Source organism: Ambystoma mexicanum, chromosome 2q, assembly GCF_040938575.1.
Source record: "Ambystoma mexicanum isolate Mex_15411 chromosome 2q, UKY_AmexF1_1, whole genome shotgun sequence".
Lineage (NCBI taxonomy): Eukaryota > Metazoa > Chordata > Amphibia > Caudata > Ambystomatidae > Ambystoma > Ambystoma mexicanum.
In genome coordinates this window covers 563,402,824-563,547,002 of record NC_090924.1, presented here as the reverse complement: position 1 = coordinate 563,547,002, position 144,179 = coordinate 563,402,824, and positions in this window count along the sequence as shown.

Sequence of the window (144,179 nt, the reverse complement as noted above, 5' to 3'; positions counted from 1 at the left end):
GTGCAAAATCGTTTTGAAGGCAAAATAAAATAGCTTCAAAACTTGATAGTTTGTCTGAGGATCTCTCACCCTGATTGAACGTTTTTTACACATCAGTGATGTAATCAATGACATTTCTGATGTCATCTTTGATGTCCTGGGTGTTAGTGTTAGCAGTGCACCGTGGTGGCGCGAGTTATGGTTGCTTAGCTTACCATAACTGGCGAATTTCAAGGGATTTTCGGTTTCATTTCGAAACATAACGTCCCGTTAACAAAGTTTTTTTTAGTCAATTTCATAGGTTTTTAGTAGCGCAACTTAACCATAACGTCCCTTTAACAAAGTTTTTTTTTACTGAATATATATATATGCACGCATGATGGGGAAAACTACACTATATTTACCATACCATATACCATAAAACAGGGCCTGCATACAGTGATGCTGATAGGTCATGTAGAAAACCATACACATTTAGACAATCTCTAAGTACATATTGGTATTATTGGTATTAAACATTGTTCTGTGCAGTCTACAGCAACCAGTGATATTTGATCAGGGGCGAGGGTCTTAAACATACATGTCATGGCATTTCTGTGTGCAGATGGGGGGATAGGTGAGGGCCTCCCTGCTTCATTGTGTGCAATCATTCTTGTGGTAAAGAACAACAGGAGTGAATTTATGGTTTCTTCAGGGGGATTATCTGCAAGGGTGAATCAGCGTGGCACACAGGTTTGGCATACGCGTCTGGCACTTCAATCGTGGCCCTGCAGACTGCTTGTGCCTGTGAGGCCTAAATTATCATGTTCAAAATGGAGTCTGAATGTATCACAAAATGGAGTCTGGCACCATCATACTAGATGACCATTGCTGCCACATGTGTCGGCCGCAGCCATCCTGCATCCCTGGCCACAGGAACATGGCTGGCTGCTGGACGAGTCATAGTCTGAATGCTTGATAGGAATGCAGGGGAGGGGGAGGCCAAGAAGACCTTTCCTCTCTCACTTCGGCACAGCTTACCAACACAGATGGAAACATTGGTGAGCACCATATCATCAAATCTTTTTTTCAATCACCAGAGAAGTAGTGACCCAACTGATCCGATAAGTGTTGTCAAATGGAAGTGGGATATAGACTGTGTGGAAGTGCACTAATTCCTGAACAATCAGTTAATCAGAGTTGATGTGCGCTATCACCAAGGATCCTTGGAAAGATTTGGGACTGGGTAACATCTGTCTTCTGCCCCAAGAATAAGCCCTGACCTACAGTTAGCAATTAGATAAAATCAGAACTTCAGGCCCTTACACTCTCCACATCTACAAAACCATGGTAAATCAGCAAGCAGACTGTTTATGCTAGTAGGGAACAGGATATGTTGGGATGGTTTTGCAGTTGGTATCACCTTGCAGGTTTAACTGCTCTTTCAAGAAAATAACAATTGTGTCAAGCTAAAATCTTTGCTCTCTGGAGATATTCATTTTGCTTTATAGGGAAGAATGAAACAGTGTAATATCTATCAGCAAGAGGAGGAGAAACAGTCAGTGATACTGTGGGTTGAGTTTGAGCAGGAATGGAGACGAGTAGTTCTGAGGAGATTTGAGAATGTATTAGAACTGTTAAAGGAACTGGAATAAATAGGAGACAAACCACAAGATTAGCATGTGCTCGAGGTTGTGTTTAGTAATAATAAAAGGACTTTTCAAATTTTCAACCATACTGCTACATTTTGTACTCCCTATGATGTGATATGCTCTGTCACAAGTGAGGTCTGAGAAAAGCCGTTCGTTGTCACCATTGTATTTGTAGTTCTGTCCTTTGCTATATATGTTGCAAGACCAAATGATAGGGAATGCTGGACCCTCCAAACCCAGCAGAATGGTGCTCAAGGTGAACATTTAGAAATAATCTTCTGAGAGATCTGTGATGAGACCAAGGTGTTTCAGAAGGAACTAGGTGTTTTGATGTATATTAAAATTTAGATTGTAATATAGCAGAGTACCAATGGCATCTCAGGATTGGGCTGGTGTCAATGAAACCTTGATTGCTTCTATAACAAAGTGAGGGACCAGGATGTATGTGTAGAAATGAACATCTATATGATTTATATTGCACTAAAGTGCAAATGGGGTATTGTGGGAGTATATTGTTTTCAATACATATTTGAATAAAGGAAAAAAGGGGTGGCAATTTCTCCTGCAGGTGGACATGTGATCATGAATCAAAATGATGTTGCCCTGCCTCATGACGTCACATTGCCCCTTTCTCCTCAATTGGGATGTGTGGTGGGGGGGAGGGTACAATGGCCCTCTGAACTCATCACTGGGCTGGAAGTCTCACATGGGAGTGGAAATAGCGAATGGACTATTACATGAGGAATGAGTTCATTATTTTAGGGGAAGTTTGAATGAAAGTGCTATGAAGCCTAGAAGTAACTTTCTTTATTATTTTTAGGTCAGGCTATTGGTGCTCAATGAAGTTAAGGGTCCAGGCGGTGGCCATGCAAATCAGCTGGGGGTCCTGTTGGGCACAGGATACTGTTTCCATTGACTTGCAAGAAAAGTAATACAATGCTCTGTTTGTCATCACCCAAAATTGATATCTGAGGCTGATTTCTCTGACAATTTGTATAGCAAATATTAGAATCATTTGCTTAGAATATTCACAGTGTATGCATGGGTACCCTGATCATATAGAGAGGTACTCACACAATAGGAGGAAGAAATTGTGACAGAGTCCAGAATTGAGGCAACACCAAAATGGTCAATCATTTGTGTAACCACTGGCATAGTTTATGGATTATGGTTCACCCCACTGGTGCATCTGATGGGCTTCACTTAACCTCCCACTCCCCCTCAAAAAATAAAAATGAATTTAGGAAGTGTGAAGTGCACTGGATGTACCACAAGCAGTATTCCGCATGACACGGAACATGAGAGGCCTATGGACCTATGGACTACTCAGTGTCTCAGCTGATACAGGGGTACATTCCTTTGTACTTTTTGTCATCTGATATCATCCGTCAAATGATGACACTGATCACATGGAGAAAGGTGGAAATAATCCAGGATAAAAATGTATTTGAAATGGGGAGTTCAATTCCCTTATACATAGATGTAGAAAAAATGAAGGTAGGCTTCCTGTTCTATATCCCTTATGTCACTCCAGAGTTGATTTATCAGACTAAATAGGTGCATAATGTTGGCTTCTGGAAGGGGGACAAATACATCAAAATTGTGACTCCTGAAATGGTGGCTTTTCAAGCTTGGGAGCCGACTTGTATTTAGTTAAAAAATTGGATACTTGTATAATTTCTAAAGAACAGAACTACATATGTCCTGGGAAGCCATTTGTACCTGACACAACAAGCACAATTTGTCGGTTGGGGGATATTATGGTATTGCTGAAGAGTGTGAAGTGTATATAATTAAGCCAAAACGTGATGAGCTGGCATATGCCAAGTCAATTAAACACAAGTGGCTGGCCAGTACTTTCACATCAAATGTTATGGTGACCCACTTCAATCATGGCTTATTTGTTATCAAGCCATTGCAGTACAAGGGCTTTTATATGACTGCCCCTAAACATACTGTGGTGACAGTGTGGGCTATAGCATTGTTTCACATGGATGGGGACCTGTGGGAAGGTAAGATAAAGAACTATTCCAAAATAATACATTTCTCATTGATCCCGATGTTGAGCATTTGTTGAGACATACAAATGTGCACACAATAAAAAGTATATGCAAAAAATAATATCACCATGAGTGATATGGGTTTGTCAGAGGGAGATGCTTACACATGGGGACCAGAACATGGGACAGAAAAGAGTTTGGTGATTATAGTTGTGTCCATAGTATCCCTCTTGGCATGTCTAATAGTGCTTATGGTCAAGTTACACATAATAATGTTTACACTGTTGGCTGTTGAAAAAAAGGACAATTCAGTTAAGTGGAGCGCATGTGTTTTAAGGCCCATGTTAGTTCAAATCTGCTTTACAATTGTCTTCATATGCTCATGTTTATTAGAGGCCCTTATTTATATAGGACTTACAGAAAGAAAGGGGGGATACATGTAGGAATAACTAGTGTGAATTCCAATCATGCAAGAATTTTAGCGGCACTCAGGCTCACATAGAAAGTGTATGCCAGTTTACAAATGATGATGGTGTCACAGCCGGTGTGTGGGTGGCTTAGTAATGATTTGAGACACTGATGAGAATCATACAAACCAAAGAAAGGAGTGAGCATAGCATAGCACAGCATAGCATGACAGTGTAGTGTAGTGTGGTGAATGGACTAACAATACATTTTACAAACCCACCTAACATACTTACCTCACTAATTAAAAAAAATAATAATAATGTTAGAGAATATTTGTAATTAGAATGGGTTTGCCTAAATCATAACCTAGTTGTTAGACACAGGAAATGCATGACTTGTTGTTTGCTGTATACCCTTTTCACTGAATAAATAAACAATGCACATGAGGTTTAGAGCAGGGAGGCAGTGGCAAGAAGAGCCTTTTGTTTGTAAAGGAAACTGCAGCGGAAACTGCAGGATGAAAATGTTGCATTTTCATTCGGGCCTGGGGAATCAACGCTCTACAAAGTTGATTGTGAATAAGGAAAAAGACTTCTTGAAATGTACTGATGGGTTGGCCATACGAGTGGAGGTGACTATCCCTTTTGAGCTGGGACCAAGCCTGATATTCATATGGTCTCTCCCCTTTTGTAATGGTTTGGCAAGTGATGAGCGATGGTCTGGAGGGTTGCCCGGAGCAATGCCAGAGGTTAGGATGAATACAAAACCTTCCAGCCATCACCTCTTTTGTTTTTCGTTTGAACATTAAAGCAAATGAAAAAGCTTGGACTTGTCACTCATGGCAGATGGCAATCCTTCATAGCAATATCACAAAAACATGTAAATGCATTATGATTCACCAATATTGGAGTTAAGACAACTCCTCCGTTCCACCAGCAGTTCACAAAGGGGCATTCATAAGGAAGAAAATAAAATACATTACCAATCATATAATGTACTCCCACAAGGATGGTTCATATGTTGACTAAGCAAAATGTTATGACTCTTACCTCTCTCATTGCTTTATCTAACTATTTTAATCAACCTTTTGTTTACACTGCTACATTTCCTACTGATTTTAAGATTGTGGTTATGATCCCCGTTCTGAAATTCTAGGCACCTCTGCACCATCAGTCTACCATCCCATTACTTAGCATCCACATCTTTCTAAAATCTCGGAAACGCGTGGTTTATGCTCAAGTTTTGTACTGCCTTGATAATAACTCTCTTCTTCCTCCAGTTCAATCGGGTTCTCATCAATTTCATTCTACTGAAACAGTTCTGCTCCCTGTTTCTAAATCTCTTTTATCTGCCGAGCACTTTAAATTTTCCTCCATTCTGATTGTACTCAATCTCTCAGCAGCCTTCGACATGGTGTAGCACTGTACACTGTTTTCCACTGTAGATTCCATAGCATTCTTTGATAATGCTCTTTCTTGGTTTTGGTCTTATCTGTCTGACAGGTCTATCTCTGTTGCTTTGTGTGGATCTAAATGCCCCTACTTTCCTGCGGCTCATGCAGTCCCTCAAGGCTCAGTCCTGGGAATTCTTTTTTCTCACTGTACACTTCCCCTTTATTTTTTATTATCACTTCCTTTGTGATGTCATCACACTTCTATGCTGATGACTCTCAACTCAATATTTCATTTTCTCTGTTTTCTGACATTTTCCACACTTCTATTTCTGATTTTCTTGTCTCAATTCAAACTTGTATACACCTCAATGCCTCTAAAACAGAAATTATCTTCTTTCCTGCTTCTACTGTTCCTCCAACCCATCAACTTTCCACGTGTTTCTCTTCCTTTCTCACCATCTGCCCATAATGTAGACGATTTCTTTGAATCTTCACTCTCTGTTTCCTCACATATTTCTATTATTTCTTGCTCTTGTTGTTTTCAACTTTTTAATGTTCACAAAGCTCACCCCTGCTTCATATTCCATACTACAACATATCTTATCAATGCATTACTCTTCTCCCATCTTGATTATTGTTCACATCTTGTTGTTGGACTTCCTAATTCCTATATTGCTCCTTTGTGCTCCACCTTTAACTCGGCGATTCACATTCTTTGCGGTATCCTCCCCCTTACTCTTCCATTTCTCCCTCTCTTCACACTCTTTGCTGGTTATCTTTTGAATCTCACCTGCAGTCTCTTTTTCTTTTGATTACATTTCAATGTCTTCAGGGGCTGGCCCCTGCTTACCATTGATCACTTGTTTATTTGTATGTCGCCTCTTGTTACCTTCTTTCCAGTCTCATTTCTTTCTCTCTATTCCCAGGTCCCACTGTGCTCAGTCTTGTTTCCATTCCTTCTGTCTTCTTCCTCCCAAATATTGAAATGCTCAGCCACAACACATCAGATCTAGTCCTTCCTACTCTCTGTTTGGCATATGCTTCAAAAATGTCTATCTATCATGTCTTAACTTTTCTTTTTTTGTTTTGTAGATTAGGCTGCGTACTTTTTTTGGGTGCCATTTTATCGTTATGTGCAATGCTTTGGCAAATGTGCCTTAATAATAAATGAAATACACATTAAAATATAAATACAACAGAAGAAGGGGACCACTACCTGGGGAGTTAATGACATATCTCTTCATTTCTATCATCTTAAAATACACACAAAGTTCCCGAAATTAGTTCTGACAATAATCCTATTCACTTCTGATGTGACAAATTGACTTTTGCCCTGAAGGAGTAAAAGGATGAGTAGAGGTTAAACACCCACTCAGCCCTCACACTTACAGAAACCAAGAGGCAATAAAATACAGGCTACTTTCTCCTTCCTTTCAGACCCTGAGGGTCTCCCCTCCCCTGCACCTTGTGGCCTGGAAGCCCTGGGTCCCTGCTCTGGCAATGGAAGGTAAGCCTTTTTGGGCCCCTGTTGGACTGCACGTCGTTTACAGAAAGCACCCTGTGGAAACATCGAATTTTGAACATCTAAATTTGTCTTTCACTAACTTTGACATTGCAATCCTGTTTTATGCCTGCATATGCAATTTTGTTTGAAATCAACATGCTTTTGGCTGCTGTGATTGAGCCCTCCAAGATGGCTGCTCCTTTCTTTGTTAGCTCAGCTGGCCTCTCCACACCAGCCTTGCCCGCCCTGATTGGCCGTCTCCCCCATCATCTGTGCCAATCGGGTAAGCCGGTAGGTGAATGCCGGCCCGCCTACAAGGCCCAAGACTAAGGCGATGTCTGTGTCCTGTTTGTGAGGTGAGACCTCTTTGTAGTATCTGTTTATTTTTGGTCTTCCCTATCCCCCCCTTCTGATGCACTGTGTGGTGTCCTTGTGTCCCCCAGCGCCCTCCGATACCCTGTTTAGTGTCCTTGGGTCCCGCACACCCATCCAATGCCCTGTTCAGTGTCCTTGTGTCCCCCACCCGCCTCTGATGCCTCATTCAGTGTACTAGTGTTCCCACCCCTCTCCGATGCCCCACGTGTTGTCCTTGTGTCCCCCATCTCCTCCAATGCGCCGCTCATTGTCCTTGTGTCTCCCACCCCCCCTCCGATGCCCTGTTCGGTGTCCTTGTGTCCTCCACCCCCTCCGATGACCTGTTCGGTTTCCATGTGTCCCCCACAACCCTCTGATGCCCCGTTCATTGTCCTTATGTCCCCCACCCCCCTCCGATGCCCCGTGTGTTGTCCTTGTGTTCCCCACCCCCCTCAGATGCCCTGTTTGGTGTGCTTGTGTCCCCCACACCCCTCCGATGCCTCTTTCATTGTCCTTGTGGCCCCCACGCCCATCCAATGCCCCGTTTGTTGTCCTTGTGTCCCCACCCCCCCTCCGATGCCCTGTTCAGTGTCCTTGTGTCCTCCACCCCCTCCGATGCCCTGTTCGGTTTCCTTGTGTCCCCCACAACCCTCTGATGCCCCGTTGATTGTCCTTATGTCCCCCACCCCCCTCCGATGCCCCGTGTGTTGTCCTTGTGTTCCCCACCCCCCTCAGATGCTCTGTTCGGTGTTCTTGTGTCCCCACCACCCTCCGATGCCCCATTCATTGTCCTTGTTCCCCCTATCCCCTCCGATGCCCCATTCATTGTCCTTGTGTCCCCCACCCCCTCTGATGCCCCGTTCGGTGTCTTTGTGTCCCCCACCCTCATCTGATGCCCCTTTCATTGTCCTAGTGGCCCCCACCCCCCTCAGATGCCCTGTTCGGTGTCCTTGTGTCCCCCACCCCCCTCAGATGCTCCATCCCTTGTCCTTGTGTCCCCCATCCCCCTCTGATGCCCCATTCATTGTCTTTGTGTCCCCACCCCCTTCCGATGCCCCGTGTGGTCTCCTTGTGTCCCACACACACCTCAGATGCCCTGTGTGGTGTCCTTGTGTCCCCACCCCCCTTCTGATGGCCGTGTGGTGTCCTTGTGTTCCCTCACCCCCTCCTATGCCCCTTTTGTGTCCTCCCGTTCCACCCTCCAATGACTTTAATTGCCCACCTCCCTGCCCCCCGTTGTGACTGAACATACTTCCCTGCCCCTGTGCGCCAATGTGGCCCCCCTCCCTGTGCTGAATGTACAACCTCCCTCCCCATCGTGTGACTGATATTGCCCCCCTTCCTGCCACCTCGGGTCTGAATGTGCCCCTACCTACCTTCCCTGCCCCTGTTTTGGACTGATAGTACCCCCACCCCACCTCTTGTTCCCTGTTTAACTGCCATTTCATCCCCCTTACCTCCTCCATTGTCCCCATGTGCCCCTGACCCCACCAGCTGTGTCTTTGTGCTCCCTTAACCCCGTTATTGTCCTAATTTCCTCTCTATTCCTCCAATGTGTCTCTCTGCCCTCTTACCCCCCCCGGCATTGGCCTCATTTCCTCCCTATCCCCTCCAGTGTGTCCATGCACCCCTCAACCCCCCCTCTTATTCTTCCTGTCCTCCCTACCCGTCAGTGTCCATACCCCCCCTATCCCCTCCTACCACTGTGTACATGTGTACAGGTATCCACTGACACAACACAGTGTGTCCACGTACCCTCCCTGCCCCCCACCTTTTCAAGTCTCACCCCTCCTTGTCCCCCAGGTTCATCTCCTGCCCACTCTCTCCACTTCTTGCCCCTCCTGTTTATCCTCCTTCTCCTCCACCCCTTGTTCCCCTCCTTCCCTTAATTCCCTCTTCTGTCAAATTCTGGTACGACCCCAATTGCCGTTTAGGCATAGTAAGCCGTAGCCGCCTGTCTTTGCCACCTTCTGCACCCCCCTCGTCTTTTCTCTCAGTACATGCTTTCATCATCCGTCCATCTGTCCACTGATAATAGCTTGTCTGTCCCCTCTTTTCCCGTCTTGTTTTATCCCTCCTCTCCCCCCTTGTACTAACTTGATCACTCGTCGACCTATTCTAGATAGTCACTTGTTTGTCACTAACCTTACCTCTTCCATTCATATAGCCTCCTCTCCCCTACACCCCCCTCTTGTCACTCTTGCACTGCAACAATTGTCGTCAGGCATAGTAATGTTACTGCTTGTTTTATCTCCCCCCTACCTCTCCCTTATTGTTTCCATGCTCTTGTACTATCTGTTATGATTGATAGTTATTTCTCACATTCTGATGTGTTTCAAGGACTTGTTAGAATGTTTTTGTTTTCTCCCATGTTCCCTCCGTCCTTGAAGCGCTTTGAAACACATTGTGCATAGGGACTATAGAAATAAACAATCAATTCAATTCAATCATAAAGTTAAAATAGGCTCAGTCAAGAGATATACCTCCTTCCCTATTTGTGGTAACATGGGCCGAGGGAAGGCTATTCTCTCAAGAGGGGGTTGGATGTGGTTCGGTTTCAACCGAAACAGCAAAGAATAACCGTCCAAAATAAAGGAATGTCAAATCAAGGTTCTCTTAAATGTATACTTTAATCAAACACACCATGTACCGTAATGACTTACCAGAAACACTGTAATCACCCACCCCTGCAGATGGAACACAGAAAATGCAAAGATAGAACATATGCAGTGCTCTGGGTAATGAGATGGGGAAAAGGCTATAAATGACCACAAAGTTAAAAGGATATGTTCTTGTAAGTGCACAAAGTGGATTAAATTGACCTTTCCAGTCTCGAAGGCCCAAAGATGGACCATGGGGCAGTTAGTAATTTTTGGTGATCGGGCAGCAACAAATCGGACTTCTTGGTACTTGTGTGAAGATCGGCACAGTGCAAAAGGCAGCATCAGAGGGTCCTGGTGGTTCAAATGAGTAAAATAGTTCTGGAAGCACAGTTCAAAGTAGCTCAACAGTGAAACACACTACGACCCCGGCTGCCTTGTCTCTCAAGGTGCTATACATCCCTCTCCAGAGACTCAGGGACAAGATGGGTCCTTTTCCTCAGGCTCTAAACAAGGGAGAGGCTAGCACACAACACCAGGTGTCCTTCAATATGGTGGGGTCCTGTGTACCACTGTAGCTGGGAGAGAAGCAGGACTTGCTTCATCAGCAGGTCAGTTCTCAGGTTGCTGTGAGTCCCACTCCACAAACTCAGAGACAAGATGGGTTCTTGTTCATGGGCTCCCAAACATGGGGGCAGCAGACTGGCACACAACCACATGGGTCTTTCAAGATGGTGAGTTCCAGGGTACCGCTGTGGCTGGCAGAGAGGCATGTCTTGTTTGTCAGCAGCACGTCCCCCACTCTCCCTCAATGGTCCTTTGGGATGGTTAGGGGATAGACTTTGCTGCTGTCTTGGAACACCTGCCTTCACCTCACAACTGGAGGACTATGGAAAGGACTGCTCTGCCAGCAGGGTCCAAAGGAAATCTTCTTCAATGGTTGAAGTCCAAAAGAAGATTCAAGATGATTCAAAGAAGTGGTGTGAGCACCTGTGCAGCAGATAGTTGTCTGTCACTGCAACTGTCAAACGGGCAGCTGTGACCTCTGTACATGCTCTGTGCCACTATAAGAACAGATGCTGAAAATAAGGATGCGTATGCAGAAGGACACAGTTATAGTCTATGCTTTTGGCAGGAAGTTTATGATAGGGGAACATTATTGTTTTAATATTATAGTTGCTTAACAAATGTGCATTGTGTGCTGGCTCATGGAGCTCTGTTTAAGTTTTATGTTTAGTTTCAGTATTTCTTATGCTATGTAATTTTGTACTTTTTTCTCCCGGTGGGCTGCTAAACTTGGGAGTCTTGTATGAATCATGTTGCTGATTTGCACCTGTTGACTTTAATATTGTGTATCGGCCCATTCCACTGATGTGACATTTGTAAGCTTTGTACAGGAACACTCAGCTGATTTGTATTTAAAGTTGTTCTATGCGTATTTCGGTTTACTATGTATTAACTGTAGTATTTGTCTACTTTTATGATGTAACAAGTGTAGGCTTTGCATAGGAATACTCCACTGATTTGTATCTGATGTGTTTATGTGTACTTGGGTTTTCTATGTATTAACTGTGTTTGAAACTTGAAGGTCAAAACAGAATAAATGTATTTTTGGAAAAAATCATAGACCATGTGTTATCATCTAAGGTGTGGCCAAAGTCTTCTTCCCATTTGTGACGAATTGTACATAACTCTGGTGAAGTGCTGAGAATGTTGTAGAATTTTGAAGCTTTAGTGTCAGCGGGCATTGTAAGTTGAAGCAGTCTAAAGGCATTCGGTGTTAACATATCATTGGAGGAGGTATGAAGTGCATCTAAGCAAGAGTTAACTAATTTGTTATAAAAATTGTATTCTGTATTGGGAATGGAGAACTGAGTTTTAAGCAGTTGAAAAGAAAGTATAGTTGACCTGTTAGTGATTTGTTGTATGAATCTAATGCCCTTTTTCACCCATGATTTTCTGTATAGGGTTCTGTTATTAAACAGAATCTTACCATTATGCCATAGAAAAGGGGACATGCATTTTTTTTGGAGAGTTTACATGTGGGAATAAGAATAATTGAAGTGCAGATATTGTGGTTCTAATAGGGTCTGAAATGATCATTGAGGAATGATTAAATGTATAAATAAGGTCCATTATTTCAAATGGGCACACTAAGTGCTTTTCTATGGTACACCATGTGGGGATATCTGATAATATTGGACAGGCGAACCAACTTCTAGCTTGTTTTAAGAGAAAGGCAGTGTGGTATGCTTTAAAATCTGGGAACCTAACTCCTCCTTTATCGTAAGGAGCCTTCAGTTTAATCAAGGCAATTCTCTTACTTTTGCCCTCGCCCCAAAGGAAATTAAGTAAAATGGAATAAATAGATTTATAAAAGGAGGGAGAGATTGGCACACACAGGAGTTGTAGATAGTATAGGATTATTGGGGACAACATCATCTTGATGGTATCGAGTCGTCCCCACCAAGATAGATATAAGGAAGACCATCTGGATGTTAGTTCCTTTAATCTATTTAATAAAGATTGTGTGTTAAGTTTTATAGTTTCTTGGATAGTCGGAGCAAATCTTAAACCTAGATATTTAATGGAAGATCTGCTCCATTTGAAACCGAAGGTGTCAATGTCATGTTTAAGGCAGTAGGGATTGAGTGGCATAATTTCAGATTTGTCTTTATTAAGTTTATAACCTGATACTGAACTGAATTGAGAAAGTACTTGAAGTAAGTATGGGAGGTATGTTTTAGGGTTCTTAATGAGGATGAGGATGTCATCCGCGTAAGCGGCTATTTTAATGGAAGATGAGCGACTTGGTATTCCAGGGATATTTTTGTTAGATCTGATTAGTTCTAATAATGGTTCTAAGGAAAGTATATATAATATGGGTGAGAAGGGGCAGCCCTGTCTGGTGCCTCTTTTAAGGGAAAAATGGGGATGATAAGCCGTTAATACTTATTGAGGATTTCGGGGAGGAGTACAGTAATTTAACTAGAGAAATGAACTCGTTGCCACAACCATGCCAGTGTAGGGCTTGAAACATAAAGTCCCAGTTGACCCGGTCAAAGGCCTTTTCTGCGTCAAGTGCTATAACGGCCGAGCCTTGTTTATCTTTTCGGTTTTTGTTTGATATATGGATAGCATTTAAAAGTAGTCTAGCGTTGGAAGAAATGTTACGACCTTTAACATAACCAACCTGATCCGGTTTTACAAGTGAAGGAAGAGAAGATTCGATCCTATTGGCTAATATTTTAGCAAAGATTTTGCTTTCTACATTGATAAGTGAGATAGGGCGATAATTTCTGGGTAAGGAGGGATCTTTATCGGGCTTGGGGAATAGTACGAGTAAGGCTTCTGATAACACATGGTCTATGATTTTTTCTAGAATTAAACATATCTCCACCTCGACGAATATATCTCAGCATTTCTTCTTCTTTATACATAGAGCATTCATTACACCTACTAAACTATGTTTATCCAAGATTAAGAACAATGACAACTGCTGGTCATGTGGAGATCCCTCAGCATCATTTATGCATATGTTCTTTTGGTGTCCCTATATTTTCAAGTTTTGGCAACAAGTGTGGAAGTATCTAAGAGCTATTTTTTTCACAGACATTCCACTTTCTTTGATGAATATTGTTTTAGGAAACCTCGCTATTAATACCGACTTACCAACAGGTGCTGCTAAGCTATATGATCTCTTTATTTCTCTTGCTCTGAAAAGTATAACTGCTAATTGGAAAAACTCACGTTCATTGTGCATCAAAAGCTGGTGGAATAACATTTGTCTCACACAACGGATGGAATTGTGCATGGCTAACAATCTCAATGCTATACCTAAATACAATGCTAAATGGTCATTTTTCATTTGTTATCTTGATCACTTTAATGCAACCACACATGGAAGGTGATTTTGCCTAATGTATAACACTCCTCGGATGCTCCAAAGATCTGTTAATATATGAATATTACACCTGATACGTTATTGAATATTTATATTAATCGCAAAAGTGCCTCTCGTCCTTATTCAGCCCCCTTTCCCCAATCTCTCCCATCTTCTCGTGTTTGTCATGCGTTTGTCCTCCCCCATTTCTACATATAAGGATGCAGAATTGTTTCCACACTAAATTGCGCATAACATATGGCTATACTTCATTGTGGTTTAAGTAAGCCTTTTTACATTCTTTCTATTGCTAGTCAGTACTCTAGCTGAATCTTCTTAACCTTTATATAAAGCAACATTTGTTTAACTGTTGATCATTAAGTGGTTTTGTAGTCAATGGATTACTGCATTAAGCCGTAGATATAATGAATTTATATCTGTACATGATATACTTCAATAAAAACTATAAAACAAAAAAAAGAATAAATGTATTTTTGAATGATTGACTGAAAGGGGAATCATCTCTGCAGATTACCCTTTCAGAGATTCAATTACCCATATTGTTTTATTATTTAATAAAAAAAACAAACAAAGTAAGGGCTTTTGCAACCTTGCCAAACAGCAATTCATCACATTCATGTTACAATTACAACAATGCACTCATCTCTGTCATGACTCATGCTAAACAAGTCATACTTCAAACACAATGCAAAGTAATATGTTACCACTAAATAATTTGCTGAACATATCATTACAGTTAGAGGGCAGTGATACATATTTTGGGAGAAATAAGGAAGATTGTATAAATTGATTTAAACCTCGAAAATGTACTAATATTCCCCCTCTGACTTATGAGTTGGTTCTATTTCCTTGTGTCAAAGAACCATAATCCTTAAAAGACACACCCATAACATACTTTGTTATAACTCCGATTCTGTGACAGTTGGCTAATCGGTAGGTTCACCAACAAATATATAACACGTGAATTCACCCCATTTGTCATGTGTGTCGATTCTCTGACCAGTGAAACCTCTTCAGGAACAAATTGATTGTTCTATACAAACTATAACAATGTTACAATGAGTGTGGGCCTAGTACAGAATTTAATCAAAAATGATTTAGCCCATATATATATATATACATTACCTTAAACCTCTTACTTGATTTTAGAAAATGATAACGTAGCAGACCTGATCTTGTCAGCGTGCAGGTGTCATTATTGTTTCAACATAATTTGTATGGTCGTTTGTGGACTGGAGTGTTGCAAATTTTAGCAAGAGCTTAACGTTCATTTGCATAACATCATATTCCTGTATCATATTCCTGTGCATCATACTCAACAAGGATACATAGAGCATAACAGAACTTGAGGAGTAAAATATACACTCACATAAAAGAATGTATATTCTTAAATGTATTCAAATTGCACAGAAGTCCACATTAGGTGATCCCATTTAATTTCAGGTAGATAACAAACCATGATTGTACCAAAGTCTAATTTTATTGCAATTAAATATACATTTCTTTGCAAATTATAAAAGCACCTGGTTAAATTTCGTATGTCTAGAGGTCTTGGGGGTAATTCATGGAAATCAGTGGCACGAGCAGACGCAAGCGTGAAAAAGCCAGCGCACGCGTGCGATTCATGGAAGGACCTGCGTGTATAATTTCCGGGATGTGCGCCAAAACTGCGCGTGGCACACACCCGCGCACGCATCATTTCCACATCTCGAACGCTGTGCGCGACGCGCACAGCAAAAGCGCACAACGTCAGCGCACACATCAAAAAGGGGGCAGAGCAAGGGGCGGAACATGCGGAATGGGGAACAACTCGTGAAAATAAGGGCGTAACAGGGGAAGTACCGCTGGGAACTACACAGAACGCCCACACGCACGCGACCTACACGTATTCATGGAATCAAATAGGGAAAACCCATTCAGGTCAAAACACACGCACATGCACAATTACGTCCGCCACACGAAAGCAGGCGGAAGTGCCCTCGCGCAGTATAAAAGGGCGCGCAAACAACAAACAAGCATATACAGCTACGATGAATGTCCCGTTCCTCGCAGCAGTGATCGTGGGACACCGCAGGAGGAGGAGAATAGCCAGACCCCACATTTTTTTGCCCAGGACCAGCTTTTTTGGGATGCCTGATGACCAGGTCTATGGTAGGTGTAGGTTTCCACCTCATATCATCCTAGAGCTGGTCAGGGAGTGGGAGGATGAACTCACATCACCCACCCTGTGCTCCCAAGCATTGAGCCTCTTGGAGAAGGTGCTCAATGTACTGCATTTTTTGGCCACTGGGTCATTTCAGCGGACAACTGCCATAGTGGGGGGTTCTCACAGCCCACTCAATCACGCTGCCTACACCAGGTGTTGGCAATCATCACTGCATGCCCTTCAGGCCGCAGGCACATATACATGCCCAGAACACCCGCAGAAAGGCAGGCCGTGGTCCTGGACTTTTACAGGGTGACACACTTCCCCAAAGTACTCAGTGCCATAGATTGCACCCATGTGGCCCTACGTCCACCTATGGCCACTGAGCACATCTATCGAAACCGCAAGCACTGGCATTCCATCAATGTGCAGGTGGTATGTGATGCCAAGAGACCATCACCTCTGCATATGCAAACTTCCCTGGGTCCACCCATGAAAGTTTCATATTCAGAATGTCTGCCCGGAGCCGGGCCCTGGAAGCTGGGAAGCATCGCGACACATGGCTCCTAGGTGAGTACAAATGCCTGTCCACATGCATACATGTCACACACAGACAAATACAAAAGCCCCACTAATGACAACTATTATCACCTTACCAGGGGACAGTGCCTACCCTCTGAGCACCTACATGATGATGCCCATACGGAACCCCACCACACCACCCCATGTAAGATACAACGCAGCCCATATTGCAACTAGGGCCATAGTGGAGTGCACATTCGGAGTGCTCAAGTCACGCTTTCGCGCCCTTGACCACACTGGTGGACAGCTACTATATGCACCCCCAGTAGTGTGCAGGATCATTGTGGCAGCATGTGTCCTGCACAACGTTGCAACATGGCATGGCGTACGGGTGGACATGTTGGTGCCCCCACATCCCCAACCATATGCATGGCCACTGCGCATGGGAGGGGAAAGGGCATGTGGCGAGGCAGCCCGTACCCAGCTTTTTTTCACCTAAACTCCAACCCCTGCCCCTGCGGAGTGCACACAGGCCTGACACATACCAGGTCACAATCGATGATGACAAAGGGACAGTTAACTGTCACTACCTTACCACCCTGAGAATGTGTCCACGGAAGTGCCACATTGTGTGCATCCATAGATACTTAAACATAACCAATCCCGTGTGACCAATAGGAATGCAAGGTGCATATCCCACCCACCCCCCTGAAAAAAAGCCCATGAAAGTACTGGTATGCCACCCAAACCATCCCAACACTCCTCAACCCTGACTGCCACACCATGGCATGCAACGTGAAAACATCCAACCATATGCACAACACATGACACAATATTCATGAAGTGCCATGTGAGAAATGTAAATAGGCACCAGATAATTATACCTCACATGGAATTGGAAGAAAGGAGTGACCAAAATCTCACACCCGGACACGGTGCCACAAATGCATGCCACCAGTCCTTCAAGCAACAAAAGTCTGAATACCATTTGCCATGCACACTGGACCATAGCAAATGGCCATATCAAGTACCATGCATGTCAACGAATAATGACTCTGAAGTGAATATGGATTGTTGTGACACAGCATGCATGAGAAGGCAATCTGGGTGCAATGTCTCTGGGTGCAGTGTTGCCTAAGTGTATTTGTCCATATGGACATGTCTGCACTACATGCATGTGAAATGAAGTGAATGCCAGTGTCCCGTACACAGTACATATGAACATAGCACCAAGGTCCCCCCTGTGTCTCAAACCTCACCCATCCCCTAACACGTCCAAATAATTCACTACATTGCATCAGCCATTGACCAGCAGAACATATCATGTACAGAGTACATCACATTGGCAATGGCAGACAGTGACCCATCACTGAATCATAGCAATCGATTAAATGAACAACACAAAAACCACATCAAAGTGCATCAACGAGGGTGTGAAAAAGGGAGAAGAACAGTACATTCCTACATGACCTTCAAACACTTCACAGTGTGATAATGAACTGGCAACGCAAAGTATATATACTAAATGCCAGGACCAAAAAGGGAGAGCCTAGGGACGGATTGTAGGATGACATAACTAGCATCAACATTCCCATGCCTGATGGGAATAGTTGCAGTGGGGGAGTCACATAAGGAGGGGAGTAACGGAGGATGATGGAAGAGGTGAGGAGAGTAACAAAACAAGTGACAAACTATGGGCGCTCTACAAAGATTCAACATAGTGCTGGGCTGGTGGAGAAGAAAGACAGAAGGGAAAGGGGGAAGAGATGACCTGTAATCAGTGGTGGAGGGACTAATGATCAAATAAGCTATCAAAGCAATACTGAAAATGGTGATCGTGGGGTGTTGAAGGATTGAGGCAGAAGGGCAAATGTCTGCAAAGAACAAGCGCCTATGTATCACCATGGACAATGGCAATTGGGCTAGTGTTTGAAAATGACAGCCAGAGTACAAGGAGGAGGCCAGAGGGGGTGGACAGGGAGAGGTGGCAGAGAAGGCAGGAGGGGGCCAAGCTCAAAATGACCAATGGGGGAGATGGTGAAAGAAAGCACACACTGGTGACAGAGGGAAATCTGCTGGTAAGGAGAGTAGGGGATGTGATGATGAAGGGGGGGAAACAGAGGGACAGGGGCAGGGGAGACAGGGCGATCATCAAGTAACTGAGAAGGCATGTTGACAGGTCTAGACAGGGGCACCTTAGTGGGCCTTTTATAGTGGTGGCAGGCTCAAGAATCCTGATTGCCCAGATTGTCACAAAGGCCAAGTGCAAACAGGGGGACGAGGGGGTTAGGCCCAGGACACAAACTGACAATTAAAATGACAAACAATGTAGTCATAACTCAGATGTCATATCCAAACACCAGCCAGGGCTGGGAAATGGCCAAATTGGTGCCAGCAAGGAATGAGTGGTTGTTGAAATGTGTGGTGACAGGGGTAACTCAGCGTGCAGCCTTCATGTGGCATGTCAAATTTACTGTTGGAAAACTGTCCCAATTCCACATTTGCAGCACATGGACCCCTCCCACCATCAGTGTGTAGTATGCAGACAAAGGGTGCATGGTAACAGCTACAGCATGAAGTGCATCAACATACGCATTCAATACGCAACAAACATCTCAATCAACAAGATGAAATGTACATTCTCTCAATACTCACCGAAGTGAACTGCAGACATGCATTGGAGAACCCATCTGGAATATCCACTAGGGTTGTACACACAAGTAGGACTGCAGGCTGGCCACAGATATGACGTAAACCCAATGCCCATGTGTGATATGCTGTTACACCGAGCCATCCTTGCAAGCCCATGGAAAAGGGAAGCAGGAGTAGCATATGTGTCCGGACCCCAAGGAAAACACATACACAAGACAAGCCTGAATGGGCCCAGCAGGAACATACAGTGGATGCCTTCCAATGCCACAAAGCACTGCACAGTCACATGTATGCACAATAGACAAAATAAATCTGAAAAAATATAATACAAAAGAAAATACTAATAAATCAAAATAATGCATTGAAAGAAATAAAATGAAAAGTGTAACGAATGAAACAAAAGCAAAATCAACAAAAAAGAAGAACACATGAAAAAAACCATAACATAAATTAAAGTAAGTCAAACAATTCAAAATAATAAAAAATAACCGAAATTGTAATCCAAATGAATAAAAAGATAACATACTTACCAGAAACCATACAAATTTGATTAAAAATCAAAAATATATTCAGATTCAAAACTGCTGGGGAAAAGAAAAAAGAAATTTGCAGGAAAAAAAAAGAATTAAAAATGGACATATATGACCTGGGGGGTGGGAGGGCACCCAGGAGGGGGGAGGGCACCCAGGAGGGGGGTGGTACAGGGTGCACCTCTACACCCACATGCTTAGATGTCAAGGTAAAAAAAAAACTCACTGGGCTCAGCGCCTGCACGGCCCGACCTATGTGGAAGATAGGTTGTCATCGTCACCCTCCAGGTCTGATTCAGAAGGTGGGGATGGTGTAGTTGATTCACCACGCCTACCCATGCCTTGCCCCTCAACGGCAGCAAGTATGCAGGTCTGGTAAGCCAGGTCCTGGCAGGCAATGAGACTGAGGCCAGCTTGCATCACCTCACGTGTCACACGTGCTTCCTCCTGCAGGGACTGAAGTGTGATACTGAGTTCTGCTTGAATATCCTCACATGACACATGGCCTCACATGAGTGTCTCCCGGCTTGCATGGAGTTCAGCCGAGATGGTTCATTCAAGCTGTTCAAACCTGTCTTCTGTCTGCCTACTCTGATCCATCATGAGGTCAGCTAGAGTAGATCGGAGGGCTTGTTGTTCCATCCTCAGGGCCTCATGGTGTGCCTCTGCTTGAGCATCAAGGGCTTCATGCAGCGCTGCCATTTCAGCCTGGCGCTCCCTGTCATACGCCGTCATGCCCAGCCTGAGTGAGCGGCACGTGGACTGCATAGCCCACTGATGGAGTACCATTTGCCTAACAGAAGGGAGGATGGAATGGGCCACACTTTCCATACCTTGAGCGATCATCTCAACTGCTGCCCCCTGTTGCTGTGCTATGGCAATCATGGAACGCTCCCACTCAGTTGACCCCGGTGCCACATGGCCACCACGTTGCCAGAAACCACACTTGCTGGGCCCAAGGAGACGTGGTCCTTGACGGTTTGGAGCTGCCTGCAGCTGCAGGACTGCATCCCTCCGTCAACCTGATGCCCCAGGAATGTGGCCAGCTAGTGTTGAGTGTGACCGTGCACCCGTATCCACCACAGGTGGACATTCCAACCCTTCCTGGCCCCCTACTGCAGGTGTCACAGACAGATGACCATCCGGCACAGGATAACCTACCAGCAATGGCACGTCATGATGCAGATCCGGCTCAACATAGTGGTCAGAGGATACATCAGAGCCTGATTCAGAGTCAGCTCTGGACACGATGGCCTGGAGCACCTGTGGGTTCTCGTGGGCTGCCACCCCACGACCACCACTGGTGCCTGGTTGTTCATGTGAACTGACCACTGTGTCTGGGATGACATCTTCATCCTCCGCCGCCAGTGCGTCATCACCTGCAACATAAATAGAAAAACAAGAATACGCATGTCAGTACCACATACCACACATAAAGTTCACAACATTGACAGACAAATAATGAAACAGCCATGTCACAGGCAAAACAAACCACAACATGCATCCAGTAGCATTGCAAAGCAGGGCCATTCCGAAAGCAATAAAGGATGTGTGCAAGATGTGAATCTAACACATGTATTGCATGTTGGACATCACCTGCATCACACACAACTTCTAGAGGGCATACATGCAATCCAAATATGAGAGATGGTAACAAAAATTTGGCACCTAGCATAAGCATATGTTACCACACAGAGAGACACAGCTAGAAATGTAACCAAAAACACCATGATACATGTAACATGCATGTTCATGTGCAGCACTCAACTACAATCAACTATGCACAGTACAATTGTCATGGGAGACATCTACGCTAGCGCATGGAGAAGGGGTAAAGGGTTTAAGACCCAGGAAGGGGGAGAAGGGGAAAATGCCAAACAGAACACACCAAAGAAGGCAAACAAAGTTCAATGATGGAATATCCGTTCAAATAGTGGTAGTGCAGCCAGCAAGTGGCAAGTGCTAGATGATTCCAACAGGGCAAATCTGATGAGTGCAGACAAAGAGTGCTGGACTGTATGGGGACAAGCACTGGACCCATTGATATGGGAGGCCTGTAGGCAGTGCAGCAGGGAGGCAGGGTGAGCAGATAGCTGATCTGATGGACAGAGTGTGTGCAGGGGCACAATGACAACAGTGGAAACCTGTCAGCTGCGTGGTACAGGGGCCAATGCAGGAACAAGAAGGAAGGTGTTGAGGTGCTACCAGAAGCAGATATATCTCCCTCAAGATTCAATGTGGCCAGTTGGCACTTCAATAGTGAGCTCCCAGTAGTCCACACAGATCTGCTCCTACCTCATTTACCAAATGTAACAAATGAGCTTGAGGGAGTGTGGGGTAGAGATTTTCGAAGGTATTTCCTACACAGTCCCAAAGAATTATTGTGCACAATGCAGAGGGTCTGAAGTAACATCCTTGCAACCACTAGTAGCCAGTGAATGGGTCACATAACTGGAACCATGGGATTCCAGGGCGTGTGGCCGAAAACAAGTCTTGCAGACCTGTAGCGGATTAGTGGTGGAGGGTGGAGGCTGGTTGATTATTGAATGAGACTGTCACAGTACCCCAACCTTGAATGAACCCGAGCTTGACAGACTGTGAGCATGTAGGAGAATGTCAGGGAGGGCACAGTACCCCTGGGGTGGTGGGCAATTAGTTAGTCCAATCCAAGATACATCACAAATGTGTGTGCAAAAGGGATGTGCTGAGTCAAAGGTGACCCAGAGGTTCATGGCCTTGCAGGTGGAGGCAGGAGGGGGGCCAAGTGGGGCTGGCCAGAGATTGATTGCAAAGGATGGAAAAGGTGCATCAATGAGGAGGATGTCAGTCTTGCTGGCATTCAGACAGGGACCGTTGGTAGTACACCAAATGCAAATGGCAATGAAGCTATCTGAAATAAGGGAGGGACGAGAGATGGCCAAGGGCAGCCAGGAAATGAGTTGGGTGTCATCAGCATAGCATCAGGACTCATACAAAAAAATGATAATGCAGTAGTCAAGAGCTGCCAGGTTCCATTTGTGATTTGAGGCCGAAAGTTCAGACCCCTGGTGAACAACACAGGTGGAGAGGGAGATTGAGGATAGGTAAGAGCCAACTTGTAGCTGGTCGGTTCACACATGCCAAACACACTTGTCATTGAGTTGCACGCATCAATACTCACCATATGATGCATCATAGTCCATCCTCTCTCCCACTCCTTAGATTTGTTCCTCCGGGATGAACTCTGAAGCGATCTCCTCATGCTGAGTGAGTTCATCCTCTTCTGATAGTGGCCCACCACCAGTCATCAGAGACATGGAGTAATTCGAGGCATGCTTTTGCTTAGCACTGCGTTTGAGGTCATTCCAGCGCTTGTAGCAGTCCTGAGCTGTGTGCACCGGGTATTCCTTGGATGTCACACCATCCGCAACACGCTGCCAGTGAACCCAAAGCTGGTGATGTGTTGTATTGCACTGTGGGCCCACAAGCATATCGCATTGGTGTTCCGACACGTAGCCCACAAGGAAGTCCAGTTCCTGATTGCAGAAAGGCTTCTTCCTTGACGTGCCGGAGGCCGGAGCCGTGTCTGGGGTCCCAGCATCTTGTGCAGGATCACGCTTCCTTCTTTTGGGCGGTGGTACTGACACTGAGGGGGCAATGTGGACCTGTAAAGTGGGGGCAGTGGCGCCGGTGGACTGGACCAATGCAGTGGGTGTTGCTATGAGGACAGAAGGTCTTGCTTGGGTCTGACTCACTGCCGGGGTAGTGTTGGCTGCATTTGCACATACAGTTACCACCACCCGGCTGCTTGGGGCAGCAGATGTCAGTACTGCCCCAGATATATATGCCACAGCCACAGTGGTTGCACATGAGCCCACCTTCGGGACAAGATAAAAATCGTCCTGGGAGTCCTCCTCACACAACAAAATATGCGCTGCCTGACCCAGAGCCTGGGTGGAGGTGTCCACAGCTGCACCTGCAGCTACCACCACCGGTGGGCCTGTGACAGCAGATCTAGATTGCTGTTGAGTGATATGGGTGCCAGGTTGTGATGCAACAGCTGCATCACCAGGAAACACAGGGGGTGGTGGCATATCTGCACCAGCACATGGCTGTGCATCCTGTCCCTGAGGGGCACCCCTGCCTCTTCCACCCCTGTAGCCAACCTGGCCACCCTGGACACCCTGTCCTTCCTGGTCTCCGCGCCCATGTCCAGCCAACTTTGCCACCCTTAGCCTTTGGTGCCCACCCAACCATTGCACCGATGGAATATGGGCAATGGGAGGTTCACTTAACAATTACCCAAGTGCCCCTGCAAGACTGTCTGTGACCCCTGGGGAGAAATGACGGGTCAGACAACGCTTAGGCATCCCCTTAAAAACAAGATTTTAAAAAAAAATCAAAATTGAAATAAAAAAAAAAAAATGTGTGCACGCGACCCTGGTAGCCCACGTGCGTGAATATTATCTCCAGAAGTACGCTGTGGCACCCAGGAACACAAAAAACACATACGCGTGGAACACGCGGGCTACAATGACCTCTAAACGGTACGCATGAACAGGGGTACCACAGTGGGAAAAAAGCATATGCGACTCACCGCCTGCCTTGCGCAGGAAAATAAAATCAACAAGCGCTTGTGCACATAGACATCCCACCAAAAGAAGAGGTACGACCTTCAGACGCTGTGAAGTATTCGCGTGTGATTCCAGCAGAGTAAACACACGCATCGGTCTCCACGAACAGCACGTACAGTGTTTTGCTGACCCGTGCTCACCTTTAACCGTGCAGAGAGTAACACCTGCGCGCATGATGTCACATACGCGCTTACGCGCTACGGCCTTTCCTCGAATTACACGCTGACGAGCAGTTTTTTCATGTGCCAAATCACTCTGTATCAAGCTGGCCACGCGACAACACACAGAAGACCATGCTCCTGCCCAGAAAGCCATTTTCCTGCCCCCCCAGAGCCCCGAGCACGCTCCCACCTGCTATCTGCTGCGGCCTGCCTGCCTGCTGCCCACGTGCCCTGCTGTTTGGTGCCTGCACGTCAGTCATCTGCAGGGGTGCAGTTGCTGTGACCACTTGTGCTGGAACAGAAGACTCCAGACTGGAATACCTTTGCTCCACAGCCCAGCCCCAGGACCCAGTTGCCCACCCACAACTGCCTCAGGGGTTGCAATGTGGGACACAACACCTCTGGCACCAGTGGCAACCCCCCAGCAGAGAGGCAGAGGGCTACCAGCTTCAGTGCCAATGAAGTTGGTATCCTGGTGGAGCATGTCCTGGTTTAGTATGATGCCCACTTTGGAAGTTCGCACGCCGACAATGAAGGACGGAAGAGGATCTGGATGGACATTGTGACTGCCATCAACGTGAAGGGCGTGTCAGTCCGCAACATCCAACACGTCCGGAAGCGCTGGGAGGATTTCAGTTCCAGGAACCTCAACAAGCACCGGCACCTCTAGAAGGCAGCAGATGCTGAGGGGTGCCGGGTCCACCTAACCAACACCCAGATGAGGGTCCTGGTATGTATTAGCCCAGTGCTCCACCTCCAGGTCCTTGGGAGGCAGACCCGTCTGGAGTCGAGCAGTAAGTGTACATGCATACTGAGTGGATGCTGTGCATGTTGAGGTGTGGCAGGAGTGTGCAGGGTGCACATATGTCTTTGTAGGGCCATGTATGGTTGTGTATGTACAGGGACATGAGCCTGCCGCATGTGAGTCCTCTCATGTGTGAGACACATCGATGGTGTATGTGTTGGTAAGCATGCTTGAAAATGCAGGTGTGGGTGCACACATTTTTTAATTTCTGTGTATGTACTGTGGCATGGTTGTGGTGTCACACATGGATGCTGCTTCCACCTGCATATATCTGCATTATGTACATTTGCATGTGTGTGTATTTGACAAGTGTGCAACTGTGATACATCATGGATGCATGTGACACTGACATGTAGGAGGCTGATTGCCAGATGTGACATGGATTGCGATGTTATCACTGCGATAGGTGGTGGAGATGTACAGATGCATGTCTGTCTGGTGGCGTGTGTGCATGTGTTCTGCACTCCCTGTGTTGCATGTGACGTCAGGCTCACCTTTGGCTGCTCATGCTGTTGTTTGTGTATGTACGGTGTGGCCTGGTGCAACATTCCTGTTTATTTGCTCATGTGTGTGAGTTGAAATGACATGTGTGTTGAGGAGTGTGATGCCATGTCTAAAGTTTGACACTGCCACTCATGTACAACTGTCATGTGTATATTAGACCATTGTACAGTGCCCTGATGCCTGTGTTCTATCTCTCCCTGTCTGCAGCATCAACTGATGAACAGGGCGGAGACGGTGCTGTGGAGCAAAGCCGCAGGGATCGCACCGCCAGCCGGAGACGCAAGGGGGGGATTCCACTGGTGCTGGTGGTGTAGTCCAGGGGCAGGGACAGGAGAAGCACAGGCCACCGTGGAGGTGCCTGTGTGTAATCCTGTCCTCGATCCTGTGACTGCATCATCCCGCACCAGCATTGATGCCTGCGTCCAGACCCGTTCTCAGGCAGGGGATGAGCACATAACTGGCCTTCCTCTCCCTGCGGACGTGGCAATCCGGGACCGGGTTGAGCCTGCCCTGGCTGGGATGGCATTGCGTGAACGGGCCATGCACAATGACCTGCAGTGGTTTCGTGAGACACTGCACATCATCTCGGATGCCTCTTTGACTGCATTGACCTACTAGGATGGGTCACCAGTGCTGGATTCCTCCGTGTGTTGGACCTTGTACCAACCCCCTCCTCACCTGAACCCCCTATGCGCCAGTCGTCCTCTGTGCCATCTTCTGGCCCATGTTTCACCTGGGTACCATGTGGAGCTGCCTCTGACCCAGCGGACAGGCTGGTGGAGGACACATCCCTGCCACAGTTGGGAGTCAGAGGTCCAGCAGGGTTTGCCACACCAACAACTGCACCCTAGCAAGAGGAGGATGTGCAGGCATCAAGAGGCAGGGCACAGGCACAGCAGCATCAGGCTCAAGGTGGGAGTGATGGTGGCTTGGGGCCATCAACATCAGAGGGACAGGCATTGGCCGGAGGGCAGGAGGACCCTGGATTGGCAGTGTCTTCCGTGTTGCAGCGGTTGGGCCAGCACATAGATGCGGAGCGGCGGCGGGCAGAAGAGGCACGGCTCACTATGGTCAGGGCGGAGAACTCCATGCCCAGGGCGCCGAGACGGGCCGAGTGCCTTGAGGCAATTTGCAGGGAGTTGGAGGTGGACATGGCTTTATCCCTGCGAAACCTCGGGGCCATGGAACAGGCCTCCCTCCAGGACATAGAACAGGAGTTCGATGATGCCCTGGCCCGGGAAATCGACAAATGAGCCGTAGGACTTGCCCGCCACCATTGTATATAGTTAGTTAGTGTTAGGTTTCATTTATGTTTTTCTTTCATTTGGGGCGCTTGGACTATGCCCCACCGTTTTTGTAGATAGTTCTATATTAGGTAGGGTTTTGTGTAGGTTTCCTTTCATTAGTTGGGCTCATGGACCCTGGATTTGTTCTTTGTATAAAGTTGAAGACTGCTTTTCTCGTCATTTTACTTTTGTTTTCCATGGACCAATGGATTATTCTGATTTGTTTTTCTTTGGATATGTATTGCTGGAAGGACACTTCGGACCCATTTTCATTTGGATTTATTTTGATTCTGCTTCCATATATTTTTTATTTCTTTTTTTGGAAAATGCAGCATTTTGTTTATTACTTCCATTATTGTGTGATTTCCTTTCATTCCCTTGCTTTTGTGTTTAATACATTTCTTATTCATACTTCAATGTGTGGTGTTCTCTCATTGGTTTCATGCATGTCACGATGTGGGTTCTCTCATTCACTTGCACCCATTGTGTGTGTGAGACGGACATGTATTGATGTGCATACTTGCCATTTGGGATGTATCATGTAATGGGGATTTCAATGTGGGGTGGATGGATTCTTGGTTCGGTGTTTGGACTGGGGTGAGTGGGGTGGGATTTGGGTGGCCATAAGGGCCATGTTTGTGGATCGTGATGACGTGTTGTTGGGGGACATGAGTCAGGGCCTGCTGGCAGGTGCCCGTCACCGCTGGGTGGGTGGGGGTGCAGGGGGACATGAGTAGGGGCCTGCTGGCAGGTGCCCGTCACTGCTGGGTGGGTGGGGGTGCAGGGGGACATGAGTCGGGGCTTGCTGGCAGGTGCCCGTCACTGCTGGGTGGGTGGGGGTGCAGGGGAACATGAGTCGGGGCCTGCTGGCAGGTGCCTGTCACTGCTGGGTGGGTGGGGGTGCAGGGGAACATGATCCGGGGCCTGCTGGCAGGTGCCCGTCACTGCTAGGTGGGTGAGTGGGTGGGGGGACATGGTTCAGGGCTCCCAAGTGTGCTCACAAGTGCATGGTGCCATGTGGGCTGCCTGTAGGGCATAGGGAGGGGGGGAAAATGCATACCTGGGAGGGCCCATGAAGCCAAATCACGTGTGAAACTTCCCGTGCACACCCACAATACACGTACCCCGTTCACATAGGGCCTATCACGTGTGAAACTGCCCACAAACCCCCCAAATACACGTACCCCGCTAGCACAGGGCCTATTGCATGTGAAACTTCCTGCGAACCCCCCAAATACACATACCCCGCTCGCACAGGGCCTATCATGTGTGAAACTTCCCGCTCACCCCCCAAATACACGTACCCCACTCGCACAGGGCCTATCGCGTGTGAAACTTCCCGCGAACCCCCCAAATACACATGGCCCGCTCGCACAGGGCCTATCGCGTGTGAAACTTCCCGCGAACCCCCAAATACGCATACCCTGCTCGCACTGGGCCTATTGCGTGTGAAACTTCCCACGTACCACCCAAATACACGTACCCCGCTCGCACAGGGCCTATTGCGTGTGAAACTTCATGCGCACCCCCCAAATACACGTACCCTGATCGCACAGGGCCTATTGCGTGTGAAATTTCCAGCGAACCCCCCAAATACATGTACCCTGCTCGCACAGGGCCTATCGCGTGTGAAACTTTCTGCGAACTCCCCAAATACACGTTCGCTGCTTGCACAGGGCCTATAGCATGTGAAACTTCCCGCAAACCCCCCAAATACACGCAGGCACCCTATCCACCCTGGGCATGCCCCACAGGCAGCCCACGCCAGAGGGGGGTTCTTTTTGTACGCAAGTTACCTGGCACAAGCGGGTACGTGTATTCTCAGGGGTGCTTGGGGTGTTTTACACGCTTTTTCGCTGGCACGAGCGGGGTACGTGTATTCTGAAGGGTGCACGGGGTGTTTTACACACGTTTGCACTGGCGCGTGTGTGGTACGTGTATTGTGGGGCGTGCACAGGGAGTTTTACATGCATTTTTGTGTTTGGGGGCTGTATGCTGCTCCACTGGCCTTTGCGCCCTGTACTGGATTTGTGCGCTGTTCATGGCGCACGGGTTGGGGTTGAGGGCGTAACTGGCACTGCTGCAGGGTCAGTGCACCACTCTGCACCACGGCTGGTTATGGATGTTGATATCCATGAATACGCTGTGCGCTGAAATGGGTTTTGGTGCATTTGGCTGGCGCAGACTGCCGCACGTGCACACTGTGCACCAGCCGCATGCGCCACTTTTGCGCTGATTTCTATGAATTACCCCCCATGGCTTTGGCTGCAGTGCATCAAATAAGCAGAACTGATAATGTGGGTAAACTGGAATCCCAGTTCACTTAACCAAAAACAATGGGCCAATCTAAAAGCCAGCTGCACGCCTAGTACATGGGTTATACCCTTCACAAGATATAATACAACACATTAGTACTAGTGGCATGTGCTTAGTAAAATAATTGTATTAAATGTCTTGAATTTCAAGAACAATCCACCTGACATTGCAGTGTTTACAGCCTACACATGTTTCGACACATCAATGAACGCAAATGCTGCTGCAGATGATTCCTGACCAGACATCTGATCCCCAACTATAAGAAGGAGACCAAATCATATTTCAATCAACACCTGCCAACATGGCCTCCATTCTTGTGAAGGGACATTTCCCAACAAACAGTAGTGTATACCATTACCAGCATGCCCAGCTCTCATTCCAGGGTGTGGCATACCGGAAGTATTCATAGCAAGGGATCACCCCAACCTAATATCAGGCCTTGATCAAGACAATCAGCCTCATTCTAAGTGTGCCGGTCCAGAAACAACAGTGCGGTAAGCTTATCAGCACTGTTGTTTCCGGACCGGCACACTACAACTCTGTGGGCAGGTGCCGTCCCACCCGGCAGGTCAGACCTGCTGGGCAAGACCACACCCACCTGCCAAATTTTCTCGGAATCTCCGACACCATTATTAACAGTGCCAGTGCTTCTGTGGTCTCCACTCCCATAGAGTCCTGTTGGACTCTATGGGAATGGGGACTTACAATTTACCGGAACCAGGAGGTCAGGTACCAGTAAATCATTAAGGTTCTGGCGGCAAAACCAACGATATTATTGGCACGGTTACCGCCGGCCCCGTATTGAGGCCCGATGTGTTGAAACACGCGTAGGCTGTAAACACTGCAATATCAGCCAGATTGTTCTTGAAACTCAAGACATTGAATACAATTTGTTTGCTAAGCTCATGTCACTCGTACTAATGTGTTGCATTATATAAGCATTCAAGTTAAAAAAACAATAGCAAAAAAGCAAGACAAGTGGAAATACAAACATCAAGATTCCAGAAACTTCCCCAAGCTAACAGTAATGAGTAAGTCCAATTTAGAGAAATCAGGAATGTTGTTATTAATACTTTTTAAAACAATTGAAAGTTGTTGCCTACTTTGGTAACCTGGTGTTATGGGCTCTAGAAGTAAGGTGTTTAGGAAGAGAGTGTTGGATAATAAGAGGGCCACAGCCCCAGAAAGCCTTGTGGATGATGAAGAGGGTCTTGTATTTGCTATTTGCAGTCACAGGGAGCCAATGGAGAGATTTCAAAGCTAGAGAGATGTGACCCATGGACTTGAGGCCAAAGATAAGTCTTGCAGTCCTGTTCTGGATTAGGCCAAGAGTAGAGTTAGGGAGATTGAGAAAGAGGCTGTTGCAGTCTTCAAGCCCTGAGAGAACCAGAGCTCTGGAGACAGTGAGCTTCTGGGGCAAGGTGAGAAAAGGTAGGATACCTCTGAGGAGGTTCAGCTGGAAGTAGATGCCAGGATGTATTGCCTTACAGGAGGGTCAGGGGAGGGAGCCCAAGGAGGGCAGCCAGAGGGAGAGAGAAAAGTGGGAGCTGGGGTCCCAATGAGAAGGATCCCTGTCTTACTGCCATTACGGCAGAAGTTGCGTAACGCTCACCTGGTTCCCACGGGGGCGCTGGTCTAGTCTGGATTGCTGTGGCCTCTTCTAGCGTGATGCGCAGGACCCAGAACACCGATTGGACAGGACCTCCAAATCGTGCTTGCCTGGCCCGTAGGAATATCCTTCTGCAGATGAAAAAGGGGATTAACAGTCTGCAGAATAGTGTGCTAGCTCCCCCCTTTCCCCTTCGTTCCTCTCTAACTTCCTCCAAACCCCGGTTTAAGCTCACCTTATGGTTTGGAAGGATGAACTCTCCACCCTGCTTCTGGTGCAGGAGCGTGCGTTCGTCCAGTTACTTCACACGTTTTCAGAATGGCACTGGCAAAATCCACTTGACTTTCCTGAGCGATGCGCCGTAAGTATGAAAGTTCAAAGTTCAAGTGAGGCCCCCTTTATGTTGTCTTTCTAACCTGTGATCTGTCCTTTATTTCAGGTCCAGAATGAAGGCGATGCGTCGAGGGGTTAAACTGCCGAGGTGAGTAGTGATGAGGGCGATCCCTCTAAATGTACTTATCATTCCCCAGAAATGTCTCTTGTCCTTTCCCCATAGGGGCCGGGGTACGGTACCTGCCAACGGGGCGGCGCCGACCCGAAATGTGGAAGAAAAGCCGGTAAGTATTATGGCTGTTAATCAGGCTTTCCTTCTGTGTTCCTTCTGCTCACCTTTTGTTTCTTCCTCTCTCCCCTAGGGGTAGAGATGTGGCGTCCGATGCTGACAGCCGCGATGGAGCCGGGAGATGTCTCGAGGACAGGTGAGTGAAGCGTGGCGCTGCAGCGAGCAACGCAATGCTTTTAAATGGAAGTCTTTCTTCAGGGATGCTGGCGAGAAGATTCCGGATGCAGGTAAGAAGTTTGAAATAGTCATTGGTTTTCACCTTTCTCTTCTCTTCCTTCCTTGCAGGTCTTCCAGGTTCGAGGCGGGCGTGGCTGGAGTCCAGGAGCAGGAGCAGACACGGTGAGCGTTAAGCTGCAGGAAGCAGAACAATGCGAAGCATGAGCTGCTGTCTGGGCGTGGCTTAAATAGCCTCCAAAGAAGTCCCAGGTATGTATCCTTCCCCATCTAGGTATGTATCCTTCCCTGGCCACGCCCGAGTGAAAAAATAGTCCCTATGAAAAAATAGTCCCTTTCAGGTCTCAGGGAGGCCTGAAGCGTGCACCATGGTCTGCATCAGGTAAGTGCACAAAACACCTCCCTTTATGAGCCTGGCGCCTATGGCGCCTATGGCGCCTATGGCGCCAGGACTGAGTGCAAAGAGCCCCTATAAGGGGCCGCTGGGCTTTTACCCGAGAGCATGATGCCTGCTTCCGGGGGTGCTGGGCCTGGCCTGGTGCTCCGGGGGTAGGCATCATGACAGGTTGTTAGAGGTGCACCATCCCTGAATAGCGTATAGACAGTCAGGAATGAGCGAGGAGGCAGAGGATGCTGAGAGTATCCTGAAAGATGTGTCATCCGCATAACACTGAAGGTTAGAGGAGAAAGTAGAGATCAGGTGGGCCGTGGGGGGCAGATAGACACTGAAGAGCCAGGGTGAGAGGATAGAGCCCTGGGGAACACCACATGTGGAAAGAGAGGTGGTAGAGAGAAAGGACCCAAGTTGGACCTGGGAGGGTAGTTCCAAGAGGAAGGAGGTCAGCCAGGCCAGAGCCTGTCCATTGATGCCAAGATTGACACTGTGAAAGTTGATTGGGATGGTGTGGTTGACTGTGTCAAAGGAAGAAGAGAGTTTCAAGGAAAATGAGGACAGTGAGAATCCTAGTCATGGTTGGACAGCAGATCTTCACAGGAGTTCAGGAGAGCAATTTCTCTGCCTCTCTTGTGTTTGTATGTGCAAGTATGATGTCTTCATTCTGGGTGGAGATTATCCATATGTTTGGATTTGGTGCAAGCATGTGCCATTTTGTGTCAGTATTTACTGAAAGGATTAGGTGCAACTAACATGTTGCAAAGAGTTTTGGTTTTGGTGCTAGGATGCGCCATTTTGGCATCAGTGGTTGCTGATGGGATTTTAATGTTAAAAATGTTTTGTTGGTGCGAGATAGCGCTGTGTGTCAGTTTCCATATTTGGCAGCTATGTTTGTTTCACCTATTTTCTGATGGGTGCATTTTAGACCTGGAATGTGCTTTATTTCTGCATGAAAGGAGATGAAGGTGGCGAGGATGGTGTTAACTGTAGTCAGTGAGCACCATTTTTGTTGGAAAATATTTTGTTGCTCATTTTGATGAATGGCCAATTTCAGGGAGGGGGGTCATAGTTTGCTCATTTTTGTGGAGGGTTTAGGGATCAGTTTTATCATTATCAGTTTTGTGGAACCATGATTTTTGTACTTTTCTATCTGCCAACTAAGCTGTAAAGCACCATTGTGTTTTGGAGTGGGGTTTATTTTTTGGTTAAGTCTTGTATTTATCCAGTGTTGGACTGCTTGTTCGTGTGCTACGTGATCTGGGAGAGTGGTCTGTTTGTGCTTGATATCATCATTGTGTTTTTCCTTTCATTGGTTCTGGTGGCCAATTGTGTTTGCACGCTTTGACCTCTGTTTATGTTGTTAGGCAGAATCATATGCAGTATCCTTTGGGAACACCACACACAATTAAGACTACAAGTACAAGTGCAAATTCACCTTTGGTACAGGCCTGTACTACACAGTAAAGTGGTAACGATTGCTGAGCAGCCAGACTTATCTCAAGAGTACAGTGAGCTTAATCAGAAGTTACACAAAGGACAGCAATTGCTATGGCTCAAACATACACTGACTCAAGGTTTCTGAGTAAAAGAATATACATTTATTTACACATAAGTTGTAAAACAATTCACTAGGTAAAGAAGCAGAACAATCACACTCTTAATATAGTACACAACACCCAATGAATTCTGGACAAGTTAAGCTCAAAATGAAGTGTGAGCAAAATGGCACTCCAGCAATTTAAAAGGGAAGGAAAGACAAGGTTATACAAAATTAAGCATCACCAACAAGTAAGTAGGCAGGGCAATCTAGAAAATGCTTGCTACAATGAGGATTCAAATCAATAGGCCTGGGCCAATGTTAATGGTACAGAGTCTTTGCAGAGGATCACACAGTTCAGAGTAGTTTGCGGTTAAGTCTTTGCCAAGAGTTTGAAACGAAGTTGGTTGAAGGAAAAGTTATTTAAAAGAATAGAGAAGGGCAAGCCCTCGGATTGGTGAAAGATTTAAAACACTTTTACAGCGGTCAGACGGAATGAACAACCGGGTTAGAAGAGTACCTTAAATGAAGACGAAGGCTGTAGCTGAGGCAGAAGTTCCTGGAAGGTCCTGCAGGCTCACGGTTCCTGAAGCGACTGTCAGACTGACATGAAGTAGGAAGACTGGAGGGTCCTGCACTGCCAAGGGAAGAAACCAGCAGCAGAGCACAGCAACGAATAAAAGGTGTGCTCCTTAAAACCCAAACAGGGTCGGAGCCTCCTGGCTATCCATTTCACTGCAGCGATGCACAGCAAATTTGACCCGGGGAGGAAGGCCTTGCTTGGTGTTTGGCAAACTGGTTGGTCCCACCAGCTCAAGGGAAGAAGATTCCTTGCAGATCTTCTCTGTCATTGAATTTTGGAGATTCGGACCCGCAGCAGGGCTTCACCAGGAGGTTCAGTCGTGGTAGTGGTCCTCTTCTTTCAGCTTCTCTTCGGTTCTCTCGATCCAGTGGCGACTCTGCCTTCCTAGTCTCAGACACCTGCTTTTTATGCAGTTTTCCGCCATTCACACAGCCTGGCTGTCAATCACACAGGAGGGTGTCTGTCCTGGCAGGACAGTCACCTAGCCAATCAAACCAGAGTGTGACTTGGGTTTCCAAGGGAACCCTGTGCAGGGGGCCTAAAATCCCTCCCTCACATCCTGTTTCCCCAGACTCTCAGGCACTTAAGGAGGGCTTCTGTGCAGAAGCCCGCCAAAGGATAGTGAACAAAGGAACTAAACCTCATTTGGCTCACAGAGTATAACACAAGAAAGACCTTTACAAAAAGAAATGGCAAATAAACCCAGCCGGAACCAAATAAAAGTAAATGGGGTCCAACAGATTTAAGTTTGAGGCTATTAAGATAGCCTAAAACAGTACCAAGGCTATTTACATAGCCGCAGTAGGAAAAATATGGTAGATACCACTGCCACCAGCCAAATCTTAAAGAAAGGGAAATTAAATAATGTTCCATGAGAGACAGACGAAAAGGGATCACTATTAACCCTTCCCAGTACTATATGTAAGATAGTTTGTACTGGGTCTGTGAATTTAAAAAGACTAATAAAGTCAATGGCAACGTTTCATGTTCTGAGAGACAGTAGTCAGTCCCAGAATATGGAGTTTAAAGTGGGAAGTCTGAAAAAGACAACCCTGTGTCACTGCACTAAGGGTGCTGTGTAACACATAGTAAAAAGATGATGCCTGTGGAGAAATCTAGCAAAGCTGCTGTAGGTAAGGGAAATTAGTAATTCTGGAAAATTCTCCCTAACACCTGTGTTGAGTATGTATGTGTGTGTCTCAGTTGTATGGTGGTTAGTTTGTGCTGCTCGTGAGTTTGCCTGTTCACCAGCATATTTAAGTCTTTCTTGAACACTTACCACGTAAATGTTGAATTGATTTTGCCATTCACATTGACATCTTTTTAGGTGTGTATAGATAGGGTTGGTTACTGTGTACTGTTAATCTTTCTGATACATTGGACAAAGTTTATAACTATTCTTTGGGATGATTGTTAAACAAAATTATTTTTGCTTTTCAGTTCTTAATTTGGCTCTTGAAGAAGAGAATGGATTCTCAAAACGCGTCAGCAATTTTAAATGTTTATTTACCTACAAAATCCTTTGTTTGTTTGTGTTGATCTTCTGCATCCATGAAACTAATGTGAAAGAAATGAAATACATAATTGTCTTTTTTTATGAAGATAATGTTTTGAAGGCCATATGTTCAAAATACGCTTATTGAAAACAACACTTTGATATGAATAATTATTGAACCGTTTCATTAACGGACTAGCAATAGTGTGCAGGGGACAATAGGGCTCCAGAAATGTGGACCTTCTTCTTCTCATTACAAATTTGTAGTAGTGGACCTGTGCCAGATCCACTTTTCCTCCCCTGCACCTTGAAAAACTTTAACATTTAAAATGTAATTTATTTTTGATCTCTCACTGTATAAATTTGGAGTGCATCCACACATTTTTCTTTTTTGCCTTTTAGTGGACCATCGCAGTGTTTCTGGTGTTGTGACATTTCCGTGATGTGTGTATGTAGTAGAGGGAGGTGTTTAGTGTGGTTTGGTGTGGTGTCCTGGGTGTTATTAACAGGACAGCCTGTTTTGAGATGGTGTCATATAATCAAGCAAGGCTATGTTTCTGTGTCATGGAATTTCACAGGTTGTGTTAGAAGATACAGAGGGAGGTATGTTATGGTTTGGTGTCCTAGGGGTCAGTTAACTGGACACCTAAGGTTTTTGTGGGTGTGTTAGGTAACAGGAATGCTGCCACATTTCCTCTGGCATGGTAGTACCCTGTTTGTGTTGGTTGTAACAGGTTGAAATGTGTTATGGTCTGGTGTTTCTGGTTCTTTGCACAGGACACCATATTGTTTGTGATGCCAGTGTGATTCTGAGCGAGTGTTGCGGATCCAGGGGTTCTTAGATGGATGGTTTATGGTTAGCAGTTTGAGAGAAGCTGCTGCTGGAAGGGTGTGGGCAACCAGTGGGTTGTCTGCGGTCATTGAAGTTTTGGAATACCTTACCTATTCGTACTAACCCTGTGTGGCTTGAATACCAGAGGACAATGAAGCTCATAGAGTAACCATACTCACCAGATCGTGTGTCTTTGGTATGCCACTCCAACATCTCTTGCCCTGGCTAACCAGTGATTTGATAATGATTTGTACTGGAGAAAATCAAAACATTCCCTGTGCACCTGGGAAATGCCACTGTTACCTTATAGCTTATTCACAAAGCCTAAAATTGGAGCAAATCTGTAGCAGCTTTGAGATGCTCATGTGCAAATGTGATTCACAAGGTTTTGCTCAAGGGTGTCTCAGTTTGCTCTAGATCCAGGCTCATGTATCTGGGGCAAATTCTCATAATAAAGTGCAGAGGATTTTTTGTATAAAAATGTGTGCTAGCTTTAGAAATGCACAGGTTACCTTATTCTCAAAAGTGGCATGCACATTTCATGGAGGCTGGACCACAGTCGAGTCCCTGTGCATACGTCAGAATCCCAGCACCCACGTTGGTGCCTGAAGTACATTATACAGTGGTAGACTCACAAAGGGCCTGTCACTGTGAAATGCTACAGCAGCAGTTCATACTAGTGATGCTCCTCCTTAAGAGGAAAGAAGGACAAGAAAAACCATACCACACAACCTGCACCCAACTGTATCTGTTCCAAAGAGACTCAGAGTTATATCGTTTTTTTGCCACATTTTAAATTTCATTCAATTTTACTTTATTTCGATATGCTATCAAAGGCACGGAAACACCACTTAATGTGTGTAAACATATAAATAGAGTAAATGGGGTCATGTTAGTGTGTGCATCTAGGATGTGCATATTCCAATGCCCTGTTAGATCAGGGTGAGTCATTTTTGAAGCAAAAGATCTGATGTGTTAGTGCATCTCAACATTTGTTGCAAAAATGTTTCGAGAATTCGCCCAGGGTTTGAGGTAGCAGGAGCAAATCAAAGATTATGAAATTATTGTGAAAAAGAACCAAGATCTTTATTTTTAGCATAATCAAAAATATGATCGAAATAATGTGAAAGTATTAAAATGCAATCTCCTATGTTCCTTGCTTTGTTTCTCTTTGGAAACTGTGCCAACCTGCCAAAACGAATGATACAATACTGAGTGTATAGACTATATCATATGTTCAAAAATATTTAAAATATGATGTTACTTTCATTAGTTGAAGGCCATATGTATGCTTGTATGGTCTAACATGAACATGTAATAACTTATTTCAAACTAAATAAGTACCTGACAACAAGGTAAATATGTATTTGTTTGCTTACCTCTGTCAATATGTGGTGTCTCCCAGATTGTAGATTGTAATTTCAATCCAAAAATGTCAAATATCAATTGCAGCTGTCAAGAAGCTGAATGTAGACCCTTTACCATTCAAAGGTTTGCGTTGGACAACTGGCGGAACTTTCTCCGACCTGTGGAATGTTTTGGCTATCATAAGTTTCCGAAACTGCGAGTTACCGCTGAATCTGTCTAAGAGGATGCAATCTAGTTTGTCCATTATGTATTACCATTGCCTATTAAATTAGTGGCAGCAAAGTCCAAAGATAACAGCTGATGAAGTATTCGTACCAGGCCCTGACTCCTGTCCAGTGCAATTACCAAACTTACTGCCATTGTATTGCAAACCAACCCGAAAGTTTCACTTTGAAGATTACTGAAAAAATGCTTTTGTGGATCATCATAACTACTCATGTTCAAACTGAGGATTCCCAGGTAAGTGAAGATTGTATCTGGCAGAATCCCTGCCTTCACTCTAAGACTTTAGTCAGTAGTGTTCACATAAGAGGGGCCAGTTGTTGAGGATTACATAGCCAATTTATTCCCTGGGGAGGAAGATTTCAATGGTCTTGAACTCTCTGGGCATGGTGTGTTGAGGACAGTAGTTTGAGGACAGTAGATGTTTTGTGTTCTTCCTATGTTCTTTATTCAATTTCATTTCAAACCATTTCAACCCGTTGCATCTGTGTATATTTGAATATCTAAAAAAAAGTCGTATTCAGCTAGCTTGTTTGAGTTTTCATGTGGTTTATAAACTGTAACTTTGATCTTAAATCATTGATCAAGAAATAAGGCCAGGAAGTATTGGTTCTTTCATTGAGAGTACGTGTGAGTTTGCACAGAAGGTAGACAGCCCATCCCTGACTACCTGTTCTGAATGTACCTCGCTAGCCAAATCATGGGCCCTTATAATGTTGGGCATATTGAGTTCTAGCAAGTACACCAATGGCAGTTCCTTACTGAGAGATGCACTGTGAAGGTTAACATTATTGGTGGCCTCCTCAAATCGTTCTATCACACAACAAACACCAGACAGCAGCTGTCACTGTCTAAACATAAATAATGGATCATTTAAAATGCAGGAGTGTTGACTGTTGCAGTAATCAGTAACGGCTACATTAAAGAGTATCTGTTGATTGCTGGCCTGGTGTGATTTATTTTGGGCTGGCACGGCCTGTCCTGTGAAGTGCTAGACCTCTCCCTGCCAACTACACCCAGTTCCTGCCTTCCTGAAAGGTGACAAACCTGGGGCTAACATCACATGGTATGTTCTGTCTGAAAGTAAAAGCCAAACAGTGACTGCACAGGAGGCCCTGACAAGAGGGCTGCTAGAAACCAAGCTGACAATAAAATGACACCATTAGGTTTCAAGTATGCACCTGTTACTCGGTAACTACCATGATGCCAACAACAGGACAGCCAGTGTGGATGTCAGTACGGAGTCTCCACAAAATTACATGTATGCTGTTTGGTTTTAACAGGGAGAACTATGGTGGTGATATCTGATTAGCAGATCTCACTTTTTAAGCGTGACAGCATTGTTCTATTAATAAACACCAAATCATCTCATGCTCATTTGTCTTCACAGATATTACTCAAATGTCCCCCAGCCATCATAGTTTAGCAAAATCCTTATCCTTATCAGTGTCTGGTTCATCCCCAGGGTGAGAACATGTACTGAGGCATCTGCAATGTATTGTAAGGTCCAGGCTTTGGCAGTATGTCCATATGAGATCTCAGTAGACATATGGCCCACTGCCAAAACTTTGCATTCTTCCCAACTGTTGTCCACTTTCTTTTTATTTTCATTAGCTGCCTGCAAATATTGGCAGTGGACGGAACCAACCCTTCTAAGCTTAGCAGTATTTTAACTGCTTGAATTACAAAAGCTTTGGGGCCTAGCGTCATTAGTGCACCTTAACTTGCTGCATGCAGATCTCTCATTCAAGTAACAGTTGCAACAACGTCTGGATCTGTAAGGTCTTTGCCCAACAGACACTACTGGAATTGAGTATTTGACTGCTGCACAGTGTAAAGAGGCTTTGTCCCCCAGCTAAATTCCAAAATTGCCCTCTGACGTAGGCTGAGGTCATTAAACCTTCCGATACTGTGATCGCTGTACTGCCGAGGTTGCACCCATTATCCCATGGCTATTGTGCCACTAGCAGCCATGCCAACCAGGGTGGGAGTATTTACCCCATACATGTATACATAATTCAACAGTATCTGTATCATATGGAACTAGGGCCTCCTCTGGTAACTAGGCATTGTCCCTACTCAGAGTTATAAGTGCTCATTTGCTGCTCCCTGGCCTAGTGGAACCTCATCTGTTGGAATGTCCAAAGAGACCAAAGACTATTCCATGACACCAGCACTTATGGTGCCACCCTGTTTGCCCTTACAGGTGGAATCTCACTTAACTATTAGCAGCCTAAGCAAGCACCCTACGGTCTCTTACATTCCTGCCCACAAAATGCCAGTTTGCCTCTTCTTCACAATTCTTGAGAATATGTGCACATATAATCAAATTTAGAATCCCATCAAAAGACTCTATATTGTATCCAGTCATCCACTCTACTCACTCAGAGACTTCAAGGACAAATGTGTAAATGCCTCAAAAGTGTAATTGCCCCTTTTAGTGAGTTCTCTAAAACTCCTAAATTATTGTTTTTGGGTTTTGAGACTGCAAGCCTTCATTTTGGGGGTGGGGGAATGGGCATCTCCTCGGGTGCTAACTGAAGGAAGACATCAGTGTCCTTTGACTCATCATGGCTGCCTTCCACAATCCTCCCTCCATCTCATGAAGCTTGAAGGATAACTCCAGTGCTTCAAAAACACCAAAGATGTGTTGGGCCGCCTCATATGGCTGGACTAACTCCATGGGGAAATAGTGCATAGAAGTTCCTCTTAATTTCAATAAAAGAATAATCTTAATGTTGGGCAATGATATAACTAAAATGGTTTGTTTCAGTTAGTCTTGCAGGCAAATGGACAACAACCTAGCCTCAACCCATTCCTAATACACTAACGTCCCCCCACACCCCAGGTCTACTTTTCAGACTCTCTGCCCCATCGTGCAGAAAGGTATTTACTGGGCACATTGCTACATTATCCCTGCATTACCTAAAACATTGGAAAATGTAATTGTATGAATGATTGGCCTCAGAACCTGGTGCCAGATGAAAAGCTAAATATAAGACATATCTGTTCTTCACATTGTGGTCTCTGCAAATATGCAGATATCCTGGCCAAAACATATATGTGTCATTTTATTATCAACTTGATTTCTGGTTACCTGCCCATAACGGCCTACTATGTATTCACTGTCTGGATCTGAGTTTCACTCAAAACAGACAATGTTGGCTCAGCCCCATCAAAGCCTGTCTTTCCTGGGAAAGATTTGTCACCTTCCAGGAAGACGGGAACTACCATGAGAGGGCAGCGTAAGGTTCAGTGCTTCAAAGGACAGGCCTAGGGAAAATACACCAGAATAGTTATTAAAGAAATTATTTGACATAGGTAGATAGTTAAAGGGGACGGAGTAGAGTAGCTCAGGCGAGGATTTTCCAGTAAGAAAAGGTGTTCCACTATCGAGGGATAATTTAGGGTTGCTAAACTTCATACAACCCTTTTATGTGTCCTGCAGACAGATCACTCATGGTTTGACATCACTAGGTATAAGTCTTCTCAGAATAAGGTTTGCAGAACTATTTTTTTTGCAGGGAGAATTATGAAAAAGTGATATCTGATTTGCAGATATCACTTCAGTGATAGAGCAATTATTATTGTCATGTTATTATCAGAAATGAAAAGGTTCAGGCTAATTTGCCCTCACAAATGGCTTTACAAACAGACCCCGAGACCACATTCTAAGATAATAATAAACCCTTTTCCTGAGTAAATGTCATGTCAGACCTTCACAACTGTTCTACGAGCAGATGGGTATTCATTGCTACCATACTTTGTGAATACCTTTTATTGGCAAATATCTCAGTAAGAAAGAATTCCACATGTTGTGTTGCATTGTAATATGCATTTTTTTCTGCACATGTGGTGTGTTTTGGTTTCAATAAACATGTATTTCTTCTTATGATGTTTGGACTCTGTGTAGTGTTTTGTGCATGTGACTACCGTGTTCACCTGCCTTTCGAACCTTCATTAAAATAAGCCCCATGTGGCTGCTCTACATTGCCAAAGGGTTTTGCACTTGTCTCTAGGCCTGGATCCATACAATTTAATTGATGGACAGACGGCATGAATACTCTTGACACTGGCGAAAAACAAGAGATCTCAAGGAGCACATGTTCTCTGAATAATGCAATTGCTCCAAACCTTGCCAGCCCATTCATGAAAGTAATATTGGAAACAATATATATGTTTTTGAATTTGCTACACTTTTTTCCACATGTCTACTGCATGCACGTATTGTTTTATTTTCAGAAATGGACATATGTATTAGGTTAAACACTTGGTTAAACACCATCCAGTAGACCAATTATCAACAGTATCGGATCATTAACTGAACCCATCTCATCATATATCGACAAACATCTGCAACCATTGGCATCCAATCTTGCTTCATTTATCAAACACACTACAGATGTCATAAACCAACTGGAACTAATAGAATGGGAATCAGATTTTAGACTTGTGACCTTTGATGTTACTAGCCTTCATACTAGCATACTTCACCACAAAGGACTAGAAACCACTCAAGAGTTTCTAGAGACAAGATCCATCTCTTATAAAAAACAAAATGAAATGATACTAGAGATGCTGAACTTCCCGCTTAACAACAACATTTTTCTTTTCAATGGAGACATATTTAAACAGAAACGAGGAACAGCCATGGGGGCCAAATTTGCGCCTGCATATGCCAACCTATATATGGGCTCTTTTGAATTAGACCATGCATGGCAACACCAATCATTCAGTGACCTCAACCAGGTTATCTACTGGAGTAGATTTATTGACGATATACTAGTCATATGGAAAGGAGATAAAAAATCACTGTGTGAATACCACCACTATCCTAATAACAACCAGTATAATCTAATGACTTTAAATATGACCTTTTTGTTCAAAGCATCTGTGAAAACAACGGACATCCTTTAAACAATTTCAATAAACCACATCTGGAGTGCCTAACAAACGAGTGTTTGAACCTTTTCTTATTGAAGTATTGCTAAAGCTCTCTACAGCCTCAAGAGCAAACAAACACCCATGTAGGCAGCACCAGCAGGATCTAGGATAATCCAAAGCAACCTACCTATCTTCCAGTTACTCACCTGACTTACTCCTTACTTAGGCTGACATTTATTGTCTTTGGGCACAATATCATGAAAGTGATTTACCATAGCAGCACCAACTTATATTATGGGTACAGCATCATGAAAGTGAACTACAGTACCAATGCTTCCATTTATTGTGTACACCTTAATGAACATGATTTCCAATGGCAATGCTTGTTTATATTGTGGATGCAGCATCAAAAAATGAAGTTACAGTGGTAGTGCTTGTATATGTTCTTAACTTCTTAAATGCATTTGCGATGAAACGCTGGCATACATGGTGGGGGATGCTTCATTAAAGTTATTTAGAATGTCAATTATGGAATATATTGCAGGGTCAACATTGTAAACATATTTTTCACTGTACTGTTGGTGACCTGGCATTCATTGAATGTTTTTATGTGCCGCACTAGAGAGCCAATTGTAAATGGCATACCTTTTTACTCAATTATCTCAGAATTTGTTCTGTAAAATAAACCATTTCTTCCAATTATTAACATTTTTCATGGGGAGAGAATACCCCTGAAACCCTGTGCCTTATATTGGGTTAGAGGGTTGCCGCTCTATTTTTTTGAAAAAGGTTGCCCCCATGAGTGTAAACATTCCTCATGTATATGTAGAGAAGCATGTATAATGCTCTTGCCCCTGTAAAGTCGTCTGCCTCCCTTATCAATTGTTATGAGGGTTTATCAAAGTCACTATCTCAGGGAGAACTTAGAATAGACAACATAGGTGTGACAAGGATATTCACAAACCCAGTTGAGATCAGTCACTCTCTTAACTAGCGCAGACCAAGCTGCAAAGCTGAAATAAGGAGGAAGGGGCACTGTTGTGTAGTACAGTTCATGCTGAACTGTAATAGGAAGTACACCGACCCACACAGGTCAGTATAAAAGATTATTATAATAATACTCTAAGCAGACTTTAAATATGCAAAGGTAAGTAGACATAACATCGTAGATATATGCAGCTCACAGAGGCTCATCATGAATTTGCTGTTAAAACAGCAGTAATTCTGCCCCGGTGGTATTACTATTACTGCTGGGGTGCCTGGCCGAATTACCACTGTATCATTACCGGGCAGGCATGTGCACACACCACTGGTGGAAAAAGTAATACCGTCCAGTGGTTTTACTGCCAGCAATGGGCATTGAGTGGTAATAATATCAAAATGATAGAGGTATTACCGTTACTGCAGGCGCACTGGTTGGTATTACAAGTACGCAATGCACACCAGCCGGTATCACCACCGCAGCTATAACTGCCAGTGGAAATAAAGTCACCACCTGAACAGGAAGAATGGCAGTGGCCAACTTTAAAATTTCAAATCCACTCCAAGTCTCCCATTTCCTGTTGCCATCCAGTCCCCATACTTTTGGTAGCATCATGTCACAGGAGAAAAAGGCATGCCTCCCAGAACTCCAGCTGTGGAAGCCAATGTTTACGAAGGCAGAGCTCACTGCATTGGCTGATGCAGTTGTGGAGCATGCAGAGGAGCTCTTTAAGAGCAGGCAGAAGACGACCTTGCACAGAAGAAGATGGCCATATTGACCAACATCATGGCAAGGGTGACAGGAGTGGGCACCATTCCCTGTGACGTTAGGACTGCCGCAAGCAGTGGGATGATCTGAAGGTGAGGGTCTGCAGTCTCATTGCCTGACACAGAAGGGAGAGTGCTGCCACAGGAGGTGGCATAGTGCAACCCCTCACCCTAATGCCTTGGTAGGAGACAATCAGCTCCATCCTACACTTGGAGGGCATTGATGGGATTGGAAGCACGGAGGCCAGAGCAGGCTCCCACGGCGATGGTGGTAATTCTATCTGACCCCATGTACATGTGAATGCAGTGTCCAAAAGCATGTGTATGCCAGCAGAGATGTGCAAAATGGTAAGGGAATGGGTCAACACATTTTTATCACAACAAATGCACAGTGAGTACACACATGTGTCAGGAGAGGTGGAGAAATGTACCAACATTGTGAGAGTGCTTTGGTGAGTGCTGTTCTGCTGTGCCTCGCTACTCTCTGCTGTCGACTATGTGTTTTCTCTTTGCTGGACTCCAGAGATCGGGACTATCAACACTTTGATACTACAAACTACAGAAATGCGAGCCTGGCTTAGCCCTGCCAATGATTACCCAGAAGTGCTACAAAAGCCCAAGGTCGCAAGCATTGCATGCATGCATTGTGAGAGTGCTTTGGCGAGTGCTGTTCCATTGTGCCTCGCTACTCTCTGTTGTTGACTAAGTGTTTTCTCTTTGCTGGACTCCAGAGATCGGGACGATCAAAACTTTGATACAATAAACTACGGAAAAGCGGTACGAGTATCATTTCATCTACTGATACTAACACTGACTTTAAACAATTACTTGGAAATCAACTAATATCCTGTATTTGTTTTCTTCTTTTTAGAGCCTGGCTAAGCCCCACTCTTGATTACCCAGAAGTGCTACAAAAGCCCAAGGTCACGCGCATTGCACGCGCACATTGTGAGAATGCTTTGGCAACGGCTGTTCTGCTGTTCTGCAGTGCAGTGGACAGCGATTGCCAAAGCCTCTCGAGCACGCTATTGACATTCTTTCTTTGCACTGTGATTAACCGACCATTGAATAGCACTGAGGGAGGGAAAAGCATATACTTTAAAATCCAACATGTCACTGATCAGTCCAATACAAGTTTCCATCCGTCTTCTTGTGGAGCTGGAAGAAACAAAAAATGGATGAAAAACGCAACACACAAAAATTGCACATTGTAAATTGCTGACTACTGAACTCAGATTAATCTGACATCCATTGGCAAAAACCCATACTGAACCCCAAACGTTTATGGATATTCTACCAATCCGAGAAAATAAACCAATACAACAAAAGAGCGTGACTCGCACGCACGAAAAGAACCCAAACATCCAAATTGGCATTCATATTTCAGACGAAGACACTTTGCCCAAGCCAAGGGTTACTAAATTGTCCAACCCAGCCAAAACAGAATTGACTGAACGTGTGCCATGGACAACAACCTTGATTTACAAAGCAATGGATATAATCAGACTGCTCCTTGACTCCCAGGTTGCAAAAAATATCTTGCATAAAATCCCCAATGGAAAACGTGACTTTACCGGACATTGATTATGGAATTTGTGACTTCAACATAACTCAGCAAGATGATGACTTCCAGCAAACAGAACCTACTCAACAAGGACCTTGCTTTGAGAGTAATAACAGTTTTATCACACCACCACCGAATGGACCAAATGGTGAGACGGTGGACGATCAGAAAGCACTGCAAACAGCGCTAGAGACTCAGCTGCGGTCACCCATTATCCACACATCAATATTATCGCACTCACCTATAGTATATCCGAACCTATCCAACTGCACCGCAAACTCTTCAGCTTCATGAGACAGGTCCTTCATCAAGCCTACACCAAGACAGTCATTTGGATTAAGGCAATTGCCTATTCCTGCATACAAAATCAAATTGGCTGCAATGAATAATGGACTCTGCAGCCTGACTAAACTATAAGAAACATTGGAAACAATCACATGCGCAGACTCTCGTTATAAGCAATATTTCGGCCAAATTCGATATACTAGCAGTAGAAACGCAAGTGCAAAAGAATGTATTGATAAGGAAAAACTGTGACATGCAACTCTCTATGCACAGTGGAATAATGCTGCTGTTAACGACTGAAGGCAAAGACTTAACTTTGAAGGCTGATGTGAGAGCTGAAGAGATGTTGAAATTGGTTGCTCCAATGAAATAATAATTAGCACAGATGAAATCCAACAAATACAAGAATCTTTTTTTGAAGTATTTAACCGACAAAAACGTTAAATAAATTGGCTAAACGTCAAACTAATGCTCAAGGAAAAAAACGAAAAATGCATTAGTGCCGTGACCATGCCATCACATAATGATGAGCCCAAACAGGATAACATAAGCACAGAAAACTTAGCTGATGATATATATAATAAGAAAATAGATGAAGCAACAATAAGCTGCCAGAGAGTCCGGCTATAAATCAAGATGATCAGATAGACAAAGAGATCATGAATCTCTCCACATACTCAATTACTACCATACATCAAATTAACGAGGAAGAACCTATCATTGCGAATTGTGTCAGAGTGAAAGACAAACCTAATGAAGAACGCCGACCCATTGGGATAACCAAGATGTGGTTGACCGACTCAAACCAAAATGATAAACATTTTCTAACCTTAGAACAGAAGAGAACACAAAATTCGACAAGCACCAAAATTATGCATACGGGTGAAAATAAAAGTGAAAGCAGCGCACCAACACAAAGCAAAAATGTATCAGATATAGTTGATGATGACCACCAGGGTGAAACTGAACAGAGAAAGTTTAAAATAAACCATGTTAATCTAGATAGCTCAGAAAATCTTGTCATAACCATGATTGATAGACACAGCAATGATCCTTTCCCGAACAGGACTACAGTTCTAACTACCTTCCAGTCAATCATGAATCCAAATCTAATAGAAATGAGAGATATCGAAGCAATCTACATTAGCAATATCCAATAAATTGATTCAGAAATTCAATTGCAATTTTTGAAAGAATTTTTAAAGAAAGAATATAGAGTGCCAAAGACCTCTTAGCTCAACAGTGCTTTAATTTAACCATCAAAAAATCGTACATAAGTACTAAAAACATCTATGAAAGATCTGCGCAAGGTGAACAAGAACAAGTGGATAAAGAACACAGAGGACAGGAATTACTCATAAATTGCAAGGGAGCAAGAGGAAATCTAAAACAATACATTTTTTGTGAATCCATTAAATTAACTCCATATACAATGAAATGCGAATGGCTCAAAAAAAGCAATAAGAAACAACAACCATGGAGTAAACAATTAAAGCCAAATACAAGTGTCCAACTGCTCATTGAAGATGGCAGGTTTGGAATACCAGGGGTTTCAAATACCTGTTGAAAGTAAATGTAAATCACTCCTTAGATAAATATGACATCATTATCTTACAAGAAAGCTGGATCTCCTTGCAACCTGTCTTACATAACTACGAAACATGCTGGGTTCCAGCTATTCAACAAGCCAAAGGAAGAACCATGTATTGGCTTCTAGCCACCCTCTGAAAAGATGCTGATGGCAAATTAACGCTTGGTTAACTCATCACCCGTGCATCCAATTGCTCAAATTAGAATTTGCAGATGATAGACATCCTATTATCCACACACACACTGCTATCATAAACCTATATTGAAATTCCACCATCATAACTGATGATGACTTCCTTAAACATGTAACTCTGATTCTGGATACTATTTATAGTGAGCAGAACCATCATACCATCCTAAATTTAGGGGATTTAAACATAAGCTGTATCCCGCTCAACAATAAAGCACGCTCATCAAAAAGCCTCAGATGGATGAATCTAATGGTGGAAAGAAATTTCACCATCCTTAATGGCACCATTCAAGGGGACACTCCCCCCAAACTCACGTGGAACAGAAATGACTCTGCCGCCATAATAGATTATGTCTTCATCTTGATGCAGGACTTAAATCACATAAGTAGCTTCCCTTTCCTATCTTCAAATGACAGTGACCATAATCTGCTTGAAACAACATGGGAGAAAATTGTAAGCCCCACAAAACAACATTACACATATTATTTATTGTTAGACAATAGAAGAAACAGAATAAAATGGGCCAGTGATAAACTAAAACAACTGCTAGATAAAATGTCAACTGATCAATGATCATACATCATGTGCAAAAGGGAAGCCGCAAACCAGAGATTCCTCATACAATCACTTCTTGGCGTTGTTTCATGAAAAACCCCAAAAGGGTCTTTGTGACAAAATTGTCCATAGACATTTCTATGACCCTAAAATCAGGCTGCTGAAAGCAGATGACAGGAGACCATTAAAAACAATTGTAGAATTCTCCACAGTTGAGCATAAAACAAAAACCTCTAAAATAGGAACAGCATATAAGAACCTTTTAAAACAACACAAAGTATTCAAAAGACAAGAAGATATTGAGAACATGCTCAAAACCATATCTTTAAAATCAAGTGCTCAAATTTGGCATTTCTTAAAAGCAGCCAATAAGAATGGGAATTCATCTCTCTTATTGAATGCAGTAAGCGAAGAATAAGGGTAGATCAATTTTTTGAAACTTTTATCGGACCCCGATAATCCGACCAACGTAGAGATACCAGGCCCCAACAGAAAAGCATTAGAAATTTACTGCATTGATATCATGCTTCAAATAAAAAACTGAGCTCCTCACGCGCACCGGGGCCTGATGGGCTTACTAATTCAACATTAATAGCCAATCCAGAGCTTTGGACAGATATCCTAAACACCATATATCAAACAATTGCGCAAACTGTAATCATCCCTTCATCGTGGCAACAATCAACCCTTATTCCTATTTTTTTTTTTTTTAAAGGAGATAGGAAAGTTCCCACTAATAATAGGCCATTGGCTTTATTGGACTCTCTAGGTACAATATATGCCATGCTATTGCTTAGAGACATGCGAAAATGGCTAAAGACAGTGAAGATGAGGTATCCTCATCAATCTGACTTCATCAGTGGAGTAGGCACTGACACCAACTTATTAGTAATACCTGCACTAAAAAAACAAGCCACCTCCACAAAACAACTGCTCTATTTAGCATTTGTTGACTTAAAACAAGCAGTTGACTCCATATCACACACATTAATATTGATATTGATATTAATATTTTATTTATATTGTGCTTGTATAAAAGTGTTTCAGAGTGTGACAAGGTAAGGGAGGGGAACAAAGGAGGACAAAAACACTGATCTTACTAGGCCCAGTGACATTGAGAACACACAAGTGCAGGAGAGAGGGAAGGCGGGAGTTCATAGGGGTTGGGGTGAGAAGTGGAAAGTGCTGAGAAAAATACAGATAATACAGATAAATAAGAAATTAATAAATAGTAAAAGCAACAAACAAAAGTAGGCAAGTGCAAGAAAGGGGCGACAGCCAGGATGTGTCTGATAAGTGCAGAGAAGAACGGTGGACTCAATGGTTACAGATACAGGCTCCTAGTGCAAGGTATTGCAAGGAGTCATTGCAGGTGGGTGGCAAGTGGAGCAGGTACCTGGGCCAGAAAGTTAGAGTTAGGGTAAGCCAGGTGCACAATGCGAGAGCAGAGTAGATCAGTAGGGGAGAGGAGGAGCGAAAGCAGAAGCAAAGAGGAAGGTCTTGAGGTGCTTCCAGGACCAGAGATGGTTCTCCTCAAGTTTCAGAGTGGCCAGGAGGCTGTTCCAGAAGGAGGCCCCAGCCGAAGGCAGAGATCTTCCCCCAGCTCGTTTCTTTGAGAAAACGACTAACCCAACTAAGGGAGTTGGAAATAAAGGAGCAAAGGGCTCGGGGTGAAAAGGCATTTATGGAGGGAAATCTGAAGGTGTTTTGGAACCATGCCCCAGAAAGCCCTATGGACGATGCACAGGGTTTTGAATGGAATCCTTGCAGCCAATGGAGAGATTTCAGGGCTGTAGATATATGATCCCAGGGGTTGAGGCCAAGGACAAGTCTTGCGGTCCAGTTTTGGATAAGTAGCAGAGAGCGGAGAGTAGAAGCAGGAAGATTTAAAGAGAGACTGTTGAAATAATCCAGCATAGAGAAAACCAGGGCTTGAGAGACAGTGAGCTTCTGGGGGAAAGAGAGGAAGGTAGAATACCTCAGAGGAGATGCAGTAAGAAGTTTTACTTTTTTGAGACATCAGAGATGTGGGCAGAGAAAGGGAGTGTGGAGTCGAAGATGACACCGAGGTTCTTAGCCTCACAGGTTGGAGTAGCAGAAAGGCCAATGGAGGACGGCCATAGACTGTCATGAAAGGAGGGTGAAGGTGTGCTGATGAGAAGAATCTCCGCCTTGCTGGCATTCAGGCAAAGTTGTTGGCAACATACCAATCTTGAATGGCAGATAAGCAGTCAGAGATGAGAGAAGGAGAGGAGGTGGCCGAGAGGAGCCATAAAATTATTTGATTGTCATCAGCATAGTGCTGGAAATTGGAGCAGAAAATGACAATGCAGTGGGTGAGAGTTGCAAGGTACTGGTTGAAGAGCCAGGGTGAGAGGTTAAACCCCAGGGGAACACCACAGGTAGAAAGGGAGATAGATGAAATGAAGGACCCAAGTTAGACCTGGGAGGGTCGATCAGAGGGGAAAGAGGTCAGCCAGGAAAGAGCCTGATCGGTGATGACCAGGTTGTCACTGAGATGGTTGAGCAGGATGGAATGGTTGACCGTGTCAAAGGCAGAAGAGAGATTGAGTAGGTTGAGGACAGATGGGATGTTAGAGTCAAGGTTGGAAAGCAGATATTCATGGATGTTCAGGAGAGCAGTTTCCATACATCTAGCAGCTCTGAAGCCAGATTGATGGTCGTGGAGACAACCAACAGGATCAGAGTAAAGTTTAAACTGCGAGATGGCTAGCTTTTCCAGGCGGTTGCCCACAAAGGGAGTGATTGAGATAGGGCAATAGTAAGCTGGGCATGAGGGATCATCTGTGAGTTTCTTGTGAATAGGGTGCACACGCGAGTACTTCAGAGGGCAGGGGAAGGCTCCTGAGGTGAAGGAGAGGTTGCAGAAATCGGCCAGGGCAGGAGCGAGGGTGTCAATGTGGTCCTTGATGGTTTTGGAAGAACAGTATGAGGCTGTTTTGACGAGACTTTCATAGATCGGACTTGTCTAGCGACCTCATCAGGGGAGAAGAGAGGACGGGAAGAGAAAAAAGGGTTGGGGGGTTGCTGTAAGAGATCCAGAGTTCAAAGAAGGAGAGGGGAGGAGAGGGGAAGGAGGCAAGAGGGTGGACAGGATATCCTAGGTTTTAGAGATGAAGTGAGAGGCAAGGGCTGTGCAAAGGGCATGGGAAGCGACAGGGGAGGTAGAGGCTGCAGCAGAGTTGGCCAGCTCCTTGCAGATTTTAAAGAGTGTGGCTGAGTTGTTAGATGCTGCAGAGACACAGGCTTGGATGTGGGCTCTCTTTTAGTGTGGACAGAGGCTGAGAGACTTCGGTAACTGGGTATGATGTAACAGGGTGGGAGCCCTCGGAGTACTGAGCAATTGCATAAGGGGTGTCAGATATACGCAAAGACGAAGAGGTGGGGAGGGACTGGGAAAACTCTGTATGATTGTTAGGGGGTAGGAGATTGGGGCAACCCGCAAGGGCGAAGAGGACATTAGTTATGGGAAAGACTAACAAAGACAGGTTGTCCGAACTACATTTTAAACTTAATACGCCAATTTTATTCCAACACGTCTATTAGAGTGAAGCTAAACCAGAAAGGGCTCTTGTAATGCCTCATCATGATATATCGCAACTTAAATCAATGGTACATGCTTGCATCAACCTTGTTTATCTTCTACATCAGTGACATTAGTAAACATCTAAAAAATGCCAGATCCTTCCCGCCTAAATTGGGCTCTTATCCGATAGCGTGGCTCCTCTATGCGGATGACCTGGTGCTTGCGCACCATACCCCGATTGGCCTTCAAAGACAACTTCAAGCTCTCCAAATACATGCAATTGAAAACAAACTAGCAATAAACAGAGAGAAAATGAACATCCTGAAATTGCAGTGCAGGAAGGGAACCTATACTTTTTCAGAATTCAAATGATCCATAGACTCAGACCCACTGATGGTCATTCAGGAGTATATATACCTTATGAGTGAACATCAATAATAACAAAATGGATATACCATATAAGTTAGAAATAAAACTCAAAACACAATCTCTAAACTCGCAAGCAAAGATTATTCATTGCCAATATGGTAAATTCTCATATACTCTGGTGCGGATATATCACAAGCAAAAGGTTATACTGACAATAACTTATGGAGCTCAATTTAAGTTCCCTCAAAACCAACATGAATGGGATTACATAGAAGGCGTTTTTTGGAAATCAGTGTTACCGGTGCCAAACAGTTTCCCCAGCACCATTATCCGGTATGAACTAGGATTAATTTCACTCAAAACAATCGTGTGGTGTGTATCCTTATCTAGAAAATGCCTAATGAAAGAATTGTTTGAAAGTACGCTGATTCCAACCATTAGGTTGACCATGAATAATAATGCCTATAAATATCTTGACTCCTGGAGGGATTATTATAGACTGATCATGGAAAAAGCAGACTTTGATAACATCACTCTAACAACTAATCCTGACCGAGCAACGAGAAAGATGGTCTGTCACGATGACTAAAATGCAGATCTTATAAAATTTGCAAAAGAACAAACTTTTCCTTTAAAAGGACTGACCAAATTCCAAAGTATTTATAGAAATTTCCGGATCAACAATTGCAGGCTCAAATATTGACATAACAATTCAATCTATGGCCCACTAGATCAGTTTTTGCTGCTCGAGATAAGGATAATGAGAGCAATGCAAAAAGTAGATTTTGCAATACTGAAAATCAAATTGAGACATTAGAACATTTATTAGTGCAATCTAACAATCTAACAACGTTGCGCAAGGAATATTATTATACATTTTTCAATGAGTATCACATCTTAGACCAATGGCAAATGTGGATTACCATAGTCAATGCTGAACATATATCGCTGAATTTGGCGACAATAAAATTCTTGGAATGGCTGAACATGCAATCATGAAAGAATGAAAAAAAGATTGACGCAAACTGAAATTCAAATGTAACAGAAATCCACAGCGATTGCTCAGAGCACTATCATGTAGCGCTCTATCCAAGCAACTCAATGCAAATCATAAGAATAACGATCTTGTTGATGATTCCTGTAATTCGAATGTCAACTTTTGATTTCCTCTTAATATCTATGTAGATTGATTTTATATGAATATGTTTCTATTATAGATTGCTCATGATCATTTAGGTTTAACACATTTGTAAAAAAATGTATTATTTAAGAAAGGTGTTAATGAAAGCCAAAACACAATAAAAAAATGTATAAAAAAAGAACTGTAGCAATGCACATGCACTGTACGTGAAACGTGCATGCCAATGTATGGATACATGAGAAGCACCCATGTGTGCCATGATAGTCCATTTCAGCAAGTGATGCCTCACCTCACCCACAACAACAACAAGCCACCTTGTCAGGCCAACAGGTATTGAGCACATGCATGCACCATGTACACCCTCAGCAGGAACTAGCCCCACCTAGTAGTAACTGCACTCATTGGACTGATAACACCCAGGACATTCATATAAAATATGCATCTCAGGAACACACACAATGTTGCATGAGTGTTTTTAAAGCCTGCAGACATGTCTGCAAGATGACTGACAGCATGTCATTCTACATAGACAGTGATGAGGCAGGCCTCTGCACTGCTGGCAGATCAATTGCCTCAACCTCTGCACAAGCATGACACCTTGCTAATGGGAGCAAGCAGCAGAACAGGACAGCAAGACCACCATCTCCACCACATCCAACACCACCATCTACCACTCCAGTGGAAACTCTAGCAAGTCTGGGGGAAGTTACCATCCCCACGATAACGCACATGGTCCCTCGACCGGCCAGGATGGTGGCAATGCCGTCACTGAATCTGGCACTGCCATGCCTCACCTATCGTAGGATTCGTAGGACACACTGCTGCCCTCCCTGCCCTGGCTGCAAGTTATCGGGGTGCCAGCATGCCCTCCTCTTCATCACAGAGAGTGCAGCCACCGGTCGATCGTGGCAGGGCGGTATCAGGTAATAATATTCCCATATATATGGTCGCCGTAAATAATATTGCCGAGAAAATGTTGTGGCAATATTATTTGGGTGACCATATATATGTGGACAGGGGCAAAAAAAAAAAAAACATTTAAAAAAAAGGAAAAAAAAGTTTGGGGGTTGCGGGGTTGTCCCCCGCATGTTCCATGCAATAATGTTGCCACAAGAAACAGCCATTTTTCAGCGATATTTTTGCATGGCGAGATTTTTGTGGCGACATTATTACATGGAACCGGCAGGGCCCATGTCCATACCACACACAAGGATGAGGGGATGAGGCAGAGCATAACATGGGCATGGATATTTCGAACAAGCAAACCAGACACTTGCCAAAAGTGTCTAATTACTCCTACTTCTCTAATCTCACTAATCATAAGCATCACAGTGAACATATGTCTTGTCATCTCTCACTTCTCTCTAGGAAAGTCACATTCTTCTTTGCATTTGCTGCTGTGTTAAAAACTAGACCCTTTTCCCTCTTTTTAGCAATGTCGAATTTGGGTGTTTTTCCTGCTTTGCTGCTGTGTTAAAAACTAGGACTTTTCCCCTCTATTTAGGAAAATTCAAATGTGTTTCTTGCATTACTGTTGTGTTAAAAACTACGCCTTCCCTCCTTCACCCTGCCCTCTTTCCTCCTCACTCCCCCTATGGTGCTCTCAATCTCTCCCATCTTCTCAAACTGCTACTCTATCACTTATCCTATCCCTCTCACTAAGTCTTGAAGGAAAATGTTCAAGCGGGATATGCTGGTGTCCAACCCAGGCCTCCCTATTGCTGATACTACATCAGGACTTCCTCCAGACAGATGCTCACCAAACTCCTCTTTGTCGTTACCTCTCCAGGCCTATGGACCTCTCATATTATCTCCATTATCTCTCCATTCCCCTCCTCTGCCCCAACTCTGGCTCCCACTTCCTCCTCTGCTCTGGCCCCTATGCGACCACCGTCTACTGCCACTGCTCACTCTTGGGCATTTTTACCACCTCCGCTGATTGTACTTCACTCCTGTACCCCACCCCGGAAGTCTTTCAAATGTGGCAACCTGCTCCACATAGCTACTCTCAACTCTAGCTCTACTGTCAAACCTCCTCTAACATCTGCCATCTCCTCGAAGACCTTGACCTGGATGTCCATGCTCTCACCTAGACATGGTTCACGGCCAGGTCTATCATAAGATTTGACACTCTCCTCCTTGAGGGATACAAGATCCTCTCCGAGCCAAGAACCAACTGGCCTGGAGGTGGAGTGGCCCTGATCTTCCTGGAATGGGTCCCTGCTTCTGTCATTGCTACACAGTCTTACTCCTCCTTTGAATGCCTAGTCTGCTGGCTCTCTATCTCTTCTGGCCATTCTTTGACTCTGGCCACCATCTACAAGACACCTGATCAGGTAACCCACGCAGAATGGATTGACCTCACTTCTTCTCTCCTTGACTGAACCTCTCAACTCCTCCTCCTCAGAGAGGTCAACATCCACCTGGATGCTTCTAATCCCTCCTGGGGCTCTAAGGCAACATTTGCGACTCTCTGCATTTCCAATCGACCATCTGGTCCGACACACTCTGCTGGACACACCTTGGATGTTCTCATCTCCTCAGACATCCCCTTCTCTAACCTCTCGCCACTCCCCTCTCTTGGACTGAACACTTTCTGCTCTCCTTTGACCTGAAACTTCTTGCCCCTCAATCAAAGCCTAACCAGGCACTGACGCCTTCCTTCAAGGTTATTCGGCCCATAAAGCGAGTGTCAGTGGAGGATTTTTCCTCCAATTTCTCTGCTACTCCTGTGGCTGACTCGCACTCTGGCACAGCCCTCTCGAACCTGCATCTCTCTATCTCCAAAACTCTGAACGTTCTTGCCCCGTCTGGCAATCCATCTGAAGCCTACCTGCAAGTGGATCTCTTGTTCAGACTCTGACTTTGCCGCCCTGGAAAGCAAGTGCAGAGTGGCTGAGAGAAAGTGGAGGGCTTTGCATGCTTCCTCTGACAAATGGGCCTGCTGCCTGCTTCAAAGGCAACACAGACACTCTGAACCCTCCAAGACAAGGGCCCATATTCAAGCCTGCATCTCTGCAGCCTCTAACAACACGGCCAAACTCTTTAAAATGTGCAAGGAGCTGACCTATCCTACTGCAGTCTCCAACTCTCCTGTTCACTCCGAGGCCCTCTGTATGGCTCTGGCCTACCATTTCACCACTAAAACTCAGGACATCCTGTCCTCGCTTTGCTCTTCCTCTCCCTCTACCTCTTACAGGCCCCATTTGGCCACCTCTCCCTCTCATCTTCCTTTTTCCTCCTTCTCTCTGACAACACCTGACAATGTCTCTAGACAATTCCGATCTATGAATGTGGTGTCCAAACAGGTGCTCCCCAGCTCTTCACAAACCATTGTGGACCACATTGACACCTTTGCTCCAGCCTTGGTCAATTTCTGCAATCACTCTTTCACCACTGGGTCTTTCCACTCTATCATCAAGCACTCCCTTGTGCACTGCCTCCTAAGGAATCCTTTCGACGATCCTACATGTTTGGCAAACTATTGCCTGATTTCTATCACGCCTTTCCAGGCAAACTCCTGGAAAAGCTGGCCATCTCCCAGCGTAGTCTCCACACTGAATCTGTTGGTTGTATCCATGACAATAAATCTGGCTTCAGAACAGCCAGAGGCATGGAAACTGCTCTCCTGAACAACTGGGAAGATCTGTTCTCTAATCTCGTCTCTATCTGGCCCCTCTTGCCCTTCTGATTTCCTCCTTGTCCTCTAACTTTCAATATTATGCCGATGACACTCAGCTCTCTTTCAGGCTTTCCTCAGCCTCCTCTCCTCCCATGCTCATTCCTGACTGTCTATCCGCGATTCAAGATTGGTGTGCCTCCAATGATTTTTGCCTTAATTCCAGTAAGACAGAGATTCTTCTCATTTTGTCTCCTGCTCCTGCTATAGCTCTCTCACTCTCGCTGCTCTACTTGGGCCTCTACCCGCGCCTTCCTGTGAGGCAAAAAACCTTGGTGTCCTCTTCCACTCCACTCTCTCCTTTTCTCCTCACATCACGGACCTTGTCAAAAAGGTCCACATCAAGCTGTACCTCCTTAGAGTTATTCAACCTTTTCCCACCTTCCCGCAGAAGCTCACTGTATCCACAGCCCTGGTTCTCTCCAGGCTGGACTAATGCAACAGCCTTTTTCTCAATCTGCCAACCTCTACTCTTGACCCCCTGCAACTAATCCAGAACCACACTACAAGACTTATCCTTGGCCTCAAGCCCAGGGGCTGTGTAACTCCAGACCTGAAATCTCTCCACTGTCTCCATGTGGCTGCAAGGATCAATTTCAAGACCCTATGCATCATCCACATGGCTTTCTTGGGCCGGGGCCCACATTACATCAAATTCTCACTTCCGAAATCCCTTTGCAGAGCTACCTCCAACTCTCTGAGGGTCAGATGCTTCTCCAGGCAGATAGTGGGGGGTAGATGTCTCTCCTCTGCAGGTGTCTCAGATTTGAGCCAGACCACCTGAAGTTCTGGAAGCAGCTCATGGCCCTCCTCTTCTTTTCTGCCTTCTCTCTCTCACTCCATTGCTAACTTACCTGTCTGCTGCGCTGATTGGTTACTTGGTTCCCTCACATTCTCACTGGGTACCTGGCTCCACCGCAACCAGTCTTCCTTTGCACGGCCTCCTGGCCTACTGCACACTTAGGGGCCGTAACTGCTGTAACTGTAACCCCCTTGCACTTACCCAGAGCTGCAATGACTTGGCTGCACTTACTCATAGTCATAGAGCCCTGATCACACTTCCCCCTATCCCTTGCGCTTCCCCGTCCCTTGCACTTCCCCTCCCCTTCCCTCTGCACTTCTCATTGTCACACTTGCATGATCCGATTGACACAAGGCCTAGTACGATTGTTTGTCTTGTTCGCCTTATGTCTTCCATCCCTTGTCTTGTGGTGCCTAGAAACAATTTTGTACAGTCGCATTATGAATGCCATATCAATCATAGCATTACTGAAAGGTGCACCCTTGCTTTGCACAGTACTGCCTGCTTCAGTCCTAGTTTGAAGTTTATTTAATGAACTAAAGCAATGCCTCTCTGTAGAAAATATTGCTAGTCTTTCCTTTAGGAACTAGAGTAAACAAATTGTCTTTGTTTCCAACTCTGGGGCAAGACACATGTAGCTGAACATGAGAAAAGCATGAATCCCGTGAAACGGTTCCAGCTACTTTGAGTTGGAGCATTGAGATTGCGCTGCAAAATTATTGGTATCCCGATCTACAGCCGAGGCAGTAGCGACCTCAACATAAGTGCCATACGTGTAGGGCTGAAGTGTGTAAGCTTGAAGTGTCATACCCGTACGTGTACGGCTGCAGCATCTAAGCTTTGTACTATTGAGATGGCATACATTAAGCAATTTCCGTGGGAAATTAAGTTTCTGTAATTATCATGAGAGAATTGCCATGATGTGATGGACAAAGTCATTGCGAACACTATTGAAGACATATGCATTATTTCCTGTCACCAACATTACTACAAAAGCACTGTTTTGTGTCACCTGCATGACTTCAAAAGGAATTGCCGCTAATGTCTGCTAAATTGCTGGAAGTGTTGAAAGCTTAGGAAGAATGAACTGCTATACTTTAGGAACGATGACTGTAGAACTATGGCAGGACAACAGTACGAAGAGCCATATGGCAGGGGTAAGCATTGCAGACCACTTAAAACAATCTGAAAAAGGTATTTTTTATACTTGTTACATTTAGCCTAACCACATGCCACATTTTAGATTTGTAGCATGTTGGGAAGTATGCTGAATATTTCGAACACATATGCAAGCATTGCAGATGGTAGACATTGGACAAATGTGTATTTTATACTTTTTACATTGTCTACGGCATGGTACCTACCCACATGCCAAATGTTGGGAAGTATGCTGAACATTTCAAACAAACACACACACAAATCCAAGCATTGCAGATCAAAAAATTAGACAAATGTATATAGTATTCTGTTTACATGGGTACACCATGGAACCTACCCACATGCCAAATATCTGGTTTGTAGCATGTTGGGAAGTATGCTGAACATTTCAAACAGGCACACACACATATCCAAGCACTGAAGACTGCGTATAAAAAACGCTCAAAAAATCAGAAATGTATATTTTATATGTTTTACTTTGTCGATACCATGGAACCTACTAACACGCAACATTTCAGGTTTGTAGCATGTTGGGAAATATGATGCATATTTCGAACAGACACACACATATCCACAAATTTCCCTTTTCTTTATATAGACACTAGCAGGAGTAGCCCTGCTTCACACAGTAACTCCTACTTCAGTCAAGTTGGAAATTAATTTAATTATCAAAACCAATGCTTCTATGTAAACAATATTGCTAGTCCTTCCTCTAGGAGCTAGTGGGAACAAATTGTTTTTGCTTCAAACTCTGGAGCAAGCCACATAAAGCTGACCAAGAGAAAAGCATGAATCCCGTAAATTGTTTCCAGCTATTTTGAGTGGGAGCGTTGAGCTTGCGCAGCAACATTATTGGTGTCCCGATCTACAACAGAGGCAGCAGAGACCTCAACATAAGTGCTGTACGTTTAGGGTTGAAGCATGTAAGCTTCAAGTGCTTTACCCATATGTTTACAGCTAAAACATGCAAGATTCATACTGTTAAGATGGCATACATTCATCGACTTCTGTGGCAAATGAAGTTTCAGTAATGATCATGAGAGATTTGCCACAATGTGACAGACAATGTAATTCCAGACACTATTGAAGAGACATGCAACGTTTCCTGTCACCTGCATTACTACAAAATCACTGTATTGTGTCACCCACATGACTTCAAAAGTGAGTGCCGCTAATTTTAGCTAGAATGCTGATAGTGAGGAAAGTTTAGGAAAAATGAACTGCAGAAATGTTCATGAACAGTTGAACTTTAGGAACAATGAACAATGAACGTAGAACTACAGCAGAACTATGGCACAAAGAGACATATGGCAGGGATCAGCATTGCAGACCGCTTAAAACAAATCTGAAAATGTTATATTATATTTTATACTTGTTACATTGTCTACACCATGGAACCTATCCACATGCCACATTTCAGGTGTGTAGCATGTTGGGAAGTATGCTGAACATTTCAAAAAGACACACACATATCCAAGCATCGAAGACTGCTTTAAAAAAAAACACTTAAAAAATAGAAACATGTATATTTTGTAGTTTTTACATTGTGTGCACTATGGAACCTACCCACATGCCACATTTCTGGTTTGTAGCATGTTGGAAAGTATGCTGAACATTTTTAACATACACACAAACATATCCCAGCATTCCAGACTACTTAAAAAAAGAAAAAATATGAAAATGTATAGTTTATACTTTTTACATTATCTACAACATGGAACCTACCCACATGCCAAATGTCAGGTTTGTGGAATATTGGGAAGTATGCTGAACATTTCAAACAGACACACAGACATGTCCACACATTTTCCTTTTATTTATATAGAGACCAGTAGGTGTACCCGTGGTTCGCACAGTAATTCCTATTTCAGTCCCAGTTATTTAATGAAAAATGCTTCTTTGTAGAAAAAAGAGAGGTATACGGGAGGAGTGTCGGGTTTGAACATTAAGAAAACTAAAAATGGAGAAAAATAGAAAAAAAGAGAAATAAGAATCTTCAAAAGCAAAAACAAGCAACAATTTCCTCTTTGGTTCTCATTGTATCATCCATGGAATTGTATCCAGCATACTCATTTACATTTGTCTGAAGTGCTGTTTCCCTTTTTCATGATATAGTACCTATAATACAGTCTGTAACATTGAAGTAGGTCTCACACCCTCTTTAAACAAATACATTCTTCTTATGACAATGATCAAAACAAACATCTCTTTTAGTGCCTGTCTCAAATCACTGGTTAACCACTGTATTACCATAGATTTCATAAGAACGAACACGTTGCATCACAATTTTAACCATCACAAATATAACATTTCGACAATCCACACAGAGATATTTAAAAAGGAAATTACAAGGTATATTATGTTGCCGATGGGATTTACCTTTTAACACCCGTAAAATGCACACCATTTTAAAGTGAGATTCAACATTTGAAACACTAGGTAAGAGAAAGGCACCTTTTTGAAAGCTTGGTCCACCTTCAATGACTTTCTAAGTAATACACTTTGATTGTATTGAGATGTACAGATTTGAGAATGTTAAATATGTTCTGGTGGTAGTTTGTCTATTTAGCAAATGGGTCGAAGCTTACCCTTTTGTGTCCGGTGCTAATTTTGCAGGGTTGTGATCGGGCGGACAGGTATTGCAGGCGCCAATACCGTTAAAGCCATGTTAACAAATTATGCAATTCTTGACCAGGCGATCTGCTATTTTGGGTATGTTGGAGTTCCTCCATACCGGGTCTATGTGTTTACAGGTGCCTTTTGCGCTTATGTGGGCTGTGGCATGAGCCATGGTCACTATAGCTTGTACAAATGCATTAGGTAACATACATCTCTGTCATGGTCAACCCAACAACCTTCCTCATCTACGTGGGCTGCTCCTGATCTCCACTCTTTGATTTATTTGGCTGTGGGCTCGGCCTGAATATCTTGTACACTGCTAATGCACTCTTAGATCATCGCAGTCGCTGCGACTCATCTAACAGGACCCAATACATACATTCCAGACTGTAAGTCTGTGGCTGTTTGTTTGGCAATTCGGTCTGCAAAAGCATTGCCTTTCCCAATACTGTCAGTGATTTTCTGGTGGGCTGTACATTTTCTTATTGCTAGCTGTTTAGGTAATGCTACTGCTTATAAAAGCTGCAACATCAAGGGACCATGCTGAATCTTGGTTCCATGGGAGGTTAGAAATCCCCTTTCAGCCTATAGTTTGCCAAAATTGTGAGCTACACCAAAGGCGTGCTGACTGTCTGTATAAACATTTACTTCCAACCCATGAAATACCTCACAAGCTCGAGACAGTGCAATTATTTCTGCTGCTTGGATAGAGTTGTAAGGAATCCTCCTGGTTTCTACTACTGTATCTAGTGTGGTGATTGCATAGGCAGCAGCAGAAGTGCCATCCAGAAGTTTAAAGCAAGCTCCATCACACATTGTTTCTCCATCTGGTGATGGCAGAGGCGTGTTAGTCAATCAATTCTCCTTTTTGTTTTATTTGTGGTGATAAAGATGCAATCATCATTTGTATCAGGAAGGCTACTCTCTTCTAGGGGAGGTAACAGTTCAGCTGGGTTTAACGCGTGACATCACTTAGTTTTGATGTGAAGTGCAAACAAAATGAGCTTGTATCTATTGTGGCGAGCAGATGTGAGATGTTGGGCTTGCGTTCGGTTCAATAGCACATCTTCTGAGTGAGGGGCCATGACGGTTGAGGAGTGACCCAAAACCATGCCTTTGCTCTGTTTTACTGATGCATTGGCAGCAACCACAGCTTTAAGACACTTTGGCAAAGAGCATGCAACAGGGTCAAGGGTGGAGGAAAATAGCTGCACGGCCTGTTCTTTCCCCCATGTTCCTGCATTATAAAGGCCAAAGCACAACCTTCAATTACAACCATCAATTTCATGCACAAATAACACAAACTCCTTAGTGTAATTTGGTGAGCCCAATACTGGCACGGAACAGAAAGACATTTTGAGAATATCAAAAGCCTCTTGACAAGCTGCATTCCAAGGTAGAGGTAGAATACATCTGTTATTGCAAATGCTAACAATTGCTAGCACTGGCTCAATAAAAATGGAAACATTCAGAAGCCACATTGTCAATAGGAAGACATCCCGATAAACAGTCTAACTTCAGTTTGTGTTTTTGGAACCACCATGTCAGAGATAGCCTGTATTCTTTCTGGTGAAAGACGCCTAACCTCCTTCGACAGGAGTTCTCCTAAGTAGGCAACATCCTGTTGACAATATTGGAATTTCTTCAAAGAAGCCTTGTGAAAGATGTTAGACAAATCTGTTAACAGCAACACCTTGCAAGCGTCCTCACAATACACAACACTAAGTGGGTTGTCAATGTACTGTACCAATGTGCAGGATGAAAGTAATTCTAAAGTGTCCAGTTGTTCCTTGAGGGCCCTACTATAAATGCTAGGCTTCCAGTGTATCCTTGAGGTATTCTAGTGAATGTAAACGACAACCCCCCTCCCAGAGTAAAGGTGAACAAGAACCTACTGTCTGCATGTATCAGTATGCTGAAATCCACCACAGAAAAAAGGGTGGCCTGAGCTGGAATCATAGTCAATATAGTCGTGTTGTCCGGCACAATTTGAAATTGGGGAGAAACCATATTATTGATGGCCGTAAATCAATAGCAAAACAGAAAGGCAGTGCATTGCCATCTTTCTTGTTTTCAAATGCTACCTGTAATCCGTTCAATGACACCTAGATGTACAAGATCTGAAATTGTCACTTTTAGTGCGACTTCTCCGTCTACCGTAACCTTGTATTGTGGTATGCGTGGTAATGTGACGTGCCGCTTTAACTGGATGTATACTGGTTCAACAATGAGCATTTCCACGTAATTTTCACTAATGGCCCATAAATGAGTGGGTATACTTTGCAATTCACTGGGTAGTGCAAATACTAAAAACTGAGACTTAGAAGTGTGCTGCAGTGAAATAGTCAAATATACACCATCGGGTGAGCAGTAAATAACAGCATATACTTTCTTCAGTAAATTCAAACCTAACAGGTTTTCACCACAGTTAGTTGTCAATAAAAAAGAACATGCATCAGTGAATGGTTCCAGAGTAATACGTACCAGTTTGGAGACACAACTTATTACAAGTGTGCCAGGGAACCATACAGAAACATTCTGTTGTCCTGTCAGATGAATATCTGGAACCGATAGGTGATCAATGGAGCACGTCTGTGCACCAGTATCAACTAGAATTCTGTGTGGCCTATCCCCAACTTTCATCATCACATAGGGTTCTTTTTGATTAACAGGGATAGTGATAGTTTTCAGTCCCTACCTCGGGCAGTCCTAGCCAAAAAAAAGTGTTGTCAGATGTGTAGTCCTTGTAAAAATATTGAAAATGTTGGTAGGCTTAATCAGGTGTTGTGTGTCTGCATTTGCTCTATCATTGCTGAACTGTGAATGCTGCGAAAACTGGCTTCTCTTTGGTCCCTGCATGTCATTTGTACATCCTCTCTCGCTTCTCATGTACATGCTGTTTCCCTTCTGCTGGAGTATTGGGCACTGCATCCTGCAGCAGCCTTCCTGCTTACAGTAGGCACATTAGTTCTCATTCAATATCCTAGTGTGTTGCATAACATGTCCCCTATGTTGGGCATATCCTCACGGTCACCTAACTACATGCTGTAACATCCTAATCTTCAGATCCACTTTCTTCTTTTCTATCCTTTCCTTCTCATTGTTAACTTTATTATCATAATACTGAGCTATCAGCAGTATTTAGGAATGTGCCTTTGTTTGCCAGGCACTCTCCAAAGCCATGATCTGAGACTGGATTTTGGGTGAGAGGGCATGTACAAACTTGTCAACAATCTTTTTCCTGATTCAGTGCTGAGTACCTTCTCAAATCTATTGAAATACTCTGTTGCCCCTTCAGATTTCCCTTGCATGCGGGCCGTATTCGTCCAATATCATCCTTTTCTCTGGTACTAAAGTTTTAAGTTTAGCAAGGATGGCATTAGGTAATGCTAATATTTTCTCTGAAGGTTTATAACCTACTTTTCTCTGTATATCAGCTGCCATGAGTTCTGGCCATGTTCCCCCCAATCCACTGTAATCATCTATGTTCCGGATTTACTTAAAAATAAATCGGAATGTAAAATGATGGAAAAGAACAAATCTATATCTGTTAAGGTACAAACTGAAGAAGCCAAGACTGACTGTACTTCCTTATAGAAACCGGTGAGGTTCTTCCTTATGTCTGGGTTGGAAAGCTTAATCGTGTTAACGTCTTGTCTGGAAAGGGGACACATAAATTGTTCAAAATGGTGTGCTCAATTGTTCTAGCAGGCACGTCGACACTGGCTGGCTGCTCTATCTGTAGGATGAGTGTCAGAGGCACCTCTCTCATGTGCATCTGAGCGGTGGCCTTTTCAATCCTATTGTTGAGCAGTAAAGCTAGGTCAAGAAGCAGGGAAGTGCGTGTAGCGTCATCTGTGAAGGTGAGCTTATATATTTTCATACCGTCTGCTGCACAACTCAATTTCCTTTTAATGTATTCGTCTTGTAGGTATTCAGCCATTATTTATAATACCTGTTTCTGAATGGATGGGGTGTATTGTTTAAATGTGTCACAGATCTCCATAGGGAAACGGATGCACTAGAAATCCATCTAAAACCATTTCTAGTGATGATGCGCATTTCTAAAGTATTAACACTGGGTTTGGGGAGAGTGCTTTTTTGAATTAATGCACTGTTTATTAAAGGATGAGATATTCCTAAAGCATTTAGCTTTACTATCTGCAGTTCATGTAGTTCCTCCTTATGTGAGCACATCTCAGATAGGTGCTGATGTGTGTCTTCTTGTGTATTGATGAAGCATGCTGAATGATTTAAATGTTGCAATTATATGGCTACTGTGGTATCATTGAGTTTTTCAACATTCTTGGGCAAGTGTTTTTCTTTTGTTTTCTAAAAAATGTTTTCATTTAGGGGTGTGGTAGTCAGTTAAAGAATGTGTGACATCTAATTCAGTACCTCCAGTATATAGTCTTCTGCTGTTACTTATAACCGTGCCTTCTTCTTCTCCATCAGTGTGCTACAAAGCCCTGCTTTCTGATCACTAAGTGGGCGTGTATATTGCAATTGAGGGATATGGAATTGGCAGGGGAGCTAGGTCGTGTAGCCTCAAATAGCACCGGTGTGGGAGGTGCAGGAGGCCAAGCGTCCGTGTTGGGTACACCTGGCACTGGTCTAGGCAGTACTGACAGTGAACGTACATAGTGAGGTGGTGCAGTCAGAGGTTCTCATCTGTCACTCAATAGTGCATCCATTAATTGTGCATAGTTCTAACTGTATGGCTCTATCTCTCGCCCTATCACCTGGTAAAATATTTTGCAAAATATTTTTGTACAACCAACTCGAAACAAACTCACCTGATTTCAATCAAGACAATTATCCCTGTGACTGGTGGTCTTCAAAAGCCCTAATCTCAGTCCCACAGCTGTGGTCCGGAACCCTTATCAGGATGATCACTGGACAGAGAGGCCAATGTGGATCACTAGTAGCAGCTGTAAGAACGTTTGTCCCAGATTTTGCAGGGATCCCCGGCACTCAGTGGTCCCAACGCTCGGTCACTCTGTCCTCAAAATATGATGGCTCATCCTCAAAAGGGTCCTAAGGTGGCTGCCAATTGTATAACCAAAATATTGTAACTGTAAATAAAATACTACCATCAGACACAGAGGCAAGTATAACAACAAAGTTTATTCACTTCTAGCAGACCCAGGTTCAACACAACAATAGTCGTGTAGGAGTAAGCAATTTACAGAAAGGAAAACCCGTCTTATATGCACCACAGTTTACATGAGTTCTGCTGCGGGTGCCATGTCACAGCTTCCTTCTTTGTATAGAGTTTTCTGTGAAAACATACATTCTCTGGTGATTTCATGCTTGCACATTCTAACTTTCTGACCTTACAAGACAACAAACTGTTCTTACTGAAGGAAACATTCCTACAGCGATTATCTTTGTTTTCCTGACCAATGGTTACTGTGCACCTGTGTGTCTTAGAGTTTATTTAGGATAACCCTTTCCTGGTACATACAGAACATCTCCTCTGTCATAAATTATTAGTACGTGAATTTCAGTCCCAGTTTGAAGTTCATTTAATAAACTAAACCAATACTTCTTTATAGACAATATTGCTAGTCTTTCCTGTAGGAGCAAGTATGAACATGTTTTCTTTGTTTCTATCTCAGGAGCAAGCAACATGAGAAAAGCATGAATGCCGTCAATTGGTTGCTGCTACTTTGAGTTGGAGCGTTGAGATTGCGCAGCAACAGTATTGGTGTTCTAATCTACAGCCAAGGCAGTAGCGACCTCAGCATAAGTGCTGTACATGTAGGGCTGAAGCGTGTAAGCTTGAAGTGCTGTACCCGTATGTGTAGGGCTGAAGCATGTAAGCTTTGTACAGTTGAGATGTACAAATTCCGTGAAAATTAAGTTTCTGTTATTATCATGAGAGATTTACCATGATGTGACGGACAACTTCATTGAGGACTCTATTGAAGAGACATGCACTGTTTCCTGTCACCTGCATTACAACAAAAGCACCATATTGTGTCCCCCTCATGATTTCAAAAGTGAGTGCAGCTTATGTCATCTAGAATGCTGATAGTTTGGAAAGTTTAGGGACAATAACTGCTGAAGTTTTCATGAACTACTGAACTTCAGGAACAAAGAACATAGAACTACGGCAGCACTTTTGTATGAAGAGTCCTACGGCAGTAATAATTATTGCAGACCGCTAAAAAAATATATATTCAGAAACTGGTATATGTTATACTTGTTACATTGCCTGCAACATGGAACCTACCCACATGCCACATTTCAGGTTTGTAGCATGTTGGAAGAATGCTGAACATTTCAAACTGACACACACACACACACACATATCCAAGCATTGCAGACCCCAACAATTTGAAAAATGTATATTTTATAATTGTTGCATTGTCTACACCATGGGAATTACCCACATGCCAAATGTCAGGTTTAAAGCATGTTGGGAAGTATGCTGAACATTTAGAACAGACACACATATTCAAGCATTGCAGATAGCTTTAAACAAAACGCATAAAATATAAAATACTTCAGTCCCAGTTTGAAGTTAATTTAATGAAATAAAACAATGCTTCTGTCTAGACAATATTGCTTGTCTTTCCTATAGGAGGTAGTGTGAACATTTTGGGCATCATTATATGTTTACTGGTCCATAAACAAGTGTGCCGCTAAGCTCACCAGCACCCTTGTTTCCGGACCAGCAAATTACAAGTCTGCCTGCCAGAGACGCTGTGACCAACAGGTCTGACCAACAGGTCTGACTCTGTCTGCAGCATATCGACATAGTTGATATGTAAATGCTGAAATGGACCACTCGGTCGAGGTATTACGCCTCTAATCAGTCTCAGTATATACCCAGCAGTAAACCTTTGACACACGATGCAATTCACCATAAATAGTGCAATGTGTTCCAATAAATTAGGAATGAACCAGTCTTCTACAATATTCTCACCAAGACTTTCTCTAGTTACATGTGCAGGGTAATGCAGCTGTTCAAGTGCTACTTTCAACAAAGTTACTTGCATCACTGTCTTTCTAGTGCTGTCCTGTTGCCATAAAGCTTCTGTGGGGACAAACAACACTCCCTTTGTTTCCATTGTTCTTGCTCGTCCTGTGATGCGCTTCCCTGAATCTCTATTAATTGGGTTATTGACAGCATATTGATCCCAACTGTACTAACATGGTTCTGGCCAAATTCTCTTTAATATCCCCAATATCAAAACTCAACATTTCTGGAGAATATGCAACCTTTTTGGCTTCTATTTCTGCGGCTTCATTCCCATAAGAGATCAAATCTGCTTGTTCAGTATGTGCTGCACATTTTACGACCGCTATGCTACTTGGAGTTGTAGTTCCTTAATAAGTATCTCCAATAAGGATGCATGATGCACTGGAGAGCCATCTGCACGGAGGTAGCCCCTCTTTTTCCAATGTGATGACCCTGCGGGTACGGTTGTCGTCACGTAGGCGGAGTGACTGTACACTGTCACTTGCTGTCCTTCATGTTTCTCGAGCGTAACAATAAGCGTTATTCTGCTCTTTGCGCTGAAAAATGAGACAGTAGCCTTGCACTTGCTACTACCTCAAATTCCCTATTTGATCTGTGCCTTACTAGGGCAACGCTTGAATGCCTTTCTCCACTAGTCAAATCAATTTTTGAAGAACCCTCAATAGAAAGAATTTCCCACCTTCTTCTACGAGTTCAGCTATGAATGTGGCCAGTTTACTATTTTACATCTTACAATTTTAATCATTGCATTCGAAATCATTACCTCATATGCTGAATCTATTTGTTATGTCAATGTCCCCTTGGGTTTCTTTAAAATGGCAAACAAGGCATGCTCCACAGAAAGGGTCATGGAGCAGACCATGAAAATAGTTGTGGCCTTCTCAATTACAAATGTGGCAGCTGCCAAAGATTGTTGCAAGGGAAGTGTCCTCTCATAACTGGGACTAAAATCCCACATAATATGCCAAAGGTTTATACCTTAATGTGGTTTGTTGTGTAAACACTGCTGTCATTACTGACCCATTTGTTTGTGAAAACAAATACAATTCCTTGCCATAATTGGGAATCCCTAAAACTGGGGCTCTACAAATTGCTTTTTTCAATTCCTCAAACCCTTACTCTGTTTCTTTAGTTCATTCTATTTTTGTTTTACCAACTTGTGCTTTCTTTAGTGCTTGCAGAAGTGGCCTTGTGTACATGCTATAATCAAACACCCAGGCTCTAATTTAATTGCACAAACCCAGAAACTGTTGCATCTGTCTCACTGTGTTCGGTTTTGATGTTTTCATGATTTTCTCAGCTCTCTCAGGTGTCACTTTCATTCCGAAATGCGAAATTGACGGACCTATGTACAATCCTTCTTCTTGACAGTACTGTAACATTTCCTTGTCCACGTACATCCTCTACCTGCTAAAATAGTCATTAGTTGGATAGAGTCCTCCCTTCACTCATCCTCTGTTTTACTGCAAAACAATATGTCATCTACATACTGGATCACCACACTTTTAAGATCAATATTGCCTAGATCCATGTGTAGGACTCTATTAAAGATCGATGGCAACTCAGAGTACCCTTGAGGCAAACAAGTGTGTTTTAGTCTTTTTTGGCGAAATGTAAAGGAAGTCAAGTCTTATGAATCATTGTGCAACGGGATTGAGAAAAACACATTTTTCAAATCGATCAGCGTGAAGTATCGAGCTTCTACTGGCATACTACACAATATTGTCACCAGATTAGGAACTAAAGGAAACTCAGCATCTACATTCTGGTTAAGAGGTCTCAAAACCTGGATACATTTCAGCAACCCTCCTTTAGAGGTTTTAATCAGATAAATCGCAGTATTGCACGATGACTCGGATGTTACCAGAACCCCCTGATTCATCAGTGCTGAAATAGTCTGAAATATACCTTCAGCAGCTACTCGAGATATGGGGTACTCTTTTGCTCGGGGTAAAATTGCTCCTAGCTTTATTTTTGATTCTATTGAAATTGCTCTTAGTTTAAGCTTTATTTCAACCTTTCCTATCCCCTTGAATACATCTATGTCATAGGGGCCTGTGGTCCCTAGGGCACTCAGCACCTCCTGAAAAACAGTTGGTCACTTCTGCATTATCACCATTCTTTGTGGGACTTCCCTTTTCTCTATCCTTATCCAGTATGTAAAGCTCATGAAGAACACCACTTCATCATCGCTTCGGTCTTCCCTGAACATATCATCATCAGTTATGTGAGTCATTCTGTACCTATCCTCAAGATCTATCTCTATTCTCTATGGTCTACCCTCATCGTCTAGCCCTTCAAGCATTGCCATTTATTTTTGTACTATAGCTGCTTCCAACTCTATAGGAATAGTCTGTCCACCTTCCTCATCCATAGGTATTTGTGGTCTAAATAAAAACTCATCAGGTATCCTCACAATCGTTCCTACCATGGCAGGTAGCCATGTCAGTAAAATGCTTACCCCATTTAGAAAAATCTTTGGATCTGCTGGAACACTTGGAGGGCCACTTGCCCTGTAAATGCCAGTATGAAATCTGCATCATTAAAATAGTGTATTCCTGGTGTGGTAGACACTATTCCTTGATCAGTAAATGAAATTGTCATATTATGTTTTGTCATTAAATCACTTCCCAAAATGTTAACTGGTATCTGTCGTGAATATAACAAAGGAACATACATGTCCTATTTTCCTATGGAGACTGGTAATTTATCAATAAAAGGAACTCAACTTGTAGCTCCAGAAAACCTTTGAGCATTCATGGCAATACCTGACATAGGGTACGCTCCCTCCTGTATACATGAGCGAGTTGTTCCAGTGCCCACAAGAAAAGAGAAAGATGTGCCACCTATCGTCACATCGACTCTTGGTTCCTCTTGGGGGTCTGGTGTCAGAGATAGTACTGAACACATCAACTAACCCTGTGACATGTCCTATTGTAGGTACAAGCTTACCCCTGTCCCTGTGAAAGGATTTCCTCCTACCACAGTGACACCTCCTATTCTAGTTGTGACTGCCCCTGGGGTGGATACATTTGCACTTGTCCCTGCTGTGGCACCTGCTGCATTTGCGCTGCTTGCACCTGATAAGCTGAGTGATCTTGGGCAAAGCCCTCTATAGTTTGTGTGCTGTATGGCGGAGGATAAGCTGTCCCCCCTGTGGAAAATTGGCCATTTTGTACATTCCCTCAGCTCCCGCATAAGCGTGCAATATGTCCTGTCATTCCACAATTCCAACATACTGGGGGAACCCTTCTGTTAATCCCTCCTTGGTTACATCCTTCTTGAGCACTCTGGTTCTCATTCTGTGTGTTTTGAAACCCATCTCGGTAATTCTGAAATCGGCATTGGTTATTCTGAAATCTGCATCACTGTCCCCTATGATACATACCTGTGCCTTATGGCATAAACCCAGACCCACCTAGGTCCATCGGGCGCAGATTATTTGCCTGTGATGTACCCATTGTTTCCTGCATTCACATTCCTTTTCCACTTGTCAATACCACTCCTTCTAAGAAAATTGTTGAAATTTATTTGTGAACTTTCTTGGCTTCCTCAATCTTTCTATTCTCATCTTTCTTATTGTTCTTGTCTTGTAATAACCGGCAATGGTGCACTATTGTCAACTGTATCTCAGCCCATCTTCGCTTCCATCCCAGCTTTGCTTCCATTCCCACTTGTCTTTTCATCTGTCTCTGTACTTGCTCAGGCAACTCCTGACATAACATGTGGTAAAATAATGTCACTGCCTTTTCCCAGTGCTTGAGAGTTTCATGTTGCCATTTCTCCTGAATATCCTGAATATAAGCAATAGGGACTTCATCTTCTTTAAATTATGCATGCCATAATTGCACGCACTTCTGATGTGTCAGGATATTGTACTCTGGGAGCCCTTCAAATGCCTGCTCTACAATTGTTAAACAGCCCTCCGTCATGCGCTGGGCTTTGTGCAGTCACACTTGAACATCCTGCTCTCCTCCATATGTCATCAGCCCTCTCTCCATGAATGGCTACCAGGAGAAATGTTATGTCCCCTACGGCCAGCGTATTTCCTCCTGTCATTTTCTCTAAATAGTACATCCATTTCCCAGTCCCCGAAGTCAAACTAGGGAGCTTACATTTTAAGTTATCCGTATCCATCTGTGCCCATGGAATGTATTACGGCCTTGATCCCCCTTTTTCTAACAAGGGAAACTATGTGAACCCCATCCCATAGTTGTATCTCACTATTAGTCTAGCCATGGTAGGGGTTATCATCCCTGTCTGTCTTCTTGTTGGCAATGACCTTCACCTGCTTACATATTGTGGTGACTCTCCCTTGTCACTATGTTATCGTCCTCGGGGTTGCTGAGGGTATGCTATGGGATCTGGCGCTCTATATTTAGGCTGTTCCAGATCTGACATCTCACTTCCTTATCCATTTGCGGGCTTCCTTCATGGGTGCACGCACACCCTCCTTCTGCCCCAAGACCAGTTGTAGTCTGACATGTCTAGGCCCGAACTACTATGACTAACATCCTCCTCACCTTTGTCTAGGTTCAATCTGCTCAAAGACAATGCTTGACATTCATCACTGAACAGGTTTCCCTCCTCACTTCGTGATTAAGGTACTGTGGTTCGATCATTGTTCCCTCGAGCTCCATTCTCACTATCTTGTCTTAACTGTTGATAGACCTTATCAATTCTTTCTCCAATGTTTCGTGCATCATATCTTTCTACTTCTAGCACTAGTCTAGATGCTGCTGGCATTGATTCCTTTATTGTGTCAATCTCTTCTACTCTATCCCATTGTATTTCTGGCCTCAGCCTCATTTGTTCTATACGAATAAGACTAGTATTCGAACTTTGCTGTCACCTTTTTTGCTCTATTTCGTCATCTACTTCCCTTTGCTTTCTTGCATCCCTTCCAACTCTTTCTTCCTCTTTCCTTTGTTCTTCTCTCCTTACTCCTTCCCTTCTTTCCTCTTCTTCTCTTTGTCTCTGTAAAATCTTGTCCCGTAATCTTTGTGTTTCTTCCTCCTCTCTCTTACTTTCCTTTCTGTCCTTTTCTTCTATCACTCTTTGTTTATTGTCGTACTTTCTCTGTTCTTCTGCCCATTCATCAATTTTTTCTTGCCCCTCCTGGTATATCTGTTCTCGTTGCTCCCTACTTTTTCTTCTCTGCTCATCCTCTTTCAATCTTTTCTCTCGTTCCTTATCCTTCCTTTCTTGTTCAACCTTATCTTCTCTTTGCCTAACTTCCTCAATACTTTTCCCATCCATCTTGAGTAATATCTGCCATCCCATCCATTTGTTTTGTACGAGTGCTGCCTCGTCAGCCTTATCTTTTCCTCCTTTCCATCTCTTAATCTCCCTGTCTATTTCTGTTGACAAATTTGACTGCTCACTTCTTCCTTCCTTGACTTGAATGAATTTAAAAATATCTTCCTTTATTTTATTCTCTTCCAGACTATTGTCACTACTCTAAGCCTTAATTCCTTTAAAGGATACACTCCTACCTCTTCCATAGCAACACTCTTTGTTTAAGGCACGGTAAGGGGATTTGAGGGCTTGACACCTTTCCCCTAATTCTGATTAAGCATCCACTCCTCAGGTGGTGGGTCTTCTCTTTCCTATTGATACATCTTCCAAAGTTCTAAAATTGCTAATCTTGTCTCTAATTTCTTCCTTCCGTACTCGGCGTGCTAGTATGTGGTCATGTGACGGAATAATGCTCTGCACAACGATCCCCCATGTATCCATGACATGAACATTTTATATGCTGTGCCCTTTACCCATTCTGCACTGTATTGTTTGAGCTTGGGCATATGTTTTGGCAGTGTCCTGAATAGGTGCATGAGAAGAGTATCCACCATAATGACAAGTCTCAATTGACTGTCAATACTTACCAGACCATTAAATAAACATTTTACGTTGGCTTAAATCACCACTTTTGATTGGCACCAATCGTTTTACTACACTTATCTTTAATCACTGTTACTTTTCCAACTCTTTGCAATTTCTATCGCTCCTCGAAACTTTATTCAAAAAACACCATTTAGACTAGTCAGACATTTACACATTATAAACACTGTGAACACCTTCCTACATATTCATAAATAAGGTTTACTTCTTCTCTCGCCTTGAATGTTTACCCTGTACAGGTTTTGAGACATTACCTTACATGGTCCTGACCTATTCATTATTTCTCTCTACTCCTGTTGGAGTTTGAAATGTCTTCTTCTAATTCCCTTGAATTAGGACTCTTAGGCGGTGTCTCTTATCTCTGAAATGATTTCCTGTTACTCAACATTATTACAATCCTGTCACTTTATTTGCCATTCTCCTTAGTCTACTCACCATTCATTAATCGACTCGAGGCATTTGGTATTGACTCCTCCTCCAATCCAACCACTTTGCCTACTGTCTGCAGAGTGCCCGTGGAAACCGAGCAGGGATTTCTTCAAAGTGGGACCTACCCACCGTCTTGGTTCTTCTTGCAAGTTGATTTCTATTCAGCCGCTCTCCACAGGAAACTCTGTGTCCTTCCAGCTAATGGCAGAAGATGCCCGATCGTCCAAAAATCTGGAGCTGAACTAGTTTTAATCTTTATACCATCCACACCACTACCACGTGAGCATGAGGCCCTTCAGGGATGTCCATTTGTAATGCATAAGATCACACATAATAACTCTGAATCCAAATAAATTAGCCAACTCAGGAAGATGGAAAAGTACTGTTTTATTTGCAATGATCTAAAACAGGGAGTTTACAATGAACATCAACGGATGTACACTCAGGTTCTCTCAGCGATATTTACAGAAAACAGAGTTTATATATCAAAAATTGGTCAGAGATGATGTCATACTATGTGGCAATAATGAAAAACCTACCAAGGGTCATGATTGGGTTAAGGAGAACATCTAAGCATACTTTCTATAGGAACAAGGATTGTGATTGGCTGCCCACGATCAGGTGGACAACAGATGCCTACCTCTAAAACATGTCATCTTCAGAAACATTAGATACACAGTTTCTTATTGGTTTTCTGTGAAGTTTAAGTGGGAGTCACCCTCTCTGTACTGAAAGTCGCGTGTCACTGTAAAGAAAAAAACGTGCAATGATTTGCAAGTTTGCCGATGCTCCTGGTCATTTATTCTTTAGATTTTATCTACTCTTTGATGTTAGGTGGAGTGGGGTATTTTGAATTACTGTAGACATATATGTTGTTGACCAATACATGTAAATATATTCATGATGATATATTGCAGAAGTTGAACACAGCAATTAGAAAAACAGTATTGAAGTATACAGAGAGGGTGACTCCCACTGAACCTTCATGTTGGTGAGCATTGATAACATGTACTGTATAGATACGGAATAGATGAGATTCCATCAGTAGCATACATTATATCCTAACACCAAGCATCCACTCATAGGATGATGTGTTTTTGCACCGTTACTGAAGAAGTGAAGTTATCTATCTAATGCGAATGACTAACTGAAGAAGGGATGTTATTTAACTAAGAAGAAAAAATAATCTTTTGAGGCACCGCAGACACAAACTTAGTAAGGTAATAGGTCAATTTAAAGACATATAACTTGGTTATTCTCGGATTATCATGTATTAGCAATAATTCTTAACATCACTAATACGCTATAACTATATTATCTACAGGCAACCTGATTCTAACAATCCCCCAGAATTTGAAATAAGCATTACATATCATCATCACCGTTCTCTATGCCAAGCAACTCTAGGTGAAGTTTTAAGTTACATAACCTTATCCTGATAGCAGAGATCAGTTCTAAATAACCAGATAAACAAAGGTCAGACTAACATCTGAATTTTTTAAATTTATTTTATAGAAATGTGTTTGCAATATGAAAATTGAAGATGAAGTGGTATTTTGCTCCTGAGCAAGAGAACTCATTCTCGAAACGCGTCGAGCTCGATAATTTGTAGAATTTCTTGTGAAGTACTGTTGTTAAAAAATTGTATGTTTAAGATTATCTTTTGTAAAATTATTTTGTTACTTTACTAAATGCATACCATTGTTGAAACTGACTGAGGTAGTCAGTCAATCGTGTATATACCAAGTAAATCATTTATGAAACACACTAAGTAACATTCTGGACACTACTTTGGTACATAAAATACCTCTGTGGAAGAACTTGAACATTAACACAATCAACTAAAATTCTGCCTGAAAATATGTTTCAGTAAATAGAGGTGTGCATAGGACGGGAGTGTCCATAAGGTATGGACACTTTTTTGGTTTTCAGTTCATGTGTTGACTTCTAATGCTGGAGTCATAGATTTCTCCTGTGCACACTTAATGCATCTTAAATTTCTCGTATCTGGAATTGAGTTCTGTGAACTTTAACCTACGCTCTCAATATTGGAACTGGGTGTGCTTAGCCAATTTTCAATGGTTTGCATAGTTGCTATGCCCACACACTCCTCTTTTAGTAATAGTTGCTCCCCAGCCATATCGGAACATAGTAAAAATAATGGCTCAATTTTTTCCCCCAATGTTCCCAAAGAGTTCTTCTCTAGCTGGGACACAGATTTATCAGGATCCACCAGCTCCACCCCTGTCTCCCCCAAAACTCTCCTCATCATCACTTTCTCCTGGGCCAGTCTCTGAGGTAGTTATGACATTTTGCAAATTCAAAGTTCTGGAGCACAAAATATTGTCTTGGTCAAAATCCACTGGGTTTCTCCTTACCACGTGTCACAATTTCAATAGAGAGACGTTATTATATATTGAGGACACCGTGTCCAAGTCTGACCCTTCCATTGACTTATTTTCTGTTGTATTTGAGTTCATTGGGACCACTAAATTAACCAGAGTAAAAAAGAGCAATTTAATTTTGGGCTGGATAGGCGGGTTCATGCAGCCTGGCAGCTCTATACATTTCTTTTTACAGAGCTCCATTTTTGATGCAGCTTTCTTTGCGTCCAGGCTTCTCACCCGCTTACCGCGAGGCATACATTCATCAACTTCTGTGGGAAATGAAGTTTCAGTAATTATCATGAGAGATTTGCCACAAGGTGATGGACACTATTGAAGAGACATTGTTTCCTGCCAACTGCATTACTACAAAATCAGTGTATTGTGTCACCAGTATGACCTCAAAAGTGAGTGAGGCTAATGTCAGCTAGAATGCTGATAGTGAGGAAAGTTTAGGATCAATGAACTGCTGAAGTTTTCATGAAATGCTGAACTTTAGGAACAATCAGGGCTCAAGTCGGGGTACACGGGGGGACGGAGTCCACCCACTTTATCCAAAGGGTGGACGCAGTCCCCCCAGCTAAAATGAGAAACACTGAGTGTCCTCTTTGAATTTATGAAGGAAAGCCAACATCAGGGATCAAGCCGGACACTTAACCACTGCACTACATAACCTGATGAAAGGTAACAAACAACAAAAGGTGAAATGTCCCATTTCGGTACTGCAAGTCCCAGAGAAAACATTTGTATTGGTTCTTGGAGTTTAAAACATGAACACCTTTTAAAGTTTTGAAAAACACTGTTAGTAGAAAATAATATCCTCTCTTGGTTTTGTGTGTGTGTCGATTTTATGAAAGGCAAATGCCATTCGTCCTATTCAATTTGTGTATTTATACAAAGCCAATTTAATGAAATGTGCATATTTCACCTTGATATGTTCATTTCTGGCGATGTCCCCCCACTTTAATTTTTAGGACTTGACCCCTGGGAGTAATGAACGTAGAACTACGGCAGAATTATGGGACGATATGACAGGTGTAAGCATTGCAGATCGCTAAAAAGAATAATCAGAACATTGTATATTTTATACTTGTTTCATTGTCTACAACAGTGAACCTACCCACATGCTGAATTTCAGGCTTGTAGCATGTTGTGAAGTATGCTGAACATTTTGAACAGGCACACCAAAAAACATATTTATGTTATACGTTTTACATTGTCTACATCATGGAACCTACCAACATATTGGGAATTGTGTTGAACATTTCAAACAGACACACACACATACACACACACACACACACACACACATCCCAGCATTGCATACTGCATAAAATTGAAAAATGTATATTTTATACTGATTCCATTGAGCCTCATTACAACCCTGGCGTTGGACCATGGTGCTATTAGCACCATGGTCCATGCCGGATTCCACCATGGTGGATGGCAGATTTACCGCCCCCTTCCAAGGTTGGCGGGGCGGTAAATCCCCATTCACCATGGCCCCTTCCCCATTCCCATTTTTGGCCCATAGGGCTCAATGGGAATGGGGAAGGCGCTAATTACGGCACCGCAAATTACGGTGCCGTAATTTGCACCAAGGTCCCTTAGCGGGTTGGACTTTAACGCCTGCAAAAACCAGGCATTAAAGTGTGAATCGGGCGTTAAGGGTTTAACGGCGCGGCAGCCTTTTACGGCACCGTTAACCCCTTAACGACAGGGTTGTAATGAGGCCCATTGTCTACACAATGGCAACTAGCCACATGCTAAACTCCAGGTTTGTAGCGTGTTGGCAAGCATGCTGAACATTTGAAACAGACACACACACATATCCCAGCATTGCACACTGCTTGAAAAAAGAAAAATTAGGAAAATGTATATTTTATATTTTTGACATTGGGCCTCATTACACGGATGGCGGTAATGGTTAACGGCCACCGTTAATGGTAACGGTGACCGTTAACCATTACCGCCTTACTACGAGGTCCCTTAGCGGGTTGGTGCTTTAACGCCTGCTTTTTGCAGGCGTTAAAAACCAACCCGCTAAGGGACCTCGGAGCTAATTACGGCACCGCAAAATTGCGGTGCCGTAATTAGCGCCTTCCCCATTCCCATAGAGCCCTATGGGGTAGAAATGGGAATGGGGAAGGGCAATGGCGGAAGGGGGATTTACCGCCCCTCCAACCTTGGAATGGGGCGGTAAATCCCCTTACCGCCAAGGCGGTGCTGGTATTTTACCGGCATGAGCCATGGCGCTAATAGCGCCATGGCTCACCGCCTACCGTGTAATGAGGCCCATTGTCTACACCATTGAACCTACCCACATGCCAAATTTCAGGTATGTAGCATGTTGGAAAGTATGCTGAACATTTCAAACGAACACCCACACACACAAAAATATACTGGCATTGCAGACTGCACCAATTGGACAAAGGTGTATTTTATACTTTTTCCATTGCCTACACTTTGGACTCTACCAACATGCCAAATTTCAGGTGTGTGGCTTGTCGGGAAGTATGCTGAACATTTTGAACATATACACACACATTCACAAATGTCCCTTTTATTTATATAAAACTAGTAGGTGTACACATGCTGGTAATTTCTACTCCAGTACCAGTTTCAAATGTATTTAATAACCAATGCTTCTTTGTAAACAATATTGCTAGACTTTCCTGTAGTAGCTCGTTTGAGCAAAATATCTTTGTTTCCACATCTGGAGCAAGCCCCGCAAAGCTGACCATGAGAAAGCATGAATGCCGTCGATTGGTTCCAGCTACTTTGAGTTGGAGCTTTGAGATTGCACATCAACATTATTGGTGTCCCGATCTACAGCCAAGGCAGTAGCGACCTCAGCATAAGTACTCTACATGTAGGGCTGAAGCGTGTAAGCTTAAAGTGCTGTACCGTACGTGTACAGCTGAAGCATGTAATCTTCATACTGTTGAGATGGCATACATTCATCAACTTCCATGGGAAAAGAAGTTTCTGTAGATCATGTTAGATTTGCAACAATTTGATGGACGATGTCGTTCCGGACACTATTTTTAAAAAAAGTTTATTTTAAGTGTACTACACAGTAAAATCACAGTCCATTTCAAAATACCATAAAACACGTAAAGTTAACAAATGATTGCAAAATTAGAATCACAATCCATATGAAAAAATACAACTTGACATTTAACACATTACTGGTCAGTACTACCCTAAAATAATTCACTATTAAGCACCATATACATATAAAAAGGAGAAAGAAGGACATCTCATTTTTAAAATTGATTGATTATAATAAGGTTAGTGAAGAACAATGAAGCAGGATTACATTTTTATTCACTCATTTCACTCAGGCCCTTTCAGTTAACGTCAAGAATCTACTGGCTGCTATTTTCCTTACAGACAAAGCTGCTGCCGATACCACCAGTGACTCTGCCCTGAAAATATGAATCCACCCTTCATCCGATGACATCAAGGTGAACTTTGCATAAGCTCTCGCATATACCATGTCTATTGTTTCCCACTGTGTTAAGACATGTTGTGCTGATTCAATATGTTTCTGACATAATCTGCAGATCTTACCTTTGTGTTTGAATCCCACCCAGACCCCCATCGTCTCCAACATCGGGAGAGTCTGTAGCATTACTGAAAGGATAAATCTAGTGAGGACCGGTGCTCTGCATTTGACCAGATATGCCTTAGTCACCCCCAATGTGAACCCTTGATGGGACTATATCACACATTTCCAGAGGGACCCTAAATGGGTTAGTGCCTGGTCAGCGTCATATGTTTGTGCTTTCTCTGTTATCTTAGCGAGATTATATTCAAGACCTGACTCTGGTATTGGGGACACCCCGAATTCCCCCATATATCCTCAGACATTTAGCACTAGCATCTTGAACCAGTTGCTCTTTGATAATTTCTGCGCATGTTGGACTGCAAGGCACAGTAATGAATCCTTCCCCCCAAATCAAAGTGGATTCTTGCCCATAATTTACATGTTTCCAAGGCCCAGGTTGTTGCTAGAGATGTCAACCCAAGTTCAAACCTGATCACCTCTACTGGAGTACTAGGCGGGAGGTTGAAAAGTGAACATCGAATCTTCCCCTGTAGCTTAGTAAGGGGTGCTACCAGTCTCCACAGGAAGACTTCTAACGCATACATGGTTGGAACAATTGATGTCTTGTATGCCAAGATTTTTGCTTCACTGCACATTCCCCCCTGAGAGTCAATTGTTGTTTTCAGGATGAGAGTCAATTGTTGTTTTCAGGATGAGCCACGTGTGCCAAACTTTGTGCGTAATGTCTTTGGCCAGATGAGTGCTTAGGATGTGTGGTCTGATTAAAATACCAAGGTATCTATAAACCTTCACTCCTTCTAGTCTTGCTTGTATTTGGGCTAAAACCCACATTAGACGCAGAACTATGAAATGCATGCAATGATCTCTGGAGGCCTATCTTAGTGTGGTCTAATATGACTAAATCATCCGCATATGACAAAGTCATGTTACTTCAATTAAAAATTGACAACAAATATGCCAACATACCTAATAATGTCAATCCAGCCAAAATGCCCCCTCAATTAAACAAACCAGAACAACGATTCAACTTCAATAAAGTCTCAATCCTTGAGGTTGAAAGAAATATACTCTCCCTTAAACCATCAAACTGTTAGAGGGACATATATCCTGCCCAAATCAATAAAGACACTGCAAGAGACCTAGCACCCTTCATAACTAAGCTAATTAATGCTTCCTTCAAATAAGGTACCATTTCAAATAACCTAAAGGAATCCTGGGTCCTAGCCCTCCTCAAAAAACAATCACTAGATCCCACTATACCCACTAATTATAGGCCAATTTTTTTTTAAATCAAAAGTTGTTTATTAGTTTGATAAACAAACTGTTACAACATAGACCTCATCAGTATTAGAAAAATTAGAATTAGAGAAATAAATTCCTCTAGTACATCTGAGTTTCATTTCATTTGGTATCATCTACTTTCACATGAAAATATTTTGTTCAGCAGTATATTGAGTGATATAGCTCTTAAACATTACAACCAAAGGAATAATATTTACAAACATTTCTTATAACCAAAAGGGTCCCTTATACTTATACAGAAAATCTGATAAATTCTTGACAATACAATGATATGTATTGCATTAATTGACAGCCATGACATAGGGAAATGAGTGACCAAGATCAACCTGTCTTATTTCTCATTCACCAAATATTTAGCGTCCAGGTCTTGTTCAAGGATAACGAGAAATCTGGTCAATGCCAATTTTGATTTGAACGAAACCCCCCACATGAACGTTTTCCAACACCATTCCCTCGAGTTCTGTGTAGTCCCAAGAAGTTGGGTTCCAATCATTTTGGAACACAATGCCTCAAAGTAATTACATTCCAATATTAAATGCTGACATAATAGTATACTATTAGAGCAACAGGTCCTGTTCCATGCAACTGTTTTTTCTAGAGTGTGTAATTGGTTGAGCTTAAATCTCAAATATAGATTGCGTAGCTTACTAGATGGAAATTTAAGCAGATATGATCTGCGTGGTGTCCTTGCTGCTGCAAAGATCACTGCTTCAGAATACAGTTTTAGTGTGCATTTCATTCAAAGTTTTTGCCCAATCAAACTCAAATTATCGTTTTTATACGAGTGCACCACGAAATTCAAGATCGGTCGGTTGTAATGCAAGTTGGTCAAGGACAACAGTCATCCTTTTGAGAAATGTTCCCACAGGCGACGGATTTCCTGTTCGAAACATAATACACAAATCCTCATAGAGCGAGTTTACTGGTGGATATAGCATTTTTGCCAGGTTAGATAATTGTCTCCACTGATATCTGGCTGATAGGGCAGTTAAACCAAGCTCTTGTCGTAACATACAGTTCGGGAGTGAATTAGGCATTCTAAGAGTAGTTTTCCATAAGACACCCTGAATCTGATCAAGAATGACGTCAATATCAACCAAGCATAAATCCAACCCATACAACAAAATGGCTTCAACTTTTAGAAGGTAAAATTCAAACAATGGCCCCATTGAGAATTTGCAAAATTTAGCATATACTATCCTCATTTGAGAGCCAAGTACCGGGATTTTTTAATTTACATTTTTTCTCCATTTCTTTTTAGTCGAATCAGTGACGTCAAACCCGAGATATTTTAAATTTGAGGCAATATTTATTACACGACTGTTCATGGCCCATTTCTTAGAGTACTTCTTCTTTTTTTAAATATAAAAATATTTCATTTATTCACATTGCATTGAAGATTATGTTTAAATAGGTACTCTGGAAAATATTGAGTTTTTTCAGAAGACTGTATGGAGTTTGATCAAATATCAACACGTTGTATGCAAATGCCATCCATTGTAATCCTAAGTGCCCGAGTTTAGCAGGATAGCAGATTTCATTTTGCCAAATTTGCTCGATGTCACAGAGGTAGAGGTTGAAGAGGGTCGCCGCCAGGTTGCATCCCTGTTTAACCCCCACCTCGGTGATGATTGGTTGTGTAGTAGCCCCAGTGTTGTCAACTCGAACTATGTAAGAGGTATGATGATGTAATTTTGCAATCAGTGAGATAAAATGAGAGGGGACACCCATGCACTCAAGTTTCTCCCACAAGATAGTGTGCACCACACAATCAAAAGCGGTGGAAAGATCGACAGATGCCATGTACAAAGTGGCTGCATTGGGCATTTTAATTTGTTGGAGCAAATGTGCTAGAACTGTTGCATTTAATGCTATGCCCATTCGGGCACGGAAGCCAATCTGAAATCGCGAGAGAGTAGCGTGTTTCTGTAAATAGGATTTAAGTTCTTGAAGTAGTAAGATGGCAAATACTTTGGCCCCTGCATCGATGAGCGCAATCGGCCGAAAACTATTAGGATCGTTTTTTGCCCCCTTTTTATATATTGGCACGATAATAGATTTCAGCCATTAGCATGACATTTTCATAGACTCACAAATCTCATTGAATTGAATTTTCAACAATGTCCCCCGCAATTCAGGATTATAGTTTAGCGCACATGGTGGAATACAATCATGTCCCGGAGCTTTTGAATTGTTTAATTTACCTATTCCCCATAATATGCACTCCAGTGACCAGCCCTTAAATCCTTCTACGTCCCCATCCACTAGATTAAATTTGTGGTTGGCAAATCTCGTAGGAAGCGCACATTTAGTCTTAAAGTACATGGTCCAAACTTCTTCAGAAATATTAGAAGATTGTTCACACCTTGCTGAGGCATTGTCCCCCCCTTAATAAAGCCCAAGTTGATCGTCTGTCATTATGACATAAACTAGTAATCATTACCTGGTTAGTAATATGGTGTAGATAATTTCTCTGATTATTTCTAATTCTATTATGGCATTTATTAAGGATTCTTTTTTTTAGAATTAGATATTCTGAATCTTTAAGTAAACGCCATTTTAGAAGCCTAACCTCAGTATTTTTTGTTTTTATAAGATTTCTAATCACATTAGTAGTTGCATAGGATTGGTTGCCCAATTTGTTGTTTTGCTTGTGAGTGAATATCGAAACTGTCATTGAGACCTTGATAATTTGAGCAATTTCTGTAGATGTTAGCAGATTATCACTGCCAATTATACCCAGATTTGCTTTCTCATTAAGACGCCTGGTGATCATCGCATTTAACCTCTTACATGTCGATGGATTCCACATCAGGGAGGCCCTGGCCAATCCCCTTCAATTAATACATGCAAAGGATCACTTTTCAGAATTGGAGTGGGAATTTGGATTAGTAACTGTAGTATGCCATGATCACTATTATCAGACACAATAGTTTCAACTTCACTGCATAACAAAGCTAAATTTCCCGACAATGCAATGTAATCAATACATTAAGTCATGAGATTATGTTTCCAGGTATATCCACATCCCTGGAATCAACACAATACCCCATTGAGTCAACATATTATAGATTAATTCACCTCTCCTTATAGCAGGGGATAAGTTAAACTGGCCATGTGAATTTACAACTGGATTTATTTACCTCATACAGTCTGAATTGAAATCCCCACCCAAAATTACTTTGCATTTAGGGTACACAGGAAATACCTCACAAAACAGATTTTGCAAATTTTCCAGTAAAGTATCTGTAAGCATCTGGAGAGGATTAAAATATAACGAAATGATTAAAAAGGTATCGCAATTACCTATTCCCATCTTCATAATTAAGGCTACAAAACCTTAGGTTTTTTGAAACATTAGAACAGAAAATGAGAGTCTGTTGCTTATGAAGACCGCTAACCCCCCAGCAGGTCTCCCTTTTGAACCAAGTTTTGTTTCCATTTGATAGGAGGTGAAGCCATTGAGCTGAATTTGCTTATTTGACATTGTTTCCTGGCACAGGATGATATTGTGGTCTATAGTGCACACGAATCTGGTTGCCCATTTTAAGAGATTCCTGCTTCCACACAAGTTCCACGACATCACCCTGAGCCCAGTATAGCTGCTTTGTGGGGACTACTTTTTGTTCCTCCTTGGTATTTAGTCCAACAGACTGACCAATCTTTTATGGTGGAAGAGATGGCTGCTAACTGTGCTATTACTGAGTCTTCTGAAGATTGCAGAGAGGTTATACCCAATGGTAAAGTATTAACAGTCTGTAATGCTGGAATAGGAGTCTCATTAAATACCTTTGCTTCCTCAACTGAAGCTATGGAGAATACAGCTAATCCTAACATTTTTAATTCTCTTTTATGTGCCCAAATTAGTTCGGCAATTATTGTTGATTGCACTTGAAATACCATCCTATGATTGTTTATAGGAGGAAGAGTAATCCACACTATATCACTAGATACTAAGGTTCTAAGTGTTGGAATTTTCTGGAAGACATGAAACATGAACGATCTGTTAAGACTCTTCTCTCCATTAATTTCAGGTGCACTAATCCATCCTAAAATAGATGAAACCTGTGGATGTCCAACAGGTTCGGCTTTATTGAAGATTTGCCTTTCATCAATCGGTATTAATGGATCCACCTTGTTCTTTGACAGTAGGTGCACCTCAGAAGGCAGGCCCTGGATGTCTTTGTGGGGAGAGGCAGATTTATTTTTATTAGATACCCCCTCTCCATCTATGCCCTCATTCGATTGGTGATGCTGTTGCTTGAAAGGGCATTCCAACGAGCCTTCTTGCGCATTGATGGATGAGATAATTTTATCATGTCGTTTATCAGTAGAATGAGTTGAGCCATCCCCAACTATGGAACTCAAGCAATTTGCGCTCAGCTTGTTTTCTGGGTTGTTTTTTTTTAATTAAGAGTGGGTTTATAGAATGTGGATAGCAAAGTTTCCTGTGAGGTAGTAAGAGATGATGAAACTGCAACTTTTTTGTCTGTGCTTATAGGACAAATTGCAGTTGCATTCTGTTTTTTACCCCCACTCTTACCCGTGTTAGGTTGCACTTGCTAGTCTGCTTTCAGGAGTTAATTCCTCAACATCAATCCCCATATCAATGTAAGGCAAAGTTAAGGGATTAGTTTGGGAAACATCCCTCACTGTTTTATGACTGCCCTTGTTCAATCCCTCGCTGCTCTTTTCAGGAACAGTTGGCTTCAGAGTTACTTTTTATGTTTTTTTCGGGTCATTTACTTTTTCGGCTTGAGTAGCCTTGCGCATTTTGAGTCTGTTCATTGCCCGATTAAATAACCTTTTTTCTTTACGTGAAGCAAAGTGTTTCGGATGAACAGGATTTACAGCCTCATCCTCCAGCAGTTGAACATCTGACAGTGGATTATCACTAGAAGAGACATCATCCAAGATGGCAGTTAATACTGATGGACTATATGGATGCACAATATTAGCCTCATGAGTTACGTTGTCATGATGTATGATTGATGAGTTTGAGTCTCCTTTATTCACTTGGTTGAAAAATAACAGTTGCTCAGTCTTTTCTGCATGGATTGCAACAGTCTGACAAAGCTGAGCATATGTAAGAATTAGAATTGGCATAGTGGGTTTTGGTGCATTAATCGTTTGTGCAAAAGATTGTGGAAATTGAAATAATTGTGGTTGTTCTACAAAACTACGCACTGGCTCATTTGGTATAGTTGCTGATTCTGTTTGAGTTGCTATTGAGCAACCAGTGTTCTTAGCGGAGACAGGAGAAATACAACCTCCTTCCTTCCTATAATTCTCAGCAAAAATAAATCTCTCCAGTTTATTCAGCTTAGAAAGCATCGCTGCCTGTGCAGCCTTTATATCGCAGAGCTCATAGTGAGTGTAATCATGTCCGCGATCCAGTAAATTCAGTATTCTTGATATTACTGGAAAAGATGTTTAAAAAATGTGTAAGTCTTCTGAGAGGGTGTTGGGAATAGACCGTTGTCCGACAGGGTGTTCCACATCAGAGGAAGTAGAATGAATATCCCTCTGTGCCTCAGGAGAGGAAGATACAGCGTGGTTCACAACTGAGGAAATGGAATGAGTATCGCTTTGTACCTCGGGAGAGAAGGCTAGATTCATATCATTACTCGCCAAGATCTTGCATTTACCTGCGTTGATCAATGTCGAGTTATAAACCAAGGCTTCAACATCGTGCTTGGAAGGGTACGCTGCAATTTGGGCTTCACAATGCAAGTGTACTCTTTCCTTGCTGCCTGTTCTGGCTGTAACAGGCGTTGAGGGTCCAGCAGAAAGTAAGACCCTTTTTTCCAGTTCAATCAAAACAGCAGGAGCCAGGATTGATACATTGGAGGGAGAACCCGCCGGCCTATCCTCTATAGTACAAAGAGTAGTGCTATCATCCACCTCAGGCATACTTAGGAAGTTTTTCCTTAGATTAGCTTGGGCAGTACTTCCTTTTGGCTCTCCTACAGGCGCCATTTCAGCTTTGTGTGGCAAGGAATCCGTGTCATTGGATTTTTTAGCGAGTGATGCAGTATTCACAATATCCATATCATGCTTTTTGCTACTGATCTTACCTACTTTGATAGCAGATAGTGTTTCAATATGGCCACTACGTAAGCGGGCAGCCATTACACTCACTCCAAGGCATACAAATATATCTCACCAGAAATAATACAATTGTTATATGGGTTATCAAATAATAGCAAAAATTCCTGTGAGAGCAAGGTGAACTGAAAATACACCCACACACCCGCTCAAAAGCAAAACAGCACGCCACTTCCGTGCACTTCCCGGATGCGCGCGCGGATGCGCGTACACACAGGTATTGTAGCGTGCTTGTGGGTGGGGGCGGGGCTAATGTTGCGAGGTATTGCTGGGAAAAAAGAAAAAAGAGCGACGTAAGTAACGTCCTTCTTTTCAAGCCGTTTCAGGAAACAAAAGCACAGAGCAAAGGTCCCACAAGAAAGAAAAGGTCCCACTGGAATTCTCCCGTTAGGGAATATTTACTTGTAGTTGTAGTTCCTTTACGGGCATTTCGCCGTTTCGCCGCAGAAGCAGGAGCCTGTGCTTCCTCTTCAGCATACAGGCCGTAGAGTGAGCAAGTTCAAACCCCGACACAATGGGCGAACAATTCCAGTGGCTCCCGCCCAGAGTCACCAGCACACCAGCACGGCACTTCCGTGCACTTCCCGGGCAATTACAACTGTGGCTTTCTTACTCAAAATCTTAGTCCGGATGGCATATCTCCAGATACAGGAGTACCTAGAGTCCAACCATCTCCTTGGAGTTCGCCAATCAGGCTTTATGCATCAACACGGCACTGAAACCGCCCTGATCAACCTCAAAGCCAGATCGACCAACTCAGAGACAGAGGGATCACAGCCTTGCTGCTTCTACTGGATCTCTCAGCTGTTTTTGATTTGGTGGACCTTGTGCAACCATCTTGACTCTGCAGCCCACTTTTCTCAGGAAGCTATAGCTTGGACCCAGTCCTTTCTGAGCAATAGGACCATGAGGGTATTCTCGCCATAAGCGGCAGCAGACTCTATTCCCATCACATGTGGGGTTCCACAGGGCTCCTGTGTCTCCCCCACAATGTACATTCTAGTTCTCCTCTTCAACGAAGAGGGCTGGAGCCCCTTCCCCCTCAGCTGCTGGAGCAGCATGCTGATGCTGCCTACCACTCTCACCACTGAGCCGAGGACCCCTGAAACCAACATCCGACTCAACTCGCAGCCCTAACAGCCACTCCTGCCCTGGCCTGTGCCTGTAGTGTGATCCGCATGCTTCTCGGAAGGCACCCAACATCAGCTGTTCGTATTTCTTTGTTGTGCCACGCTACGAGCACCAGCGCCTGACCCAATATGGCCGGCGCTGTGCGGCACCAAAACGAGGCTGCATCCCGTTGCTGAGCAACCGGGAGCCTCATCCTCCAATCCTCGCCACCGACAGGCGGAAGCCAGCCTGCGGAGCAAGGCCGAGGTTTAAGGCTTCCTGTTTGCCGCCGACATCTGCATTCAAGTTCTCCTCTTCAACGAAGAGGGCTGGAGCCTATTCCTCCTCAGCTGCTGGAGCAGCGTGCTGATGCTGCCTACCACTCTCACCACTGAGCCGAGGACCCCTGAAACCAACATCCGACTCAACTCGCAGCCCTAACAGCCACTCCTGCCCTGGCCTGTGCCTGTAGCGTGATCCGCATGCTTCTCGGAAGGCACCCAACATCAGCTGTTCGTATTTCTTTGTTGTGCCACGCTACGAGCACCAGCGCCTGACCTAATATGGCCGGCGCTGTGCGGCACCAAAACGAGGCTGCATCCCGTTGCTGAGCAACCGGGAGCCTCATCCTCCAATCCTCGCCACCGACAGGCGGAAGCCGGCCTGCGGAGCAAGGCCGAGGTTTAAGTCTTCCTGTTTGCCGCCTGTTCGCCGATCTGAGCCACAAACCTATATTCTAAAGAGGACTGTAATCTCTATCCAAATCTTTATGACAACTTGCAAGCTAATTGCTGGTTACATTGCCCACACGGCGTCGTCCGGGAAGGCGGGCTGGAGCCCCTCCCATACCCCCTGCCTAGGATACCACAAGCCGATGCATCTACCCACCTAAGCCGGTGGCTTAGGACCTCCTAAGGCCCATCGACTGTCTGCGGGCTGCCCGTGGATGATCGCGGTCCTGATGCCAAATATCCTGAGGTCAGCGCTAATCACATGGACAACCTCTAAGGTAATCTACCGCGCCCTAACCTAGCGCCCCACGTTTGCACGCCTACCCAGGGTTACCCCTCATTATCCCTGCAGCACCACACAGTAGCATGCCTGCCTTTATTCACTTTTATTAGCAGCAGCGAGAGCACCCACCTTAGCAAGAAGCATGTATATCTGCACTGAGGCTGGCTCTCGCTTCAATGTGGCCTACTGACCACAGTGACTATTGTGTTGTGCCTTATGGTCGCCTACTAACCACAGTGACTATTGTGTTGTGCCTTATGGTCGCCTACTGACCACAGTGACTACTGTGTTGTGCCTTTGGTCGCTTACTGACCACACTGATTATTGAGATGTGCCTTTGGTCGCTTACTGACCACACTGATTATTGTGATGTGCCTTTTGGTCGCCTACTGACCACATTGATTATTGAGATGTGTCTTATGGTCGCCTACTGACCACATTGATTATTGTGATGTGCCTTATGGTCGCCTACTGACCACATTGATTATTGTGATGTGCCTTATGGTCGCCTACAGACCACATTGATTATTGTGATCTGCCTTATGGTCGCCTACAGACCACATTGATTATTGTGATGTGCCTTTTGGTCGCTTACTGACCACACTGATCATTGTGATGTGCCCTATGGTCGCCTACAGACCACATTGACTATTTCTGTGCCTCCTATTTGACCTCACTGATTGCTGTGGCACGCCCTATATTCGTATACAGACCATTTTTAATCGCTGTGTTGATCCCTAAGTCTATCCCCTGACCACATTGAATCAACCTGTGTTGTGCTTCTGGTCGTTAACAGACCACACCTGCTACCCTGTGTACTAGCAACGTCACCCACATCATGTATTGTTGCTTATCAACCCTCATCCACCTACTGTTTACATACAGTAAACACTGGACTAGCCAACCCAACCCTCGTTCTAATCAAGACTCATTCACTAGCTCCTGTATGGGAACTACCACCCTCTCCTTGTGGCCCAGCACCATGACACCTGCAAATCCGTACTTGGATGATCCTGCACTCTGGATACGCCACTTTACTACCAGACCAACACCTAACCAACCTTGTACTACCGTTATGAGAAACACCAGATTGAATTCGAGAACTAGCCCACCTTCCTCTCCTGACTCTTGCCAGCCCGTCAGTCATACCTGCCATGATACTATCAACACTGACCCTTGCACGACACTCAGCAGAAACTCGAGGCTTGGTTCTCGCCTGCGCCTTGTATCCCAGCGCATACCCGCTGCAACTATTAACACAGCCACTTGCACTAGCTACTACGCTATGCGTCCCACTGCATCTCTGGCCCACAATCCCGCCGACGACATCATACAGTCTCACCACGCTACATCATCTGCGGCTACACAACCGAGCCTACCCTGTGCCTTATCGATCAGGAACCAAAAATTAGCATCTAGATGCACACACTGGTCTTACCACACTAACAGCACTGTATCAGGCAACACCTGCAACTCCAGCCCTCACATACCACAACTTCTCTTGACTCCTACCTCCAATACACAAGACAACGCTACTACGGCCCCTAAGCTCAAAGGTGCTCTCATAAATGCACAATCTATCCAAGCTCATGCCCTTGATATTGCTGATCTCATTGTCTCAGAAAACTTGGACTTACTTGCAGTCACGGAAACTTGGCTGCACGCGGCCTCTGGTCCCTCTCTGACACTTGCCATCCCTGACAACTATACCATAATCAGGTGCGACAGAGATACCAACCAAACTAAAGGCGGTGGCTTAGCCGTCATATTTAGGAATACGCTCAACATCAGAATTGCGAACAGCCTTCAGTTACACTCAGCTGAATCGCTTTCTCTCAAACTACCTATCTCGCCCAAGCGCACAGCCACTGTTCACCTCATTTACAGGCCCCCTGGTCCTACATCCTCCTTTGTTGAAGACATCTCCTCTATCCTAGCATCCAGTGCTAATCCTAGCTCCCAAATTATTATCCTGGGCGACTTCAACTTGGGATACCTGGACAAGAATGACACCAAAGCTTCTGATCTTGCAAATGTCCTGACTGACTTCGGTTTCACACAACATATCACAGTGCCCACCCACATTAAGGGTCGCATTCTTGACTGGATCGCCGATATGAACTGTGCCATCAAGGATATCTCTGTTTCCCCTTGCGCATGGTCCGACCACCTTCTAATTTCTTTCTCCATTTGCACCAGCCCTCCCGAGGACCCTCAAAACCTTGCACCACCCACGCTCACACGGAATAAAAAAGACATCACTGTTGAGAAACTTCTATCTCTCATCCTCCCATTGTTGAACGCAGCTGCAGAGTCTTGCACTGACCCTACAGCATTAGTAGACACTTATAACCGTGTCATGCTAAAAGCCTTCAACACCATTGCCCCCATCAAATTGCGTAAAGAAAAACCGCGGACCCACTTGAACTCCTGGTTCACACCGCAACTATGCGACCTACGCAAAGAAAAAAGAAAAGCCGATGCCTTATGGAAAAGTGTCCCTTCCCTAGCCAATAAAAATAACCTCACGTCAGCCACCCTTGCCTACAAAGAAGCCATCCTAGCTGCCAAAAAGGAAGCTTACAATATAAGAATCACCCAAGCCCGTTCTAACACTAAGGAACTCTTTAAGATACTTAAGGAACTGGAATCCCCTATTGCTCCTCTCGATAAGTGTACTCCGGAGACACTGAATGGTGCTCAAATATCCAAAAAGCTTTACTAGACAAAATTACCACTCTCCAAACTAAAATCAATGCTAAAAAAAACCACCTTTCAAGCTCAACGAGCGCCGCCATGAATTATAAAATACAAGCTCCTAAACATGATCTCAAACCATTCAGCTTCTCCCCCCTCTCCATCAAGGAAGTAGAAAACATTATAACTAAACTAAAACCATCCAATTGCCAAGGTGATGCATGCCCTGCCGTCATCATTAAGGAAGCCGCTCCCAAGCTCGCCCCATTTATTACCTCCTTCATAAATGCCTCCTTTGAATCAAGCACCGTGCCTAACAACCTCAAAGATGCCTGGGTCATACCATTAATTAAAAAAGCCAATCTGGACCCTAACAACCCTTCAAACTACAGGCCCATCACCACTGTGCCTTACCTGCTTAAAATCCTCGATCGCGCAGCCTATCTCCAAATCCAGGAGTATCTCGAAAGCAATAATCTACTAGGGCTTAGACAATCCGGTTTCCGTCCCAGGCATGGCACTGAGAGTGCATTACTAGATTTAAAAACCCAAATCGAGGACTTGAAAGACAAGGGCAAAATGGCACTCCTGCTCCTCCTTGATCTTTCAGCAGCCTTCGACTTGGTCGACCACCAAATCCTCTGTCACCACCTCAAAATTGCTGCCCACTTCTCGGACGCAGCTACTTCCTGGATCAGCTCATTCCTTGCCAACAGAACCATGAGGGTTTTCTCTCCACTGGCAGCGGCCGACCCTTCCCACGTCCCTTGTGGAGTCCCACAAGAATCTTGTGTATCGCCCACACTTTACAATGTGTTCACTAAACCACTCTTCGATATCCTTGACTTTCTGGGTGTCTCCTACACTAATTATGCGGATGACACCCAGATACTCATCCCTATCACTGGTGATTTTGTAACCGACTCTAAATCCCTCAACATGGTCTACACCGTCATCCAGGCTTGGATGGCTAATCATGGGCTCTGCCTTAATGATGAAAAAACGGAGTTAATCATCCTGGGCTCCCAATCTAAACTCTCGAAACTCGACGCTAACTACAAATCCTTCACTATTGATGGGATTGACATCAAAGTGGCCAATGTCACCAAAACCCTAGGAATCTACCTCGACTCCACCCTGTCTCTCACGCAACAAACCAATGCAGTTGTCTCTGCCTCTTCCTACACCTGCAAATTGATCACAGCCTGCAGGCCATTCCTGACTCCGGATAATTGCTTGACCCTCGCGAGAACCCTCATCTTATCCAAAATTGACTACTGTAACGCCCTCTACCTTGGGACTAGCCAAAGAAATCTGGACAAACTCCAGGTCACACAAAACAATGCCATAAGGGCAGCACTCAACTTACCTAGATGGAATCACATCTCCAATATTAGACGCAACATCCAGTGGTTACCTATCTCGCACTGCATATCACTCAAATCACTTGTGCTCACACACAAGGCACAGAACAATGCAGCTCCTGCCTACTTAGTATCACGCTTCTCGCAACACACAACCACTAGACCCTTGAGAGCCGCCCAGGTGCACACACTGGATATCCCCAGATTCAAACTACGTTCGGCAGGAGGGTCGAGTTTTCCGGTCCTTGCTGCCAAGCTCTGGAACTCACTTCCCAATGCCCTAAGGAACATTCCGCAATGCCACGCATTCAAAGCCAAAGCTAAACTTTGGTTACGGGAACAAGACAGCTTGTAACTTATAACTGCACACAGCTCGTACCCCTATTCTGTAACCTCCGGGTACTGCTACTTTGTTGTTACTATCTATGTTACTTGCATCTGTAATGGTATAGTGTATCACCCTGTCTGTAACCTGAAACGTCCTCTCTGTAACTTGCTATTGCCTACCAAACATGCGCCCGCAAGCCTTTGGGCAAGGAGCGCAATACAAATAAATAAAATAAATAAATAAAATAAATAAATACAATATATTCACTAAGCCCCTTTTTGATGATCTGGATAATCTCGGTGTCACCTACACTAACTATGCAGATGACACACAGATTCTCATACCGCTTACGGAGGATCATGATAAGGATTTGGCCTTGGTGAACAAAATGAATCTCGTCATCCAGGCATGGATGGCCAACCATGGACTATGCCTGAATGATGACAAAACTGATCTCATTATTCTGGGTACTGCTTTAAACCTCAATAAAATCTGTGGGAAATATACCTCTTTTAACATTGATGGCAACATCATTAAAGTAGCCAAAGAGGTAAAAGCCTTGGTTTTTTACCTAGACTCCACCTTCTCCTTAGTGAAACAGGTCAATGGGCCTCATTACACAGTAGGCGGTAACCATGGCGCTATTAGCGCCATGGTTGCCGCCGGTACGGTACCGTAAATTGCGGTACCGTAATTAGCACCAAGGTCCCTTTGCGGCACCCTACTTTAACGGCTGGTAAAACTGGGTCCCGCAAAGGGAACTCGTAGTAAGGCGGTAAGGGTTTACCGGTACCGGTGCCCTTACCGGTACCGGTAAACCCTTACTGCCTACCGTGTAATGAGGCCCAATGTCATGGCATCAGCTTCAGCATATACATGTAAGCTGATCAGCGCAGGCAAACCATTTCTATCTATGACTAGCTGTACCACTCCAGCGCAAGCATTAATTGTGTCCAAATTGGACTATTGTAACACCCAATACCTGGGTGCTAGCAAGCATATTGATAACAAGTTACAAATCCTACAGAATAATGCCTTAAGAGCAGCTCAGGGTATTGCCAGAAGAGAGCCTATTTCAGTCATAAGGAGACAAAGCAAATGGCTGTCCACAAGCGACAAAATATTACTTAAATCAGTGTTGTTAATCCACATATGCCTAAACAACGCGACACTCTGCAGACTGAGAGATTCAGCAGAAAAATATCTAATCGCCCCACTAGGTCAGCTAACACCAATTGCCTAGTTATTCCCAGGTTTAAACTGACCAAAACCGGAGGGAGCAGCTTCCCAGTTAAAACAGCTCAACTATGGAACTCCTTCCCCCAAACCCTGAAGGCAGACCAAACCTTTATGAACTTCAAACTTAATACCACAACATGGATCAGAGAAAAAGACCATTAACTCTATCTAAGAGACAGAACCACCTCCATGCACTACTGAATATACCTTACTGTAACGTAAATACCATAAGGCATATTCCTGCTGTACTTTAGCTGTTAATTTGTAAGTTTAGGAAGATTTCTCACAACACCTGTATATACTTGCTAAACAGACCTTCACTGTATGATATCTGTAAATGTACATTTGTGAGGCAATTGCTTATGTGTATATATAACCATGATTATTTAACACTCTGTGGGCCTAATTACACGGTAGGCGGAGGACCAAGGTGCTATTAGCACCTTGGTCCATGCTGGTAAAATACCAGCACCGCCTTGGTGGAAAGAGGAATTACCGCCCTGTTCCAAGGTTGGCGGGGCGGTAATTCCCCCTTCCCCCATTGCCCTTCCCCATTCCCATTTTTTCCCCATAGGGCATAATGGGAATGGGGAAGGTGCTAATTACGGTACCGCAAATTGCGGTACCGTAATTAGCACCCTGGTCCCTTTGCGGGTTGGTTTTTAACGCCTGCTAAACAGCAGGCGTTAAAGTACCTACCCGCAAAGGGACCTCGAAGTAAGGCGGTAAGGGTTAACGGTCACTGGTACTATTACCGGTGACCGTTAACCCTTACCGCCTTCCATGTAATGAGGCCCTATGACATATATGTAATTTTGTAACTCTAAGCTGAAAGTATTCTTGTATCTTGTGCGCCCTGATACCCTTGAGTCTGGCGCGCATTACAAATAAACCAACATACAAACATACAAACAAACAAACATGCGCGGAAGGGCCTCTTTCCCATATTGTGGGGAGAAATCTGACACCCCCTTTAACCTGCAGACTAACTGCTACAAAATGAACATCAGAGGGCCAAGGAGCATCCCTGTTTCAGTCATTTACGTGTGGCAAAAGGCTCTGATAGGTCCCCATACTCTGACAGTCTAATTTTGACCTCTGTTCCACTATAGAGTGCTTTAATAAAATATAACAGGGAAGGTTCTACCTGACAATTTTCCAACATTTCCCATAGTTTAACCCTTTCCACACTGTCAAATACGGAAGAGATGTCAACAAACAGATACAGAGTGGTGTCGTGGGATAGGCGTGCATGTCCAACATTAGCGTCATCAAGGTCCATATTGAATGGGTTGTGACACACCCCTTCCTAAATCCTGTTTCTTTGTAATGGACTAATCCCTTCTCCTCCACCAAGGCCATATGTAATTCTAGCAGGAGGTTAGCAAAGATTTTCAAATTACAATCTAACATTGCCAGTAATCTATAGTTGATTGGGATCTCCAGGGGACATTTTTTATGGACTGGAATTAGGATTGCAGTATTCCATGTTCTTGGGATAGTTCCGGATTCGCATATATATGTTGAAATAGTTGCTGCAAGATGTGTGCCCACAGCAGAACATCGGCCTTCAGGACCAGATTTGATACACCATCTGGCAAAAGCGCACTATAGGCCTTAGCTATATTAATACATACCACTAGATCTGCATCCATTACATGTCAACCCACTATTGTATTTACCATGGGTATGTCTCCCCCCAGCCTCTCATGCCTGCCCTTAAAATTCATATCGATAAAACCTGCCCAATTATCCTCAGCAACCCCTACCACTTTCAATGGGTTCTCAGGATTACTTTCTAGCCCTTGTAGCCAGTACCACAATGTCCTAGTATCATTTATCCTGATTAACCTATTCACTTATCTCCAGCCCATATCATTTTCCAAAAACCTGTGATTCCTAAGCCAGTTCTTATAAGATGTCCTCAGTTTACCTAGTTCTATCCTCTTGTCTTTCACCCGGAGTAGGTGATTTCTGGATATGTTTTCAGACAGCTTAGAGTTTAGCTCCTGTTTTTTTTGTGGCTATGGCACTATTGTAGCGATGCAGCTTACTCCGGGGGCCATTCACTTTAGCAACGCATCTATGCTCCAATGGGCCAAACAGAGGGCACATGTTACTAAGAACATTATTACAGAGTGTAAGCATGTCCAATTCACTCAGCCCCCTGTTTCTCAGCGAGTGATTGATCTGCTTGTTTCCTGCCTGCTGAACATCGGAGTCTATTTCCCCCAGGGTTCACCTGTGGATTTCCACTCTTTCTCTGGCCGTCCCCTGGATCATACAACACTTCATATTTAACATCACATGATCACTTGTCCCCAGGTCTCTCCTTCCCAGTACCATCGGGTACTCTGCTATGTGGTTATTTGTGAATATAAAATAAATTCTACTACTATATAGATTATTTGTCCATGTCATCTTCATTGCTTCTTCCCCTTGGCCTAGTGGGTGGAGTTCAAACTTTGTCAATGTCTCCACCCATTCCCTAGCCCTCCCCCTGTCTCCCCTTTTCCTAAGGGGCCCACCATCAGCCACACCTTCATGCCCGCAGTCCACATTGAAATCACCCATTAGGATTATAATTCCTTCCAGGAAAAGTGATACCCAAGCTCTGAGTGTCTCCACTGTGGTGTCTATTATTTCTGCTGTACTTGCACCTCCCCAGGAATCATGCAGAGTTATCCGAAAAGCTGGTGAGCTACCCACTTCTGTACATCTTATTTGGGCGGGTAGAAATTTAGGAAGTGGCAGGCTAGGGCAGAACTCTGAAAGTTTGACAGCGGTTGTCCCCCCTATTCATAGGCACCCTTTAGGTACTCCTTTCCCCGGGACCTCTGCTAGGTGAAAGATTAATGAATAGCTGTCTAAGCCAAAGGTATCACATAACCATGTCTTCTGGTGACAGAAACATCCAACACTCATCAATGTCTCCCTGGTTAGAGTATTAGCTAAAAAGGAACTGTGGCTCCTAGAGTTCCAGGCAAAGATGTGCATGTCACTAGCTGTTACTGGTTCACCCTGTCATCGTAGGAATCCCAGCTCAAATCCCGCACAATCTTTGCAGCTCTATGTCAGGCCTTCTCCCCCCGGGCCCGCTCCGGGGTTCCCTGGGTTGAGGATCTCCCCTACCTGAGCCCCCCCGTAACGCTTGCGACAAACACCAGAATTTCAAAGCCCACATGGTTTAAAGCCCTCACATTGTTACATATATCTTCCATCACCAGGGATGAGACAAAGCTTTCCACCACCCAATTATCAATGCTGTTAAATTTGGGTAGTTCCAATTTTGTAATGTCTTTTGACGATGTCAATCCTAATTCTGGAATCATGTGAAGCAGTGCAAGTAGCCAGGATCTATATAAAAACGGGCTGTGTGCTTTGGTATTTTTTTCCATAAATTTAATACGAACTGTATTGGCACAGCAGACATGGTCCGATCTTTCTGCTTGCAGGCCCTCACCTCTTGGCCTTAGTTGTTTTACACGGTCAGCCCAGGTTAACTGTTTAGTAGGAGTCGCCAGTTGGGAGCTTTGTTGGGGGACATAAGACTCAGTTCTCTGGTATCCCTAAGACCGGATGTGTCAGTGGCGATTTTCCAACAGGATCACTCCCCCTATTTTTCTTCGGCCCTTTCTCCTGCAATCACTTTTATAAACACCCTCCCCCCGTGTTGACCGTCCCTGATGAATCCAGTACAAATGTTTTGTTCCTTTTCAGACTAGACCGATTACTGTTCTCCAACGGCCTCCCCAGCTGAATGGGTGTCCCCTGGATGATTACCCCCTCCTTAGGTTGCTTTTCCTGGGGTCCGGTGATCCATGTGTCTATCGGGCCTCTGAGCATCACCTGCCTTGTCTCTCCATTCTTCAAGGTTTTTATCACTATGACCCCTCCTTTGATCAGCTGTTTTCTGTTTGTTTTTGTTAGCACAGGTTGCTATGCCTCTGGTGTCCCCAATGCACATCTTCCTTTTTAATCTTGTAACCGTACGAGGGGTGAATGTGGGTCATACAGCATGGAGAATTCAACACAGAAGTCCTCCAGTGCCCCACTATCAGATTCTGCCACCACATATCCCCTTTCATGTTGGTTTACCTCAGGTCTGGGGGAGGACTTTGCCCTTATGGAACAGGTGGCTATTTGGGGTCCAGTTTCACAATAATGCATGTCTTTTCTGGACCTTAGTATAGTTGCTATGCCCACCAGTTCCTCAATTTTGTCTCCACTGTTCCCAGGGAGTTCTTTACTAGCGGGGGACACAGATTTATAAGGTTCCACCAGCTCCACACCAGTCTCCCCAAACTCTCCTCGTCATCACTTTATCCCCAGCCAGTCTATGAGGTAGTCATGACATTTTCCAAATTCTGGGTTCTGGAGAGGTTTGAGCAAAAAATATTGTCTTGGTCAAAATCTGCAGCTTTCTTTGCGGCCGGGCTTCTCGCCATCTTACAGTGAGTCTTCATTTTTCTTGAGGTTTTCCCACGTAATCAATAATCCTCCCACACATTTTTACAATGAGGCAGGTAATGTAAGAGCAATGCAATGCCTTACCGTATCACTCTGGGGGAAAATGAACTCCACCTTTCTCGGGCAGACTGGCTCCTTCTCCATCTGCCCCTCAGTCCCACGGACCACAGACCACTTCTGCATGTGCTCCGCACCGCAAGGGTGCTTATGTAGTCTGCGTGTCTCCTTCCTCCTTCGCCAGTCCGATCATGATAGCAAAAGCCCAGGTTCATTCAGTTAAAGGACAAGTAGCAGGACAGTATGTCTGTTGTCCCAGGCAGTTAACAAACACCAGCCAAGAAGATTCCAGTAGGCAAGGGTACACACAGGTATCACAGACCACTTTCACCCACTTCCGGACACTATCGAAGAGACATGCACCTTTCCATGTCAACTGCATTACTACAAAAGCACTGTATTGCGTTACCCACATGACTTTAAAAGTGATTGCTACTAATGTCAGCTAGAATGCTAATAGTGCAGAAAGTTCAGGAACAATGAACTGCTGAAGTTTTCATGAACTGCTGAACTTTAGGAACAATGATCGTAGAACTACGGCAGAACTACCGTGCGACGAGCAAAATGGCAGGTGTAACCATTGCAGACTGCTTAAAGAAATAATCTGAAAACTGTATATATTATACTTGTTAGATTGTCTACACTATGGAACCTACCCACATGCCACATTTCGGGTTTGTAGCATGTTGGGAAGTATGCTGAACATTTCAAATAGACACACACATATCCAAGCATTGCATACTGCAAAAATATGAACACATTATATTTTATACCTTTTACATTCTCTACACCATGGCACCTACCTAAATGCCGAAATTCAGGTTTGTAGCATATTCTGAAGTGTGCTGAAAGTTTTGAACATACCCACAAAAGAAACGCTCAAATAAATAGAAACATTTATATTTGATCAATTTTACATTGTCTGCACCTTGGAACCTACCACATACCAAATATCATGTTTGTAGCATTTTGGGAAAGGTGCTGAACATTTCAAAGAGACACACACACATATTCAAACATTGCATACTGTACAAATTGGAAATATATATATTTTATACATTTTCCATCGTCTAAACAGACTGTTGACTGCTGACTTTCCTGTAGGAGCTCGTTTGAACAAAGTATCTCTGTTTCCAACTCTAGAGCAAGCAATATAAGGCTGACCATGAGAAAGCATGAATGCCATACATTTGTTCCAGCTACTTTGAGTTGGGGTTTTGCAGCAACATTATTGGTGTCCCAATCTGAAGCCAGGGCAGTAGCCACCTCATAATAAGTGCTGTACATGTACAGTTGAAACTTGTAAGCTTGAATTCCTGTACCCGTACATGTATGGCTAGAGCATGTAAGTTTCTGTAATTATCATGAGGAATTTGCCACAATGTGACAGACAACGTCATTGCGGACGCTATTGAAGAGACACGCACTGTTTCCTGTCATCCGCATTACAACAAAAACACTGTATTGTGTCACCCGCATGACTTCAAAAGTGAGTGCCGCTTATGTCAGCTAGAATGCTGATAGTTTGGAAAGGTTAGGTACAATGAACTTGCAAAGTTTTCATGTACCGCTGAACTTCAGGAATAATGAACGTAGAACTACTGCCGGACTATGGCATGAAGAGCCATATGACAGGGGTAAGCATTGCAGACCGCTAAAAAAATAGATTTGGAAACAGGTATATTTTATACTTGTTACATTGTCTAGACCAGGGAACCTACTCGCATGTCACATTTTAGATTTGTAGCATGTTGGGAAGGATGTTGAACATTTCGAACTGACACACACACACACACATCCAAGCATTTAGACAAAACACATAATATCGAAAATAGAAAAAAGTACATTTTAAATGTTTTAAATTGTCTACTTCATGAACCCTACCCACATGCTAAATTCCAGGTGTGCAACCTGTTGGGAAGTATGCTGAACATTTTAAAGAGACACACACACACATATCCACAAATGTCCCTTGTATTTATATAGAGAATAACAAGTGTACCCGTGCTTCACACAATAATTCTTACTTAAGTTTATTTAATGAACTAAACAAATGCTTCTTTCTATTCAACATTGCTAGTCTTTCCTGTAGGAGCTAGTGCGAAATGAACAAAGTGTGTTTGTTTCCAAATCTGGAACAAGCAACATAAAGCTGACCATGAGAAAAGCATGAATCCCATACATTGGTTAAAGCAACTTTGAGTTGAAGTGTTGAGTTTATGCAGCAACATTATTTGTGTCCGGATCTAAAGCCGAGGCAGCAGTGAAATCATTATAAGTGCCATATGTGTAGGGCTGAAGCATGTAAGTTTGAAGTGCCGTACCTGTACGTGAATGGCTGAAGCATGTAAGCTTTGTACTGTTGAGATGGCATACATTCATCGACTTCCGTGGGAAACAAAGTTTCTGTAATTATCCTGAGAGATTTGCCACAATGTGATGGACAACTTCATTGCGGACACTATTGAAGAGAGATATCCGTGAAAAGACTGAAAACAAAAAATCAAATAGGAGAAATGTACAAATTTGGTATCTACGGAATTACTGTATATCCATCAATATCTAAATGTTTTTGCTAATGTATATATGTGTAATTAGTCGGTTTTAGTTTGAATTCACAATGTGTTCCTACCTAAAAATATGTGCTATCAAACTCGTATAACATCTATATAAAAATTCGGTTGAGTAGGAGAAACATTTGTAAACCATTGCAGTACCACTGTTTGTGAAAATGTCATAACGTGGCAAAATAAGAACTATTAATTTATTTCATTTAGTGTGTTGCGAGTGCAATAAAAGCAGGATAACACGAATGTTCAAATGTATTTTGGGAAGTATTTAGTTTCATTTTGCGAAAGAAAGGTAAAACGTAAATGTGATTGTTAGAATGTACGTTTCTTTAGCAAAATGAAACTAAAATACAAAGTACTTATAGACCATGATACAATACACATGCGATAATGTAATCACCATTTTCAATAGCGCTTCTGTTTGATTATTTCACTTTGCTTACCCTTTTTAAGTTTGTTTCGCAATTTTTGCTTTCCTTTATTTCGGCCAAGTATTTCTTTTTTTGCTGTCTTTGCTCAATTTCTCGCAAGATTACGTAAACCGGAAGATTATGACAAGTACAGGAGCGCAATGTTTTCAGATCACACTTTAGGAAAATCAAAATGTTGCAGAAAATGCCCTGCATTAGGGGTAATCACTTGTATTTGCAACTGCGTTCGAAAACTGTGATTCAACACGTTTAGTAATAGTCACCAGATTAGCAGAGAAGGAAGAGAGGATAAGGTTCACCAACGTACGATGATGCGAGAATGTCAATATGCAACACAAAAATCAAAGAATGGAACCAGAAAGATTGTGGCATGGAAGGTAAGCACATCATATTAGATTCGAACAATATGTATGTTGCAAACGTATCGGTTTTGAAATTTCTGATCTCAGCCAACTCGTATTCGGAATTGTATATGTGTGCCATTGAAGAGACATGCACAGTTTCTTGTCAGCCACATTACTACAAAAGCATTATATTGTGTCACCCACATGACTTCAAAAGTGAATCCCACTAATGTAAGCTAGAATGCTGCTGGTATTGAAAGTTTAGGAACAATGAACTGCTGAAGTTTTCATGTACTGCTGAACTTTAGCAATGATGAACGCAGAACTACGGCAGAACTATGACGCGAAGAGCCATATTACAGGGGTCAGCATTGGACACCGCTTAAAAATAAAAATCAGAAAAAAGCAATATTTTATACGTGTTACATTGTTTACACCATGGAACCTACCCACATGCCAAATGTCAGGTTTGTAGCATGTTGGGAAGTATGTTGAACATTTCAAACAGACACAAACATATCCAAGCATTGCAGACACCATGACTTCCCATTCCCATCCTTGCGTATGGAGTAATTTATGTGTATTTTCTCTGTTGTGGTACATCATGCACACAGCTCACATCCAGTAACTGTAGCTTTCAGGGTCTGTGATTGACAGGGCAGCATGCCATGGCGTGCGTGTTGGGTCTGTGTGTTGCTCGCATGCATGTGCCCTGATGGGTGTTTGGTTTGACTTGTGTAGTTTGTCTGTGTCTGTTCCATGACGGATTAACATCCATGGTCACAAGAGTACATGGCATAAAATCTAAAATGTTCAAATGTCTTATTTGCAGATTAGAAGCATGTTGTTGCATGTATAGCAGTGGTCTTACAACTTGTTCATACCAAGCCCCCCTGCCACTAGAGTTCATATAGTGTTTTCTGTTTTGTGGGCCCCCCACCTAGAGGTTAGCACCCCTCCCTCACGAGGCCCAAAGGATGTTTGGGGGGCCAGACCCTTCATAAAATGCTACAATGTTTTAATTCAGAACAGTAACCTTGATCCGTTTATATATGGACAAGAGTCATCTTAATCCTGTTTAGCAGACTGTTGGCCCCCACTGGACATACTTTGGACACCCTACAGGGGCCAGCCCCCCAGTTTGAAGACCACAGATGTATAGGAATGTGTAATGTTGCATTGTGGTTCATTTAGTCCAATGAATGTGTAGCTAGACTGTTGGGAAAATATGCATTGGCCATTTACTGCAGCATTATCACTCATGCCCTAGTCCTGTGGGTTGTTCAGGGTCTTGACAGGACATGCAATCTGTATTTGTGGTTTTCCCCCAACCCCCATGTCAACTGTGCTATGTGTGTGATGGAACTTGCACTCACCCAATATCCAGGTCCATTGCCCTCTGGGCCTCTCCATCTATCACAGCAGTGTGTTGTTCCGCAGGTTCATCATCATGGGTGGGCAGAGCAGTGTGTGATGATGAGGTCAGGATCACAGGTGTCCTGGACATTGAGGGAGTAGTACTTCTTCTGGTTGTTCAATACCGCTTTCTATGCCTGGGCTGCCACCAACTCCACATCGGTACTGTTCTGAGAAGCAATGACATTAGGCATGTGGGTTGATGCACACAAACCGGGTTTCATGATGTTCAACTGTGCCGGGGTCGTGGTTAGGGAGGTGCACCGGGAGACATGGCTCAGGAGTTCTTCCAGCAAAGGCATGAGCACTTTAAAATAATGTGGGCTGTGACATGCTGTGTAGTGTGCCCATGGTGTGATGGAATGTGCCAGTTGCCAGGTAGTGCAGGCCCGATTCAAGCGTCCCAGTGGTGGTGCGGCTGTCCTTGTGTTGATAATGCTTCCAATTATGTCATCCTGGATCAGGGTCAGAAGCTGAGCAATGGTCTCCCTGTTCAGCCAGTACCGGGGTCTGTCAGGGTCCAGGATGAGGACCTGACTCAGAATATTGGCGCTTGCCTTGCATAGCATCTCCTCCTCCCCTTCCCGTCCTTCTATTCTCTGCTTCCTGCATCTTGTATTGCTCTTCCAGCCCATGCAGCACAATTTAGAGCTGGAGCAGGTGCATTTCAATGTGCACAGAAACCAGTAGAAGCATGATGGTGTTGTAAAGTGTGTTTGGGAAAGGTGTGGCACTTATGTAACCTTCCTGGGTGCATTGGGTACACATGTGGGCTCATTTCAATCACCTGTATGCATTTACAGGTGGTGATAGCTCTGATGTGCTTTTGGTGGTATTACAACCAAATGTTGGGCGATATTAACACCATTCTCACAATTTGTAATACAATGGTAATACAGTTTTGGTGCCCTCAGTAGTATTACCATCAGCAGTAATACCGGCAACAGTAATACCATCGACTGTAATATAGTCAGTAGATTTTCCGCTGATGGTATTACCGTGAACGCTATTACTGCCAGCTCCAAACTTATAATGACCCCAAAAGAGAGGAAGGTACCTTTAAGATGTCTTCCCTGTCAAACAGAAGGTCGAGTTTAGCAACACGGTCCTTAAGTTGTCTTAGTCTTTTCAGCTACAGTGGTCAACTTGCTTTCTGGGTCCAGCTCATCTCCTGATATTCAGAGGTTGTGCTGGGAGCAAACCCAGCACTCTAACAAGGACGCTTGAAACATTCAAACAGGAGTGGACTGGGAACTAAAAGAGGCCCTGGAAATAATGTTCAAAGTGGCCTCATTTTACACATTTTCAGCAATCCCAACACCTTTCCCATGGGATCATTTGGAAATACCACACAAAAGAGTCCCAGGGTGCAGAGGCCTACCGGGAAATCTCCAGAGTTCCCTTTAGGTCAGTCCACCCCTGCATTCAAACTTGGATGTGGTTGACCAATAGTAAACAGCCAACCTCCTAGAATACGCCCAGCCACAACCACGTCCTTAGATGGATGTGCAGTGTGGGCATCCCTTCCCGCTGCCCCCTTAAAGCCAGCTTACACACACCAGAGAGGTTTTGCAGGATTTCTGTGCATGAAGAAAAGGGATCCTCACCCACCAGGCAAGGTAGAAGGATAGCCAAAAAATAAGAGGTCATCTTCAATAATTTAAAACATGCAAAGCATCTTGTTTGAGTACATGGTCCTCTTAAGTGAATTACTTATTGTACCTGAATTGGGAACACATGACAGTGCACCTTCAAAAGTTTAAAAATGTAATGACTGCCAAAGGCCTATTCATAGGTTGTCGATAACGTAATAAATACTCATGACAAAGAAAGGGGACACCAACTGTCCACACAGTATTCCATGTAAGATGGATTGTTATGTTTATGGATCTTGTATCTCTGTTGTGACTCCTGCTTTTTGTTATGGTGCCAGAGCTCTGTATTTAGGATGGCCGTTTCTAAGGCCGTGGTATTTGCAGACGAGCGAACGGAGCATAGAAGTGCATGCAACAGTAACTGTAATTTAAGGAACTGTCCATAAAAGCAGAGATGTCCAGTGTAAATACAGGGGAAGATGGCGGGTGGATAGAGAAGTTGCATGAGTTGTATGAGAATAGTAGAGATGGACCACATTTTGTACAAGACTCAGCTAGCTACATGGTAGCAGGAATAAGAAGTGTATAGATCTGTAGTGCCATTGTCTACCGTTGAGGGCTCTTCTATACTTCACATGCAATGTACATTCATTTGGTGGAGAACATTTTATAACTGTCATTATTCATAATACCATTACAAACCAAGCTGAAAACCACACAGTGACAGGGTAGTAGAGCCTCATTACTCAATAAACATACATATGCTTTCCATGTGCATCCCAATTCAATCAATCAGCATTAAGAATATTGAGTAATTTACACTAATGCCAGTATAGCCAGCATAGACTAGCCTGTTCCCCAACCATAAACTGCCTGAATCATGGGATTATTTGCGTGAAAAACGAAGATTTGCGCACCTTTCTGCCGAAAATCCCCATACTTCAATCAGGGATTTTCGGGCAGAAAGGCGGGCAAATCTGCGTTTTCACACAAATAATTCCATGAATCAGGCTTGCAATTGCATACAATACGAACAGCAACAGCTAGGTGCCATTATGGGGTCCTCCTGCATCCCTGCCCATCAAATAGCCTCTCAGGCAACGGCACATATCTCTGGGTATGGCCGTTGGAAGCACCAGTTCACTGTAAATCCACTCGCATCCATTGGCACCTGGATGGAGTGTTCCTGTCCATCCATTTTAAGGTAATACATTTCCGAGCTAAGAGTACTGCCAATACCACAAATCTACCCAGTAATTTCGGGAGGAGTGGGGGAAGAGCAGGAGACATACCAGAGGGCATTCTATGACTTCAGGGCCTCATTACACGGACGGCGGTAAGGGTTAACGGTCACCGTTAATGGCAACGGTGACCGTTAACCCTTACCGCCGTACTACGAGGTCCCTTAGCGGATTGGAGTTTTAACGCCTGCTTTTTGCAGGCGTTAAATACAAACCCGCTAAGGGACCTCGGAGCTAATTACGGCACCGCAAAATTGCGGTGCCGTAATTAGCGCCTTCCCCAGTCCCATAGAGCCCTATGGGGCAGAAATGGGAATGGGGAAGGGCAATGGCGGAAAGGGGATTTACCGCCCCTCCAACCTTGGAATGGGGCGGTAAATCCCCTTTCCGCCAAGGCGGTGCCGGTATTTTACCGGCATGAGCCATGGCGCTAATAGCGCCATGGCTCACCGCCTACCGTGTAATGAGGCCCCAATGCTCGTGATGGCTGCCACCACACCTGTGAACTCGCTCCAAAATTCGGCTATTTTTGGGCACTTCCAAGTCATATTAATAAAATCAGCCTCCAGCTGCTTACATTTAGGGCACGCCCCAGACACTGTGAGGTCAAACTTTTAGGGCCTCAATACACGGTAGTCAGAGGACCAAGGTGCTATTAGCACCTTGGTCCATGCCGGTAAAATACCGGCACCGCCTTGGAGGAAAGGGGAATTACCGCCCTATTCCAAGGTTGGCAGGGCGGTAATTCCCCCTTCCCCATTCCCATTTTTGCCCCATAGGGCTCTATGGGAATGGGGAAGGCGCTAATTACGGTGCCGCAAATTGCGGTACCATAATTAGCACCCTGGTCCCTTTGCGGGTTGGTTTTTAACGCCTGCTAAACAGCAGGCGTTAAAGTACCAACCCGCAAAGGGACCTCTTAGTAAGGCGGTAAGGGTTTACCGGTACCGGTGCCCTTACCGGTACCGGTAAACCCTTACCGCCGTCCATGTAATGAGGCCCTTAAACTTTAAAACCCTGATTCATGGAACTGTGGGAAGTGTATTTTTTTTTTTGTTGTTGCAGTGAAAATTTAGTGCAAAGTCAGTACAATGTCATGTTTGCAGTACATGATTACTTTGCACTGACGTTGCACTACAAAAAATGCACTTTGCACAGTTCCATGAAACAGGGTTTGTGTCAGCAGTGCAGAGCTGGATCTAGCGGTCGCAGTACCAGCAGGCAAACTAGGTAACGAAGAGATGATTTTAGTTACAGTGACAGTTGTCATTAAATAACGCAGAAAGGGACTAGCTTTAGGCTTGGCTGGTATACAACGGTATCTAGCTTTCAGTTCCCCTTTCAAACGTTTATGCAGAAGAGCTTTGAACTGAGAAGGAGACATAGGTCTTGGAACAGTTCCAGGTTAATGAATTGCCCATTGCTGAATAGGTCCCCATATCTGGAGAGACCCGACCTGTGGAATTCACACATCATACCTTTAGCATCTGTGAATGGGAAACCCCCAGTGTTGTCCAGGAAAGCCAGTGAGGCGTAAGGCGGAAAAAAAGCACACATTTCTTATGTAATGTCAATGATGCCCACTTTTTGTTTTTCCCTGCATGTATCAGTGGAGATGGGAATAGCCTTCAGAGTTAAAGGTACAGCCAGCATCTTTTCTGGTTCGATACGTTGTGGTCGGGGGTGGGCCGGTGGGGGCGGGGGGCGTTCGGTTCCATTTTATAAGTGGTGACTTCCTGTTAGGCAGAATTATATGCAGTACCCTTTGGGAACACCACACACAATTAGGACTACAAATGACAGTACAAATTCACCTTTGGTACAAGCCTGTACTACACAGTAAAGTGGTAGCGATGGCTGATCAGCCAGACTTATCTCAAGAGTAAAGTGAGCAGTATCAATAGTTACACAAAGGACAGAAATTACTATGATTCAAACAAACACCGATTCAAGGTTTCTGAGTAAAAGAATATACATTTATTTACACATCAGTTATTAAATATTTCACGATTATTAAGCAGATGAAAAATCGCAATCCTAATACACTACACCGCACCCAATAGATTCTTTACAAGTTAGGCTCAAAATGAAGTGTGAGAAAAATGGCACTCCAGTAATTCAAAAGGGATGGAAAGACAAAGTTAGACAGAAGTTGAGCAGCACCAAAAAGTAAGTAAGCAGGGCAATCTAGAAAAAGGAACTACAGTGAGCAAATCAAATACAGAGGCCACGGCCAAAGTCACTGGACCAAAGTCTTTGCAGAGGATCACACAGTTCAGGGTAGTTTGCGGTTAAGTCTTTGCCCAGAGTTCAGAACGAAGTTGGTCAGACAAAAAGTTACTTTAAAGAATCGAGAATGACAAGCCCTCGGATTGGCAAAAGAATTCACACACTTTCACCACGGCTGGACGAAACGAACAACCGGGTTAGCACAGTACCATTAGAGCAGAAGAATGCTGTAGCTGAGGCAGACGTTCCTGGCAGGTCCTGCAGGCTCACGGTTCCTGAAGCGACTGTCGGACTGACAAGACGGAGGAAGACTGAAGGGTCCTGCACTTCCCAGGGAAGAAACCTGCAACGGAGCAAAACAACGAATAAAAGGCGCGCTCCTTAAAACCCAAGCAGGATCCGACCTTCCTTGCTATTCGGTTCAATGTAGCTCTGTACAGCAAATTCAACCAGAGGAGGGAGGCCTGGCTTGCAGTTTGGTGAACTGGATGTTCCCACCAGCTCATGGGGAGAAGATTCCTTGCAGTTCTTCCCTGTCGTCGAAGTTTGGAGATTCAGACCCGCAGCAGGGCAACACCAGGAGGTTCAGTCATGGTAGAGGTTGTCTTCTGTTAGCTACTCTTCGGTTCTCTCAATCCAGTGGCGACTCTGCCTTCTCAGTACAAGAGACCTGCTTCTTATGCAGTTTTACCCCATTCACCAAGTCTGGCTGTCAAACACACAGCAGGGTGGCTGTCCAACCGGGACAGTCACCACAGCCAATCATACCAGAGGGCGACATGGGTCTCCAAGGAGACCCTGTGCACAGAGTCTCAAACCCCTCCCTCACATTCTGTCCCTATCAGACATACAGGCGCCTAAGCAGGGCTTCTGTGCAGAAGCCTGCGAAAGGCTGGTCAACAAAGGAACCAAACCTGGTTTGGCGCACAGAGTAAAACACGAGAAAGACTTTTACAAAAAGAAATGGCGAATAAGCCCAGCCAGATCCTTATAAAAGTAAATATGGTTCGTGGGTTTAAGTTTGAGGCTACCAAGATAGCCTTAAACAATACCAAGACTATTTAAAAATAGGGTAGTTACCACTGCCACCAGCCAAATCTTAATGAATAGGGAACGAAACAATGTTCCATGAGAAACAGACAAAAAGGGATAACTAGTAACCCTTTCCAGTACTCTATGTAAGATAGTTTGTACTTGGTCTGTGGATTTAAAAAGACCAAAAAGTGTGCGTGTAACCACCTGCACCTCGAGTGAATTGCCCATTACAACTGCGCCCCACTGGTGAGTGTATCTTTATTTTTCCCATCTGACCTCTATTTACTGCTCTCCCTGCCCTAGCCCCCCCTGTTTACTTCCCGGATTCCTTGTTCCCTAATTCCCACCCATCCATCCCTGATTGGCCCAGCGTTCGTGTTACCGAGCCCATTACTGACCCTCCCAGGCCAGCCCTCTGTCCGTGCAGCCCTGTGACTAAGGGCCCTAGACAAAGGGCTGCTCCATCAAGGCGGCTCCAGATCATATCTGCAGGTTTCCACAGGAGAAGCAGGAAGCCAGCACCCACCAAAAAGTAAGTGTGGCATGGTTGGGGACTGAAGCAATTACTTCATTCCAGACAACCCTACCACTCAAACCTACAGGGCCTATTGTTGTTATTTCTTAATTTCATCCACCTAGACTGTACTCCCAACAACATTGAGCATGCCTGATTTGTTTAAGTGAGCTGAATCTCACATCTAGATTGTCTGCACAAACCTCAAAACTCAGAAAGTGTGCCTAATAGCGTGACTGTGGTCTAGTTCAATTTAGAGAGTGTACCTAATAACCGCATCTGTGCCAAAGTTAAATTTAGAAGTATGCCTAATAGCATAACTATGGTCTACATCAATTTAGAGAGTGTGCCTAATAGCGTAACTGTGGTCTAGTTCAATTTAGAGAGTGTACCTAATAGCATAACTGTGGTCTAGTTCAATTTAGAAAGTGTACCTAATAACCTCATCTGTGCCAAAGTTGAATTTAGAAGTGTGCCTAATAGCGTAACTGTGGTCTAGTTCAATTTAGAGAGTGTACCTAATAACCACATCTGTGCCAAAGTTGAATTTAGAAGTATGCCTAATAGCATAACTGTGGTCTACATCAATCTAGACAGTGTACCTAACAGCGTATCTGTGGTCTAGTTCAATTGAGAAAGTGTGCCTAATAACCTCATCTGTGCAAAAGTTGAATTTAGGAGTGTGCCTAATAGCGTAACTGTGGTCAAGTTCAATTTAGAGACTGTGCCTAATAACCTAATTGCGAAAAAGTTGAATTTAGAAGTGTGCCTAATAGCGTAACTGTGGTCTAGTTCAATTTAGAGAGTGTACCTAATAACCACATCTGTGCCAAAGTTGAATTTAGAAGTATGCCTAATAGCATAACTGTGGCCTAAATCAATCTAGACAGTGTACCTAACAGCGTAACTGTGGTCTAGTTCAATTGAGAAAGTGTGCCTAATAACCTCATCTGTGCAAAAGTTGAATTTAGGAGTGTGCCTAATAGCGTAACTGTGGTCTAGTTCAATTAAGAGAGTGTGCCTAATAGCGTAGCTGTGGTCTAGTTCAATTTAAAGAATGTGCCTAATAACCTAATTCTGGCAAAGTTGTATTTAGATGTGTACCTAATAGCGTAACTGTGGTCTAGTTCAATTTAGAAGTGTGCCTAATAGCGTAACTGTGTGCTAGTTCAATTTAGAGAGTGTACCTAATAGCGTAACTGTGGTCTAGTTCAATTTAGAGAGTGTACCTAATAGCGTAACTGTGGTCTAGTTCAATTTAAAAAAAGTGTACCTTATAACCTCATCTGGGCCAAAGTTGAATTTAGGAGTGTGCCTAATAGTGTAACTGCGGTCTAGTTCAATTTAGAGAGTGTGCCTAATAGCGTAGCTGTGGTCTAGTTCAATTTAGAAAGTTTACCTAATAGCATAGCTGTGGTCTAGTTCAATTTAGAAAGTGTGCCTAATAACCTCATTGTGCCAAAGTTGAATTTAGATGTGTGCCTAATAGCGTAACTGTGGTCTAGCACAATTTAGAAAGTGTACCTAATAGCCACATCTGTGCCAAAGTTGAATTTAGAAGTGTGTCTAATAGCATAACTGTGGTCTACATCAATTTAGAGAGTTTACCTAATGGCGTAACTGTGGTCTAGTTCAATTTAGCAAGTGTACCTAATAACCTCATCTGTGCCAAAGTTGAATTTAGAAGTGTGCCTAATAGCGTTACTGTGGTCTAGTTCAATTTAGAGAGTGTGCCTAATAGCGTAGCTATGGTCTAGTTCAAATTAGAGAGTGTGCCTAATTGCGTAGCTGTGGTCTAGTTATGATATGATATGAGATGATATGGCATTTGTAACGTGCCTATACACAAGTGTTGCAAGGCGTGACGAGGCAGGGGGGAAACAAGGGGAGACAGACACGATCCTACTAGGCCAGGTGTCATTCAGATCGCGCAAGTGCAAGTGTAAGGGTTCAATTTAGAAAGTGTGCCTAATAACCTCATTCTGCCAAAGTTGAATTTAGATGTGTGCCTAATAGCGTAACTGTGGTCTAGTTCAATTTAGAAAGTGTACCTAATCACCTAATTGTGCCAAAGTTGAATTTAGAAGTGTGCCTAATAGCGTAACGGTGGTCTAGTTCAATTTAGAGAGGGTACCTAATAACCACATCTGTGCCAAAGTTGAATTTAGAAGTATGCCTAATAGCATAACTGTGGTCTACATCAATTTAGAGAGTGTGCCTAATAGCGTAACTGTGGTCTGGTTCAATCTAGACAGTGTACCTAACAGCATAACTGTGGTCTAGTTCAATTTAGAAAGTGTACCTAATAACCTCATCTGTGCAAAAGTTGAATTTAGGAGTGTGCCTAATAGCGTAACTGTGGTCTAGTTCAATTAAGAGAGTGTGCCTAATAGCGTAGCTGTGGTCTAGTTCAATTTAAAGAATCTGCCTAATAACCTAATTGTGGCAATGTTGTATTTAGATGTGTACCTAATAGCGTAACTGTGGTCTAGTTCAATTTAGAAGTGTGCCTAATAGCGTAACTGTGTGCTAGTTCAATTTAGAGAGTGTACCTAATAGCGTAACTGTGGTCTAGTTCAATTTAGAGAGTGTACCTAATAGCGTAACTGTGGTCTAGTTCAATTTTAAAAAAAGTGTACCTTATAACCTCATCTGTGCCAAAGTTGAATTTAGGAGTGTGCCTAATAGTGTAACTGTGGTCTAGTTCAATTTAGAGAGTGTGCCTAATAGCGTAGCTGTGGTCTAGTTCAATTTAGAAAGTTTACCTCATAGCATAGCTGTGGTCTAGTTCAATTTAGAAAGTGTGCCTAATAATCTCATTGTGCCAAAGTTGAATTTAGATTTGTGCCTAATAGCGTAACTGTGGTCTAGCACAATTTAGAAAGTGTACCTAATAGCCACATCTGTGCCAAAGTTGAATTTCAGAAGTGTGTCTAATAGCATAACTGTGGTCTACATCAATTTGGAGAGTTTACCTAATGGCGTAACTGTGGTCTAGTTCAATTTAGCAAGTGTACCTAATAACCTCATCTGTGCCAAAGTTAAATTTAGAAGTGTGCCTAATAGCGTTACTGTGGTCTAGTTCAATTTAGAGAGTGTGCCTAATAGCGTAGCTGTGGTCTAGTTCAAATTAGAGAGTGTGCCTAATTGTGTAGCTGTGGTCTAGTTATGATATGATATGAGATGATATGGCATTTGTAACGTGCCTATACACAAGTGTTTCAAGGCGCAACGAGGCAGGGGGGAAACAAGGGGAGACAGACAACGATCCTACTAGGCCAGGTGTCATTCAGATCGTGCAAGTGCAAGGGTAAGGGTTCAATTTAGAAGGTGTGCCTAATAACCTCATTCTGCCAAAGTTTAATTTAGATGTGTGCCTAATAGCGTAACTGTGGTCTAGTTCAATTTAGAAAGTGTGCCTAATAACCTCATTGTGCCAAAGTTGAATTTAGGAGTGTGCCTAATAGCGTAGCTGTGGTCTATTTCAATTTAGAAAGTGTGCCTAATAACCTCATTCTGCCAAAGTTGAATTTAGATGTGTGCCTAATAGCGTTACTGTGGTCTAGTTCAATTTAGAAAGTGTGCCTAATAACCTCATTGCGCCAAAGTTGAATTTAGATGTGTGCCTAATAGCGTAACTATGGTCTAACACAATTTAGAAAGTGTACCTAATAGCCACATCTATGCCAAAGTTGAATTTAGAAGTGTGTCTAATAGCATAACTGTGGTCTACATCAATTTAGAGAGTGTGCCTAATACTGTAACTGTGGTCTAGTTCAATTTAGAGAGTTTACCTAATAGCATAATTGCGGTCTAGTTCAATTTAGCAAGTGTACCTAATAACCTCTTCTGTGCCAAAGTTGAATTTAGAAGTGTGCCTAATAGTGTTACTGTGGTCTATTTCAATTTAGAGAGTGTGCCTAATAGCGTAGCTGTGGTCTAGTTCAAATTAGAGAGTGTGCCTAATAGCGTAGCTGTGGTCTAGTTCAATTTAGAAAGTGTGCCTAATAACCTCATTCTGCCAAAGTTGAATTTAGATGTGTGCCTAATAGCGTAACTGTGGTCTAGCTCAATTTAGAAAGTGTGCCTAATAACCTCATTGTGCCAAAGTCGAACTCATAAAGTGTGCCTAAGAGCGTAACTGTAGCCCAATTCAATTTAAAAAGTGTGCATAAAAACCTCATTGTGCAAAAAGTCGAATTTAGAAAATGTGCCTAATAGCACATTTGTGGTCTAGTTCAATTTAGAAAGTGTGCCTAATAAACACATTTGCCAAAGTTGAATTTAGAAAGTGTACCAATAGCATTCCTTTTTTAGAAAGTGTACCTAATGTCCTCACTGTGCCAAAGTTAAACTTGGAAAGTGTGCCTAATAGCCTCATTGTGCCAAGGTTGGATTTAGAAGGTGTGCCTAATAGCGTAACTGGGGGTTAGCTGAACTTAAAGTGTCCCTAATAATGTAACTGTGGAAAATGTGAATAATATCATCCTGTGGTATAGTTGAACCTGGAATATGTGAATAATCTCACCCTATGGTATAGTTGGACTTTGAATGTGAGAATAATATCATCCTGTGGCATAGTTCAATTTAGAAAATTAGAATAATCTGACCCAATAGTAAAATTGAACTTAGAAGGTATGAATAACCTCACCCTGTGGTATAGTTCGGTGGTGCGAAATCATCCTGTTGTATAATTAAACTTAGAAAGTGTGAGTAATATTATCCTGAGATATAGCTGAACTTTGAAAGTGTGAATAATATCTTGCTGTGGTATAACTGAACCTAGAATATCGGCCTGTGCTAAAGCTGAATTAGAAAGTGTTCCCTAACCGTCGTATAGGTAAACTTAGAAAATGAATAACATGATTCTGGAATGTTGGTGAACAAGGCAGCAGCTTAAACCAACTGCTCCTGCTCCCTCCCAGCCTATGGATAATAATAATACTGGAAATTGAGAAAAATGAATCCTGCGCTGATATCAAAGAAGAAGATTGAGATCCCTGACAACCCCAACTCCAAAAAAGCTAAACAAGGGGAGAAGATGGGTGAGAGTTCAGAGAATGGTGACATGTATGCACTGCTTCTCCAGATTGCCCAGGATGTGAAGGAAATGAAGTTTACCCTCAGTGAATTGTCCTCTCAAGTCGGTCACCTGGAGAATAGAGTCACCAAAGTGGAAGCAGAAAATACAACCTTGGCCACGGAGGTTGCAGGGAGTTATAGGGCCTACAAGGAGTTGAGATATGACGTTTCTGATTTGAAGAGGAGGAACCTGATGTTGGAGGCTGATCAAAGGAACTTGAACTTGCGCTTGCTGGGTGTGAGTGAAGACTCTGCTTTGGACAAAAACCTCGATCACAGAGTCAGAGGAGTACTGGAGGCAACTTTGGGTAACAACATCCTAAAAGAAATGGACATGGATTACTCCTTTAGAGCTGGTAAGCTGGTCCAGGCCGGAAAACCAAGACAGATCATCATGGTGATGTCCAGAGTGAGTGCAAAGGAAAGGATTTTAAAGGCTTGCGAGAGAAAAAGGAAAACTTCTGCTAAATGGAGATCAATTGGCGATCTATCCAGATTTCCCTAAGGAAATAGTGGAAATGAGGAAGGCGTTCAAAAGTGCAAAAGCTTTGGCACAAGAAAAGGGGATTAAAACTCTGCTGGTGAAACCAGCGACACTGAAGATGTTTTTTGGATCAGGTGTCAAAACCACAGAGGATCCAGCTGAAGCTGAAAAGTGGCTGAGGGCTGGGGGCTTAAACTTGGATAATAGTATTGCAGACTGATGTGATGCATGATGTATGAAGCTGTGAAGATGTAAGGTTACTTTTCTTTATTGATTCATTTATTCCTGAATTTGTTAGATGGGAATTGGTTTGTTTAGGTATCAGAGTGTTATTAATGTTTCAAATATGCTGTAACGGTTTTTCGCTCGAGCGTAGGCTTGATGTGGGCTCGGATAATGGGTGCTTTACTCTACGGCAGTACGCGCTCTATAGATTTTTTATAGGTGATGGTGCTTGTTTTTGTTTGGACGGAATGCGGGAGGTGTCGTGCTGTCCGGAAATGTCGGCCGTGCGACACCCTTCGGAGTCTTGCCGGCAGTGGTGTGTTGGATTGGTGGATGCGGGTGACCGGCCACTGTTGACGCACATTTGAGGTAAGGCGTAGTGGCGCGTTCTCCTTTGGGGCCGCAGCACGCGTGTTCCGGGCAATGCGCCTTACTGCATGCTCAGGTGTTTGGGGGGCACAGTGGGTGTAGAGGCTGGGGTGCATGTGTTGTGGCTGAGGGGAGGGGAATGCTCTTTGCACGGCTTTATCCCGGACTGCTGTGGTACGTTGATCGCATTGTAATGTGTTTCCATAACCAGAATTAGATGAAGGAATGCCACTTTTGCGAGTATACTGCCCAATGCTAATCCCCTGCATATGTAACAGTTGTTCTTGTCCTGGTTGCACACCCCTGACATGCTGAGTGGGGTATATTTGACATGTACTTGTACTGTAATAACGAATCCAACTGTATGCCATTACCATCACTGCATAAAGAAGGTGAGAGTTGTCACTATTGGGTACCTGGGGTTCCACAGTAGTCTACACCTTTTACTTTGCATGGGTACGTTTCCTTTCGTGCAGTAACGAAATCAGCTGTGAGAATGTAATAGTGCTGTCATCTAATGTGAACACTGACGAGGCCTATGGTTAAGATATAATTGTGCACCTCTGTCTACTTACCAAATCACAGACAGAATTTTCGATTAGGTTTTTTTTTTGCAGTAATGCTTACGTTGGAGAGGGTTTGATTGCATTCTCAAAGCGCAATGAGTGATGTGCCAACACGTTATATCTGGAGTGCCCAGTTATACAGTACATTTGGATTAACACGGTGGGGGTTGCAGTTTTGTGCCATGGAAGTCACATGGGGGAATGTAGTGTCCAGGAAATACCGGAGATTCTGATTTTTATGCTTGGCAAGGTGAGTGGTAAGGCCATCGGGATAGCCATGGATTGGTGTGTGAATGCCATGGAAAAGTTTAATGCTGTATCTGGCTTCTAATCTCATTTGGTAGGGTGCAGGGACACAGGTATTTTGCAACTCTCTGTACACTTGCTCACACTTTCTAGTGATGATTCACGCTCAATTGCTCAGCATGCCCGCAGTAGTTGGGATTTGTGATGTTTACACTGATGGTTGTGACGGTAGGTGGATTAGTGTGATTCGTTGATGGTTATAATAAGAGAATTCAGGTTTTGTCTAGGCATGTGATTGACACATGGTGTGGTATTTAGCGTTTTTGAGTAGGGGATGTTGCATCTATTCAGGAATGCTCTTATTTGTGCTTTCATTTGCTGGAGAGTTGTGGGAATTCCTTTAGACCAAATTGTATTTTCAACTTCATTTGAATTTGACCAAATGTGGTCTGTGACACCCTTTATGGGCTTTCTATAGGCTGACCTAAGGGAGGGAGGAGGGTAGTCCCTTTCAGCGTGTAGCTGGAAGGGATGTTCTGGATGGTTGGGTGGTTCAAGCCCAGGAGTGTGTTTTTTTTATTTTTTATTTTATTTCTTTACTTGACTATAGGTTTAGGTAGTATTGTGTCTTGTGAATTCATTGCAAGGATTGGGAAACGGGATCTAGCAATGTCTTACACTTATCAGAGGAATTTCAGAGTGGTATCTTGGAATGGGAATGGTGCACATTGTGCTGTCAAGAGGAAGGTGATTTTGAGTAAACTAGGGGAGATGGGGGTGGATGTCGCGATGCTTCAGGAGACTCATTTGTTAGATGCGGATATAGATAAGTGGAAAAAGGAGTGGGTTGGTGATGTTTATGGTTCATCGTTCACTACTGGTTCTAGGGGTGTGTGTATTCTTTTTAGGAAGAATCTCCAGATCACTGGGGTGAAGTGTGTGAAGGATGGGGATGGAAGGATAGTATGTGTCACTGCACATATTCAGGATGCTCAGTATTGTTTCTGCAATATATATGCTCCGAATGGGGGTGATGGTAGTTTTTTTGTAGCTTTAACGCAAATGTTGCAGAATGTAAATGCGATTAATGTGATTTTGGGAGGGGACTTCAATGTGGTTTTAGAAACTGGACTTGATAAAAGTGTGGGGGGTGTGGACAATGCCAACGCTCTGAAAAGAACAGCATTAAAGAGACTAATTGATGAATGGAACCTCACAGATGTTTGGAGATTGCAAAACCCTTCTACGAGACAATATACTTTCTTCTCTGCAAGGCATAATGCTTATTCGAGAATTGACCTCTTTATGACCTCTGGCCTCTGTACACAATCATTCCAAAGGGGTAACATCGGATCACTACTTGTTTCGGACCATGCTCCAATCTCCATAGACTTGCGATTGACCTTCCCGGTTCCTAGGTCTAACACCTGGCGGATGAATGTCTCCCTCTTGGACGACGATGAAATTGTGGACAAAATTGTTCAAGAAGCGAGATTCTTTATATCTGTGAATTGGACTGGTGAAGTCCGGGTGGAGTTTGTGTGGGAAGCCTTCAAAACATATATGCGAGGATTGTTGATTGGTTTGTCCAGCAAAAAGAAAAAAATGAGAGATGCAGAAGTGAAAAAGCTTATTGTGGACATTCAGGATCTTGAGAGAAATAATATGCAAAACTTTTCAGATGAGACTATTAAAATATTGAAGCAGAAAAGGAGACGATTGGAAGATTTGTATTCTTCGAAGGCTGAGTGGTTGCTTTTTAGAACCAAAAGCAACTACTATGAAAAAGGAGAAAAATGTGATCGACTTCTGGCACATCGGTTGAGGGTTATGGACAGTGGCAGATCTGTCAATGCAGTGGAAAGACAGGACGGGTTGGTGACTTTTGATCCTGTGGAGATTAATGCAGCATTTCTGTCGTATTATAAAACCCTGTACTCTTCAGAGATCAACTTATCTGAGCGTACAATTGGTCAATTCATTGATGACTGCCATTTGAAGAAAGTGAGTTTGGAATCCATGGAGTGTATGGAAAGAGATTTGAACGTGGAGGATCTCAGGTTGGCTGCTTATGCGCTGAATTCTGGGAAGTGTCCAGGCCCGGATGGGCTACCAGCTGAACTTTTCAAAATTTTCCCAGAAGAGGTGTTTGCTTTGATGCTAGAGATGCGGCGCACCTCTTTGAGGAATGGGTGCCTTCCAAGTTCAACAAGACATGCTTCAATCTCCGTTTTTCTGAAGGAGGGACGATCACCAGTGAAAACTGGAAGCTATAGGCCGATCAGTTTATTGAACACGGACAACAAGATTTTCGCCAAGGCGTTAGCTTTGAGGATTGAGAATGCGCTGATGGATATCATAGATGTAGGCCAATCTGGATTTGTAAAAGGCAGACATGTTTCAGAAAATGTGAGAAGATTGTTGCTGACACTGTATGAAAGCAAAGAACACCATAATGATGTGGTGACGTTGTCCTTGGATGCTGAGAAAGCTTTCGACCGTATTGAATGGACATATCTTTTAAGTACATTGAAAGGCTTTGGTTTTGGAGATACCATGATCGGATGGATAAGACTGCTGTATTCCCGGCCGACTGCTTGTGTTCGGACTAATGGCATGGACTCGGGCATTTTTGAACTTGGGAGAGGGACGAGGCAAGGCTGTCCACTGTCGCCAATTCTGTTTGTGATCGCCATGGAATTGCTGGCTGTGAGGATAAGAGAAGAGGATAGAATTGAGGGCGTACGCTTTGGTGCAGCCTCCCAGAAAGTTTGGTTGTATGCGGATGACATGCTGGTGGTGGTTCAGAATGTGGAGAGCTCCATTCCTGTGCTGATGGAGTTGATCGATGTGTTCAACAAGGTTTCTGGATACAAGATCAATTGGACCAAGTCGGAAGCGCTGCCGGCATCAACCACTTGCACTGTTTTGAAGATGCAGGGTTTTCCCTTTAAGTGGTGTCCGAATAAGATGAGATACCTTGGGATTTGGCTAACGAATGATGTCTCGAAAATAATGGATGTCAATATTACACATGTGATTCAATCTTTGGAGGTGGACCTGAAGAGATGGAATGCACTTAAATTGAGTCTCTGGGGGAGAGTGAATGCCATCAAAATGACATCAACACCGCGAATCAACTATGTGCTCAGTGTGCTTCCCCTGGACGTAAAGAAGGGCCATTGGTGGAAAATTGAGAGTTTAATCCAGTCTTTTCTCTGGGAGAACAAACAGCCACGCCTCAGCTTGTGGAAATTGCAGCTGCCCCAAGACTGTGGAGGTTTGGGGGTTCCTGACTTTGAGAATTATCATTTGGCCTTTGGAGCCTCCATTTATTGAAGATTCGGAGGATGTTTGGACGCTGGCGGAATCAAGTAGTTCTTCTCCGTTGCCGCCTAAGGCCATACTGTCCACGGTGGATGGATCTGGTTATCGCTCATTTCCGCCGACAAGATTCCTGAGAACTTGTTGGAGGGAACTATGGAAGAAAAGTAAGCGTAAGGTATGTGATAATGATTACATCCCTATCTGGTTGAATCCAGGTATTTTGCTGAATGGGAGGCCGCTATTGTGGTTGAACTGGCTCCTGAGTGGTGTACTATGGTTGAGTGATCTGATGGAAGACGGCAAATGGATCAGCTATAGAAGACTTTCACAAATTAAAGATCTCAGAGACTGTACAGTAGGTGAATACAGAAAATTGAGAGGTTTGCTGCGGAACCAGAGAACTGTTGATGGCGGTGGTTGGCAGTTATGGCTACCTGAATATAAGACATTAGGTGGTATGGCGTCCAAAGTATATAGAAATCTGAGCCAACAGTACACGCCAGCAGAGGGGTTGTTAACTAAGTGGTCTGAGGTCCTTGGCTCTGATATGACTGTGGAGAGGTGGAGGTTTCTTTGTAAAAACGTAACTCTGACATCAATTAATCTTGGAGAACAATGCCGCCAAATCAAAATTCTTAATAGAGTGTTTTGGACTCCCCAGAGACTTTATGTCAGAGGGATGATTGACTCAGAGTCCTGTTGGAGGTGTAAGCATGATGTTGGCTCCTTTGAACACTTGATCTGGGACTGTTATGAACTGAGGACATTTTGGAGGAGTGTCACTGAAAAGATTAATGAGGTTCTATTACTGCAAGAGGGTTTTGATTATAACACTATCATCTTGGGTGAGGATGATAAAGTGGAAGATCTCACTTATCCACAGAAATGCTGGTTTTTTAGGGCTACAAATTCTGCGAAAAAAATTGTTTTGAGAAAATGGAAATGTGATGAGAGACCGACCTGTTCAGAATGGGTGGAGGACTTGAGGCAAGTGGCCAGAATTGAGAAGGTTATCCTTCGCAGGAACAAAAAGTTGAAATTGTTTGATGATATGTGGGGTGGGTTTTTGGATGACATGTGATAATAAGTTGGCCTGTTTTGCTTTTTAGATTCTGTGAAGGTTGGGGATGGATATGGGGTGTGGATTCTATGCAATGAGTTCTACGATTACAATGCTGATAAGTTTGTTGCTTGTATGTTTTCTATAAAATTCAATAAACTTAATAATAAAAAAAAAGAAAATGAATAACATATTCCAGTGGTTCAGTTGAACTTAGAAAGTGTCCCTAACTGTGGTATAACAGAACTTGTAAACTGTGAATAATCTCACCCTATGGTATAATTGAACTTAGAAGATGTGAATAATAACATCCTAGGGTATAATTGAAATCAGAAAGTGTGAATAATCTCACCCTGCAGTATACTTGAACTCAAAAAGTTTGATTAATATTATCCTGTGGTATAGTTGAACCTGGAATCTGTGAATAATCCCACCATATGGTATAGTTGAACTTAGAAAGTGTGAATAATATCATCCTGTGGTATAGTTGACCTTTAAAGAGTGAATAATATCTTCCTGTGGCTCAGTTGAAAGAGACGGAAAGAGACCCGCTCACGCCCGCCTTCTTTCTCTCTCCCCCTACTTCCCATCCCCCTTCCCAAACCATCCGGCCCTCCACCACATTCTCAGCCCGCTCCCTATCCAACTCCCAATACAGAAGAACCAACCCATCCCAAACCAGTGTAACGCTCACCTGATTCCCACGGAGGCGCGGGTCTTGGCAGGAAGGTGTCTGTGACTCGAAAAGTGATGTGCAGGACTCGATTGGCTTCTGGGGTCGAACCTCTTCGCACTGTGTGTCGAACTCGAAGAGTGAGGTTTCTGCAGGTGAAAGAATATGGGGGTTAATGGCCTGGGTTGTTGAATGTCCCTCTCTCTCTCTCTCTCTTCCCAGCTTTTCTGTAGAGCCCCCCCAGGTCAACGTGCTCACCTTAGATAGGTGAATGCTGGGCTCTCCATCTGCGTCTGGTGCAGGGTGCCGTTGCCAGTTCCTTCCCTGGTGAAACATTGGCCTCTTGAATTCAGAGGATGGTTACCGTCGTTATCTGCACGAGCAGTGAGTTTCTGGACACCTTTTGTCTTTATAGTCTTTAAATGCGTGGCACGTTAATATTGAAGACTCTGTATAATGCTTTTCCCTTATGTATTGCAGGACTCTTGGGATGGAAGATGGAGTGAAGCGCCTGGAAATTCGTAAGTATGGCAAGCGCTCTAACTGTCTCTTTCCTTGCAGCTTAGTTCGTGTTAAAGAGACGCCGGAGTATTCGCAGGCATTTTATTGCGACGAGCGTGATGGGCGTGAGTAAATACCTGCTAATGTCTTTTTCTTTTGTCTTTCAGATGTTGGTTTGCAGCGCCGGAGTCAGCGGAATGCTAGTAAGTTTTAACTATACTTTGTCTTCACAGGCGGCGATGCAGAATGAAGAAATCCGGAATTCACGGCGTGCCGGTAAGTATAACAATGCTTTTGTCTTTGCAGGCGAAGGTGCAGCGTGAAGACACGGCCGCTGCTGATGCATCAGGTGAGAAAGCACTGTGTGTAAAGTTTGTCTTGCTAACCTGTTGTTTCTTGTCTTTTGCAGGTGCTGATGTTGACTGGATACAGGAATGGTAAGTATAATTCTTGCAGGTTCAGGATCGAAAGCGGAAATGCTGGAACAGACTCTGTGAGCGTTCTGCTGCAGATGCAGAATAACGCGAAGCACGTTTCATCTATCGGGTGTGGTTTAAATAGCCTTGGAGTGATGAGGCGTCTTCTTCCACGGCCCCGCCTAAGTAAGAAAAGAGTTCCAGTTTCCAGAATCGTTCCAGTGCTGTATCCAGGGAGTGGAGCTGCCCCACCCAGGTAAGAAAGTAGTTCCTGTTCACAGAGGGCTTCTAAGTGGCTGGTAAGTAAGCAGCATGGTCTGCTGCAGGTAAGTCCACCCAAGCACTTTCACACCAATTATGAGCCCGGCGCTTCCAGTGCCGGGACCGATGGTTTTGATGAGCCTGGTGCCACCGGCGCCAGGACAGGGTCCAAAAGGTCCCAGTAGGGACCGGCTGGTGCCTAGGATTAGGGTTAGGGGCCTGCTTCCAAGGACGTTGGGCTGGTCCTGGCTCCTTGGAAACAGTGATCATGACAGCACCCCCCCTCAAGGCCCCTCCTAAGCGTGTCTTCTCCAGGGGTTTTGGCTTGTTGGGGTGATTCAGATGGAATTTCTTGACCAGACGAGGTGCGTGGACATATTCTGAGGGTTCCCAAGACCTCTCCTGGGGGCCGTATCCTTTCCAATCAATCAGATAATATAACTTAGATTTGGAGATTTTGGAGTCTAGGATGTTCTTCACTTCGAATTCAAGTTCTCCATCTACTAAAACCGGTTCTGGAAGTTCCGTCAATCGGGTTTCTGGTTGTACTGGTTTTAATAAGGAGACATGGAATACTGGATGTATTTTCATATGCGTAGGTAATTCCAATTTGACAGCCACCGGATTAATTATGGCAGATATGAGATAGGGTCCAAGGTATCTCGGGATGAAGGTGCGGGGTCCTTTTAGAGGCAGGTGCTAAGTGGATAACCAGACCTGATCTCCTACAGCATAGTGAGGGGCCTCTTTACGGTGTCAATCTGCTCCTTTTTTGAAAAGAGCTTTAGCTCTTTGCAGATGGGCAGTGGCTTCCTTAAAAGCACGGGTGATTTCCGAGTGCAAGTGATCCACAGCAGGTGCTTCAAATTCTTGGGGAGGATCCAGGTTGGAGGTTCTAGGATGGTGTCCGTATAATAGGAAAAAAGGAGTCTTCCCGGTTCCAGAATGAGTCGAATTGTTGTAAGTGTATTCAGCGATCCAAAGTATATCCTTCCAGGAGTTTTCAGTTTGTTGGAGCATGCAACGTAGATATTGTTCTAGTGTCTGATTTGTCCTTTCGGTTTGTCCGTCAGTTTGGGGATGGTGACTGGTCGAAAGTCTTACATCAATTTGGGCTAGACGACAGCAACTGCGCCAGAAGTGGGAGATGAATTGACTTCCCCTATCGGAGACTAAAACCGAGGGAAAACCATGTAAGCGAACAATGTTTTCCAAGAATTCTCGGGCCAATACTGAGGCTGAAGGTAGACCCTTCAGGGGAATGAAGTGAGCCATCTTGGAAAATAGATCCACGACTACTAAAATGGTAGTATACCCCGAGCATGGAGGTAAATCCGTGATAAAATCCATGGACAAGGTATGCCATGGACAGGGAGGGATGTCTACTGGCTGTAATAGGCCTGCTGGTTTCTGCTTCTGACTTTTATTCTGGGCACACACACCACAGGAGATTACAAAGTCTCTAATATCCTTTTTCCATGATGGCCACCAGAAATGTCTTTTAATCTTTTCCATGGTTTTGGTAATGCTACTTGTTTTTGTATTTTCTCACAGGGCAAGTGCAATTGTCCTCGGAAATATGGTAGGTCTTGATCCACTGAGAATTCTTTTCCCTTTAATTGCCAGTCCTGCAAATCGGCCGGAGTTAGGAGTGATTTAACTGTGGTCTTGATGTCTTCAAAAGATTGAGTGCAGACCAAACCCAAAATCCTTTGTTCTGGGATTATGGGTATTGGTTCTGGATTGGTCAAATGTTCATCTACTCCCACCCGGGAGAGGGCATCTGCTTTTCCGTTCTTACTGCCTGGTCGATAAGTAATTATAAAGTCAAATTCAGCCAGAAACAGAGCCCAGCGAAGCTGTCTGGAAGACTGAGCTTTGGCCGTCTTTAGATATTGTAAATTGCGGTGATCAGTCATTACGGTGACTGTGTGTCTGGCTCCTAAAAGATAATGCCGCCATGCTTTAAAGGCCGATCTGATAGCTAAAAGTTCCTTGTCTGTAATTGAATAGTTGATCTCGGGAGCCGAAAACTTGCGGGACCAAAAGGCTACAGGGTGTAACTGGTGTGTGACCGGATCTCTTTGTGATAAAACTGCCCCCATAGCAAGACTAGAAGCATCCGTTTCCATGATGTAGGGGAGTTCTGGGCGAGGATGTTTTAGAACAGGTGCAGAAATGAATTTAGCTTTTAAGTCCTGAAAAGCTTGTTCTGCTTCAGAAGACCACTCAAAACGTTTGTTCTTTTTTAACAGAGCGGTGATGGGCTGGACTATCCGAGAAAATTCAGGAATAAATCTGCGGTAAAAGTTAGCAAAGCCTAACATGCTTTGAACTCCTTTTACAGAGGTTGGTGATGGCCACTTGATGATTGCATCGACTTTCTTTGAATCCATATGGACTCTGTTAGGTGACAATATGAATCCCAGGAACTCGACTTCAGTTACGTTGAAAACGCATTTTTCAAGCTTAGCAAAAAGATTATGTTGACGCAATCTCTCGAGAACCTTTTTAACGTGTCTCTGGTGTTCCTCTTCGGATGATGAATAGACAAGGATGTCATCAATGTAGACAACAACACACACGTCTATGAGTTCTCTAAGGACATCGTTCATAAAATATTGGAAAGCGGCAGGAGCGTTACAAAGTCCAAAGGGCATCACTTGATATTCGAATAGCCCGTACTTGGTGCGGAAGGCCGTTTTCCATTCATCGCCCTCTTTTATCCGTACCAAGTGGTAGGCTCCTCTGAGATCCAATTTTGTATATATACATGCGTCTTTGACTTGGTCCAGGAGTTCAGGGATCAAAGGTAACTGGTATCTGTTTTTAACGGTGATTTGATTCAGGGCGCGATAATCTATGCAAGTCCTAAGGTCTCCTTCCTTTTTCGGAACGAAGAACAAAGCCGATGAAGCTGGAGATTTTGAAGGACGGATAAACCCGTTAGCTAGGTATTGGTCCAAATATTGTCTGAGGTGAAGATTCTCTGGCTCGGTGAGGGCATAAATCCTGCTGCAAGGAGGAGTTGTTCCGGGTATCAAATCTATTTGACAGTCGTAAGACCTATGAGGAGGCAGGGTGTTAGCTTGATCCTTCCGGAAGACGTCTTGGAATTCCTGGTATTCGGGAGGTAATTTGGGAACCTCCTCCGAAGAGATTGCCGCCAGTGAAACATCAGGCCTAGGATAACAAGTGGTAAAACATTCTGGAAACTGAACCGTCTTTGCTCGCCAATCGATCTGAGGATTGTGCTTCTCTAACCAAGGGATTCCCAGAATGATCTGGAACTTAGGAGCCTTGATCACATCAAACACGATTCTCTCCCGGTGTCCATCTTGACTCACTAGCGTCACTTCTTTGGTGGCATGTGTTACTGGTCCGGAGGCTATCTCCGTGCCATCCACAGTAGTAATGACGTCTTTTACAGCCTTAGGGACAAGGGGTAGATTCATCTTTGATACCATTTCACGGTCCACATAATTACCGATTGCTCCACTGTCGATGTAAGCTTCAATTGCATGCAAACGATCCGGACGTTCAGGACTAATGAGGACCATGGGTACCGCGAAATGCAAGGTCACGGGACAGATCTTAACGCTCGGCAAGAGGACCTCTACTCTTGTCGGGCTAGGTCGTTTCCCTGCTCAGAATTTGTGGTACAGGTATCCGCGGCTCCTACAGCCTTCTTAGCTGGTTTCACTGGACAGTCCCGAAGAAAGTGTCCTGAGTTTCCGCAATAGAGGCATAATTGCAGCTGCCTTCTTCTTTCCCGCTCTTTCTGGGTTAAAGGTCCTTTCATGCCCCCTATTTGCATGGGTTCCACCGTGTCAGCTCCCCTAGTAGAGGTTTGTGGTTTAGAAAACACTTGGGTATCAAATTTGGAACGATCTGCCTTCCTGTTCTGTAGTCTGTGGTCCAATTGGACAACTAAGTCAATATAGTCTGAGCATTCTTGTGGAGGATTCACAACTTGAGCTAACACATCCTTGAGCTCTCCACGCAGGCCTCTGTAGAAAAGCGTTATTCTCTTATCCTCGGGCCATTGAGTTTCCACTATAAGTCTGTTGAATTAGGCTATATAAGTAAAGAGGTCTTGATTACCCTGTCATAATGAAAGAAGTTCATTGTCCAAGGCCTGCCCTTGTGCATGTCTTGCGAACAGTTTCTCCATGCTGGACTGGAAGGCCTGGAAATCATGTAAAACCGGATCATCCTGGGTGACTAAAGGGATCGACCAATCTGCGGCGCTGCCACTGAGATAAGAAAGCACGAAAGCCACCTTGGTCTGGTCTGTTGGGAAAGCAGCTGGTCGACATAAGAAGTGTAAGCGGCACTGGTTGATGAACACCGCAAATTTCCTTGGATCACCAGAAAAGCGTTCGGGCGGAGCCAAGGGCACATTACCGGGCAGATTGATTTGCACTGGATTTAAAGATGATGCAGAAGGATAACTTCCTCCTGGAGCGGGCAAAGGTGTCTGTCCTGCCTGCGTTTGTAGCAACTGCCTAGCGAGGTCCTCAGTTCGCTCCTTGGAAATTATCAGTTCTCTTCTTAGAGAGTTTGTTTCCTGACGAGCTACATGTACTTCTGCTCTTAATTCTCCGAGCAACTGGGCTAGTTGATCAGTGTCTGAGGTTTCCATTGCGCCTGGGTAGGAGTTTTGTGGTGGGCTTCGCGTTCTGTAACGCTCACCTGATTCCCACGGAGGCGCGGGTCTTGGCAGGAAGGTGTCTGTGACTCGAAAAGTGATGTGCAGGACTCGATTGGCTTCTGGGGTCGAACCTCTTTGCACTGTGTGTCGAACTCGAAGAGTGAGGTTTCTGCAGGTGAAAGAATATGGGGGTTAATGGCCTGGGTTGTTGAATGTCCCTCTCTCTCTCTCTCTCTCTCTCTTCCCAGCTTTTCTGTAGAGCCCCCCCAGGTCAACGTGCTCACCTTAGATAGGTGAATGCTGGGCTCTCCATCTGCGTCTGGTGCAGGGTGCCGTTGCCAGTTCCTTCACTGGTGAAACATTGGCCTCTTGAATTCAGAGGATGGTTATCGTCGTTATCTGCACGAGCGGTGAGTTTCTGGACACCTTTTGTCTTTATAGTCTTTAAATGCGTGGCACGTTAATATTGAAGACTCTGTATAATGCTTTTCCCTTATGTATTGCAGGACTCTTGGGATGGAAGATGGAGTGAAGCGCCTGGAAATTCGTAAGTATGGCAAGCTCTCTAACTGTCTCTTTCCTTGCAGCTTAGTTCGTGTTAAAGAGACGCCGGAGTATTCGCAGGCGTTTTATTGCGACGAGCGTGATGGGCGTGAGTAAATACCTGCTTAATGTCTTTTTCTTTTGTCTTTCAGATGTTGGTTTGCAGCGCCGGAGTCAGCGGAATGCTAGTAAGTTTTAACTATACTTTGTCTTCACAGGCGGAGATGCAGAATGAAGAAATCCGGAATTCACGGCGTGCCGGTAAGTATAACAATGCTTTTGTCTTTGCAGGAGAAGGTGCAGCGTGAAGACACGGCCGCTGCTGATGGCTCAGGTGAGAAAGCACTGTGTGTAAAGTTTGTCTTGCTAACCTGTTGTTTCTTGTCTTTTGCAGGTGCTGATGTTGACTGGATACAGGAATGGTAAGTATAATTCTTGCAGGTTCAGGATCGAAAGAGGAAAGGCTGGAACAGACTCGGTGAGCGTTCTGCTGCAGATGCAGAATAACGCGAAGCACGTTTCATCTATCGGGTGTGGTTTAAATAGCCTTGGAGTGATGAGGCGTCTTCTTCCACGGCCCCGCCTAGGTAAGAAAAGAGTTCCAGTTTCCAGAAGAGTTCCAGTGCTGTATCCAGGGAGTGGAGCTGTCCCACCCAGGTAAGAAAGTAGTTCCTGTTCACAGAGGGCTTCTAAGTGGCTGGTAAGTAAGCAGCATGGTCTGCTGCAGGTAAGTCCACCCAAGCACTTTCACACCAATTATGAGCCCGGCGCTTCCAGTGCCGGGACCGATGGTTTTGATGAGCCTGGTGCCACCGGCGCCAAGACAGGGTCCAAAAGGTCCCAGTAGGGACCGGCTTTTGCCTAGAATTAGGGTTAGGGGCCTGCTTCCAAGGACGTTGGGCTGGTCCTGGCTCCTTGGAAACAGTGATCATGACAACCAGCCCACCCACCACCACATTCTCAGCCCACTCACCGCCCAACCGTCAAGCCAGAAGAATCATCCCATCCCAATCCAGCTCATCCCCACCCCATCCCCTATCTAAACACCAAGCCAGAGGATCCCAATGGCGAGCCAACCACCCTAAGACCCCTGTTCCTCCAATCCCCTCCACCCACCCAGCCACTATCATTATGCCTGCACCCCCGGCCCCTCCTACTATTGGCCCGCCCAGCCTCCCAGGCACACCCAGCCCCGCAACCAACCCCCACCCTTGCCCTCATCAACTCCCACCAACATCCTCCTCCGACCCCACGCTTTCCCCTCCCTAAAAACTACATGTCTTGCCCTGGCAAGAACAGTAGCCACATCACTTTCATCCTTCGACCCCCCCTACCCTCTCTCACACATCAACCGCAGCAAAAGCCCTGAAGAGAAAATGTACCTGGTCTCCCTCGATTGTTCAGTACACCACTCCTGTCATGACCGACCACCTCAATCACCCAATCTCGATCATCACCACCCCCCCGCCTCACCCTACCTGAAACCTCTCTCCCTTGAATTCTCACCAACCACAACTGAATCTCCTAGCCCCCTACACCCCACCTTCAAATCCACAGGCCCAAAGCCATAAAATCATCTCTTAATTCACCAAACCATCATGTAACACCACCCAATCGAGCCCCTATCAATCACTCTGCGACTCAATCTCTCTCCACTTCTACACCACTGCTCTCCAAAGAACAAATTCTCTAATCAACAAACTGGCCCTCTTGCACCCACCACACAATCCACCCACCCCACCTGCCAACCCACCACCTGCAACTGCAACCCACCCGACTTTCGACTCCTTCACACCAATATCAACTGACCAATTTCTCAAACTTCACTCTGCCCCCAAACAATCCACCTCCCCACTAGACCCCTGCCCAGCCTCAAATATTTGCATCTTCCTGCACAGGAGGACATACAAGAACCATCATAAATGACTCCCTATCCTCGGGAATTTTTCCCGACGAATTTGAAACTGCTCATGTCAAGCCTCTTCCAAAAAAAAACTTCCCTCGGCCCTCACGACCCAAAAAACTACCTCCCCATCTCAAACACCAGGTTCCTTGCTAAACTCATCGACTGAACGACTTACTCCCTAGACTCCGCTCAATCAGATTTCAGACCCCGACACAGAACCGAAACCACCCTAACCTTAATCTGGGATGACCTTAAAAACAATGCAGGCTCTGCTGGATGCTCTGCACTAATCCTTATTGACCTATCCACCGCGTTTGACACAATCAACCACTCAATCCTCCTCGACCGCCTCCACTCCCTAGGAATCCGTGGAAATGCCCTCAAGTGGATAGCATCCTTCCTCAACAATAGGAACCAAATAACCCTACTCTCCTCCTTTACTGCCGCCACCCGACCAGACAATACCAGATTTCCACAAGGAGCATGCCTATCAACGCTCCTGTTCGACCTCTATATGTCCACCCTCCCACGAATAATCCACTCGCACACTATCCTGTGCTACAACTACGCCCATGACACCCAACTAATCCTAAAACTCCTTAACTCAAAACCCAGCTGCCAACCCGACCTCGCTTCCTGCCACCTTGACATTAATCACTGGATGACCACAAACCACCACCTTTTAAACACCTCCAAATACCAAAATCATGGTATGTGGCAACACCAAACTTCTTCCACACCCTCTACCCTGGCCATCTGCCATGGGCAATTCCCTGACAACCTCAACCTCAGTAAAAAAACCTTGGATACACTCTCGACTCTGACCTAACCCTCTCGCACCAAGTCAACAACGTCTCTATGTCCTGCCACTACCACCTCAACATTCTTAGGTGCATTTTTCCATACCTCTCCTTTCCCAGCAGACTCACCGCGGTCCAATCAACTGTAATGTCAAGACCAGACTATGTAATCTCCCTCTACCCCGGAGTCCATGTGTACCACCTGACTAAACTACAAAGAGCACAAAATGCCATAGCCAAATTGCTACTAGCACTTGGCCCAAGAGATCAAACCTCCTCAGCTCTCAAAACTCTGCACTGGCTCCCGTTTGGCAGAAGGGTGACCCTCAAAACCTTATGCATCTCGCACTGAGCAATGCACAAAACCAGACCTCAATATCTTCAGGACGAACTAAGAACCTACCATCCACCACACACTCTAAGATCAAGCTCTGCCCACCTCCTAGTGTTACCAAAAACCAACTCAGTTAGGTTAGGTGGATCATTTTTCTCAGCCCCGGCCTCCACTCTGTGGAACTCACTTCCACCCCACATCCGACTCACCAAAGACCTTCTGTCTTTCCGCAAATTACTGAAAATGTGGCTCTTCCCCTAAAAATCAACTCTTAAACACAAACAGCGACAATAAACAGTAACCCAAGATTGCTGAATCAAAAAGAACAATCCAGCATCAAGACCTGATCGAGAAAAATGGAAAACTAAAACTGCCAGTGTAAATGAAAATGTATAAACTGAACAGAACAAATGAAGTGGATTAAAGGAATGAAGTGGATAAAACGAATGAAACGGATGCAATGGGTGAAATGGATGCAGTGGATGAAACAGATGAAATGGATGCAGTGGATGAAACGGATGAAGCGGATGAATTGGATGCAGTAGGTGTAGCCAATGAAGCGGATGGAAGGGATGAAGCAGATGGAATGGATGAAGTGGATGGAACAAATGAAGTGGATGGAATGGATGGAGTGGATGGAACGGATGAAGTGGATGGACTGGATGACGTGGATGGACGGAGGAAGTGGATTGAATGGAGGAAGTGGATGGAATGGATGAAGTGGATGGAACTGAGGAAATGGATTGAACAGAGGAAGTGGATGGAACAGAGGAAGTGGATGGAATGGATGAAGTGGACGGAAGGAATTAAGTGGATGGAATGAACGAAGTAGATGAAATGGATGGAATGGATGGAACGGATGGAACGGATGGACAGATGCAGTAGACAGTACAGATGGAGCTGATGAAAAAAATGGTATGGAGTGAAGAGATGGAATGCATTGATCTGATGGAATAGATCGATCTGATGGAATAGATGGAACAGATGAAGTGGATGGAACAGGTAGAGTGGATGAAACAGGTAGAATGGATGAAACAGATGGAGCGTATGGAACAGATGGAGTAGATGATCGAGTGGATGCATAGATGGAGTGGATGAACAGATGGAGTGGATGGAACAGAAGGACTGAATGGAACAGAAGGAGTGGATCAAACAGAAGGAGTGGATGAAACAGACAGAGTGGATGGAACTGATGGAGTTGAATGAAAAGTTGGAATGGATAGTATGGATAGAGCAGATGGAATGAATGGAGCGGATTGGAGTGGACGGAACATATTTAGTAGATGGAGTAGATGGATGAGGTGAAGTGGATAAAACAGATGGAGTGGATAGAACGGATAGAGCAGATGGAATGAATAGAGTGGATGGAACAGATCGAGCGGATGGAACAGATCGAGTGGATGGAGCAGATGGAGTAGATGGAACGGATAGAGCAGATGGAATGAATAGAGCGGATGGAACAGATCGAGTGGATGGATCGGATGGAGTGGATGGAACGGATGAAGTTCATGGAACGGATGGAGTGCATGGAACGGACGGAACGGATGGAGTGGATGGAACGGACAGAATGGATGGAACGGCCTTACTGAAAACCACCATATCTCACTTCAACGCTTACTCTCTCCTACACACCACCACTCAACTAGAACACAGCGATCCTAGGACACATTCGGTATAGAAGTTCTCATACTAACACCCGCCACATACTCCTCATCATCCTAATTAAACACAGCTAGCTGAGCACACACCGCTAGCCTAAGCGTCTCCTCAGGACTAACGCAGCCAGAAGTCAGTCAGGGTGTCAACCCTCCAGAATGAACACATATACCTGACCTCCCAACCACCACACCTACCACTAAGAAGCAGCTATCATGCAAGTGCCACACCAGCTGCACACATATCCGGTGCACCCACGCACCTTATGACTCTCTCTCTCTCTCTCTACTGACTTGAACTACGGTTCCCAAGGGCGTTCAACCTACCAGCGCTTGGAGATCATACCAATGATACATAAGGTGCTATATAAATGCAAAGTAACATAACATATCATAACTAATAAAGTCAATGGCAACTTTACATGTTCTGAGAGACAGTAGTCAGTCCCATAAAATGGAGTCGGAGTTGGGAAGTCGAAAAAACAACCCTGTGTCACTTCACTGAAGGTGCTGTGTAACACACAGTAAAAAAAATGATGCCTATGGAGTAGGTGCAGATCCACAGTCTGTGAACACAAAAAAGTTAAACACACACACAGCAAAACACATGTAAGAGTGGGGAAAAAAAGGCTCACCCTCTTACCAGGTGAAAAAAAAAATCCTAGAAATCCAACAAAGCTGCTGGGGGACTCAGTAGGTAAGGGAAATTAGCCATTCTGGAGAATTCTCCCTAACACTTCCGACCCAAATAAGATCAATGAAAACGTCTTCAATAATGAGCTTCTTCATTGAAATATGGTTCTGTGCTGCTTGCGTGTATCTATTCACCATCACAGAAGTTTGAAAAGGTCTCTATATTTACAATTCACATGTTTTGAAGTACTTTTTGTAATTTATTGATTAATTTAGTTAGTGGTTTAATTCTGTTTAAAATCAATATAAACAATGTTCTCTTTAGTAGAAAAGTGCTATCAATTAGAGCGTCCGGGATTAATCTCCTGCGGTAGGTTTTAAGGGTAGATTGTGATCTTTCAGATGTTTTATAAGTTTGTGAAGAACTCTACAGTGGATAATTTTTTGTAACATAGAGTTTTTTGACATAGAGTAACATTTTTGGGATTACTTTACCGTGACTGTGTTCACACTGGTAGATACAGTGTTACGTTTACTAGTAGGTCTGCTTTTCTTTGTACATATTGTTTTACTATTTATTTATCCAAAAGGGGCCATACCTTTTTTAGTTGTGGCTGGTTTAGTTTTGTTGAGTAAGTTTACTAGCTCTTTTGTTTTAATGTTTTCTATATATTGTTTTAGAGGTGGATGACTATATGGTTTGGTTTTATTCTTATCTGCTCTATTTGTTCTTTCTTGTCTATGGAGATGCTTTTTAGTAGGCATTTTGTGGAGTCTGTTGGGGAAAGATAAAGGGCCTGATCACGACTTTGGCGGTAACCCTTAAATCTGGCGGTCACACTATTACCGCCAGATTTAAGGGTCCGCCAAATCAGGACTTCGGCGGATTTCGCCCCAGCTCTTAGCTGGGGGGAAATCTGCCGAAAATTCACGCTATTACTGCCGGCGGGAAATCTGCCGGTGGTAAGAGTGCAAATTGTCCCCATTGAGCCCAAGGGGGAATGGGGCATTCCCAAATGGGCTCAATGGGGAATGGGGAATTACATTACCGCCAAACTCGTGATCCGGTGCTATTAGCGCCGGGGAGTTCGGCGGTAGGGCTGATACCACCGGCGGTAATACCGCTGGCATTACCGCCAAAGTCGTGATCAGGCCCAAAGTCTGGGTTTCAAAGTTGTGCAATGTATATGCATGTATTGTGAATGGGTGTGTTGGTGTACTTGGAGAGCTTAATACAGTGCTGTTTGATTGTGAGGTGGCATATTAGGTGTGGTTGGGAAGGTTGTGAGAGTAAGAGTTGGCAGAGGTGTGTTGGCGTTTGGTTAGTGAGTAAGAGAGTATTGGTTTGATTGAATCTGTAGAGACATTGGGCCTCATCACGAGTTGGGCTGTATTCCCGGCTGTAATACCGCCGACTGTAATCGCCCTAGCACCAACTGGCCCAGTGGTATTACCACCGGATCACAGGTTGGGCCTTAACGGTAAATCCCCATTCCTGATTGGGTCCATTGGATTCAATGGGGAATTTTCGGTGCTAATACTGCGGGCTAATACAGCCGGCTGTAATACCGCCGAAAACAGGGATTTTCACCTCCAGAAAAAAGTTGGAGGTAAAACAGCCGATTTAGCGCCCAACTCGTGATAGGGCCAGCCCTTAAATGCAATGGTAATACTGTTACCACCACATTTAAGGGCTACAGCCCAACTCGTGATGAGGCCCATTGTTTTCAGGAAAAGAATGTGTGTTGCAATGGTGGTGTTTAGATGGAAATGGGACGAGAGTGAATGGTGCAATAAAATGGGTTAGAGTGAAAGGAATGTTGGTTCAAAAACAGTATTCTAGGTTAATATATAGTGGAACTGTGCTGCTGTAATTACATACATATAGATGGTAAATTAATGTACTTACTTAGTAGGATGTGAAGAGTATCCTTTTTTGTTTCTTGTATTCTGCAATGTGCTTCTTTCCTGTAATTGTAAAATACATTTAGTGGGGATATGTGGTAATGGTGAAGTACTTTTAGTAAGCAAGATTTTTATTTTTGAAGGTAAGAGGAGTTGTTGGGAAAAAGAGTTAATGAAATTGATGGAGATTTACAAATGTATGTTTTTATGAGCATTATCATGAAAGTTAAGAAATGCTTGTGTGTATTTATACAACATCTGTGTGTAACGTTTGGTAAAAGAGAAGATAAGTTGACAGACAATATTTTTAGTACACTTTTAAATGGCAGTTGGTGTGTAGAAGTTTATTGTGTTGGGTGTATATGCATACTTGCTAACATGATGCATTCTAATCCATAAGTGTGTATGTAGTCCTAGATTTGTTTTGTTTGCATTCTGGGACTTGTGACTCCACTTTTCCCATTATAAAAGTTGGAGTATAAGTCCCAGAGAAAAAAATGAGGACTGCACAAGCAGCTAAAGTTTGGAATGGGTTATGGTAGGAAGTACACATGTACTGTCAATATATTCAATATATTGGCCGTCATTCCAACACTGGCGGTAACCCATGGCGCTATTAGCACCATGGTTGCTGCCGGTGTTGTAACAAGTCCGCCAATGTTCAATGGGGAATTACCACCCCATTCCAAGGTTGGCAGGGCGGTAATTCCCCATTGAACATTGGCCCTTCCCCATTCCCATTTTTGCTCCATAGGGCTCAATGGGACTGGGTAAGGTGGTAATTACGGTACCACAAATTGTGGTACCGTAATTACCTCGCAGGTCCCTTTGCGTGTCCCTACTTTAACAGCTGGTCCTGACCAGCCGTTCAGGTCGGGTCCCACAAAGGGACCTCGTAATTAGGCGCTAAGGGGTTAACGGCGCGGCAGCCTTTTACGGCACCGTTAACCTCTTGTCGTAATGACCCCCATTGAACTGGCACACACTGAGTGCCAATTAAAAATGGTGTACATATCTATTTTTTATGCTTTTACTTTCTTTTATCTAAATGTGAAACACTGCTGCTATACAGATATGTATTTGTTTTACTTTCATCAAAATGCTTCCAAAATAGATATTTTGAAATGCACAACATTTTATATGTTTATGTGTGTGTGTATGTTTGTCTGGCTATACAAATCCACACTTTTGAACCCATGTCTAGCACATTTTGCTTGAAATCCTCTTGTTGTCCTTGGCAAGAATGTAATCGATATTTGGATGCCAAAAATTCACTCTGTAGACACCCTAATTTACTGATGCTCACCCCGATTCACTACAGTAGGTACTAGAAGGAGGCCGAATTTGGAAAAGCAAAATGATCAATGTGTTGGTCATTCCCTTGATATGCTATGATATGATAGGTTATTTATAATGCACTTAATACCCAGAGGTTTCTAAGCGTGGACCCGGGGATCCAACCTGCTTTGGTCCGTGTCGTTTTGCTTCCAATGCGTGCATGTTGCCCCTGAGCTATTCTCCCGAGACCTCCCTTGAAATGTACTACTACTGTATATAGTTCGAAAGGGTTTATTAAAACATTTTTTAAGGCAATTAAAAAAATGTTTAGCACGGCACGCCAAATATGGGAAATGACAAGGTTACAGTTTACTTAAATTCATTCACGACAACAGAGCACAATCAATCAATCTTTCTTGGATATTTTCTCAAATGTACTGAAGCCATTGAGTGACTGAAACATGCTGCACAAAAAACAAACATCACTTGGAAAAGCTCCATCTGATGCAAAGCACAAATTAATACTAAGACCTTTTGAAACACAACAACAAACAACAGCATGACTTGCCATCCAGAGGAAAAAAGCAACTTTCTCCAGGCAAATGAGATACCAGAGCAAATTGAAACAAGTCTTACTGACGTGATGACAAGAGCAACATCCTCCAGGACACATGAGACACCAGAGCAAACTGAAGCAAGAGTGGCTGACAAGAGGACAAAACCAAGATCCTCCAGGGCACATGAGACACCACTCGATCAGAACCCGGGCAACGCCATGTACCCCAGCTAGTTTGATATACATGTCACAGTTTCAAATCGTGAAGTCCAGTCCTATTTTTTTCTTTGCATTCCGGGTCTTGTAGTTTGAGTTTTATAACTGAAGAAATGGAATTGGAGGTCACAGAATGCAAAGGAAAAAATTACGACTTGATAAGCACCTACATATTGGAATGGGTGATGTTGGGATGTATGCATGTGCTGCCAACATATTAAACTGGTGCACACTAAGTGTCACTTAAAACGTCAGGAATAAGGGCTGGCACAGGTGGGGAGTGCTAAGGTTTGCATATTTGGGCCAGGGAGCGCTGGGAGGACCTGGAACTACATTACCCAGTTTCCTCAGTGCGCCTGATAGTTCTGCACACGCGCGCGTTGCCAGCTGTCTTTAATTTGGAACATCTTATTAGCAGGCAACTGCGTGCGGCAGGTGTGGCTTATTCTGATTTCAGGGAGCGGTTGGTGTCGGGCGGACAGGGAAGTCTGGCTGTGTTAATGGCTCGTGATTACTGATCTTATCAAGGACTTTGCCGCACAGAGAGTCAGGTTGTCAGCAGACTGATTTACGGTGCTACATTCTTCGCACCCTATCCACAACCTCTTCCTAACCCCTCTTCCCCCCATTGGCTGCCACGTGGCGACCTGTTATCTATATCAGGTGCCTGTGCCAACCACGGTGGGAGGGTTGAATTCATTCAGCTTCCGTGGTTCGGGGGAGAGTGTCAATCTCTCTTCCCCTCAATTAAGTTGTGTTGTGACATAATAAGCCTTCCTCACAACCACCCAAGCTAAATAGAAGCGACTCCTCCACCTTTAGCCGAAGTGCTAAAGGCTTTACAAGATATTCAGTTGGAATTAGCACATGCCAGGCAGGAAACTACTATGCTGAAAGTGCAGGTACAAGGTTTGGTGGAACAAGGTACACAATTGGAAGGGCCTAGTACAGTGAATACTACGGGAAGTGCTACTAGTCGGAACCCTGCTGTAATTGTGCAACCTCCCAGTACTGTACCCCTGGCAGTACTAGAATGCTTTTCAGGGGATCCCCGCAAATATATTATGTTTCTTATGCAATGTAGACTCCATTTTTCATGCAAGCCTGCAGCATTTGAAATTATTCAAGCTAGAACAGCATTTGTGATATCCTATTTGACAGGAGATGCAGCAGCATGGGCAATGCCACTGGTTCAGAAAGATGACCCTTTGTTGTATAATTGGGATAATTTCCTGACATAATTTGGTAGACTATTTGACAGACAGGAGTGTCGCTGGCACAAGATAAGGAGCTGTTGGGATTAAGGCAAGGGTCACGTGATCTGGTAACGTATGTGACACAGTTCAATAGGTTGGTGATTAAAGCAGAATGGCCAGTGGCTAAGCAGACAGTACTATTTTATCAAGGGCTAGTGGAGGAGCTGAAGGATGCTATTGCTCAGGTAGAGCCACAACCAAGTAGCTATATGGCCATAATAGATTTTGCCTTAAGGTTAGACCATAGAATGAATGAGAGAAAAGGAGATAAGAAAAGACCTGAGACAGCTCTGTTTGTGAGATTAGATAGGAGTAGGGGGGGAAGGAGTGAGGTGGAAACAATGCAGATTGGTAGCGTAAGAGGACCATTATCAGAAGCAGAGAAAGAACAGTGTAAGCTTAACAAATTCTGTCTGTATTGTGGACAGGCAGGACATTTTATACGTACTTGCCCTAATATGCCACAGAAGAATGTAGGCGGAGAACGGAGCAAAAAGGAAGTGGGAAAAGAGTTGGGCCGACCTTAGGGGGAACTCAGGTGACAAGCCGAAAGAATCAAGGTTCCCCACATGGGTGGCAAATACAGTGGGGGGTAAGACCTCTCATGTGCATATTCTGGTAACATTATGCTGGGCAATGTCCAAGCAGGGAGTACTGGCCATGGTGGATTCAGGCGCTACAGGTATGTTTGTGGATATTACAGGGCTACACAGTTAGGATTACCATTACAAGATAAACAGTGGGTGCAAGGAGTTCAGCCAGTGGATGGTTCACCTTTAGTGTCAGGCCATATACGACGACAGACACAAGCTTTGCAGATGATATGTGCATCAGGTCATCAAGAAGAAATTACTTTTGATTTGAAAGCAGCACCACAGTTTGGTTTAATTTTGGGAATGCCTTGGCTCGTGAAACACAATCTCCTGATTGATTGGGAAAAACAAACAGTATGGTTTGAAGAGAAGAGGTGTGTGGAGCACAGGTTACCAGAAAGGGGCTCAACAGTTGTGTTGGCTGACCATACTGGAGCAGATCAGACAGTGGGAGCGGTGGACTTGGGTATTCCCCTACAATACAGAGATTTCGCAAACGTTTTTGACAAGGGCGGAGTAGAGAAGTTACCTTCACTTCGACCTTATGATAGTGTCATTGAGTTGGAGAAGGGGGCAAAATTACCATGCAGTAGAATTTACGTCCTTACGGAAACAGAAAATCAACAATTTAGAGAGTACCTGGATGACATGTTAGAGGAGGGTTTCATTCGACATTCCACTTCTCCGGTCTCCTCCCCTTTATTTTTTGTTTCAAAGAAGGAAGGGACATTACGTACGTATATTGATTACCGGGCCCTCAACAAGGTAACAATAAAAAATAGATTTCCATTGCCTTTAATTTCAGTTTTAAGGGATCAAGTGAGGGCGGCAACAATTTACACTAAATTGGACTTAAGAGGGGCATACCATCTGATAAACGTGCAGAAGGGAGATGAGTGGAAAATGGCATTCCGGACAAAGTTTGGGTTGTTTGAATATTTGGTCATGCCGTTTGGATTATGTAATGCCTCAACGGCCTTTCAGATCTTTATGCAAGAAGTCTTGAGGGATGTCATTGATGTTTTTGTTATAGTTTATATTGATGACATTTTGATTTATTCAGCGTCACAAGAGCAGCATGTCAAGCATGTGAGGGCTGTGCTTACCCAATTACAGGAGTACCAGCTGTGTGTAAAATTGGAGAAATGTGCTTTTCACACTAGGTGAGTGGAATTTTTGGTTTTTATCCTAACACCAGAGGGTGCGGTTATGGATTCAAAGAAAGTACAGGCAGTGACAGATTGGCCCTCCCCACAATGCATCAAAGGCATGCAATCCTTTTTAGGGTTTCCCAACTTCTATCAGCGTTTCATTTATAATTTCTCAAAAATTGTCACTCCGATTACTCAATTGCTTAAAAAAGGAGTACCATTTACTTGGAGTCAAGAAGCGGAAAAGGATTTTCAGGAGTTGAAGGTAGCATTCACTACATCACCTGTGTTAAAACATCCCGACACGGGTAGAGCATTCCAGGTGGAGACTGATGCCAGCAATGTGACGATAGGTGCTATTTTGTCACAGAAGGATAAGGAGGGAGTATGGCACCCAGTAGCGTTTTACTCTAGAATGTTATTGGGGTGTGAACACAATTTCTCTATCACTGACAAGGAGTTGTTGGCGATTCGATCAGTCTTCTTGGAATGGAGACATTGGGCCTCATTATGACCCAGGCGGTAAGTTACCGCCTGGGCCGTGACTTTACCACCATGGTGTAAACTACGTTTACGCCATGGTGGTTGGTGGACTTACCGCCCCATTCCGACCTTGGCGGGGCGGTAAGTCCCCAATCCCCATTTACCCTTCCCCATTCCCATTTTTGCCCCATAGGGCATAATGGGAGTGGGGAAGGCGTTAATTACGCCACCATAAATTACGGTGGCGTAATTAACTCCATGGTCCCTTAGCGCCATGGATTTTAACACCTGCTAAAAGCAGGTGTTAAGTCCGCCATGGCGCTAAGGGACCTCGTACTCAGGCGGTAAGGGTCGGCGCTGTTTACGCCGGCGTAAACCCCTTACCG